Source organism: Trifolium pratense, linkage group LG7 (assembly GCF_020283565.1).
Source record: "Trifolium pratense cultivar HEN17-A07 linkage group LG7, ARS_RC_1.1, whole genome shotgun sequence".
Classification (NCBI taxonomy): domain Eukaryota; kingdom Viridiplantae; phylum Streptophyta; class Magnoliopsida; order Fabales; family Fabaceae; genus Trifolium; species Trifolium pratense.
Genome location: NC_060065.1, coordinates 44,004,076 through 44,148,254, shown reverse-complemented (window position 1 = coordinate 44,148,254; position 144,179 = coordinate 44,004,076). Strand labels below are relative to the sequence as shown.

General features: G+C 32.2%; 14 protein-coding genes, 3 long non-coding RNA genes and 1 pseudogene across 26 annotated transcripts; 6 read left to right on the top strand and 12 right to left on the bottom strand.

Moving 5' to 3' along the window:
- Window positions 1-4,155: 4,155 nt before the first annotated feature.
- Window positions 4,156-5,259, bottom strand: LOC123895187 (defensin-like protein 39). The gene is made up of 2 exons (XM_045945422.1): window positions 5,112-5,259; window positions 4,156-4,508 (listed from the first exon to the last, which is right to left on the bottom strand). The coding sequence occupies exons 1-2, from the start codon at window positions 5,167-5,169 to the stop codon at window positions 4,339-4,341; spliced, it is 228 nt and encodes a 75-aa protein (XP_045801378.1). The 5' UTR covers window positions 5,170-5,259; the 3' UTR covers window positions 4,156-4,338.
- Window positions 5,260-6,859: 1,600 nt separating this feature from the next.
- Window positions 6,860-10,553, bottom strand: LOC123895186 (eukaryotic translation initiation factor 3 subunit I-like). Of its 2 annotated transcripts, XM_045945421.1 has the most exons (9): window positions 10,401-10,553; window positions 10,029-10,265; window positions 9,583-9,798; window positions 9,366-9,493; window positions 9,153-9,272; window positions 8,947-9,036; window positions 8,486-8,572; window positions 8,323-8,402; window positions 6,860-7,127 (listed from the first exon to the last, which is right to left on the bottom strand). In XM_045945421.1, the coding sequence occupies exons 2-9, from the start codon at window positions 10,210-10,212 to the stop codon at window positions 7,052-7,054; spliced, it is 981 nt and encodes a 326-aa protein (XP_045801377.1). In that variant the 5' UTR covers window positions 10,213-10,265; window positions 10,401-10,553; the 3' UTR covers window positions 6,860-7,051. The 2 variants fall into 2 exon arrangements, with proteins under 2 accessions (XP_045801377.1, XP_045801376.1); XM_045945420.1 differs by having other exon boundaries at window positions 9,153-9,493; window positions 10,401-10,548.
- Window positions 10,554-22,744: 12,191 nt separating this feature from the next.
- On the bottom strand, window positions 22,745-24,091 carry LOC123895185 (defensin-like protein 39). The gene is made up of 2 exons (XM_045945419.1): window positions 23,934-24,091; window positions 22,745-23,094 (listed from the first exon to the last, which is right to left on the bottom strand). Exons 1-2 carry the CDS (start codon window positions 23,989-23,991, stop codon window positions 22,925-22,927), a joined length of 228 nt encoding a protein of 75 aa, XP_045801375.1. The 5' UTR covers window positions 23,992-24,091; the 3' UTR covers window positions 22,745-22,924.
- A 27,040-nt stretch (window positions 24,092-51,131) lies between these two features.
- LOC123895179 (thioredoxin 1-like) lies at window positions 51,132-54,949 on the bottom strand. The gene is made up of 2 exons (XM_045945414.1): window positions 54,597-54,949; window positions 51,132-51,648 (listed from the first exon to the last, which is right to left on the bottom strand). Exons 1-2 carry the CDS (start codon window positions 54,823-54,825, stop codon window positions 51,335-51,337), a joined length of 543 nt encoding a protein of 180 aa, XP_045801370.1. The 5' UTR covers window positions 54,826-54,949; the 3' UTR covers window positions 51,132-51,334.
- A 1,956-nt stretch (window positions 54,950-56,905) lies between these two features.
- LOC123895174 (26S proteasome non-ATPase regulatory subunit 11 homolog) lies at window positions 56,906-61,027 on the top strand. Its single transcript, XM_045945405.1, has 2 exons — window positions 56,906-57,069; window positions 59,517-61,027. The coding sequence occupies exon 2, from the start codon at window positions 59,538-59,540 to the stop codon at window positions 60,804-60,806; it is 1,269 nt and encodes a 422-aa protein (XP_045801361.1). The 5' UTR covers window positions 56,906-57,069; window positions 59,517-59,537; the 3' UTR covers window positions 60,807-61,027.
- A 5,896-nt stretch (window positions 61,028-66,923) lies between these two features.
- On the bottom strand, window positions 66,924-67,625 carry LOC123896476. Its single transcript, XM_045946855.1, has one exon. The coding sequence runs from the start codon at window positions 67,623-67,625 to the stop codon at window positions 66,924-66,926; it is 702 nt and encodes a 233-aa protein (XP_045802811.1).
- Window positions 67,626-67,934: 309 nt separating this feature from the next.
- LOC123896475 lies at window positions 67,935-71,195 on the top strand (annotated as a pseudogene).
- Window positions 71,196-74,373: 3,178 nt separating this feature from the next.
- On the top strand, window positions 74,374-75,700 carry LOC123895182. Its single transcript, XR_006804111.1, has 3 exons — window positions 74,374-74,712; window positions 75,386-75,493; window positions 75,667-75,700. It is a non-coding gene; the product is annotated as an uncharacterized LOC123895182 (long non-coding RNA).
- A 617-nt stretch (window positions 75,701-76,317) lies between these two features.
- LOC123895175 (cathepsin L-like) lies at window positions 76,318-84,316 on the top strand. Of its 3 annotated transcripts, none has more exons than XM_045945406.1 (10): window positions 76,318-76,417; window positions 76,574-76,636; window positions 76,750-76,839; window positions 76,916-76,975; window positions 77,185-77,233; window positions 81,436-81,758; window positions 82,346-82,448; window positions 82,574-82,618; window positions 83,039-83,370; window positions 83,837-84,316. In XM_045945406.1, the coding sequence occupies exons 4-10, from the start codon at window positions 76,919-76,921 to the stop codon at window positions 84,173-84,175; spliced, it is 1,248 nt and encodes a 415-aa protein (XP_045801362.1). In that variant the 5' UTR covers window positions 76,318-76,417; window positions 76,574-76,636; window positions 76,750-76,839; window positions 76,916-76,918; the 3' UTR covers window positions 84,176-84,316. The 3 variants fall into 3 exon arrangements, with proteins under 3 accessions (XP_045801362.1, XP_045801364.1, XP_045801365.1); XM_045945408.1 differs by adding an exon at window positions 80,894-80,996 and having other exon boundaries at window positions 76,916-80,819; XM_045945409.1 differs by lacking the exons at window positions 76,318-76,417; window positions 76,574-76,636; window positions 76,750-76,839 and adding an exon at window positions 80,894-80,996 and having other exon boundaries at window positions 76,960-76,975; window positions 77,185-80,819.
- Window positions 84,317-87,591: 3,275 nt separating this feature from the next.
- On the bottom strand, window positions 87,592-97,677 carry LOC123895184. 4 transcript variants are annotated; one of them, XR_006804116.1, is made up of 3 exons: window positions 97,494-97,677; window positions 94,811-95,381; window positions 87,592-88,419 (listed from the first exon to the last, which is right to left on the bottom strand). It is a non-coding gene; the product is annotated as an uncharacterized LOC123895184 (long non-coding RNA). The 4 variants fall into 4 exon arrangements; XR_006804113.1 differs by having other exon boundaries at window positions 94,831-95,381; XR_006804115.1 differs by lacking the exons at window positions 94,811-95,381; window positions 97,494-97,677 and adding an exon at window positions 88,522-88,708.
- Window positions 97,678-98,272: 595 nt separating this feature from the next.
- LOC123895173 (terminal nucleotidyltransferase 4B) lies at window positions 98,273-105,624 on the bottom strand. Its single transcript, XM_045945404.1, has 13 exons — window positions 105,021-105,624; window positions 104,800-104,912; window positions 104,088-104,144; window positions 103,876-103,971; window positions 103,705-103,775; window positions 102,839-102,881; window positions 101,841-101,921; window positions 101,695-101,754; window positions 101,423-101,473; window positions 101,083-101,180; window positions 100,949-100,997; window positions 99,384-99,428; window positions 98,273-99,094 (listed from the first exon to the last, which is right to left on the bottom strand). The coding sequence occupies exons 1-13, from the start codon at window positions 105,370-105,372 to the stop codon at window positions 98,642-98,644; spliced, it is 1,569 nt and encodes a 522-aa protein (XP_045801360.1). The 5' UTR covers window positions 105,373-105,624; the 3' UTR covers window positions 98,273-98,641.
- Window positions 105,625-109,637: 4,013 nt separating this feature from the next.
- On the bottom strand, window positions 109,638-112,367 carry LOC123896473. Its single transcript, XM_045946854.1, has one exon. It carries the CDS (start codon window positions 112,365-112,367, stop codon window positions 109,638-109,640), a length of 2,730 nt encoding a protein of 909 aa, XP_045802810.1.
- A 1,673-nt stretch (window positions 112,368-114,040) lies between these two features.
- LOC123895183 lies at window positions 114,041-117,647 on the top strand. Its single transcript, XR_006804112.1, has 3 exons — window positions 114,041-114,707; window positions 117,360-117,410; window positions 117,517-117,647. It is a non-coding gene; the product is annotated as an uncharacterized LOC123895183 (long non-coding RNA).
- A 292-nt stretch (window positions 117,648-117,939) lies between these two features.
- Window positions 117,940-120,666, bottom strand: LOC123896472. The gene has a single exon (XM_045946853.1). It carries the CDS (start codon window positions 120,664-120,666, stop codon window positions 117,940-117,942), a length of 2,727 nt encoding a protein of 908 aa, XP_045802809.1.
- Window positions 120,667-125,147: 4,481 nt separating this feature from the next.
- On the bottom strand, window positions 125,148-126,728 carry LOC123896471. Its single transcript, XM_045946852.1, has one exon. It carries the CDS (start codon window positions 126,726-126,728, stop codon window positions 125,148-125,150), a length of 1,581 nt encoding a protein of 526 aa, XP_045802808.1.
- Window positions 126,729-126,824: 96 nt separating this feature from the next.
- LOC123896470 lies at window positions 126,825-127,910 on the bottom strand. The gene has a single exon (XM_045946851.1). The coding sequence runs from the start codon at window positions 127,908-127,910 to the stop codon at window positions 126,825-126,827; it is 1,086 nt and encodes a 361-aa protein (XP_045802807.1).
- A 4,063-nt stretch (window positions 127,911-131,973) lies between these two features.
- On the bottom strand, window positions 131,974-136,016 carry LOC123895177 (putative ubiquitin-conjugating enzyme E2 38). 2 transcript variants are annotated; one of them, XM_045945411.1, is made up of 7 exons: window positions 135,921-136,016; window positions 135,689-135,773; window positions 134,307-134,540; window positions 134,147-134,210; window positions 133,217-133,356; window positions 132,811-133,122; window positions 131,974-132,602 (listed from the first exon to the last, which is right to left on the bottom strand). In XM_045945411.1, exons 1-7 carry the CDS (start codon window positions 135,944-135,946, stop codon window positions 132,336-132,338), a joined length of 1,128 nt encoding a protein of 375 aa, XP_045801367.1. In that variant the 5' UTR covers window positions 135,947-136,016; the 3' UTR covers window positions 131,974-132,335. The 2 variants fall into 2 exon arrangements, with proteins under 2 accessions (XP_045801367.1, XP_045801368.1); XM_045945412.1 differs by lacking the exon at window positions 135,921-136,016 and having other exon boundaries at window positions 132,055-132,602; window positions 135,689-135,824.
- A 1,782-nt stretch (window positions 136,017-137,798) lies between these two features.
- On the top strand, window positions 137,799-141,500 carry LOC123895180 (general transcription factor 3C polypeptide 6-like). 3 transcript variants are annotated; one of them, XM_045945415.1, is made up of 6 exons: window positions 137,799-137,955; window positions 138,667-138,830; window positions 138,911-139,025; window positions 139,815-139,865; window positions 140,149-140,200; window positions 141,071-141,500. In XM_045945415.1, exons 3-6 carry the CDS (start codon window positions 138,915-138,917, stop codon window positions 141,250-141,252), a joined length of 396 nt encoding a protein of 131 aa, XP_045801371.1. In that variant the 5' UTR covers window positions 137,799-137,955; window positions 138,667-138,830; window positions 138,911-138,914; the 3' UTR covers window positions 141,253-141,500. The 3 variants fall into 3 exon arrangements, with proteins under 3 accessions (XP_045801371.1, XP_045801373.1, XP_045801372.1); XM_045945416.1 differs by having other exon boundaries at window positions 137,841-137,955; window positions 138,670-138,830; XM_045945417.1 differs by lacking the exon at window positions 139,815-139,865.
- The last annotated feature ends 2,679 nt before the right edge of the window (window positions 141,501-144,179 follow it).

Here is a 144,179-nt window from a genome sequence, read left to right as displayed (position 1 = left end):
AGCAACAAATCTACCTAGCCAAACTAATGGGATATGATTACTCCATTCACTACAAGTCTGGCAAAACCAATGTAGTGGCTGATGCGCTCTCCCGCCTTCCAGAGACAACCTCAGGTATGCTTCTAACTCTTTCTCTCCCGCATTTTATTTTTTTAGAGCAACTCAAACTAGCATTGGCTGCTAGCTAACCCTTTTCAACCCTCCTCCAGAAAATACAGACAGATCCCACAAATTACCCAAACTACAAAATCCACAATGGTCTCATCCTTTACCATGATCGCATCTGGCTCGATCCCACCATGCCATTCCGCCTTTCTATACTTGAAGAATTCCACAGTTCACCAATTGGTGGACACATGGGCATCACCAAAACATTAGCCCGTCTCCAAGCCAATTTTTGGTGGGATGGATTGAGAAACGATACCAAACAATTTGTATCCCAATGCTCCATATGCCAACAAATGAAATATGAAACCAAACGCACTCCAGGATTATTACACCCCATCCCTCCACCTTCAACTGTTTGGGAAGACCTATCTCTGGATTTTGTCACTGGCCTACCACCTTCAAACGGTCATGTAGCAATCCTTGTTGTAGTGGACCGATTTTCCAAAGGTGTCCACCTTGCTGCCCTCACCCCTCATTACACCGCCCTTAAAGTAGCCACCATTTTCTTCAATACTGTCTGTAAACTACATGGAATGCCCAGAAGCTTGGTATCTGACCGCGACCCAATTTTCATTAGCAAATTCTGGCGTGAATTGTTCAACCTTTGTGGTACCAAACTCAGGATGAGCACGGCTTACCATCCAGAAACAGATGGTCAGACAGAAGTATATAACCGTGTTCTGGAACAGTATCTCCGCTCATTTGTTCACAACCAACCCTCCCAATGGTCCAAGTTCCTAACCCTAGTTGAATGGGCATACAACACCTCAGTACACTCTGCAACCGGCTTCTCACCATTCCAAATTACCTATGGACGCGAACCACCATTTATACCTCAATACATCTTAGGTTCTTCAAAGGTCGAAGCCGTTGATACCATGCTAACCCAACACCAAGAATTGATCCTCAAGCTGCGACAAACACTGCTCAAATCACAAACACGCATGAAACACTTTGCTGACCAGAAACGTCGTGAGGTCTCTTTTTCCCCTGGTCAATTTGTCTATGTTCGCCTTCGTCCATATCGACAACAATCTGTCACTACACAAGCTTACACCAAACTTTCCAAACGCTTCTATGGTCCATTCGAGGTTTTGGAAAGTGTTGGCCCTGTTGCTTACCGCCTTCAACTACCTCCGGAGTCCAAGATACATCCCGTCTTCCATTGTTCCTTACTCAAACTGCATCAGGGGCCTATCATTGCCTCAAGTACTCTCCCTCCACAATCCAAAAACAACAAGCCGCTTATCACACCTCTGGCCATCTTGAACCAGAAAATGGATACGACCACTACTCCACCCACCAAGATGGTTCTCGTGCAATGGAATGGCTTACCTACTGAAGACACTTCCTGGGAAGATTGGATCACACTCAAGCTTGATTATCACCTTGAGGACAAGGTGATTCTCCCCGACCCAGGTGATGTTAGCAACACAGCCCACACCAATGGCCCTGCTTCCACTATCGGCCCAATCAATTACAAGCCCAAGAGAAACATTAAAAGGCCCAGTCACTTGGATGACTATGTTTGATGTGTCATCACTGGATGAGATAGGCAGAAGCTTCTAGAGAATAATTGAATTGTTTGTCTTAGGATTCTTTTATGTGCTGGCACTAGGCCGTTATCTCACTCCTACTATTCAGGGATATTTTGTTTTGATTGCATCTCAGCCATTAGATTTTATGCTCTGTGGCTTTATAAACCAATGATGGGAATGAATAAAGTAAGCAGAAAATTATTCCAACTCTCTATTTCTCAATTTCTTAGGAGGATTCCCTTGTCCTACTAAAACAAGGAACAAAACCCTAACAGGGACAGAAAAAGATAGATAGATGTATGAGGACTAAATATATATATGCACAATAAATAAATGGGGCAACCTTGATATATGTTGAAAAGTCTTTGTAGTCGTATATTTATAAGAGACAATGACGGATGCATGTTATATTCGGTCAAATAAAAAAAGGTAGATTTTTTATGTTAAAGGGGCCAGAAAAAGATAGATAGATGTATGAGGACCAAAGATATAATATGCACAACACAATAAATAGATGGGACAACCTTGATATATGTTAAAAATTATTTGTAGTCGTGTAGCAGTGCCGTCCTCGAGTTTTTGTACAAGTGTAAATAACACCCCTTAATTAATTGCAATTTATTTTATAAAACCATCTTTGAAAAAACGCAATTTTTTTTTTATAAAACCATCTTTAATTTAAATAAAATTAAGAAATAATCATCCTTGTACTGTATTGGGTCTTACAGTTTGTTATACTGTGTTACATTCCTCTAGCATTTATAGAATCTGGGTTGGGTTGACCTATTGGGTCTTACAGTTTGTTGTACTGTATTAAGTTTTGCACCATATATATATTTTACGAATACAACTATCATATAATTTTTTTTAAGGCCTTAATTTTTAAGATATCTCATGGTTTAGTTATGGTCTAAGAGTTGGATATTAGAGAGCTTTGGTGATATTCTGACTCTGACTTGCTTAAGGCCCAAGTCAGTTAGCTAGTTTGTTGTAACCGTTTTGTACCCTTTGTTCTTTGGCTATATAATGCCTTAGACTATTCTAATAATACCAGAGATTCTATTTGCCTCCACAAAAAATACATCATTTTTTTATAAGAGGTAATAAGAACCCCAATAAAAAGAGATATAAGTACAAGAGGAAGAGAAAAAGAAGATCCCCAAAGAAAGTGAACAACAATTAGGGCAACAGTCCTCCAAGACCACCAAAATGAAGGCTCATTGTGACACAACACTTCAACGGCTTCAGTATAAAAGTGGTTGCACCTCCCATTCATGTAAAGAGTAGGAGTGGCCAGATTTTTGACCAAATACCATCTTTAAGAAGGAAGTTTCACAATATCAACCAAATATTCCACATGAGATATATGCTACTTGAACTACTAAAGTATTATAACCAGCACAGAGTAGACCAATTTATCATAGAAAATCTCGGCAGTATCATGCTTCCAAACCCAAATACATCAATTTAGTTCATAAGCTATATCATAAAAACCAACTAATTAGTTCCTAATATTTAATTTTGTTGTTAAAGACATCTTCTTCTCTAATCCTCAATAATATGTAATGTTTAAGCTTATCCACAACCAACATATTCACTAAATGACCTATTATTTGATGACATATTTCTCACTATGTAATCTGATCTAATTTCTTTAAGGATCTTTAATATTAGTTTTTTTGTGTGAAAGAGATGTTAGAAAGTAATACTATTAAGCATCTTTAATATTATTTTTTGTCTAATCCTTATTTTATCAAGTAATACTATTATGATATTATTAAAATCCTAGTCGCTTTTTCTTTACCAATTTTGTATTTCTACTGTTAAGATTACACTCATGTATTTGTATTTTTTTAGTAAAATATTCAGGATGTATAAGACAATAGTGCCCAATTAAGTCCCCGATCCTTAGGCTTGCCCATATTTTCATCTCATATGAAAGAGGCCGCTATGTTTCTTGCAACTCATGTGGAAATTTATAGTACCCTCATTTTAAAATTAAATATTTTAGTCCCGAATTATTATATTGTTGCAATTAATTTTGACTCCAAAATAGATTGTTGTTGTTCTTGAGTAGTAGTACTACCGTAAATTCCGAATGCACGAATATTAATTAAATATTAATTATTAATAATAATATATTTGTTGTTCAAAAAAAATTAAATATTGGTAAATTACACATCTTATTTTAATTTGTATCAATACATATACGTTGAATTGGACAATTTTATACATATCAAAATAAAATGTGAACCAAGTGTTCACCTCAAATATTTTGATTCCATGATATATATTCCTTAACTACCAATGGTGGTAGTTGTTGATTGTTGAGGAGTACTAGTAAATGTGCTAAAAAATCCTATTATAATTCCAAGAGTATGACATATATTTTCCAGTTTTTGCACAAATAATACCAAAAAAATGAACCAAAGAATATTAGTAACCAATGTTGAAAACGAAATCATTGATTAATGTTTTATTCCATATGATAAAAGTGCATAACTAATACGTTATGCCCTTGTGATGAGTACACACATAATTTATTTATTTATTTATTTATTTATATTGTGAAGTCTTTATTCATACATATGCTTCAATATTCTTCTTGTTGTTGGACAACTAATCCATCCATTTAACAGTTTTGATGAGTGCACCAACAACGAAAGCCATGGCAAGTGCCACTACGAAAATGCTCTTTATTCTTGCAGTGATCATCACAGCTAGCATTAGTGAAACATGGTCCTTTGTATGTATCAGCCAAATGCTCACATTTGTTTTGTGCCTCAGTCACCACAATTTGTTCTGCATCAATTATACAACAATATTAGATATACTCTATCAAATATAAATTATATTGTTCTAGTATGGCCTTTATGAACTAATTAACCCATTCCATTAATCAAAATTTTAATTTGTAAATATTATTAATAGCTAGTTTTGCTATAAATCATTTTTCCAAAATAACAAATATTAAAATAATCTTTTTTTTTTAATATTAAAATAATTTATCGGGAGTCCCCATGAACATAGTTCAGTTGGCAGAAACATTACATGTAATATACAGATCGGGGTTCGAACTCTGGTACTCTCACTTATTCACTTTGAAAAGTGAAATTCTAACCACTAGACTACTTGACAAAAAATATAAATAATCTGTTGGTCATTTTTTTATTGGTCAAGTAGCCTAGTAACTAGAAAATCCACTTTAAAGATGAATAAGTGGATTGTCTGAGATTCGAACCCGACTCATGCATATATTATGCGATATCCCTGTCAACTAGGTAACCCATTGGAAATTTTAATATATGAAATATATAGTAAAATTAAATAAATGGGTATAACATATGATGAAATATCTAATTATTAATTAATATAATACGAACGTTGATGCATTTAATTACGTACGTGCAACAAAGAGAACGAGGAAGAGGAAGGACAAGGCAGTAAGTGATTTTTTCTCCATGGCTTAGTGATGAATATGATAACTTTAATGAATGTGTTGTGTGTGTGTGAAGTGATATGTGATGATCTTAAGACACATATATATAGCCCCAAGAGGCTTGACTAGTAACATTTTTTTATGATAAATTCTTGACTAGTAGGAACTATAACAATAACATTTATTTAAGAGTTTAAGAAGATAGAATTGTCAAAAAAAGAAGATAGAAGAAACCACAAGAAACGGATCCATGTGGCAACAAATTTTATCATCTATAGTTTGTATTTCATGGTGATGGTGAGGAGTCAACAATGTTGGCGTACACCACTGAAGTTTATCAACATAATGTTGTTGGCTATCTAGTAATATATCATAATGGTGGTGATTTTATTTTTTTTCTTTTCACTGTCAATCTAGTTCAGGCGTCTCTTCTGACATTAAATGGTTACAACCTCTTTCCGGTCGTATTTGCGTGGATCGAACTATGGTCCTCCCTATCAAGTTCAGCGTCAATCATCACTGAACTAATTAACGATTTGTAGATATAAAAAGAATTTTTATTGGTTATTGATTATGGAAAAAAGACGAGAGAGTAAATTAAATACAATTTACATTTAAGGTGTTTTCATCACCTTGTCTTTTTTTTGTTTGATCCGACAATCCCTTATTCTTCTTGTTTAAGGGATTTGTCCATTAATAAATTTTTGCCTATTAAAAAAAATGCAATTTACATTAAATTTTATGAGAATAAGTAAACGTAAATATTAAAAATAATAAAAGTAAGTTGTTTTTTATTATAATAAGTAATTTTTTTTACTTACATGGAACGGAGGGAGTATTTACTTACATCCTAAGACATCCATTAATATTGCAAACTTGTATGATTTAGTCAAAATTGACAACTCGTTCGACTTAATGGAGAAAAAAAAATGACAATAATAATTTTTAAGCAGTAAATGATTGTTTAGTGACATAAAAAATTAAAAATTCAGAGAAGAAAAGTGAGAAAACAACCGTTTATGGCATCCCTCATGCATATCTTCCCTCACATACGCAGTTGTTCATGGTTGTTGCATCAGATGAGATGACCCTTTTTGAACGCATCATTTTGTTGATTCATTCAAATAGGAAAGAGGGTGTTACGTTTGGGTTTGGGTTATAGAGAAAGACTCGTAGAATGAAATAATAAACATTTACTTTGCAGAAAAAAAAAATGATTTTCTAAAATATATTTTCATTTAAACTTGTTAATAAGAAAATATTAAATTCGTAAATTTGTGATTTTTAAACATGGAAAGGAACCCTACCCTCTCTATATGATTGATCTGAAGATGCAGTCACATATTGACTTAGACATTAAGGGGCTCCCTTACATTAACTGGCCTCAACTCTTATACTACATTGGATTTTCATTAGCCTCAGCAACTTGTGGAAATCAGAGCCAGAATAAGCAGTTCACTTAATTTAAAGAGATGTTGGCATGATTTGGTTTATATTTTGAATCACAGTAAGCTTTTACAAAATCAAGATGACTAACTCAATTGTCATGATCACCATGAATCCATACACTTAAAGGGCACGAAACAAGTATACTGGTAATAAAAGTTCGACGCAACAAAAGTTGTCATTTTCTTTCTGCATTTGTATAATGTTGAACAGAATTTTTTATAGTTATATGTATTGGTGAAACCTTGTGCGTTAACAAAATGTGAAATTCATCAACAAAAAAAGTGCTATGATAATCTTAAAATAAGTCAAACTCCAACCAAAATTGATTCATAATGCTAGTGCAAAAGGATTTACCGGTAACAACTTTAGTACACGACAAGATCACAAAATTTATGTGAAAGGAATTGAAAGCTAACTTCTAGGAACCCCCTTTATATCAATCAGAAATTCTCGAGAACTAAATTTTGATATTGAAATATTCTGGGTCAAAGTGATGCAAACGTACATATCCATCTTCACCTCCACTTGAAAAACTACAAAACAAAACACAAAAAAAGAAGTCTCAAAGACCAATAAAAAAAGAAACAGCCAAACAGCTATCTACTATGCAGGACTCTGTCACTAACGTAAACCGATAAGACAAACATTATGTTAGATATGGGCCTTAACTAGGATAGCAATAATAATGGGCCTTGTTAGTTATTGTTATTAGGCAGTTTTGATTATTAGTTGGTAGTTTTTATAGAAAATAACTGTCATAAACCGTAATTAGACAAGACAGTTTTTAAGGAAAATAACTGTCGTATAAGTGTTGCATATAAATAGAAGGGTAATTGAGAAAGAGAGTATCTGGGGATTTGACTGGAAAGGGCCATTTTGGCATTGGGAGGTGCAGACCCTCGAAGTTCTGTGATACCATTCTTGTAATCAAAGGGATTTTCCCTATTTCTTTCTTATATATCAGTTGGTTACTAACACATTAGTTATTTCAAACATAAACTACCAATAACTATATAATAGAACATCTCATAAATCAAGTCCCGTAAGTGCAACTCAATTGGACCTTGGTAGCAGCAGGGACATTTGAGGTGCATGGGCGCAGGTTCGAACCCGCGATTCCCCACTTCCTCATACTTAAGTGTGTGAATCTCGAACCCGCGATTCCCCACTTCCTCATACTTAAGTGTGTGAATCTAACCACCAGGCTATTTGACAAAATAAAAGTTTCATAAATCGAATGGAGTGCTATAGTTTGCAACATATGATTTGAAACCATAATTTAATCACAAAAAATGTGCCACGATTTACTGCATTGATAGGCGTCAATTAAGAAAATGTTGAAATATTTCCAAAGGTGTCTCTTCCCTACTTTCCATGATATCATAATACAAACAATTGAACATTAACAATTTTCCCTATTTATGATGAACAGTTAAACAAGAACCAAAATGTATTCTAATTATTATTTAATCAATTCATCCTGCATCCTAAGGGAATATTTAAATGTTTGCAAGGCTTTTACTTTGTGGTGAGCTGGAGGGACCCAAAACTACAGCAAATTAGTATTTTGAAAATAAACAACAATGAGGAAGGATTTTCTAATAAATGCAAAATATAAAGAAAAACTGAGCATGGTTGGCCAACCAATCTACAATCTATTTATATTTAAATTTAAAATATGATATGATGCAACACAAAAAGAGGTGAGCTGAAAAACAATGGATGTACCTTTTTCCATCAGGGTTAAAGGCCAGTGCATTAATTGGTCCAAAATGTCCTTTCACACCGCCAATTTCTTCTTGAAGAATCTAAACAAAAACAAAAAAACAAATTTGAAAAATAGAAGCCTTAGAGAACCCAAAATGGTATTGGAAAGAAAACTAAAATTTACCTTATCATAGAACTTGGCTTCAAATTTTCCAGCACGATGATCAGTAGTTGTAACAGCCGATGCCTCCTGACCACCTCCAAGAACCACCTACAAAAGATACAGGGCAAAGAATAAAGAAAATCATAAAATGAATGGAGTATGTCCCAAATAACTGAAAGAAAAAACTGAAATATATATGTTTTTCATGCAGAACTATCGGGATGGAACTAATTCGAGGTGCATTTCTTTCATGAACTAGTAAGCAGATGCAAAAAAAGAATTTTGTAGTTTGTGGAGAATGAATTCAGGGAAGCAAGACTTTAACCAGCTTTCAAAAACGATAGGACTACTTTATCGAGGAGGAAGACATTAATTAATCAAACAAAGGTGAAACAATATTACTTGCATTGCTTAACAAAATTATAAGTATGAATATCATGACATGATGGAAATTAAATAATTGACAATACACAATTACATACATGATCAAGAAGGGGGGACATTGCAACTCCATTGACAGGGCTACCAGTCACATATGTCTTGATAAGAGTCAATGTTCTGCTATCCCAAAGCTAGTAAATAGGCAGAAGACATCCATTAATATTGCAAAAGCGAAAGGAAAGTGGTTAGGTAAACTGAAATAATATCATTGCATTTCACAGAAGAATTAAAATGTCGACGGCGATACCTTAGCAGACTTATCAAGGGAGCCGGTTAGGAAATGTGATCCATCCGCAGATTTAACAAGTGAGGTTATTGTCTTTTTGTGGCCAGATTCCTTGTCTGTTTCCTTAAGTAGTTTTCCGGTCTGCAAGTAAGTGAAATAGAATGAAATAATTGTGGTTGATGATATGATAGTGAGTGTTGCAACATAAATAAATATATAGGAAAGAAGGAATGCCTCAGTATCCCAAATTCGAAGGATAGAGTCTTCTCCACCACTGATAATGGTTTGATTGAGGGGTCCCCAAACAGCTCTATTGATTCTACCCTGTGGGCCCTTAATGACACGCACAGACTCCCCAATTTCTGAATAGAACAAAAAAGCATTGGTATTATGTTAGGATGATATAAAATAAATTAGCATTGACAGTGAGATAAAGAAAGAGGTTGCTTACGGTCTGCAGGATCTTTAGCAATGCGTTTGATATGGATTGCTGAAGAAAGTTCCATAAAGGGGTCGGTGGTGATGACTGCAAGCTTATCACCGACAGAAAAGTCGACAGACTTTGCTGGGGAATCAAAATTGAAGGTGAACAATTGTTGACCAGTTTGTACATTCCACAGCTTCGCCGTCTGGTCAGCGCTGCCAGTAATGAGTCGACCCGAATCTCCTGTAAGCAACCGACCATCAAATAAAGGTACATTTTACTAACTAACGATAATAATGTTTAGTTGAAATAATTGAAATACAGATAGAATAGTAATTCGTCCGGTGAGCTTAGCTCAGCATTGCATTATATATATGAGGGGGTTAGGGTTCGAACCCGGTCATCCCACTTATCCACCTTATTGATAAAATTTCTGGCCATTGACAAAACAAAAATAAAAATTCTGAACTTACTTGTGACATCGCAGCACCAAACAGCACCATTATGGCCTCGATAAGTTCCTAAGCGTTCGCCGTTGTCGGCAAACCAGACAGTGGGGTTGTGATCTTTGGCGCAAGAAAATAGAAGATCGCCATCTCTGTTGTACTTAAGGAATGTTAAAGGCCTTTCATGGCCTTTCATCAGAATTGGTCTCATGATTCTTCTCTAGTTTTATCTTCCCCCTCTCGCTGGCTAGCAGGAAGGAAAGGCTGAAAATTACGATTACAACAATAACACAATTAGGGTTTCGTGTACCAATTCATAATCTTAACTGAATTCTGGAAGAAATAGAAAGAACAGAAACAGAACGAACAGAAGAATGAAAGAGACGAAGGAAAAGAAACCTGAGACGAATGAAGGAAACGGTGCAGCAGTGCGGCAGCAGCGGCGGTAGAAGCTTCAATGTGAAAACGGCGCGATTTAATTTGTTGTGGATGATTTACGATATGGTGAAGCAAACAGCTAGGGTTAGCAAAGGGAAAAGATAGAAAAAACCAATTATACCCTTGCTTAAATAATCTTACGGAAGTTAAGTTTAATTCTACAAGTTTTCTTCCAAGAAAAAATTTAATTCTACAAGTGAAACTTAATTCTACAAGTGAATTTTTTTTTTGACAAACATATTCTAATTTTGAGAAAATCGTATATTTAAGTAATTTTTTTTGAGTCAAGTATATTTAAGCAGTGTTTTAAAAACCGGACCGATCATCGAATCGATGAGGGTACTGAGTCACTGGTTCATTAGTTGAACCACTGGGTCACAAGTTGAACCGCATGACAAACCAGATTAAATCAGATTAAACCGGTAAAATGAACCGGTCTTTATGATAAAATTATAAAATCGGATCAATAGTCGAACTATATGACTTAACTTATCTTAAAAAAAAAAACATGACACTTATAAAATGAAACAAAAAATTAAATACTAAATAAATTAACAAAATTCCATAAGCTCATTCTTTTTAGTTTAAATATATTCACCATGACATAAATAAGGCTATTAGTCATATTACATTATTACTATATATGTTTGTAAATATAATAAAGATATAAACAAACATAAAATATATATATATATATATATATATATATATATATATATATATATATATATATATATATATATATATATATATATATATATATATATCATATTACATTATTACTATATATGTTTGTAAATATAATAAAGATATAAACAAACATAAAATATATAATATATATATATATATATATATATATATATATATATCTATATATATAATTCCTAAATAGTTATCCTAACCCTAATCCACTTAGACCAATCAAATTGTTTCATTTAGCCACATCATCCATTTAAATCCAATTAAACTACTCTACAATGCCACATCATTTCTACTTATATTATTATTATTATTATTATTATTATTATTATTATTATTTCATCTCTATACTTTTCATATTCTACATTTATAAACTTATGACTTTTTAATATACACTCACTCAAGCCTTTACTTAGCCTTTACTTTTTTTTGGCGAATATAATAACTTTTGCTTACTATATTACAATAAGGAGAATACAAAAATACACACTAATTAACTTTGTAACTCCCGGTAATATATTTTTCATCTCTTAAGTCATCATTCAATTTTCATCCCTTGGACTCTTCTACCAGTATTTTAATATATAGGTTACAATTGTTTTAATTTGTATCCTATTCATATTTTCCTAACTAACAATTATGAATGTTAGAAACAAATATTTTCATTCCCGGATGCTTAATCATGTGCTTAACAAGATTACCATTTGTTTTTTCGGTTGAATGTGAGAATAGTTTTTTTTTTCTTTCATATCTTATCTATATATATAAATCCTAGATAGTTCTCCTACCACTAATCTTAACCCTAATTGTATCAATCAATCATAACCTTTAGATCATTTCTTTTTGTGGATAATAAGTGAAACAATCACCTCTTTTAATGTTTTTTTAGTGTCAAGCCTTTTAATTGACATTCCCACTATAATAAAAACGGTTTTGTGAATTAATTATTTTATAATATATATATATATATATATATATATATATATATATATATATATATATATATATATATATATATATATGGGGAGAGATCAAATTACACCGGTGTAACATTTGAGTAATGTTACACCGCTCAATAACGCTTTAACGAATACAAATTTTACAAAATCCACCGTTGGATTGAAAGCTTATATCGTATAGATCATATATGTTGAATTATATAAAAATCTAAAATCGTTTGATATGTTTTTGAGATAGATCAAGATTAACGGTAATCAATAAAAACGCATAAACCATTAATCTTCATCGGTCTAAATAACCTATCAAACGATTTTAGATTTTGGTAAAATTCAATATGGATGATCTATACGATATAAGCTTTCAATCTTACGGTGAATTTTGTAAAATTTGAATTCGTTAAAGCGTTATTGAGCGGTGTAACATTACTCAAATGTTACACCGGTGTAATTTGATCCCTCCCCTATATATATATATATATATATATATATATATATATATATATATATATATATATATATATATATATATATATATATATATATATATATATATATATATATATATATATATCTATATATATAAATCCTAGATAGTTCTCCTACCACTAATCTTAACCCTAATTGTATCAATCAATCATAACCTTTAGATCATTTCTTTTTGTGGATAATAAGTGAAACAATCACCTCTTTTAATGTTTTTTTAGTGTCAAGCCTTTTAATTGACATTCCCACTATAATAAAAACGGTTTTGTGAATTAATTATTTTATAATATATATATATATATATATATATATATATATATATATATATATATATATATATATATATGGGGGGAGAGATCAAATTACACCGGTGTAACATTTGAGTAATGTTACACCGCTCAATAACGCTTTAACGAATACAAATTTTACAAAATCCACCGTTGGATTGAAAGCTTATATCGTATAGATCATATATGTTGAATTATATAAAAATCTAAAATCGTTTGATATGTTTTTGAGATAGATCAAGATTAACGGTAATCAATAAAAACGCATAAACCATTAATCTTCATCGGTCTAAATAACCTATCAAACGATTTTAGATTTTGGTAAAATTCAATATGGATGATCTATACGATATAAGCTTTCAATCTTACGGTGAATTTTGTAAAATTTGAATTCGTTAAAGCGTTATTGAGCGGTGTAACATTACTCAAATGTTACACCGGTGTAATTTGATCCCTCCCCTATATATATATATATATATATATATATATATATATATATATATATATATATATATATATATATATATATATATATATATATATATGTCTTATATCCCTCCTCATACATATATGGGCATGTGAAATTTCTATTTGGAAGGGTTATTAGTGTTGTAGAAGAATGATATGTTTATGAAATTTTATGATTTTATTGTATCTTTCTTTTTCTTTGTATTTAACGAGTGAGACTATATTGTTGATTTTGCAAGTATATATAGATTTTGATACTCTTTATTCTATTTTAACACTTTATCATAATCATTGTATAATCTTTCTACCCAACCCTCTTTCTCATCGTTATTTCTTCATTTCTTTCCCTTTTAATATTCAATATTTATTTCTTTTCTTAGCATTCTTATTGTCTAATTTATGATATTTATGTAGTGGGACTTTGCATGATATTTACGAAACACTACAAATAAATTGTTTGAAATGCAATTACAAATATAATTCATATTGTTAATATTTTTAATTAAGTTTTATTGCTAATATTATTTTGATAACATCTATTGTTTCAATTATTAATTTACTATTTATACAAATAATTTTTTGACGCTTCATTATAAAACAACGCATGATGTCCGTGCATCGCACACTACTACATTTACCAAGATCGATGCTCCACACATTCCATTGAACCATTTTGATTTTATGACATTCCAAGATATTTTGAATTCAACTGAAGAAGAAAAAATAGTTGGTAATGATTATTAGCTTTCGTTTAAATTTAAATCTCATATATTGATTGATATTTTAATCTAAATAATATGTCTCTATTTTAATTGTTTTAGATGTTATTGCGCATGTGATTGAAAGAAGTGAATTCAACATTATTATAATATAAATACCGCATAACACCGTGCATCGCACGGGTGTGGGACTAGTATATATATATATATATATATATATATATATATATATATATATATATATATATATATATATATATATATATATATATATATAGTCAGGATCCGTTGACACCAACTAGTTTGACACCAAATGTTACACCTCTCAATAACGTTTTAACCGATATAAATTTTATAAAATCCACCGTTGGATTGAAAGTTTACATCATATAGATCATTTGTGTAAAATTTAAAATAAATCCAAAATCATTTGATATGTTATTAAGATACATCAAAATTAACGGTTTTTGTATTTTTTTAAATGCCGTTAATCTTTATGTGTCTCAATAGCATATCAAATGATTTTGGATTTGTCTGAAATTTTACACAAATGATCTATTTGATGTAAACTTTCAATCCAACGGTGGATTTTATAAAATTTATATCGGTTAAAACGTTATTGAGAGGTGTAACATTTGGTGTCAAACTAGTTGGTGTCAACGGATCCTGACTCATATATATATATATATATAGAATAAAAACATTGTGTCAAAAAAAAAAGAATTTAGATTATATTATAGTATCAGCAACTGATCAACGTAAACAAAAATGTATTTGGTTTTTAAATATAATTAATACAAAGTAATAATATCACAATTCGATGCATGGCTTAATGGTCAAGGTTCATTCCAGATTTGTTTGTGTTAATGTTCCATGTTCGAATCATGCTGGCCATTTTTTTTCTCATTTTATCAATAAAAAAAACCTGCAAGCAATTGAACCGAGCGGTTTAGAGGAACCTCCGGTTCATTGGTTTTCACCGGTTTAGCTGTAACACCCTTAATTTACCCCTTTATTTTTTATTTTCAAAAAAGTTAATTTCATTTATGTAATAAGGATGTCACACTTATTCCAATTAACTAATTCCTCAAATGATTAAAAATCATGCAGCGGAAAATACAAAAATAATATAAGTTTCAAAGTCCGTATTGAAAATACTGAATCAAGTGACATAATTCAATTGTTATAAAAATTTGACAACATAATTAAATAAAAGTTTCTCCCAACAACATCCTAACAGAGCGACTCCAAATAAATAGCAAAGCAACAGCGATCCGAACACACCATCTATGATTCGTATGCTACCTGAAAATCTACGGTTGCACACCGTAGGGCCAAGCCAGAAGGGGGAATGTAAAGGTGAGCGACAATACATCAAGAAAATAACTGAATTAAAACAACATCATAACTTGCAACATCATAAACAACAACAAGACCACCTAAGCGGATGGCCACGCACATTCATCAGTCAACCATAATCATCAATCAACAATTAAATAAAGAGAAATAAACAACAACATTTAAATGAGCAAATATAATTAAAATGCATGCAATGCGCCTAGACTCGCTAAATGCATGTGGTACCAATAACAACGTCATTTCCGGTTTTACATCATGGAGGATCAACATCATTATAAGCAACGTCATTTTCAACTTCATTAAGCAACGTCATTTTCAATATCATATATACAACTCTAATAAGCAACGTCATTGAACACATGAATGAATGCATGTCATGTTATAATAAGCAACATCAATAGGCAACATCATTTAACAACTTCAATAGACAACTTCATCATCATTATAACAACATCAATAAACAACGTCGATAAATAACTACAAGAACAACAACTATTACAACATCATAATTTCGGCACAACTTCAACATCATTAAACTAGATAATTCAACATCGTTATAACCACATAATTCAACATCACTATTCAGCAAAACAACAATTCGACAACACAATTACTACAAATGAACAACGGCTTAAAACAACATCGATACACAACAATTATTAGTAACTTCGATTACAACGTCAACTAAAATTTAATAACCCAATTAGTCATTCACTCCTCTCAGGACAACAACTTATTACTCATCTTAACAGAACCTTTAACCCAATTTAACTCGGTTTAGTTTATCAACGAAAGGTATGAATTTTAAATCAATTTAATTAATAACAATTGTGAAATAAATTCAAATCCTTAATATTATATAAAACCAGGGAGAGTGAGATACACCAGAGGGTTCCAAAATATTCAAAATACCCTACATAAAATTTTGGGAAATTTTCACGAAATTATAATATTTTTAATCACCTTTTTACTCCAAATAATTAATTAAAAATAGCTACGAGTGTCCAAAAATTACCAAAGAGGTATCAAAATTTCAAGAAAATTATTTACTATTTTTCTATAAAAACATTTAAAACAATTGGAGTACCTATGACCCCTCACGCGCCCTCACGCGTCAGTGCTGCGAGTGGGCGAGGCTAGTGGCGATTCCAGGAATATTAGAGAGCCTAGGCAAAATTTTGGAGGAAATTTTATCAATCAAATTTCTGGATACAATAATATTTAAACCAGCAAAATATGAGTCAAATAAGGGGATGAAATATAACATACCAATAGTGTACTACATAAAACTAGGAGGCAAATTCCCTTTCCGAGACTTCTTTGCGGTGAAGGTTCTGATAATACCAACATCATCAATACTTGCTCTAGGAATCAAAAACTTCTCCATCTCTGAAATTAAATGATGCTAAATTAAGATATAAGCTTACAGCAGAAAAATAGCAGCAGAAACAAATAGAAATAGCAATAGAAGTTTTTGAGGGTCTGGCTAAAAAAATAGAAATAGCAGCAGAAAAATAAACCAACAGAGGACCGAAATTTGGATAAAGAAACATGGAAACAGCTTAACAGTCAAAACAACTTATTTATATAATCACTTAACAATCAAAACAACTTAACAAATTTTAAATTGGACATAAAAACAGCTTAATAATCAAAACAACTTATTTATATAATCACATAACAATCAAAAACAACTTAAATTTTTTTAAATTGGACATAAAAACAGCTTAACAATCAAAACAACTTATTTATATAATCACTTAATAATCAAAACAGCTTAACAAATTTAAAATTCAATACAGAGGTTTTAGTTTTAGGTTGCTTACCTTAAATCTAATGGACAAATAGAGCGATAAGAGAGAGAGCGGCGACGGCGATGGTTGCAAGAGGAGTGAACGGCGATGGTGCGAGAGGGAGAGAGAGAGTGAGTGAGAGGCTGAGAGCGATGGTGCGGCGGAGTGAACGGCGATGGTTGGGAGAATGAACGGCGACGGCGAGTGACAGAGAGAGAGCGGCGACAGCGACCGTAAGGTCTGAGACTGAGAGAGAAAGAATGAAATTTTCTTTCTTCTATCGCAACTGAGTTTTTTTTTTTTGTTTTTTTTTTTTGTAGTTCTTTGGTTTTAAAAAAAAAAAAAAAAAAATTAAAAAATGGCAGCCTAGGCACGTGCCTGGCATGCCTGGTGGTGAAACCGCCACTGGGCGAGGCCACTCGCGCACTGTTCATCACCTCCTTCACCCGGTTGCAGGAAAACGGGTCGCGACGACCCGCGATTTGACCCGGTCGGTTCTCCCTCATTTCTCAACGGAATTTGACGTGTTTTATATCGTTTTGATCGTCATTCAATTATAGAAAGATACCCGGTATTTATTTTTAGAAACGACAATCGAATCGAATGTTTTAATATCAAAAAGCTTCACACGAATTTAACAAAAAAAAACTCCATTGATGGTTGTTCAAAAGCTTCGGTTTTGACATTCTCTCAACCCATAAAAATCCCAGAATTGCTTTACAATTGCATTCGATGCTCAACACATTATGAAACTTTTTCTTTTGAATTATCATCAAAATCCCAAAAAATCATTATACCCCTTATGTTAATTCTCAAGCACAACGTCAATTCACAATTTTATTTACTCAACATCATAACACGAATTTGCACCAACAACAGAAGCATAGAAACATTATCATATCAGATGATAAAATCGAAATTAAGAACAAGTATAGGAACAACAACAACATCACATAATGGGGAAAAGAAGCATAAGAGCAACAACTTAAATCACACATATAATGAATATACAAGTATGTCTATTGAATTCAGAATTTCAAGAGTATATAAAGCTCCCTTACTTGGATTGCAGTGAACTCCCTAAATTGAGATTAAGTTTTTCCTTCCTTTGCTTCTCTTCACTCTCCCATGAGCTCTTTCTCTTCTCTCACTCACTAGCACTATTTTTTGTGTGTTTGTTTTTGTTATGAATCACCATACTTCTTCTATCAACTAATGTTAATAAATAACTACATTATTATTATTAAAATGTGACATTATTATTATTATTGAAATGTTTTAAAGGGAATTAAAATTATGTTTCTTCTCATTTATCCCTTTCTCTACCATTTTCTTATCTACACCCCCTCTATGCTTCCAACACCTTTTTATCTAATTTTTCTACTTCTTTTTCTTTTAATTTCATTTTAGTTCACCAACATCATTCTACTCATTCTTTTAATTTTATTTTCTAATTAGCAACGTCATTATTTTTATTTATCAATTATTTAATTATTCGCCATAAAATAATTAAATAAACATCGTCAATCAACATCACATAAACATCGTCAATCAACACCACAACAAGAAAATCAACACCACAATAACTAAATAATTAAATAAAATGAATCCTAATTTTTGGGGCGTTACATTAGCCGGCTCGTGCCGGTTTAAGTGCATGACCGATCTGACTATCGAACGGAACCAGTTACCCTCCAGGTTCACCGTTGAACCGGTCCGACCGATCGGTTCGCTCCGGTTTTAAAAACTATGTATTTAAGTAATTTTTTTTTTACAGGATGTAATTTTTTGACAAGTATATTTAAGTAATCTTTTGTTAATATTTAAATCAATAGAATAATATAAATTACTAATCTAGTTTTTTTGACTAATTCTATAAAAAAAATATTATACTAATTAAAGAAATGAAGAGAAGGAAGAAGTTTGGATGAGTTTTTTTTTTTCACAAATGGATGAGTTTTTTTTTTGACAAATGGATGAGATTTTTTTTTTTTTTATTTATGGAATGGACGAGATTTCTTATTACTCTTAAAGTGTGCATTTTTACATGAACCAAATGGTGGTATTTATACTACTAAAGCTATGAATAAAATAACTTACATTTACTAGTGTTAAGTTGACATTTACATTGATAATTTATATTACTATTTTAAGTTGACATTTTAGATAGATATTTCAACATTAATAGTAACATGTGTCTTTCATGATAATTTAGTGTTTTTCCAAATTATTATAACACTCCCCCTTTGAAATATCTATCATGGTGCTTTATTGAAGTTTAGTCGAGGAGAATGTGATGGAAACATACATTGTCTCGTTAAAAACCTTATTAGAAAAACCCGAACATGAATTTCATGCGGTCAGAGGTTGGCGCATTCATATAGTCAGTTCATAATCTACCATTTGATCAAAATCAAATGATCCAGATTTAATACTATAAAATATATCAAAATTTATTGATTAGATATAAGGGTTGTGATTCACCTGCAGTCACTTTTTGACTACAGTGAATCCATATTCGAAAAAATTCATTGGGATAAAAACCTTAATAAGGAAAAATGAGTACAACATTATGCTCCCTCTCAACCAAACACTGATAGTTCTTCTTCAAAAAATTCGAAAGTGGCACATTGCAATACTTCGTACGTGTTTCTTGAAAATTGACATAGAAAGTGCCTTTGTAAAATTACACCTCTATTGTGTTTCAGCCAAGAAGATGTAGTAGGTTACATTACACGAGTCTCTAACTCTCTTTTGTTAACATTACAAAAATAAATAGTACTAGTGGATATGTCTTATAACCTTTTTTTTTTGTGCAAATTTCCTAGTTGATTCTATGGACCACACATTATCTAAAATATTTCCTAGATGCAAGTGCTAAGTTGAACCTACAATTTATCAATGGCTTCTTTCTCTGAAGGTATATTAATACCGATCTTGGTTCAGGTTGGAATTAGGTGGTTGCACTCATTTTAATTATGGTATTGGTATATGAGATTAGAAGTAAGGATTTGTCGAGTTGTTGCTAGAGGACATTATTCAAGACTATTAAATGAAATCATATTTAGTGGAATTTAAACATTCTGGTTCATGATATGACATTTGTTTAGTTTACGTAATTCCATTTATTTAGAATCAACCAAGTAAAGTTTCTCAATTTTATACAGGCTTAAGCCTATATAGTTGCAACAACTTTTTTTTTTTTTTTTGAAAAGCAAAATTAATATATAAAAGAGTGAATTGGGCAGAAGGAGTGCTAAATTCACTACTCAACAAAAAGTCTAATACTAGTAAGAGCTAATACATAAAATGCTTAGAAACTTCTATATTGAACTGCCAGGTAACAACACCAAAACTAAAATAAAATATAGACACCAGCTGGAACAATCCAATGCAGAGCACTGACAACAGAGTAACAACATTGGAATGTCACGCCCATGCTTGAACTTCCAAGAAAAAACCATCTAAGCGACTCGACAAAGCAAAAGATTCAAAAATCAGCTAATGTGCCGAAAAAACAATTGTGTCTTGGATTCTCGCGTCACGCCACTAGCAAAATCTTGGGAATTAGAAACTAATTTGTTTTTAAAAAAATAATATTCTTATTAGAGACAGAATTGTATAGGTTAGAGACGGAACTATTTTATTTTGGCATCAATTATTAATAGAGCTGTAAAAAGGGCCTTAAGGGGCCGGCCCTTTAAGGGGCGGACCCACTTATTCCTGATTATTAATTTTATTTAAATTTTAAACACAGTTTTTTTAGGGTGCCGATCGTGGACAGTGCTGATTGAAGAAAAAGAGAATAAGTTCACGACAATAGAAAAATTGATTAAAATTTAAATAAAATTAATAATCAGGAATAAGTGGGTCCGCCCCTTAAAGGGCCGACCCCTTAAGGCCCTTTTTACAGCTCTAATTATTAACGACAGATTTTTAATTTTTGAGACGAATAAGTTCAGTCTCCAACTAGAGATGGAACAAAAAATCGGTGTCTAACAATTTAGAGACCTGAAAAATAACGACGGAACTGATTCTGTCTCTAATTAATTTAGTGACGAAAATTTTGTGTTTTTGAGACGAATTTCTTCAGTCTTTAATTTCAATTTTTTCTAGTAGTGTTTAAATGTAACCATGTGATTTTAATCCAATGGTTGAAATTTCTTACTGTGTGTAAATTCTAATGTTGCATGATTGATATATAACATAATTAAAAATTAATTTGTTATACCTAAATTAATTTGTTAAAATTTATGCTTAATGCCTAAATTTATCTATGTCTAAAGTTTAAATAGAACTAGTTTAAAAACTCGTGCATTCGCATGGGTTCATTGACTTTTATTTGATATTTGTGTTTTTTTTGTCACTATTTTTTTATGAATACTTTTTTGTCTTAATTATTTTTTGTAAACTTATTTATTCAATTTTTTATGTTTCAGTGACCAATAATGGTCCCATATATATTTTTAATCAAAAATTAGAAATTTTATTAGGAATATTTAGGGTAATATATATATTAGTAAGTTTGATATTAATTAACTTTATTACATTATTGTATTATTAATGGTTAGTAGTAAACTTTATAGTAATATTGTTTATGTTTCATTTATTAAAAAAATGGTTTATGTTTCTTTTCTTTTTTATGAAAAATATCGTTTATTTTTATAGAGTATTTTTTTTTATTTCTATATTCCTATTTTTATGCGGTTTTTTCTTATTTTTTTTATTGACTAAACTTTCTATAATTTTTTTTGTTTTTTTGTCTTCCTATTTTTATGTATAGGTTGTTCTGTTTTGTTCGTATCTATAATACGTTTGTTCTTATTTTTAAGCATTTCATCTTTCTATATTTTTTTTTTGTATTTTTTTTAGTGAAATTACAACGAAGGAATTGCAACGTGGTTAAAAGTAATAAGAATAAATTAGTAACTTTGTTGGTAATCGATTTTAATATATTAGTAATAGATAGATTAATGTGTGCCTTGATTTAACCATAGAAGTATATTTTGGAGCAATTGTAAGATTTTATCTAGACTCTACAATGACACGTCAACACTCATTTTATTTTATTTTAGCAATTGTAGTATTTAAAGTAGTTTTGAATTATGTTTTTTATTTGTTGATAGAAGAAATGCCAAAGTCATTGAAAACTTACACACATAGAGTTGAGTGACCGAGGTTCGATCCCCGGTTCTAACGTCTAACACTAACAATTTCGACATTTTTGTCAGTTGAGCTATGATTTATAACATAGTTTTGAATTATGTTATTAATCATATTACATATATTTAAATAAAATTTGAACGAAATGTTCACCTCAAACATTTTAATTCCACAATATTCCTTAACTACCAACGGTAGTAGTTGTTGTTGTTGATTGTTGAGGAGTACTATTATAAATGTGCTAAATATAATCCAACTATAATACTTGGTATTTTTTTTTTTCGTCAAAAAAAATACCAAGAGTATATGAGATATTTTCCGGTTTTAGCCACAAATAATACCATAAAAATGGACCAAGAATATTAGTAACCAATGTTGATAACGAAATCATCGATTAATGTTTTATTGTGCATAACTAATACATTATGCACATATATGATGAGTACAAACATAATTTATTTATTTAAATTATAAAGTTTTTATTCAGCAATTCATACACATGCATGCTTCTTCATATGTATTGGTGTTGGACAATTAATCCATCCATACATCAACTTAACAGTTTTGATGAGTGCACCAACAACGAAAGCCATGGCAAGTGCCACTACGAAAATGCTCTTTATTCTTGCAGTGATCATCACAGCTAGCATTAGTGAAACATGGTCCTTTGTATGTATCAGCCAAATGCTCACATTTGGTTTGTGCCTCAGTCACCACAATTTCTTCTGCATCCATTACACCAATATATATGTATATTAATTAGAATATTACATATACATATTCATTTATATATACATCAAATACAAATTCATATGGTTCAACCATTGGAGTGAATTGAATAGTTCAACTCGTTAGCTAGTTAAGTTATGGGTTCAAGTTCTGGTGAGGAGGAAAATTAACAATACATTGTAATATACTAGAACTTCGACTCCTGCATATAAAATATGATGTACCTTACCAACTGAATTAAGCTTATAATGAGATTTAATCTATCCAATCTATCTCTTTCTATTCTATCTATCTATCCAAAATTTAATTTGTACATATTATTACTACCAGCTAGTTTGCAATAATATCATTTTTTTTTAATAATTATACATTAGATTATTAATCTGTTGGGCATATTAATATGGACCTTATAAAAGAGTCTAGAACGTGAACCCTTACCATTTATATTATAGTAAAATGGTAAATAATTAATAGGCAAAATTATACATTTAGTTTTTAAACTTAATTTTAGGTAACAATTTAGTCCTTTATCTTTATTTTATGTCATTTTTTATCTTGGATTTATGTTTGTATATGACTTTTCAAGCTTAAAATCTATGATTTTCTTCTAGGAGATAAAATATATTTATGATCGAGAGTGAACAAAAAGAAAATTATAACTTCGAAGATTAAAATTCATATTCAAACATGAAAAATGACTAAATGTTATGAAAAACGATAACTAAAGTGTTAATTGAAATTATCTTAAATGACTAAAAATGTAATTTTGGCTAATTAATATAACAAATGAAGTAATATATTTAATTAATTAATAATAAGAATGAAAAGCACTTACGTGCAACAAATAGAATGAGGAAGAGGAAGGACAAGGCAGCTAATGATTTCTTCTCCATGGCTTAGTGGTGAATATAAATTTAATGACTCACTTGTGTGTGTTGTGATAGGTATGTGATGATGATCCTAAGACACATATATATAGCCCCAAGAGGCTTGAGCTTGAATAGTAAGAGATCTTTTTTAAAGAATTATTGACTAGAATAAATATACTTTTGACAATAAAATTGAAGAGTTAACAAAGATATAATATACATTTGTGCAGATTTCATAATTAGGTTTGGAGTCTCTTCATATTCAAATTTCACGATTCACGCATTTCTTCTGAAAAGTTTCACGCATCTCATCCGATTGGCTGTAATTTTTTTTAACATCAAAGTAAGGATTTTTTCTCCATGCATTCATGCTACATATGAACAGTAGTGGAGATAGGGGTGGCCTGGCCCACCCCAAAAACATGTGAAATTACAAAAATACCCTTGGTATTATAATAAAATTACATGCATGAACTCTATATATTAGTTTTCGCGCAAACATATTGAATTGCACAAACAGCCGAGTGGATCTTAAGATACTTAAGAATTGTTTTAATAAACATTTTTTTATGAATTAAAAAGTTATTTGCCAACTATTTTATTCAAGCAAAAATGATTTAATAATAAAAAAACATAATTTCATTGTTTATAAACATTTTACTAGTTTTTTACATAAAACAAAATCCAATATTCACTATTATGAGTGATATAAAATTTATAGAAAAAAAATTCAAAATTTATTTTGTTGGTTATTTTGGTAAATAATATCATACTTTTTAAACTATAAAAAAAATCTTTCAAATAATGCTCATTTATCTATTAATCTAAAGACCTAATGCAAAGATAAATTCAGAAACTCTTTTTTTTTTGTTAAAAAAAAAAACTCTTTTTTTGTGTGCATAAAACATATTTTTTTATTAAAAAAAAATTATCAATAAAACATTAACAGTTTCTATTTTTCCAAAAAAATTCCAACTGTTTTTAATTAAGAACAATCATTCTCCTTTTAGTATACATACATGTAATATAATAAAACATATCATTTTTTATCATCAATTTTATGCAATTATTATAATTTAATTTTTTTATACAATATAATTTTTGTATTTTACGTACATATTATAATTTTTTAGCGGCTCATCCATATATTTTTTTCTGGCTCCGCCACTGCATAGGAACTATGTTACGAGATAGTAGTATGATATTTATCTTTTAGAGAAATTAGTTAAAAGAAACTACTATGATTATCTTGTGTAACTATGGTGTGTAGTTGTTGAGAAAAGTTAATTTTTAATTGGGTAAATAGGGTTTTACCCCCTTGCAAAATAGGCCAGTTTTGCGTTACCCCCTGTAAAAAAAAATTGTGATTACCCCCCTATAAAATGAAGATTCCATCATTTACCTCTCCTCAGTCGACAACATGAATGCTGATTGGACAAAATTGATGACGTGACACGTACAAGTGAAATTAATTAATTTTATATTTATATTTTATTGCCAATTCATTAATGAATGTATAATTATTATTTTTTAATTAAAAAAAATATGAAAAAAACGATAGTAATTTGGGTCGAAGGTTCATCTTCTTCAATCAACAAAATAATTGCTATAATTTCATCCTTCTCTCCAAAAAAATTAAAAACAACAAAAGTTATCCCCTCTCTAAGAAAATAAAATCAATCAACACACCAACATATTCATCATCTTCAAACCCAAATCTTCATCACTCAAAGCCAAATCATCTAAACATGTGATGGTGGCTTTGTAAGTGCACAAAATCGCAACCAAGTAATAAAGTGATAAGTTATCGTTCTCCACAGGGATTGTGCCAAAATTACTAGTTTCACTTAGGAATTTAGATAGTTTTGCATTCGCTTTGTTTTAAGATAGTTGTGCGGGTAAAAGTAAATAACATTAATTAAAGAGCAGAAAAGTAAATTGCATGAAAGTAAATGATTGTAAAAGTAAATGGTGCGTGTGTGTCCACGCGGGGTAATTAAGTGTTTTCGAATCCCTCCCTTACTCCTGCTTGGTGGTTATTCACTTATTCCCCTCTATTAGGATTAGACTATTTAAAATAGGTTCAGAAGCACTCGTTCCCTATTTCTGTTACAAACTGTTCAGAGCCTAGTTTAGGTTGCCCTACTCTGCTTAAATATCCTCGCCCCAGTCGGTTCCACTTACTCGTTTAAACTTTGGTATCATTACCTTTAAGGCTCAATGTGTCGCAAGCTGTCACGTGTGCCTCAAACTAGTCTTAACTCTTCCTCAGGTAGAAATTATCGTTCATTCTAATCCTATACTAAGACCTCAGATACTGAATTTAATGGTCTCATCTTGGCCTTAGCACACCGTCATTTGTTCGGGATAACTAGCTTTGTTTCCTATCCGATATCCACTAGCTCCTTAAATTTTATTCTAATGTGATCAATATTAAAATAAATATAAAACCAGACAATAAAAGAGTTTGAAAGTAAGAACAATTGAATTTCTACCCAAATTATACAAAACTATGCATTCGTAAGGGAGTTCCTCGACTCCACCTAACCTAGGAAAAATAAATTACAAAGACACAAAGAAAAGAACCTTGTTGTCCTTGGAGTTTCTTGGCCCTCCTTGCCTCCTTCTTAGAGTGCTCCTAACTCTAGAGTGAATATTGAATAACTCTCAATATTTTGGAATATTCTCGAATGAATAATAGTGAAGGAGGAATGCTCTATTTAGAGTTTTTCAGCTGAGTTTGGCTTATTCTGCGCGTCCATCGCACCCATCGTGGCCACGATGACGTGTAATTTCGCATCATCTTGACCACGATGGATCATATTGTGGTACGATGGAAGATTTGATTAGGATTTTCTGTTTTCTTCAACCGCCTTTCATCGTGCCACGGTGACAAGTCATCGTGGTACGGTGGAAAAGATTTGTTGCTGATTTTTTTCAATTTAAACCGTCTTCTCATCGCGCCACGCTGGATTTCATCGTAGGTACGATGGTGCGCACTGTTTATTACGTTTTTGCCCCTTTTTTGCTGTTTTTTCTACTTTTCTTGCTTCTAGGCCAAATAACTTTACTTTTTCCAGGTATTTGTTTGCTCTTGAGCTTCAATTGCTATTAAAACTACCTTAAATTACTACTAAAAACATCATATAATTGACTGTCATCAACATGTCATCTTGAACGAAACCAACATAAACCATCATCGTCACCTTTGATTTTTATTTTCAGATCTGGACTTTTAATTTTTTTGGGGTTTGTTATGAATTTTTCGTGAGGGTTTGGAGATGAGTTTCAAAATGAGCTTTCGCATCAGTAATGCTCTTTGCATTCAATCTTGCAGAATCACAAACTGCAATTCTGGGTTGTTTTTCCTTCGTGTTGTTGTTCTTCCGGCACCTTTGAAGAACACCATCAATTGCAAACTCAAAAAAGATGTGGGTTGCATAATAAAAAGCTTCATCTTCATCTCAAAATTCCTTGTTAATACAAAAAAGTTCATCAAACTGTAGATCTGAAAAATATTCATTAAACCTAAATTAATAACTCAAACCTTCATCTAAGAATTGAAAAGTTTTGGAAAGTTTAAATTTTCTGTTACTTTGACTTAGTTTTGTATTATATGGTTGTGGTTATAGAAGAGAAATAATTTAGGGTTGTTAATAAGATGTGAAATTTGAGAAAAATTTGGGTAAGAAGATTTTGTTGATCGTGTGGGATTTGATTTGTGATTAAATTGAAAAGAAGAAGAACAAGAATGTTTATAAATAAATTATATTAACAATTTTTTAAAATTTCGTTTTCTTTTTGAAAAATTAATAATTATATTAGGTTATTAATTTGCACAAAAACTTCAATAAAAATGAATGAAAAGCCACAAATGCATCCCGCGTCATCAATTTTGTCCAGTCAGCATCCATGTTGTCGACTAAGGGAGTAAATAATGATGGAATCTTCATTTTACAGGGGTAATCACAACAAAAAAAAATTGCAGGAGATAACGTAAAATTGGCCTATTTCGCAGGGGTAAAACCCTATTTATGAAATTGATGGTGCTTATTAATTATTGCACATAATTTTAATCACAATTGGTATATTTGCCATAGTGGTTGGAAATATTGTCTTGCACTAAAGGGTTGCAGGTTCGAATCCTAGTCAAAACAAAATTGTATTATTTTTTAATAAAAATTGCAAGATAAAATAGAGGGAAAACATAAAAACAAATTAGGGTTTACGATTTGCTTGTATATACAAGCTTATGATATAAAAGATTAACTAAGATTAACTAAGATTATGTCTAATATACTGTATAATCCCTTCATTACTAAATCAAACTTAGTAAGTTTGTCTTTATAATAATAAGAATAAGAATAAATAGAGATCAATTATTATTTTTTTATTAAACTTATTTATCTTCTACCGAATTCTATATTAATTGAGGTCTTTTTCTAAAGAATGAGATAGTTAATGCAAGAAAACTTCTGATTTTAAAATTAAGTATTTATATTTTAATTACTTGCTATTAAGATCATTCTACTTTTAAAGAGATTAAATGAATAAAATTTGTATCAACCAAAAAATAAATAAAAAAATTGATAGGACCAATTACCTTTTTAAAATATTTATATTGTTCTTGCTAATGTATTTATGTGAATGTCTAGTCAACAGAGATGCTGAGCTATAATTTTTCGTAGTGAATATTTTGAATGTGTCCGACTTAACAGAGATGAGTCTATATATATAGGCGCATCTCGCCCCTGGAGCCTGCTCCCCGGATGTTCGGCCCACGTGGCCTATTTTACTGGGTCCGCCATGCAGGCCTATGAGCTGACCTATCTCTATCCGTTCTCGGGGAGCAATTTCGTCTTATTGGACCTCTCAGGTTAAATATATTTTTGGTCTATAAACTGTTGTATTTTTTTTTTACACATCTTAATATCTTATGTTGTGGGGATTATTTGGGTGATCAATATATCTCATTTTTGCATGTTAAAAAAAATATTTTAGTCCCTTTCTAATTAAAATAATTTTTTATTATGACTCAGCGTGCCATACTTCGCAATCGTAGTTGCCCAGTTAGCTAAATCAAACCATGTCACAGTCTATTATTATGATGATAAAGTTAATGAATGAATAAATTGGGTGGGTTCAGAAATTACAGGGGTAAAAATAGAAGTTTTTTTTTATAGGAACTAAAATCAAACTTCGTCTATATTATAGGGACCAAAAGCACTATTAACCCAAAATAAAATCTAAAAAAAAAAACATAAATCTTCAACATTCAATAACACAAATCTTCAACATTGAACATAAATTTTCTTGTAACAAAAAATAACAAAGATCTTCATCTCAAAAAACCCAAGGTATAGAAAGTGTATAAAGAATCACATTGTCGGAATTTGTGGTCATGAATGGCTACATCAAGTTTATGTCGATGGGAAATGAAAGAAGCTTATAATCGTTAAAATGCACTGCTTATATAACTGTCACCGTAACTTCCACTGCAAAGAGACCATAAATATTATCACCGGCGGTGGTGACCCTTTTCTGTTGACACACCATAGTCACCACACACTAGCCTCCTCTGTAGTTTGCAGCTTATTATCAAACTCCAGCGAGGTATTTGCACGTTACTAGCTATGTCGTTGACTTCAGGTGGCAGTGGGTGGACTTAGAGTACGAGGGAGGAGCAAGAAGATTATTTGAATTCAAGTGGTGGTGGATCAAGTGGTGGACGGCGACGCTTGATTTTATTCTTTTTATTAAAATTAATAATGATAGTTTACTTAGCATCTCATTAATTTGTTTAACAAGGTGATTTAATTATTAACCATAACATTTTGAAACAAATTGTACAATTAATTTTAGCCATTGTCTTTTATAAATAAAAGATGCCACCTATGCTTTCTGTTTAGAAACAAATAGATAGACTAAATTTGATAACATATAAGGGATCAAATTACACCGGTGTAACATTTACACTGCTCAATAACGTTTCAGCGAATACAATTTTTTAAAAATTCACCGTTAAATTAAAAATTTATATCATATATAACATTCATGTTAAATTTTACAAAAATCTAAAATTATTTGATATGTTATTGAAACAAATCAAGATTAACGGTATTCAACAAAAACATATAAACCGTTAATTTTGATCGGTCTCAATAACATATCAAACGGTTTTAGATTTTTATAAATTTAACATGGATGATCTATATGATATAAACTTTCAATCCAACGATAGATTTTGTAAAATTTATTGTCATTAAGATGTTATTGAGCGGTGTAACATTACTCAAATATTACACTGGTGTAATTTGATCCCTCCCCGTAAATTATAGAATTTTTAAAAACAATTTTTAAAATGTATGGATTATTGTTAAAAAGCTAGTAAAATATAGGGACCAAAAACATATATAACCGAGTCTACCATGTGTCACGTCAACTTTTCGTATAAAAATCAAACATAAGAACTAAATTTGATAACATAAATAAACTACAAGAGTTTTTTAAAATATTTTCTAAAATATAAGGACTATTGTTAAAAAATAGTAAAATGTAAGGATAAAAAACTACAAAATCAACACCACAATGTTTTATAAAAATTCAAAAAATATAGTTATGTATTCAGACTATTGAAATTCAACAGTTTTTTAAAAAGTTTGTCGTACGTTCAATTGAAATTATCAGAAAAAATATCAAACGGTTTTGAATTTGTATAAAAATTTGTGGAGTTGATCTACTCAATGAGATATTTGAATTCAACGGTTGGATTGAAAAAATATAATGTCAATATCGAGTTATTAAGTGGACTCCTGGGTCAATGGATCCCTCCTATATATATATATATATATATATATATATATATATAGTTTGCTAATTTAGTCCTTAAAAAAAAAATAGTTTGCTAATTTAGATCCACCTAAAAATATGAAGGTCTAAATTAGTAAGGTACGCTTTTTCAATTATGACTAAAAATATCTTTCTTCCGCTATTTCAAATAAGTTCAAATTAAAGAGCAATTTTGGAGTTTTATAAATAAAATAAAAAAAAGCAAAACATGTTTTATCGTTCCTTAAAATTCTCGAACAACATTTTCCTAATAAAAAAACATAAAATTGTTTTATAAAAGTGGGTGTAAATTAGCAAATGTGGGTGCACACCATTTAATATAATTACCTAACTAACCCTCAATTTTCTAGTATAAAATAACTAAATGTCAAGAATTTTTTATCCAAAGTAAAAAGATGCACCTTGTTAATTTAGACCTTTATATTTTTAGATGGGTCTAAATTAGCAAAAATATATATATCCAAATAGAAAATTATGTGTTGATGTACAAGTTTATATTTTCGTGGTGAAAAATCAACAATATGGGAGAAGAGCTTATCTGGATAATCAATGCTTATAGCTTTCAATTGCTTTAATCAACGTGAGTTGTTGTACATTATTTTCTACAATCTTAAGTCGGCAATAGAGATAGAGGACTAAAGTCTTTAAGGTGGAAACGGATTAATGACAACTTTTTTTTTAAAAAATAATTTATCTAAAAGTGTATAGATTAGATGACTTTTTTTTTTTTAACAAGTAAAAATGAACACCAACGAGGAGACATTGCTAGCACAAGGTTTGTCAGAAAGAATCTTAAAAGTTACAATCATGGAGAACACTGGAAAAAAAACTTAATTGATTTTCAGACAAACAAAGGGGCTCGACTACCACATGTGAGTATTTAAACCAAGATTAACATTGTGGGTTTTCAACCTCCAAAACGACTGTAATTTGACTTTATCTAACATTTGGTGAAGTGTAGTTTCCTTAGCCTTGAAAATTCTATTGTTCCGCTCATACCACACTACCGAAATGCAAAACATCCAGACGAGCTGCATGAATGAGCAACGAGCTCGCAGTCCTCCAGAACAATGAATAAACTGAACAAGAAAGGAATAGATGATAAGTTGTTTTCAAACCATCGCAACTAGTCCCGCAAAATCAAGAATCATGAGAGATAACGTTACACGCCACCATATTGTCTTTAGTCGGTAACCTATTTCGAAATAGTCCCGCAAAAAAACAGCAAAACATGTTTTATTCTTCCTTAAAATTCTCAAACAACATTTTCCTAATAAAAAAACATAAAATTGTTTTATAAAAGTGGGTGTAAATTAGCAAATGTGGGTGCACAACATTTAATATAATTTACCTAACTAACCCTCAATTTTCTAGTGTAAAATAACTAAATGTCAAAGATTTTTTATCCAAAGTGTAAAGATACACCTTGCAAATTTAGACCTTCATATTTTTAGGTGGGTCTAAATTAGCAAACATATATATATATATCCGAATAGAAAATTATGTGTTGATGTACAAGTTTATATTTTCGTGGTGAAAAATCAACAATGTGGGAGAAGAGCTTATCTAGATAATCAGTGCTTATAGCTTTCAATTGCTATAATCCACGTGAGTTGTTGTACATTATTTTCTACAATCTTAAGTCGGCAATAGAGATAGAGGACTCAATTCTTTATAAGGTGGAAACGGATTAATGACAACTTTTTTTAAAAAAAATAATTTATCTAAAAGTGTATAGATTAGATGACATAATTTATTTTTTTTAACTAGTAAAAATGAAATATATTAACACCAACGAGAAGACATTACTAGCACAAGGTGTCAGAAAGAATCTCAAAAGTTTACAATCATGGAGAAAACATTGAAAAAAAAATTAATCGGTTTCTAGACAAACAAAGGGGCTCGACCACCACATGTGAGTATTTAAACCAAGATTAACATTGTGGGTTTTCAACCACCAAAACGACTGTAATTTGACTTTATCTAACATTTGGTGAAGCGTAATTTCCTTAGCCTTAAAAATTCTATTGTTCCGCTCATGCCACATTACCGAAATGCAGAACAACCAGACGAGCTGCATGAATGAGCAACGAGCTCGCAGTCCTCCAGAACAATGTATAAACTGAACAAGAAAGAAATAGATGATGAGTTGTTTTCAATCCACCACAACTAGTCCCGCAAAATCGAGAATCATGAGAGATTACGTTACACACCACTAGATTGTCTTTAGTCGGTAACCTATTTCGAAATAGTCTCATAGCCAAAACAGAGACTTTCACGGGAACCTATGTATGCCCAATTAAGTCGGAAGTAGCAGCCACATCGGCAGCGTCTATAGTGGTGAGCAAATCATACGCAGCCCTCACAGAGTAACCACCAACAATTAATGTCGTGCCTCCACAGCCAGTGATCTGAAATGTTAGGCTGCAAAACAATATCATAAAGTGGATTCCTACACTCTCCTAACATCTCCTCCTCTCACGCTCACAACTGACGCGCCACTGCCAGCCGCCCCTTCCTCCCATCATAACTCACACATAGCTGCTACCTCGTCTTATTAGTAGACAAGTCGAAAATATGCTTATACTTCACCCTCAACGGAACATCTCGTAACCACATGTCAGTCTAAGACGCCTATCTTTTTTTAGTTTAATTAAGATCTTGCCTCGCTCTAATAAAATTATCTTGTTTATTAAGGAAAAAAATCAATATAAAAGGGATGAGAAATGAAATTCAAGCTTTTGGAGAGTGTAATTTTTTTAAATATTTTTTACATACGAGAAGAGAAAAGTGTATATTTCAATAAGAGAGATATGCAATTTACTCGTATATTTGATAAGGAGGTGAGATTGATAGTTCAACTGGTTAACTTAGTTGAGTTAAAGGTTAACGAGAGTTTGAGGTCTAGGTTGGTAAGATATTTTTTTTTATGGGGGACCGAAAAAGATAGATAGATGTATGAAAACCAAAGATATAATATGCACAATAAATAGATGGGGCAACCATAATATTAATATATGTTGAAAATTCTTTGTACTTGTATACTTGATAAGATAGGTGGATTGCCTTGAAAGAGAAAATGATGGATGCATGATATATTCAATCAAATAAAAAAAAAAAAAGTTAGATTTTTTTTCTATGGGGGACAGAAAAAGATAGATAGATGTATGAGGACCAAATATATATATGCACAATAAATAAATGGGGCAACCTTGATATATGTTGAAAATTCTTTGTAGTCGTGTAGTAGTGCCGTCCTCGAGTTTTTTGCGGGTACCCTCTAGGTATGGGGTCAAATTTCCATCCCTACCGATGCACAATAAATAGATGGGGCAACCATAATATATGTTGAAAATTCTTTGTACTTGTATACTTGATAAGATAGATGGATTGCCTTGAAAGAGAAAATGATGGATGCATGATATATTCAATCAAATATAAAAAAAGAAAGATAGATTTTTTTTTATGGGGGACAGAAAAAGATAGATAGATGTATGAGAACCAAATATATATATGCACAATAAATAAATTGGGCAACCTTGATATATGTTGAAAAGTCTTTGTAGTCGTATATTTATAAGAGACAATGACGGATGCATGGTATATTCGGTCAAATAAAAAAAGGTAGATTTTTTTATGTTAAAGGGGCTAGAAAAAGATAGATAGATGTATGAGGACCAAAGATATAATATGCACAACACAATAAATAGATGGGACAACCTTGATATATGTTAAAAATTATTTGTAGTCGTAGCACCCCTTAATTAATTGCAATTTATTTTATAAAACCATCTTTGAAAAAACGCAATTTTTTTTTATAAAACCATCTTTAATTTAAATAAAATTAAGAAATAATCATCCTTGTACTGTATTGGGTCTTACAGTTTGTTATACTGTATTACATTCCTCTAACATTTATAGAATCTGGGTTGGGTTGACCTATTGGGTCTTACAGTTTGTTGTACTGTATTAAGTTTTGCACCATATATATATTTTACGAATACAACTATCATATAATTTTTTTTAAGGCCTTAATTTTTAAGATATCTCATGGTTTAGTTATGGTCTAAGAGTTGGATATTAGAGAGCTTTGGTGATATTCTGACTCTAAGATCGTTATCAAGTTGTTATCTAATCATGTGAATGTTTGGCACCACTATGTGGTTATCATCTACAACATCAAAGAACTCCTCGCTAGGGATTTGAGAGTTATAGTTGTTCATACTTTTTGTGAGGACAACGATTGTGCAGACTTTTTAGCTAAGTTTGGAGCACGCAACCCTGAAACTTACTCTCCTGTAGTTATTCCGCTAATAGAATGAATCTTCTTCTACTAGTTAATGCTAATGTGACTTTATTTTCCAGATAGCTCTTTTGCTTTGGTTTTTGCTTTTCTTTCCCCTTCGTACCAAAAAAAAAATAGTCCATGTGACACATGTATCTGGGTTGCCCCTAGTGTATAAGAAGCAACCTTGGTTTTTGCTTCTTGGTAGTTTTAGGCTTATTTTTCGCTTCTTGGTAGTTTTTTGCTTCTCTCGATTGCCTGTTACCCGCTCTGCAGGATTGTATTCCTTTCGTGCTCTCTTATGTATTGCTTATACACAATATTGAGCTTTATATATAGGAAAATTCTATGGTGCATTATTTAATTGGACTGTTTTGGTACATTCTCAATATGACTAATGGGGATGTAGAATTGACTAACTTTGAATTATATGATACAAACTGTAACATCCCAGAAGACTTTACGCATTGTCGACTGACCCTACAAACCAACACGAGTCTTTTCAGCGTGTCTTGTCCTCACTCGCACGCTTTCCGGGAAACATCCCAGAAGGTCACCCATCCAAAGACTACTCCAAGTCAAGCACGCTTAACTGTGGAGATTTTATCGAATGAGCTACCGAAAAGAAGATGCATCTTGTTGATATAGATAGTACCAAACAATTCTTATATGTCTTCCTTCAACCATGTAGTCACATACCTGCACAGTCTCAGGATCCCTCTCATTCTGATGTGATTCGTTTTTGTCTAGAAGCTGTCAGGAGTCGCTAATTGTCATGCCTCATGCACCGACAACCACTCCCCGCCCTCGTCAGACCTGGGCGTTACACAAACAACATATATGGTACTTACCATGTATCTTTGCATCTATTAATATTTCAATTAAGTCCCTAACATATTAAAAGTTATAAAATTACCCCAATATTTAAATTGTTTTTAATTTGTTAATTGTGATTGTAAATCAATTAAAACAAAATTACAATTAATATTAAAACTTCACAACATCATCGTGTTCTTCACTTTTGTTCATCATCAACAAAGTCACAACAACAACTTCATCATTCTGTCGTTTTATTCTCGCCATTGTCGAACGAATAGACGTTTGCTATTCTTGCCAACACTGCAGACGAACGGAATAGTTCATCGAACATACACAAACAATCTCCATTCGAGGTCGAGATTGATAAAGAAGTTTGCGTGTGTTCGTTAAATTCCGGCGAAACATGAAGTATTTTATGAAGCCTAACGCAAAATCAAAAGCTGCTTTCAATTAAAACCTTCAACATATAAATAGTTCATCGACAGTAATTAATAGATTTTGAGGTTTTTGAAAAGAAAAAAAAATTGACATATGATTTTAGCTCTGAGTTTTAAAGTATTCATGATTAAAAGGACTGCACCAATAAAGTTCAAAACTGGACTGCAATATAGAAGCTCCCATATATATATATATATATATATATATATATATATATATATATATATATATATATATATATATATATATATATATATATATATATATAGTTTTACAGCTTAAAAAAAATCAGAATAACATTTCACCATAATAATGAAATAAAGGAATGTAACCAAAAAAAAAATGAAATAAAGGAAAAAAAAACGTAATAATATTTAGATACTTATTAACTACCGTGATCGGTGCATTTTTATGCACATTTTTCTACTATTGTACTTATGTAGTCTATAGTTTATTTTATTATTTTCACTATTTTAATATGTTTTTATATTTAAGTTTATTCCCAGCTTTATTTTATTTTCGCACTTATTTGATGAATAAGCAGTACTTTGACACCTTCTCAGTCTGTAGGTCATAACTGGAGCTACGGATATCGGATTGAGGCTCGGGAAGATGCGTTGAAAAGCTAAGAGAAAGAGTTACAGCTTTCATGTTGAAGCCTGAAGCCAATTCGGAACGCAAATGTGTCAAATAATTGCTTTATTTTCCAGACGTTATTTAAATTAAGGAGAATGTTAACATGTGCATATATGGCACATGTTAAGGTAGTAAAAATAGAAATTATGTCTTAGAATTTGTGCATTTTAACTTTTCAAGCATTAAATGTCTTGTATCATTAAATGTTAAATTTCTATATTAAGATACCTTATCATATGCCCTATATGCACATGTTAACAAGACCCTTTATTTTCGACCCAAATTTATGTTTTCGGCCCGTAACTTTTGGAGCCCGTAATATTTGAACAAATAATAATATTGATAAAAATGAACATAAAAAATTAGTAACAAATATTGGAAAGCAAATTATTGATTAATGTTTATTCCATACGGTAAAAGTGCATAACTAATACGTTATGCACAATATTTATTGTTTATTTATTAAGTCTGGAGACAACGTGACAAAGTATACTTCCACATTATATATGTGGTTTATTTATGGATATTATAAAGTCTTATATATCCATGGATATCCATTACATGCATGTATTTAACAGTTTTTAGTGCACCAACAACGAAAATCATCCCTGCATCTGCCACTAATTGCGCCCTCTTGAGTTTTGCAGTGATGGTCACACCCACCGAAGCATACTCCCTTGTATTTGCCAGCCAAATTCTCACATGTTTTAGCCTCAATCATCACAATTTCTTCTGCATTCATCACAAAAATATTATTGAAATATCGAGTGACTTTATCATGAAATTTCTAAAATATAATTTAATTAAGGTAAAGTTTTACCATTCTAAAATAAAAATATGTTAAACAATGACTTCAAAACATTAGTTAAGCATATTAATATTAAAATTTTATCTTATAATTTATACTTTCGATACTTTAAAATTTTAAAAGTTAGTATCTATTTAACATTAACTTTATTTTTTTTTAATATGTTTAACTAGTATTTCAGGGACACTGTTTAGCATGATTCAAATTTTTTTTTAATTAATACTTTATTAAAATTTATTAAATAGTAAAGTCCACGAAACGGATATATATACACACACTCTCTCTAAAGGAAGGATAATAGTTTACCCTTGTTATATTGATAATTGGATGGTTACAAAAGTTTTTTTTTTTATAATAAAATTAAGAGCATCGAAGCATCAGGGAGCAAGTGAGTAGACATTTCATCTATATTGGCACCATGAAACGCTTCCATCATATACTTGTATGTAGCTCATAATAATATATATTAAAAATAGAGACATACAAAATTAACTTGATATATAATTTTAATGTCTTTTAACACTCTTTACACATGTCCTTAATTAAGACTTATCCACGAAATTAAAGATATACCTTAAAAAAATTTGTCTCTAATTTAAAAAAAAAACGTGCATCAGATTTTAATTATTTTTTTAATATAAAATATATGTAAGATGATAAATAAATAAATAAATAAATAACAAATGCAGTACATAATTAACTAATAATATTCAAAAAATGATGCACTTAATTACGTACGTGCAACAAATAGAATGAGGAAGAGGAAGGACAAGGCAGCTAGTGATTTCTTCTCCATGACTTAGTGATGAATATATAAATTTAATGACTCACTTATGTGTGTGTGTGGTGATATGTGATGATGATCCTGAGACACACATATATATAGCCCCAAGAGGCTTTAATTAGTACTCTCTGTGGCCTTAATTATAAGCAAATTCTACTTTTTAGGTTTATTTGAATATCAATGTATCTAAACTTACTTAAAGTCAAATACATTGGTTTTTCAACGAATCTAAAAAGTATAATTTGCTTATAATTAAGGGCAAAGGAAGTAAGAGTTTTTTTTTTTATGAAGTACTCCTTCCGTCCTATAACGATTAACGAGTGACTATTATGCATTATTCATATATATTACTTTGGTCATTTTTTTTTACCAATAAGTAAAAAAAAATATTAACATAATATGATAAATTCATCTTGATGAGTATTTTCAAAATATTATTCTTTTTTATAATTTTTACTATTATACAATTAAAAATATTAATCATAAAAAATTATACATTGACATACGTGAAACAATCAACTGACTCTCTCGTTATGGGACGACGCGGGAGAATTGACTACTCTATCCAGTCCTTATTTAAGAGAAGTTTTCCTTTTTAGATTCATTACTAATGTGTTTGGACAATATTATAGTCTAGATACATTAGTTTTATGATGAATCTAGAAAGTCAAACTTCTCTTATAATAAGAATCGAAGGAAATAATAAATATAGATGGTTGGACAATAAAATTGAAGAGTTATCAAAGATAGAATAAACCACATGAAACGGATCCATGTGGCAAACATCTATCTAGTCTACAATGTGGGGCATAAATTAGTCAAAGTTTACAAACATAATAATTAATGCTAACTACATTCTTTAAAGAGTACGGATCCGTTGACTCCAGGAGTAAGTCTTCATTGACTTCTTCTGTTTAATAACTCGATATCGGCATTATATTTTTTCAATTCAACTGTTGAATTCAAAGATCTTATTGAGTAGATCAACTTCACAAATTTTTATAAAAATTGAAAACCGTTTGATACTTTTTCTGATAACATCAATTGAACGTACGACAAACTTTTAAAAAAACCGTCGAATTTCAATAGCCTGAATTCATAACTACATTTTTTGAATTTTTATAAAAATTGGTGGAGTTGATCTACTCAATAAGATCTTTGAATTCAACGGTTGGATTGAAGAAATATAATGCCGATATCGAGTTATTTAGCGGAGTAAGTCAATGAAGACTTACTCCTGGAGTCAACGGATCCCTTTCAACGTTTTTTTTTTTAAGTTTGTCGTACGTTCAATTGAAGTTATCAGAAAAAGTATCAAACGATTTTCAATTTTTATAAAAATTTGTGGAGTTGATCTACTCAATAAGATCTTTGAATTCAACGGTTGGATTGAAGAAATATAATGCCGATATCGAGTTATTAAGCGGAGTAAGTCAATTAAGACTTACTCCTAGAGTCAACGGATCCCTCCTCTTCTTTAAAAGATAAAATTTGTTTCAAAATATTTTTTGCAAGACACATTTATTATTTTCTTCCAAATATAACCTTATTTAATACCATCACTTTACATAATTGTAATAAACAAAAAAAATTTAAATAACTGATTCGTCCATGTAGGGGTGGCAAAGCGGGCAAGCCCGCCCGTTTAGGCTCTGCCCTCTTAAGCCCGTCTAAAAGCAGTACGAGCCGAGCCGAGCCAACCTAGGTGGCCGAGTCTAAAATCACAGTACGTCCCGTTTAATGGCGGACAAGCGAGTTGGCGGGCCGGCCCGTCAAACAAAAAGTTTTTTTGTTTTTTATTTTAATTTTTATTTTGACACTTGTGTTGTTACAAAAAACATGTATCTAGCTTATGAGACAAAATCATTAAGGAAGTATGCAAGTCCATTGATTATATACATATAAACATATGTATGTAATCACTCTAATTATCAAGAAAGTATTTGACTATGTGTTTAAGGTAATGAATCGGGAAAAAATGTGAACCACACCATATGTGATGTTGGTTCAAGTAATAGAATAAAAAAAGTTACACTAGAAATTCGGAGAAGAAGAAGAACGAGTATGAAGACCAAAGAGACAAAAAGAAGCAAGAACAACAATAAGAGAGTAAAGCGGCAACAAGTAATCTTAAATTTGGCATCGGTTGTATGAATAAATAGAGGATAAAAAAAACTAAAGTTATTTTAAATAAGTCTTGTATTTTATTGGGTTGGGCCATCTTATACTATTAATTACTAAAAAAATATGATGTTTTCTCTCTAGGCCTCCCATGTATCTTTTATACCCCCAAATATTCCAATTTTGCCCTTCCTAAAAGCTTCGGTTCGCAGAAATCAAAGTTTTTTCTAGTTTAAATTCAGGGAAAATTCGGTTAACAAAAACCGAATTTTTTTTTCAAGACAAAAAAAATTCGGTTCGTAGCAACCGAAGTTCTTATTGAAGGGCAAAAAAGTAAAATCTAGGGGGGAAAAAGAACCATGGGGGCCTAAAGAAAAAACATCAAAAAATAGATTTTATATTTTTATGTAACTCGCGGGTCGGCCCGCCCCGCCACGTGCTCGCCCCGCTTTTTAAGAGAGTTCGGCGGGACAGGCCAACTAAAGAGGTCAAGCTGAAAATTTATGCTCAGCCCGCCAAAAATGGTGGGGTAAACGGGTCGGCCCGGCGGGTTGGACCTGTTTTGCCACCGTTACGTCCATGTAAGTTCACGAGTTTTTAGTTTTCGTCCTTGTATTTTTTCGTTTTGTTTTAAAATAATCCGTGAAAAATCAAAATAATTTGGTTTTGGTCCCTGACGTCAAAGTCTGTTAAAAAAACACATATGTGGCAAACGGAGGCTGACATGTCAACGTGTGATGTGGCAAACAAGGATGACATGTCAAAGATGATGTTCAATCACCCACTTAGAGGAACTAAATCTAAAAATGAAATTGCAAAAATGGACTAAATCCAAAAAAACAAAATTGAACTCAAAAACATTTTTCTTCTTGTTTCTTTAAACCCAAAGATTAACTCATGTTTCTCTAAACTAAAGGATGGGCAATGAGGCTAGACTGAGCTAAAGACCCCCTAGCAAGATTGTTAGCAACTATATTGACTTGCCTACTAACATAAGCATAACATTAGAAATGAGCTACAAGTTGAGAGCAAAGTGTCAAGCTTATTTGTATACAAAAAGTCATTACACAAATCATTAACAACCTATTGACGGTGACTTTCGAAGCCATTTAGACAAAGCGAGGGTGAGAGCATGCTTCATTGCAGAACAACTTCACATTCATCAACAGTAACTTAAAAGGGAAAGATCATAGTATGTGCTTGGACAAAGGAACCTAAACTATCACGAAGCATATACCGATACCATATTTCTCTTATGTCTTGCAAATAGCTCAATCAACATTACACTTCAGCTAATTTGCGGAAGGTTTCTCCCAATTAAGCACGTGAGCAGGTGTAGGATCCACATTAAACATATCGCGGCATCAATTAAAGTCTCAGATCATGTCAGGAGCAAGCATACAAGAAGCAACCAGGTTCGCTTGTTTATACTCCCAATTGCATTCATTAGTACACCAGCAAAGAGAGGTTGTTTAGTATCTTTTATACTCAAAATAATGGAGAAAATAATAGAGGAGAAGCTACCGCTTTGATGGAATTGGTGCTCGAGACTTTGCCAAAGATTTAACTCATTCCAACATGAGATAGCATGGATACAATCCGTAAAGAGGTGCAATTCATCTTCGGTTGCGCCAATGCAGAGAGCGCAAATAGAATTTGACATTGTACACCGCGACTATGAAGATTAAATCTTGTGTCAAGTCAACCTCAAAGCAATTTCCAACATAAATGTTTTAATTTTGGAGAAAGCCGCATATTCCATATTTTGTGTCATTCACCATTCACACGGAGGGAACTATATATGTGCAACACAAGATTTAAACACAGACGGTAAATAATTTTGATAGAATAATTACCGTTTGATTTACCAATTAGACCAAAATCCTTAGACCAATTTATTATTGGTTGAGATTAACATTTTTACACTGAATGTACATTAGATTAATTATTTGTTAGTATGTGTTTGGTATTGTATAATCTAACATACTAACAAATAATTAACATACATTCAGTTATTGTATATGGTTTAGTATAATATCAGTCTTTTGTTCCTTTTGAGGCGGCTCTCATCGAAAATATTGTTTGGTTTTGGTTTGACATTTTGTTGTGGGTATGATTTGAAAGTTGTGGAATGATGTTATTTTCTCCGATTAGATGATGAATATTGATGTTTTCTCTTTAGACTTTCTATGGTTTTTTTTCTTGGATTTTACATTTTTGCCCTTTAATAAAAATTTCGGTTGTTATGAATCGAATTTTTTTTGTCTTGAAAAAAAAAATTCGGTTTCTGTTAACCGAATTTTTCTTGAATTTAAACTAGAAAAAACTTCGGTTTTTGCGAACCGAAGTTTTTATCAAGGGCAAAATTGAAATATTCTACACAGAAGGCCTACATAGAAAACATCATGAATATTGGGCAGTTGGTGGATCAAATAAGATTCACCTCTTGAAAAAAGTGTTGTTTTGGTAAATCATCAGGGTCTACTAGTACTTTTTATGAATGTTTATTACTCATTTCTTCTTCTTTTATATATTTTGCTATTAAAAAAATATATTTTTTCCATTGTAAATTTAAATTTGTTAAAGATACTTATTGTACTTATATACTTACAGTATTTCTTTGCTATTAAATAAGGGAGCTTCTATGGTGCATTCATGTTTTGGACTGTTTTGGTGTAGTCCATTTAATTGACCAATAGAATATCAACTTATACCACATCAGCGCAAGTCCATGGTGAACCTTATGAAACTTTAATTTATTGCACATCAGTCATTCGTTAAGTTAATATTAATATTAAGTATATATTGTAATTGTTTTCTTTTAGAAGCAGCGATACAATATACACAGGAGAAAAACAAGCAGGTAACAAAAAATCTACTACAATTACATAAACTAGCACCTTAACACCAAGCAAAATCTTAAATAAACCAAACCTCAACACCCAACTTTGCTATATATCATTTCTTTCTATTCAATTTTGCTGTATAATACCAGAAAATCTTAAACCCATAAGATTTCAAACTCAAAATTTCAATATCATAATTCATTGTTTCCAGAAAATTTTATCAAACTCATAAGATTTTGAAACAGAGTAATAAAATCGAGTAGTATTAATGGATTTGATTCATCTAAATCGAGTAGTATTAGTGGTGGAATATGCGGCGGTGGCAAGATCTCGTTTTGAAGTTTCTAAAAATTTTAAGTTTAGGTGTTTTTTTTTAGATCATTTAAATCAAAATTAAAGTCATAAATATATTCCAAATCGTTTTTGTGATGTTTCTGGGTAATTAATCGTTATTCTCGACGTTTAAATGACCAGAAACCGTCGGGTTTTACGAAAAAAATCGCGGGTATGAAACCGGGTCGCATCTACCCGGCTGAAGGTTGAAGATGAAGGCCGGTTTAATATATTTTTATCAACACTTGTTTTATAAATATCATATAACGCACAAATAATCACAACTTGCTAATGTGTCGTAGTGTTTGAGACTTTAATCTATTGTCATCACGTCGTGGGTTCGAGTCCCATTTTCTCCAACTTTTTGTGAAAAATACTGAATTTCATATAAACACACAGCCTTGAAAATACAGAAAAACTAAAAAAAAAATAAAAGACACACATACACAGGATTCGAACACACTACCAACGAGCCATAAATAAAGACTTAACCGCTGAGCTATCATACTTTCATGTTATTTGTTGCACTCCCTAATTATATATTTTGGTTTATCATGCTGTAATTTTTTTTTTTGGTTGATGTAATAATTTTTATTATATGAATTAAAATTATTTGATTACTTTTTATAATTTTTAAGTCATTACCTTCAACTAGAGGATAACCCGTTAGGGTTAATAGTACTTCATTTGAACTTGAGTATAATCTTTCAGATAAATAGTATAGTTAACGGTGCTTCATTTGAATTGAAGTATAATCTTAAGCCTAATTATACTTTATTTTAAAATTTTCAGTTATTTTTATAATTTTTAAGTCATTAACTTCTACCGGAGTAAAACACTTAATTAAAGATTGGGGTTAGTAGTGCTTTAGTTGAACCGGAGTACAATCTTCAGTCAAATAATAAGGTTAATAGTGTTTCAGTGGAAACATAGTATAATCTTAAGTCAAATTATGCTTTATTTTTAAATTTTAATTTATTTTTATAATTTTTATGTTATTAGCTTCACACGGAGTAAAACACGCAATCAAATACTAGGGTTAATAGTGCTTCAATTGAACCGCAATATAATCTTCAATCAAACATTAGGATTAATAGTGCTTCAAATGTACCAACGTATAATCTTAAGTCAAATTATACTTTATTTTTAAATTTTACTTTATTTATGTAATTTTAAAGTCATTAACTTCAACCAGAGTATTACCTTTAGTCAAAAACTAGGGTAAATAGTGCTTCAGTAGAACAAAAGTACAATCTTCAGTCAAATTATGCTTTATTTTTAAATTTTAATTTATTTTTATAATTTTTATGTTATTAGCTTCACACGGAGTAAACACACGCAATCAAAGACTAAGGTTAATAGTGCTTCAATTGATCCGCATTATAATCTTCAATCAAACATTAGGATTAATAGTGCTTCAAATGTACCGACGTATAATCTTAAGTCAAATTATACTTTATTTTTAAATTTTACTTTATTTATGTAATTTTAAAGTCATTAACTTCAACCAGAGTATTACCTTTAGTCAAAAACTAGGGTTAATAGTGCTTTAGTAGAATAGAAGTACAATTCTCAGTCAAATACTCGAGTTAATAGTGCTTTAGTTTAATCAAGCTATAATCTTGCTTATCAAAAAAAAAAAATCAAGCTATAATCTTAAGTCAAATTATATTCTATTTTTAAATATTACTTTATTTATAAAAAAATTTAAATCATTAACCTCAATTGGAGTTTAACCCTCAGTCAAATACTAGGATTAATAGTGTTTAAGTTAAATCGGAGTATAATCTTAAGTCAAATAGTAAGTTATTTTAAAATTTTATTTTATTTGAATAATTTTAAGTAATTAACTTCAACCGGGTTATAACTACCGGTCGAAAATCACAATCAATAGTGCTTCAGAATAATTTTACATAATTAAAGATGTTGCGGCTACTCTCTAATCAATTAAAATTATATATCTCATGTTGACGCTTATAAAAAAAATCTCATATTGACATTTAATTTATAACTAGTTAACAAACTCGTGCGAAGCATTCACACGGGTCTATTGACTTTTATTCGATATTTAAGTTTGTCATTATATTAAGGTATAAATTTATTTGAAATAAAATATTTAAAAAATTGTTATATAATATTGTTAAAATAGAAGTGAAATTATTGTGTTATTTTTATGCATAGATTCATATATACCATTTTTTTTTGTGACTAAATATATACTACTTTTTTTTTAACGAATATATTATTTTTGTTGTATTCATCTTATTCTTTCTATAATTTTTTCTATTGACTAAACTTTCTATAATCTTTTTATTGTTTCTGTTTTGTTCATATTTTTATGCGTAAATTAATATATAATCTTCTTGTTGTATTTTTTTTTTTTGAACCATTGTTGTATTTATTTTATTCTTTATATATTTGTGTTGTAGGTTGTTTTTTTTTTTGTAAAATTACAATGATTCAAAATTTGTAATATTATTAAAATGGATAAGAACAAATTAGTAAATTTGGTAATAGATTTATTCTTTAGGGAAATTTTATGCGTATAGATTGTTTTGTTTTGTTCATATCTATGATATGTTTTATTATTTTTGGTTTACAATAAACTGGAGATCGAACCTACGACCGATAACATACTACTAGAGCTGTCAAAAAGGGTCGGGCTATTGGGCCGGCCCATTAGCCCTATCCTTTTACACGGGCGGGGCTTCATATATAATTTTGGTCCTATTTTTATGCATAAATTCATATATAATTTTTTAAATTTTTTTTTGTTGTTTTATTGTTATTATTTGTGTTTTATTCCTATCTATACTGTTTTATTCTTATTTTTAAGCATATCATCTTTTTATATTTTTTTAATTTTTTGTGTGCAATTACAACGCAAGATATAAAACTTGGAATATGTTTATTATAAGTCTATCATCTTTTTATTGTATTTATTTTATATTCTTTCTATATTTTTTTTTACTTAAATTACAATGGATGAATGAAAGATATAAAACTTGGATTTTTTTTTTGTAGTAATAATAATAATATGACAAAAAATTTATTGGATTAGAATGAGATTATTTGTTAGAGATTTGTTTGTTTGTTTGATGACGATAAAGAGGAAGATATTGTTGTTCGGGAGATTATGTGAGAAAATATAGGGATACGAATTACCTTCTTGAAGATTTAGTTGAGAAATATAACTTAAATTCAGTAGAATATGTTTTTTTACTATGAAAATTAGTGGGCCAGCCCATCGGGCCATGTAGGCTTTTGCTTATCGGGCCGGGCTAAGCAGGCCGAACCATGAAGTTAACGGGCCGGACTGGGCCGACCCCTTTATTTGTCCGGGCCCCTCCAGGCTGGGCCAGGCCGACCCCTTTGACAGCTCTACATACTACCCTCACCACTAGACCAAACATTATGTTTTATTCATATTTTTAAGCATGTCATCTTTTTTATTGTATTTATATTATTTTTTTTTAAAATAGTTTTATAAAATTTATATCGGTTAAAACATTATTGAGATGCGTATCATTTGATGTCAAACTAGTTGATGTCAACGAATCCCGACTTATTTATAATATGTTTTATTCCTATTTTTAAGCATATCACCTTTTTGTTGTATTGATCTTATATTCTTTATATATTTTTTTTTAGTAAAATTACAATATAAAACTTGAAACGTAGTTAAAATTATTAAGGATAAATTAGTAAAGTTGGTAGTAATTGATTTTATTATATTAGATGTAGATGGATAATTAAATTGCATAAACATTAAGCAATTAAATATTCCCTTTACCAATTTAAAATATTTTTTTAACCAATCAAATCAATCTAATAATTGAGACTTTTCGTTTTTATTTTTAATTTTTTTTCAAGAATAAAAAATGTTTTTTTTAAAAATATTTAATAAAAAGAAACCTTTAATTAATTTTCTTTATTAATCACTAGCGGGCCAGGCAGGCGCGTTCCGCGCCTGCCTGTGTCTAACTTATGTACCCAAAAAAAAAGATACGCCTTGTGTTATGGTGAGTTTGTTAATAAAAGATTTTTGTTGCTACTAAAAAAAATAAGGGTAATGTTGGTATTATGAAAATTCTACCCCAAAACTCATGTATTCTTTTTATATATTATAGTATAGAATAGATATAGATGAAAAAACCATAAAAAAAAAAGAGGAAGTTAAGGGCAATTATGAAATAATTAAAAAACCATAAAGGAAGTTAAGGGCAAAATTGACCAAAAAAAATCCAGCCCAAACTCCCTTATCCCCTTTATATATTGTTATAGATATAGTATAGAATAGATATAGATGAAAAAACCATAAAAAAAAAAAGAGGAAGTTAAGGGCAATTATGAAATAATTAAAAAACCATAAAGGAAGTTAAGGGCAAAATTGACCAAAAAAAATCCAGCCCAAACTCCCTTATCCCCTTTATATATTGTTATAGAATAGATAACAAAAAGGTTTCTTTAATTAATTAATTAAAGGTTTCTTAAAAATCGTAACTTCAATTAATTGAGTTATTTGCCAATTTCTAAAGGTCTTGGGTTTGAAACCCTTGTTACGATTTTTTTTTCTTTCCTGTAGTTTGAAGGCTATTTAAAAAAAATTAATTCAAAAAATGTGGCAATAGGGAATCGATCGCAGGACATGGTAGCAATTGCCAAACAGGAAAACCGCTCGGCCAAGTGTACATATATTCATATTATTTGCGGTATTTATTATATATACAACTGATAGAAATATTTAACATCACCTTCAACCTCCAGCCGGGTCACTCCGACCCGGTTTCAGACCCGCGATCCCAAGCTTTAACCCGACGATTTCAGGCCCATTTAAACATCGAAAATAACAATTAATTACCCAGAAGCATCACAAAAATCATTTACAATACATTTATGATTTTAATTTTGATTCAAATGGTCTAAAATAAAAAATCTAAAATCATATTTTTCAAAAGCTTGAAAACTACTCAGCAGTTATCCAAACATTGTTGCATTTGATTTGTTGATGAAGTGGTATGTTCGTTCTTATTTCACAACTTTAAATCTAGATCTATTATAATAAACTCAAATGTATTAATTTTTGTAACTTTCTTTTACGTTTTTTCCATCAATAAGCTTAATTATTAGATCTACACCATGAACTTCCTTTAATATCAGATCCAATCAATTAGGATGAGGATGAAGAAATATTCTTTTGTTGGTGATGGAAGAAGACAAGGTTTTTTTTTTTTTGGAATATGAATGGAAGAAGCCATTTGGACTTTTTTTTGTTGGTGATGAATGAAAGTTCAGAAGTTGTAAACCATGATGTTTGCATCAAAGAAAAGAAAAGAACGATATGATTTTGTGATATTTTGTTTTTTGATTTAACTTTAGTTGTAATTTTGTTTTAATTGATTTACAAATTACAATCACAAATCACAATTAAAATTAAAAACAATTTAAACATTGAGGTAATTTTGAAATTTTTAATATGTTAGGGACTTAGTTGAAATATTAATAGATGTAAGGATACATGATAAGTACCATATATATTGTTGTACCATATAATTCAAAGTTAGTCAACACTGCATCCTCATTGGTCAGATTTGGAATGTATCAAAACATTCCAAGTAAGGAATGTACCATAGAATTTTCCATTAAATAATGTCTCTTTTGATAGGTATACTTATTACTCATTGGCTGCTTGATTTTTGGTACAAAGTTTGAAATTTCAAGTGGAATTATGCCTTCAAGTGGAATTATGTCTTAGAATTGTTTGTGATAAACCTGTGATATTCCGACCAAATAAAACAAATGCATGCACTTTACCAAAAAAAAAAAAAAAACAAATGCATGCATTAATATGCATTTACTTTTTTGTCTATTGACGAAACAATAAACATCACCGAAACTCGCACAGAACTATGATGAAGTTTTAAACTTGAATCCGAGTAAAAGTTTGAATCCTAATAGCTTCATACCAAAGTTGCTTATCAAAAAAAAAAAAAAAAAACTTCATACCGAAGTATATAATTATTTTTTCAGTGGTACAAAAAAAAGCCACAATAAGTGTGTGTGTATTTAGTTAATTTTTAAGCTTATGACATGTATTTCTTAGGAAATATATAAGATGGATTTGGATTGCAAGTCATGCAGTCATGAGAGATATGACCGTCCGATTAAGATCGGGCGGTCCAGATTTAAAGCGGTTTTAATTAACCTCTCATCTAAGACCATATACAATGGAGGAGTTGAAACTCCTTTCAACTGCATAATGAGTCCCAATGATGTGTTGAACTTGCTGTTGAAAATGAGATGGAGGAAAGAGATGATGAAAAATTTCAACACAGTTGAAACATGACAAGGGGGACACGCGGCCAAATTTGTGTGGCTTAAAGTTGGCACGTGTATCACACGCACGAATGGTGAGAGTGGCTTTGCTTTCACGCGGAGAGAGAATGTGTTGGTGATAAGATCCAGCCACGTGGCTGGCTGCGATTGGCTGGCCGGATTTTTATCCATTTAATACTTTTGAACTCAATTATTTCGTTGCAAATTAATTTTTTATTTTTTCACCAAAATTCATGATTTTTTTTTTCTATAAATAGAGACTTGGTTCATTTGATTTGGACACAGAAAAAAAAAATTGATTTTTTCACTATATTAATCTTATTATTATCTTTCTATTAGTGTTAATCTTGAAGTATTAGTCTTTTTTTTGTGAAATGGATCCCAATAATCATTTCAACAGCCAAAATTCTTCTAATTATCCCAACAATTTTCAAAATCTCAACAATTATCAAAATCCCAACAAGTGTTAATTATTTTAATTTAATTTTAATTGATAATTGTAATTTTATTTAATCATAAAAACAAAAATATAAATTTAAATAAGAATATGAAATAAAAAGTGGTGGGGTAGAGAAAGTGGTGGAGTAGATTGTTGAATGAAAAAACTATTGGAGAGGATAAAAGTTGAATGTGTGTTGAATGATTAGGTGGAAGAAAGAGAAAATGATGTGAAGTGTTGGGAAGTGAAAAAGTGGTGTTGAGAGTGTTTAACCATTGTATATGGTCTAAGAGAGGCAACTTTGTTTCCTGCAACTCTTCTTCAGAAATAGGTCCATTCTTCAGACCACAACAAGAAACCATTATATCCATTAGAGGCAGGGAAAATAAAATGCCACTTCCCACATATTTGGTGAAAAATGTAAATAAAAAATATGCCTAAGTTGTAAAATGGATTTCAACTTGCTAATATAGAAAGGAAAATTTACGCATCATATTGGTGACTATAATTATCTAAAAAACCACAATATGGAAGCATCCCATAACCCTATACAGGACCACAAATGATTATTTAAGAAAACATATCATCCAAACTTGACATAATTGGCTTGATGAGATATAGCTAATGGGTAAAATAGCTTTACTTCCAGCAGAAGCCTTCTTTGTTTGCCATCTCACAGGAATTTTTCTATACTTGTGGTCAAAGTTGACTTGGGCACAGCGCCAATAACTGCATCTTTCTTTTCACCGTTCTTGAAGATGATGACGGTTGGAATACTTCGAATCCCATACCGACTAGCAGTTGAAGGACTCTCATCAGTATTGAGTTTGTAACACTTGAGCTTACCCGCGTAATCCTTTGCCAGCTCATCAATTATAGGATGACACACACGGCATGGACCACACCATGGAGCCCAGAATTCTACCAACACAGGAGTGTCAGATTCAATTACAAGGGATTGCCAATTTCCATCGGTAATAGAAGCCACTGCAATATCCAATAAAATATAAAGTTTAACTTTGCTCAGATATGCAACAATTCTCTTGAAAACATAAAGCATAAGATAGTTAAAACTTTCATCACAAATTTTCAGTAATATGAAATCCTGAGCTGCAAGACATGCTAATCAAAATCAGATGATAAATGCAGCAACAACATTGAGAAACATAAATATCTGCTCAGTGCGCTAGGCTCCCATCAAGCGGAGAGGTTGTTTCCAAGATTTGAATCCGTGACCTCAAGTTCACAAGGCAGCAATTAAAGGTTGAATCAAGGCTCGCCCTCTAAGATACAAAGTACTACTAAAAAAATATGTTTAAGTTGGATTATAAAAATGAATTTTTTATTTAAAAAAAGAGTTTTGGTTCTTTCTTGTTTCTTCAGCTGGGAGTTAGACTATAAGTCTATAACACTTGGGCAAACTATAGCATTTTGGCAGGTTTATTGAAACAAAGCAAATAAATGCACAATAAGATATTGGTCAAAGGACTGTGAAAAGTCTAATAGGACCAAAATCAATTTGATAAACTAAAATGGAGGTAGTGACAAACCCAGAGGATGAATCCTCTATACAAGATGAATAAAATAGTAAAGTAATTGACAATGGATGGAGATGATTCTCCGTGCAAAAGGAATGAAAAGTAAATAATAGTCTCAACAATGAGAGCACCCTCTCTGAGATGGGAATCACCCACTACTCAACCCTTGAATTCCCATTTCACACTCATCAACATCATGCCCTCCACGACACATTCCCCTTCAGTACCGTTATAGCAACCTCACCTTTCTCACCTCCAATCACAAAGTGCCGCCTCTGTCCATTCAGTTATAATTTCCCCACTACTTTCTAACTGTTTCCCTCTAGACTCACTGCACTTCATAGCAATCTTATCAAAGTCACAGCAATCACATCATACAATTTACAACATAAACTAGTATCGGCACTCACCAGTACATCAATCCTGAATGTTTCACATGTAAAATAGATTGATCTAGATTATTAGGAGTTGTCATGATTTGTCGTTACTATCCTCTCAATGATGGTAAAAACTCTGATACTCTGAAACAGCTTCTTCAATTCTCTCTATAAATGGGGATCAGATCATCCTTATTAAAGGGAGATCCATTTCAACAAGTGTGGCATAAACTTCATATCATGCGATTAAAATTTACACATAACATAAACTTCTTCACTATCCTTTCATATAACCCGTCTAATAAACTAGGTCAATTTACAATTAAAACTAAATGAGATGACATCCTCATATGTCAGTTTATCACCGAAAAATAGTCATCCAGAGCATACGAATTAAAATCTATACATGTTTCATGTTCAAGATACTCAGCATGCTGAGAAAGAGAGAAAACCAGAATTATATTTATACTATGAGATATAAAGCTCGAATAGATCTGCGTTTTGGTCCAGCAAAGCCTTTACACATAACTATTAGACTAAGAAGCTCCCAAGAAAAGAAACGGATCAATTAAGTGGCATTTAGTCAAACCAAAAACTGCATAGCATGTTTAGGTATCTAAAATTAGTATACATGCCTTCCATTTTTTCTATTTTGTCCATGATTAACAAGACCACCATATGTGCGATGTTCAATGAGCTAAACAAAATATTGTGAACTCAACCTAACAGTTTGATCAGACCAAACATTATGAACCATATGTATGATGATGTTCAATAAGCAAAACAAATAAATATTGTGAACTCAACCCAACAATTTGATCAGACCAAACATTGTGAACCCACCCAGATATGTCTTGGTGACGTTCTGGGCATGTTTGAAACTATTAACTGATTTGGGATGGGTTTTTGCCACGTCACGTAAGTCGCTAGTTTGTATGGCTCATATAGAAAGAGAGAAAAAAAAAAGTGTCATGACATACTTATCCACGTGACTTCAAATCAATAAAAAGCGGGTACAAACTACAAAGCCATGTGAGAACACCTCATGAAAGGCATTGGTCCATGTGGCTCTATATATAGATATTACTATAGAGCAATGTAGACTCTCTGAGGTTCCATGATAGGAACCCAGTCCCAGGAACCCAGTCCCTGTGGAACCTCGCATTTCCTGGCCACTAGAGGCGGAAATAGGTCACGTTGATCGACAGGGACCTATCCGAGCCTAATTCATGCCCAGGCCATACTTTTTTTAAATAGACAAGGTAAAAGTTTTTTAAAAACCTATTTAGCTAAAATGGTCATTTTTATAAACAGCTTATTTTGCCAGAATCACAGATTTCGCAAAATGGCATACCCATTGTGATACCAAACATGCACTAGTAGTTTAGTACCTTGTTTAGATTTCATGTACGGCGGAGTCGGTATTCTCACGTCCCAAGACAAAAATAGTCATGATATTGTCAAATTACCATTTGTTCGGTGTGGCCGTGGTTTCTCAAAATACCAAAAACACATTTGGAATCACAGTTAGTTTGACAAAATGACGGTAGCTAACTGTGATTGGTGCCAAACCCACCATGAATCTAAACATGTACTCCCTCTAGTCCCTTATATAAGAAAAATTTTGCTTTTTAGATTCATGGAATGATTGATATATCTGGTTCATTTGTTAGACCAAATACATCAATCATTCCCGGAATTTAAAAATTTAAATTTTTCTTATATTAAGGATCGGAGCATTAAATTAGGTCATAGGGATCATACCACCTAAACACCCTTAATTCTACCTAAACTTTTTTTTTTTGTTACAATTCTACCTACACTTACAGAAACTGCAACAGAAATTTCACCAAAATACTAATCAAAATACAATAACAATTCGTACGAACCCAAACAAAAAATCAACTACCAAAGCAAAAAAAAAAAAAAAACAAAATTGTTGATCACATGAATAGTTTTCAACAAATTACCAGATCTAACAAAATCTGAAAAGCAATTAGGTAAATAATTGAAACCTAACCTTCAACAGCGGTATCACGAGCCTCACATACAACGCTTCCGCGGCGAGGAAAAACTCTGGAGGAGGATTTACTCCGCAAACGAGTGGCGGCGAGTGATCGGAGCTTGAGGGCGGTGTTGTGAGGAAGCCTGGCAGTGATCGGGCGGGAGGAGAGAGAGGAAGCGGTGATAGAAGGAGGGAGTTTGGAGGAGCGAATAAGGGAGAAGGATTCGAGTTGTACGGTAGCCATGGATGCAGAGAATTGCAGTTCAAGAAAGAGTGTGGTGATCACTGTGAAAGAGACGATAGAGGAAAAGTTTGGTTTATTTTTTGTTTTTTAGTATTGATTGATATGTTTTTTTAGATTAATAATTGTTATGCACAAAGTGACAAAACTTTTGTATTACAACATGGATTGGATGATTAGTAAAAAAAAAAAAACATGGATTAGATGAAATCACATTTTATTGTGGTTAGTATTATAATGTTAATTTTTTTTTTTGTTGGGACTTAACCATGTACCTCATGCTCCTTAAACTTGAGTCAACTAGTTTAACTAATTGAACTATCCATCTCACCCCTCACATGGTTATAGATGAAATCACATCATAATGTTAGGTTAGTTTTTTTTTTTTTTTGCTACAAAATATTGATTTTTTTTTTTGAATAAGCTACAAAATATTGATTGAAGTTTTACTGATTTGGATGTTTATATTATTTGAGTGAAGAATGTGTGGACGAGGATGAGTTTCAGCTAGGTTTATTTCGTCTCATTTTAAATGATTTAGTAAAGATATATTATTCATAAATATTAGTATATGAGATGTTGGATTTGTTTCACTAATCGGATATGGGGTCTCTCGAGCTTTTGTGATCCTAAAACACTTGACTTGATGTTTCTCCCGAGGTCTCATGGATTCTCTAATAAGTGGTATCAAAGTCTTGATTTGACTTGGTGGTGGAGCAGGAGTGCATCCCTGATACTGGATCAATTATAGGATGTGAGAACTCACATTTGGATGGTTAGGTCTAGCATTGACTATGAATGACAAAAATGTTGGATTTATAAGAGATATGACTTATTAACCTAATGTCTTGAGGTTTTGGGTGGAGATATGACGTCTCTCTTTTATGATCCTAGAGCATTTGACATGATGTTCTCCCGATCTCCCTTAGACTCCCCAACAAGTGGTATCAGAGTCTGGTTCAGTTTAGTGGGCGAGCTGGTGTGGATCCTAGTATTATATCGACTTTAGGATGTGAGAACTTACACTTAGGAGAAGATTGTTGGATTTCAAGTGTGAGTGATCTTTTTGTCTTTGAGGGGGTAATGAAGTAGGGTTTTGAAATAGGTGGTGAAATTAATGGAGTGATGGGGCTAAGTTAGGGTGGATATCTAGTGAGAGGGGGGTATGGTATGTAAACAATATTGGGTAAATAGTTTACATTGTTTGTGTGTAATGCATTCTATAAAGGTGATGTAGTTAAGTAGGATATGGTGAAGGCATATTTTAACCTTCAAAGGTGATAAATGTTCTTGCTACAAAAAACTTGACTTAATGCACCATAATTTGCTACATGAGGTCTCAATGTGGCTAACCATGGATACTATCAACTCAACAATTTTTCCTTCATTCCCATTATTCTTGAGACCACAATAACAAACCATTGTGGATAGGGGAAAGAAATGCCACATGTCAACAATATTGAGTGAAAGGTGGAAATAAAAATATAAGCTAAAGATGTAATTTGGATTTCAACTTGCTAAAATAAAATGGAAAACTTATACATCATATTGGTGACTATTATCGATGATGCATAGATAGATACAAATATGAAATACATCAATTTTTTACAAATTAAGGTGGGATGTCAATAAAAAACATTAGTGGTGGTTGGCTTAGTGATTAGACGTGAATATAGTGATGATCTACGGTGATCGAAGTGATGGTTGACAGTAATTAAAGTGGTGATTGGTGGTGGTCAAAGTCGTATAGTCTGTAGTGATTAGAGGTGGATTGAATGGTGATGATCGACGGTGGTTAAAGTGGTGGTCAGATTGATGATCAAAGGGGGATAAAAGTGGTAATCGATGGTGGTTATAACGATGGTGACGGTAGTCAAAGTGCTAATTAGTGATTGCAGGGATAGTGGTCATAATGGTAGTTAATGTGGCAGATCGAAGATCAGAGATAAAAAGTGTGCAATATACTTCATTAATTTTTTTTCTTAAGTACAATATACAATATTATTGTCAAAAAAAAAAGTAAGGGGGTGCAAAAAGTAAACCGTAAATATAAAAAGGCCCAAAACCAAAACAATAGAAAAAGCCAAAAGTAATCGTGCAGTTTCGTACTCCAATATTCTTCTTCTTTTTCTTCACCTTCTTCACACTCTTCTGCATCTCAACACCAAACAAAGTACAAACCCTTAGATTCTTTGCTCGCCAGGATCGTCAGAAAGAGAGCTCTGGTTCTCCTTACATCCAATCAAAGTATGTCACTCCTTCTTTGTTTTCCCTTTTCCTTTTAGCTTCTTAGGGTTTCGTTTTGTTTTGTTTTGTTGCATTGTATTATATATCATTATCATGAATCTAGGTTTCTTATATTTGTTGCATATTGCAATTATTATATTGTATCTTGATTTTTTTTTAGGTTGGTTTACTTCTGTAAGTGTTAATTTCAATTTTAAGTTGATTTTGGTACTTGAAATTTTGTAGGGTAGTTTCTAAAGCTGTAGAAATTTAATTGGATTGATTATGATGTTAGAGAAATTATATTGTTAAGAATAGATAGATTCCTATAAAAGGCATGGATCAAATCTTAAGTTTTAGTGTGTGTTTGAGTTTTAATGACAAAATATGCTAATAAAGTTTTGATTCGAGGGAGTAAAATCAAAATCACATTAAATATATATTATAGACTTGAATAGATTCATAGTCTGGATGATAGACTTAGTCTCAGTATAGGTGATGCCATATTGATTTTAATATAGATTAAGATTGTTTGAGATATGCCTGTTTCCTGAGAGGTCACTTGGTTGATGATTTGTTCTTCAACTGAGAGGTACTCAGTACGAGACCTGGCACCAAGAAAAAGAATGTTTGAGATATAAACTTTGCAGTAGTATTATATGCTTAGATTAAATTCAGTACTTTGTGAAAAACTATATATTTGTTATTCTTATTTCTATTGCCGTGGTATGTCTTAGCTGCTGCTTTATAGACTCAGTATAGGAGTATGTCTTAGCTGCTGATGTATAGACTCAGTATAGAAGTATGTCTTAGCTGCTGCTGTATAGACTCAGTATAGGAGTATTTTCCATTTTTTCGGCTGGGTTATTGGTTGCACGGACTGGATTGGAGTCTTGGTTTGGGTACTGGTTTCTAGCTTAACAGTGGCTAGCTTTAGATGGTGTTTTGCTGCCTTGCTGTTTAGGTTTGTGGTGAATGATTGTGGAGTGTGAAAAGGGGTACTCAATCAAACACTCTTATTAGAGGATTATTTTCTTTTGTATGTCAAACTTATAATATTTAATATAGTTTGATTAAAAATAAAAAAGAATGATGTGGATTTTTCTTAGGAGTTTTCTCTCCTAATGGCTTGTTGTTATAATAATAGATAGTATTTTCATTATGTGCCATGTATTGATTTCTGATTGTGCATTTTAGGTCTCTCTGTATGCCTGATTTAGTGGTATAATACCTGTAGAGTGATGGAAAATACCCCTCCCCTGCAATTTCTATTTCAAATTTATATCAGCTCTCTTTTTATACTTTTATTTATTTTGTTTTTTCCTTGCAAAAGCAAAGAACTTTTCTTTATTTCACTAGAAAACCAAAGTAAAACCACGAGGTTTACTTTTCCATGTTGATGGATCTTATGGCTGATGGTTGACTGTTACCTTTTTTTACCCTTGTATATTTCTTATTCCATTAGGTTTATTTGTCTTTTTGCTGTTTTTTCTTTTGTGAATTTAGTGCTTTATTTGTTTGAGTGGAGGTAGTTGGAGTTTTAGATGGACCAGGAAACCAACACTACTTGGGTAAGGTCTTTGAGATATTTTGGACAATATTGTTGATGAATGCAGTTAATAACTATCTGCTTTAAATTGGTGCATTTACGAAATTTTACATTGTTTAAAAAGTTTCGACTTTTCTCAATGTACCCTCCTTACTTCCCAAACCCTCCTGTGGTGGGAGCATCTTTCACTGAACCACTCTTTCTTCACTGTGATATCTCCAGGCATGTATATACATGCCTTGCTGTGCCTGCATTTGCTGTGTTTAAGCAGACCATAATTGGCTACCATATGCCATTGACATTTGAAACATATTTAGTAGTGCTACCATTGGAATAAGCTGGATATTTGAATGGCAAAACCTTACTCATGGTGTCTGTGTTAACCTGTCAATACCTGTTTAAGTAGAAAAACTTATTAAAACCCCTTCAGTCTGCCACCCTTATTCTTTTAGATTCTAGGCCCAGACCAGCATCAGATGCACTCTGTTTTCATCTCTCTCTCTCTCTCTCTCACACACACACACACACACACACACTGTGTTTTGAGTTATTCAATGTTAGTAGTGTTAGATGTTTTGCAGTGGTTTCTAAGGTTATGGGATCTTATCCATTCCTCTTTAACTAGTTTTGAAATGTAGTGCAACTTAATATGTTTTTATCTATGTCTTCCATGATCATCTAATGGAATTTGACCTGCATCACCTCCCCTTACATTATATTTCGTGGATTTTGAAATTCAATATATAATTGTTTATATAGTTAAATACATTTGAATGATTTGATATATTTTTGGGTGACTAATGGAACAGTTAAATTAGTGAGATAATATTTCCGTTCAATAATTGATAGTAATGCACAATTCTTTGGTTTTCAGGTTTCTCTCCATTGACAAAATTATCTTCTTGTTTTTTTTTTGCAGAACTTTCTCCTAGCTGCAGCCATGTCGTCTTCTTTCCTTCCCGCCACAACAGAGTCCATTGCTCAGGCATTGGAAGCTAAAGACCCATCTGAGGCCATCTCCATTCTTTATCGCGTACTTGGTGATCCTTCATCTTCTCCCGAAGCTCTGCGCATGAAAGAACAGGCCATCACAAATCTCACCGACCTGCTCAGACAAGAGAACAGGGCAGAGGATCTGCGCAGCCTTCTCACTCAGTTGAGGCCATTCTTTTCCTTGATTCCCAAGGCAAAAACTGCGAAGATTGTGAGGGGAATAATTGATTCTGTTGCTAAAATACCCGGGACATCTGAGTTACAAATTTCACTCTGCAAAGAAATGGTGCAATGGACTCGTGATGAAAAACGTACCTTTCTGAGGCAGCGAATTGAGGCAAGGCTTGCTACTCTTCTGATGGAAAGTAAGGAATATTCACAAGCTTTGACTCTCCTTAATGGCTTGATCAAAGAGGTTAGAAGATTAGATGACAAACTCCTACTTGTAGACATAGACTTGCTTGAAAGCAAGCTACACTTCTCCCTAAGGAATCTTCCAAAAGCAAAAGCTGCCCTCACTGCTGCAAGAACAGCTGCAAATGCTATTTATGTTCCACCAGCTCAACAAGGTGCCATTGATTTGCAGAGTGGAATTCTTCATGCTGAAGAGAAGGATTACAAAACTGCATATAGTTATTTCTTTGAAGCTTTTGAGTCTTTCAATGCTCTTGAAGATCCAAAAGCTGTCTTTAGCCTGAAATACATGCTTCTGTGTAAGATTATGGTGAGTCAAGCTGATGATGTGGCTGGAATCATATCTTCTAAAGCAGGCCTGCAATACCTTGGACCTGATTTGGATGCGATGAAAGCTGTTGCAGATGCTCATTCAAAAAGATCCCTGAAACTATTTGAAACTGCTTTGAGAGACTACAAGGCACAGTTGGAGGAAGATCCAATTGTTCACAGGCACTTGTCATCCCTGTATGATACCCTTCTGGAGCAGAATCTTTGCAGATTGATTGAGCCATTCTCAAGGGTTGAGATTGCACATATTGCTGAACTTATTGAGCTTCCCATTGATCACGTGGAGCGGAAGATGTCTCAGATGATTTTGGACAAGAAGTTCGCTGGGACATTGGATCAGGGTGCTGGATGCCTTGTCATCTTTGATGACCCTAAAACCGATGCTATATACCCTGCAACTTTAGAAACCATTTCTAATGTTGGGAAAGTTGTCGACAGTCTTTTCGGTAGGTCTGCCAAGATAATGGCATGAAATCTCCATCGGGTTACTTTATTCACATATGAGTCATTGATACTTTTGTTTTCTTCTTAATGATAAGTAGGAAAGCATTTGTTTAGTTTATGAATATGTCAAATTGGAAGATATTAGTTTTTGAATTGGTTGATCACTAAACCATTTCGGGTGTGGCCTTATGATAATGTGTTTGGATATTTGTTCTTGAAAATTAAATGCATGTACGTGTTTGTATTTCAGACTCTTTTTTTGTGTTTTAACCCTCTGGTTTCTAGGGGAATGCTGTTTTTTGGAAACTAAATTTTGAAATCCAATTATGATGGAATTCAAAATTTAGTTTCTGATTTTTTTGTTACTTTCTAAAACTTTTTTTTGATGAAATAAAATGCTATAATTCTTTAGTTTTGTTGAGCTTTTAAGATCCTTGAGGTCATGGTGGATGGAGTCGTTGATATGTACATGATGAGGTTTGTAATCTGATCAGAATTTGTTCTGGCTCACTGGTTGAAACAATGTAACCTACCATGTCGCCCTTGAATTGAAGGAGATAGTGGATGGATGGGGTTGTAGTTAGGTCACAAATCAGTTTTGGAATAGGTTGACCATATTATAATTTAGGCATGAATACATTTTTCGTCCCTAAATTTATTTAGGGAAATTGGTCATTTAACTCGGGGAAGAAACAGTCTCATATGATTTTTTTTTCTTCTTTTCGGTTTACCATGTTAAAAATATAGTTTTTATGGTTAGCCACAAAATCATTTTTCTCTTGTTAATTGAAGTTTTTACACATGCAAGAGCCATAATCAAACTTGTAGCCACTTGTTTAATTGGTCTAATTTTTTTACCATTTAAACCAATCCATTGATAAAAGTTTTATATAATTGTTGCCAGCTTTATTTGTGAGTTAGTAGGAAAATGGTAGAAATTACTTCAAAAGGAAAAATAACATAAATCCACTCATTTGTTAGAAAGAGTGTTTTTGAACGTAATGATAAGAGGAAATTATTATGCGTAATATTTTCTTTATTTTGGAGATATTTATTAAAAATGTCTTTACTCAAGGTACTTTTCTCACATTGAAATATTTTTATTTTAATGAAAAAAACTCCATGACATTTCTCTTCTCTTTATTCTCAATGTTTTAACATCCATTTTCTGCCCTCACAAATTCTCAAACAAAAGCTAAATAGTTTATATTAGGGGTGCTAGCGGTGCGTTTTGGTTCGGTTTTAAGCATAAAAGTCATTCTAACCGCGAGATAAAAATGTAGGTGGTTCAGTTAGTTTTTAAAAAGTCATGCAAACCAAACCAATGCGGTTAGGGTTGGTTCGGTTTGTGCAGTTTATCACGATAGAAAAAATATTATAATATTTTCAATTTTATACAAAATAAACATAGAAAATTTTAATTTATTTTATTGCTTACATGATACAATATGCATATACATAAATTGTGTATCATAATAACTTATTTTTAATACCAACAATATAGTTATGGATCGCGTGAAATGATATGTTTTGACAACCTACTATTTTATGGACTCAATTTGGGTTGATTGCTAATAGTTGATTGAGTTAAGTTAAGTATTGCGGTTTGGGTTGGTTCGGTTTTCTGAAATGAAAGCCGCAAACCAAACCAAACAGTGCGGTTTAGAAGAAAAATGACCGTGCAGTTAAAACTAAATGCGGTTTTTTGCGGTTTCAATTTGGATTGGTTCGGTTTGCGGTTTTACTTTTGGATTGGTTCAGATACGATCACCCCTAGTTTATACACATATATGCTTAGTGAAATCACTAGTATGCTCGGGAAATTTCTGGTGTCCGATGGTGGTCTCGTGGAGGCGCTCCGGCGAGTGGCAGCGACCCTTGGATGGAGCTCCAACAAGAAGAAATTACAATATATATTTTTGAATTAATTCATATTTTTAGTTTAAATTATTATTTTTATTTTTGACAGATGGTTTAAATTATTATTATTAATTATAAATTTATATATTTTACTTAAAATAATCGAATATGGGAGTAGTACTCATGACCTATACATTGAAATAAGAACATTTCTACTAGACCAAGTTGATTTTTTTGTAAATTTTTAGATAAAAAATGACCTTACATCAATATCACTAGTTGGAAGGTACAACTTTGTCCTGAAAGACCCAAAAATTTCAATCTAAAAGGAACAAAGTCACACGTTCTTTGACACATACAGAGAATGATGAAAGAAAAAAAAAAAGACTATCAATTTTGCATCTAAGGAGCTAAGGGTCTTCTCCAGTTACATATGAAGTTATGAATCATTCACATTGAAATTGCATTCAGACTATCAATTTGAGGGATATCGTTGGACATAAACTCAATTTAGGGACATCAAGGGATATATATTCAATTTTGCATCTAAGGCAATAAAAATCTTCTTCAGTTACATGTGAAGTTATGAAACATTCATTCGCATTGAAATTGTTCACAACATAAAGGATGTTACGAAAAAACCATAACTGAGAGATTCTTACGTTACAAGTGCAAGCTACATTAAATAAAGATATCAAATTATCTCACTTACAGAGAAGAATATATAATTAATGCCAACATTTTACACTTTATGCAAAGTGAACACCACTGAAGTAGACCTTTGTAATGAATTGATTGATACCCTTAATTATAGAAAATCAACAAAATCCATTGATGAAAAAACTGCATTCAGACTATCAATTTTGGGGGACATCGTGCGCCATGAATTCAAAATTTAGGGACATCGAGGGACATATATTCAATTTTGCATCTAAGCCAAGGGTCTTCTCCACTTACATGCGAAGTTATAAATCATTCACATTGAAATTGTATTATTCAAAGTATCAATTGTAGGGACATCATGCGACATAAACTCAATTTTTAGGGACATCGAGAGACATATATTCAATTTTGTATCTAAGGCACCAAAGGTCTTCTCCACTTACATGTGAAGTTATGAAGCATTCACATTGAAATTGCATCCAGACAATCTATTTTAGGGACATCGTGGGACATAAACTCAATAGCGACATATATTCAATTTTGCATCTAAGACACCAAGGGTCTTCTCCCCTTACATGTGAAATTATGAAGCATTCAAATTGAAATTGCATACAGACTATCCATTTTAGGGACATCGTGCGACATAAATTCAATTTAGGGACATCGAGGGACATATATTCAATTTTGTATCTAAGGACCAAGGGTCTTCTCCACTTACATGTGAAGATGTGAAGTTATGAAGTATTCACATTGAAATTGCATTCAGACAATCCATTTTAGGGACATCGTGGGACATAAACTCAATAGGGACATATATTCAATTTTGCATCTAAGGCACCAAGGGTCTTCTCCACTTACATGTGAAATTATGTAGCATTCAAATTGAAATTGCATACAGACTATCAATTTTAGGGACATCGTGGGACATAAACACATTTTAGGGACATCGAGGGACATATATTCAATTTTGCATCTAAGGCACCAATGGTCTTCTCCTCTTAAACGTGAAGAAGCATTCACATTGAAAATTTGAAATTGTGTTTAGACTATCAATTTTAGGGACATCGTGACAACAACTCAACTTAGGGACATCGATGGACATTTATTCGATTTCGCTTCGAAGGCACCAAGGCACACAACCACTCCCCAGTTTACGGTTATGAGAAAATCATTATCAAAGGTCGACTTCAAGTTATGAATAAAACATTCATATTCAAATTGCATTTAGACCATAAAATAAGAATTCATATTGTAAACCACATTTTTTTTGGTAAAAAATTCGTCGCATTAGGGTCATCCAAACATAGCATCTCAATACGCGTTTTAAGAATTCTTTTTGCCACTAAACAATTTCTTTACCGTCCAAATTAGCCTTCTTAAACTTGAATAATCAAAGACTCACCAATTTAGCACATTGTTGGATAGTCAAGATTAACATGTTAATGTTGCAAACAAAAAAAAGACAACATTTTATCAAACAAGAATTTGGAGACCGTGGGTTTGCTTCACCAAAGACAAAATTAAAGATCCAGTCAAGAATCTTAAAATTCTTTTCCATTTCAAATCCAATCAAACAAAGGCAGCAAAATCATGAAACCCTAAAATAACAAAACGAGTGATATTTTGTGTATTTTTTAGGGGACCGTTCCAATATAATTTCTAGGGTTCGAGTAATCATACATGAAAACGAAGAAAACAATTGGAGGCTTCTTCAACTTGTTAGGATCCTTAGCGGCTTTGTTCATATTTTTTCCTTCATGTTCCTGCAACCTCACGCTTAAAAAAAACTCAAATTAAAAACCGAATCGAACGATTAATTACAAATTGTGAATGAAAATTGTTCATCAAAACCCTAAAAATCAAAATCAGAAAATCGCAAAAATAAATAAAGGTTAGAAATAATTTACCCGTTATCGGAAGGTTTGGAACTATGTTGCATGGGTACTCCATTTTAGACGGAGTACCGGTACCGGGTACGTACCGGGTACCGGTACGCGTATGGTACTCCCCCGGTACGCACCGACGCCGTACCTAATTTTTTTGTTTGTTTTTTGCAATGGGTACACGCGTGGTACACCTGTGGTACGTGCGTGGTACACCAATCCAAAAAACACGATTTTTTTTTCTCCTTTTTCTTTTATTATTAGTTTTCTTTTATAGGAAGATTTACATTTTTTATTTGTTTATAATATATAGTTGATATTCGTAGAGATGAATGAGATTTATTTAATATATAGTTGATATTCTGGAAATTGCTAGTCTTACTCGCGGTGAACCTAACCAGAGGTCACTCTTTTTAGTGATGATGAAGAGGGAAATAATTGACTTTGTTTGAGCTAATTGGTTTTTAATTTCATATTTTGATGTTTCGAACAATTTAAATTACATTTAAAGTGTGGTATGATCTTTTTTATGTTTAATTATTTGTTTTAACAATATAACTATATTATTTGATATATATAATTATATTTTTTTAAAAAAATTATAGGACGTACCCGTACCTTAGTTTTTCTAAAAATGACGTACCCCGTACCGGTACCGGGTACCGGTACCCGCACCCGGGCAACATAGGTTTGGAATCAGCTTTAGCTTTCGGCGTGATGAAAAAATCGAAAACCAAGAGAACGAGTTACGGAGCGAGTGAGCGAGTTAAACGAACGAGTTGTGTTGTGAGGTTTTCAAATGAATGAGATTCATGAATTCAAAGTTAAAAAGATTGATAAAGAAAGACGGTAGTAGCAATAGTGATAAAGAAACCAAACTACCAAATCGTTCATGAATTGAACTGTATGCGTTTGTTAGACGTCGATTCCTATTTATATGGGGTTTGTCTAACGGTAACCAAAAATAATAAGTAAAAAAAAACAATTTTTTTTGAAGTAATTGAGAAACAACCATTATTTATTAAAAAATTATATATTTAATATAAAATGCATAAATTTAAATATAAACTTAATATTTTAAGCTTTTTAATATGTTGAAATTCTAAGCTTTTTATTTTAGTTTTTTTTTTTTGGAAAAACTAGGCTTAATCAGTAAAATGGTCTCTTAAAGATATTTTTGGTTTCACATTATTCTCTTAAAGAAAAAAATGTCTGAATAGGTCTCTTAAAGAAAAAATGTCCGAATAGGTCTCAATACCCCCAATCTTCATAATATCATGCCACCACAAAGATTGACCTTTGACTTTGCTAAGATTAGAGTGCAAAAAATTATCAGTCAAGCTCCCATATCTATGCTCTAAAAGTTTGGTCCATAAGGTATTATATCACACAAACCTCTCCACTTCCATTTACAAGGTAAAACTTGGTTGAAATAATTTAGATTCTTTTTACCCAAACTACCTTTATCTTTTGGGAGGCAAATTGTGTCCCAACTAACCCAGCAAATCTTCTTAATATCATAACATCCTCTTCAAAGAAATCTCCTTTGAATACTAATCAATTCTTGTAACACACACCGGTACCTTGAAAAAAGAGAAAAAAATATAATGGGAACTAGAGAGTACCGAATTAATTTTTGCTCAATTTTCGTAAACCTTAGGATTGGAGGGTAATTAATTTTCGCAAAATGTTGTTAATTTGTTATTTTTATTTTTTTTTGAAGGGGAAAAAAACCTTTATTAATCAAAAACTGAAACAGGAGTAATATTGCCTTTATCTTTTTGGATAAAGGGCAGAATACATGGTGGGATGTTATCAATCCATTCCTTGTTGGGTTCTGATTCGGCCCAAATTGCAATTTCATGAGCAGTTCGATTCTTCACCCTTGGTACCCATTCTATCGACGAATTAGGGTTGTTTTGAAGGAAGGTTTTGCAGCGCCGAGTGATACATCCCCAGCTCCTGCGAATCACACTCTTTTCTTTAACAGTGTTCACCACAATTTGCGCGTCAAGTTCAAATATCACCTTCCTTTCTCCCATCCTTTCGATCCATTCAATTGCATCCATTAGCCCAAAAGCTTCGCCTGTTATTACATCCGCATTCCCTTTGTGAGCCCTAGTTGCAACTCCGATGGCGCTCCCATCCGACCTCCTTAGAACCATCCCTGTTAACCAATGGCCATCACTGCTTAGGTGAGCATCCACATTGATCTTCAGGGTGCCCCTAGGTGGTGGACTCCAGCTTATATCGTTATTGCAATCTTTTGTTCTCACGCAAGGATTTTGGATTTGCTGCTCAAAGCCATGGAGCTGGTATTCCTGTATCTGGTTCAACGCAGTGGAGCCGATGTCTTGAGGAGGTAAGTACTTATTCTGAAAAACTAGCATGTTTCTAGCGTACCATATTCCATAGGTGATAGCTATAATAATCTTCTCCATGCATTCTTTATCTGTGTTGTTTTGCATAAAATTGATCCAGTCGAAAAATTCAGTGATTTGGTTGAGCCTTAGGTTTAGATTCAAAGATGAGGCAAACCATACTTGTTTTGCCCATTCACATTCTAAGAACACATGATTGATTGTTTCTGTAGTATCTTTCTCTTCCTTGTCTTGTCTCTTTGTTTCTTTTCTTTGTTTGAAACTTTGAATTCATTTTCTTCACTCACTCACTCACTCTTCCACTTTCTCTTTTTATTATTATTATCATTATCATAAAAGGGTTTCATTTTTTATCGTTGTTATTGCTTGATGGATCCTGATGTTGTTGAAATTCCTCCTCCAATTCACCAAAAACCTTCCAGATTCAAAAAGCAGAAACAACAGGTTTCATTTTCTCTTCATTTGGGTTTTTCACTTTAAAGTCATTGTTACTTTTCTTGTGGGGGAAACTTGGAAGATGAATTCATTTTTAGGGCTGTTGCTATTTTTTAGGAACTCGGAAATGGAATTTAAATCATCATTTTTTTTTAATTTGTGTTATGATATGGCTTGCCCTAGGATTGTACCATATTTGGATTTTGGACCATATTTGTAGTTTGGTTAAGTTCTTAAAAATCATACCTAGTAAACTGATTTTCTCACTCACACTTTTCGGATCAGGCATGTTCAGGTGTCCGTGTCGGACACGTGACGGTGTTGACAACAACATTTAGGATTACATTGAATTGTATTATTTTATCAAATTATCATCTGTATTGATGTGTCGGTGTTCATGTTGTGTCTGGTGTGTCCGTGCTTCATAGCTAATTTTTGCTGATCTATTTGTTTATTTTCTCCGTCCTTTTTAAATATAATTTCTCAATGCAATCAAAACAAGAAAAAATTTCATTTAGGTAAAATCACCTTTCTAGTTGGTTAAAGACTCAACAGAACTTGAACATGTGTATGTATGGCTTCGGTTATCATCGGTATGCTATTTCCCATCATTATATAGACGTTGTTATGAAGCTACTGCTATCTTTAGAAATTAGGGGCTAACATTTAGTCATCAGCTCCATTTTATTTTATCTATTTTTTATGAATGTTTCTAAGAGTTGATATATTTCTTTACTCACAACTAATCATTGCATGTTACTTTTGTAGACAGTTTTCATTAATGTGATTGACCTTGAAGGTGATGACGATTTAGTGGTACTTGGGGAAACATCTCGTAAAAGTAAAAGAAATAAGGGAAAGGCAGTGGTTCCCCCAGGTTTGACGACAATCATTGATGAACCCGAAAATGAAACTCTGAAGAAACTTCGAAGTTTTAAGCAATTCGACACTGTAGTTGATACTTCCGACCATCACTATAATAATTCCTCCTTGATGCAAGTTAGTTGTTTTTCTTGTTTTGCTTATTTTTTAAAATTCTTTTAAAGAGGTATTTTGTTTCAGTTCTAATCCTCTTTCTTATATCCTGAGCAGAATCCAACGAGTTGGGCTAAAAAAATCCAGGAAGAGTGGAAGATTTTGGAGAAGCATTTGCCAGGTGATAGCTTGTAATAGTTTCCATGTTTTATCACAGATCACATTTAGTATTCAATTTACTTTTTTGAGCTGATGGACTTTACTATATGTATCCAATTTCCAATCATTGTTCATTTATTTCCTATCGAACTGTGTTCATTGCTATTGAAATGGTAGGTCCGGTTCTTGTCCTATCGAACTTATAAATACCATATTGTAAAACTTGCTTCTGGCATATTGCTCAACCTGACCCCGTTTTTTCGTTAATGCTCATCAGAGACAATATTTGTGAGAGTCTTCGAATCAAGGATGGATCTCTTGAGGGCTGTGATTATTGGAGCAGAAGGGACTCCTTACCACGACGGTCTTTTCTTTTTCGATGTTTTCTTTCCCAGTTGCTATCCCAATGTTCCCCCGGTACGTGGTATCTGACTGACATTATTTTCGTGTTAACTCTTTTAAATGCAATTCTAACAAAAGGTCATTATTTTTGTGGCAGCAAGTCTACTATCACGTGGAGGTCTTCAGCTCAACCCGAATCTGTATGAGAATGGCTATGTATGTCTCAGTCTACTTAACACCTGGTCTGGCAGCATGAATGAGATGTGGACTCCAGGTGTTTCAACAATACTACAGGTTCTAGTCTCCATACAAGGTCTGATCTTGAATGCAAAGCCTTACTTTAATGAACCTGGATTTGCAAGTTCAAGCGGCACACAAAATGGTGAAGCGCAGTCCCTGAAGTATAATGAGAATACATTCATTCTATCTGTCAGGACAATGATGTATACGATAAAAAGGCCTCCAATGGTTAGTTTCTATTCTTGGTTCATTTCTTTTATATATCTAGAAAATTTGGTTTATTTTTTCTAAGGATAAAACTTAGACACAGTTCCTTAGGTATTGTTGCAACTGTTGTCCAATGAAATTTTGACAGCTGGATTACTTAAGCTAACCACTTAATCTACCGTTAACTATTTCTGGCATCCGTTAACCGAGAGAAAAGCTGACAGTTCTTCCTAGCGCGAGCGACTACCTCAGACTCCGAAAGCATCCAATCGATGCTTCTAAAATTATTATCACAACCATCGTTCCAGAATCATTGCCAAGAGCCACCACATCTTTGTCACATAGTGGAGAGTATCTTTTTCATTGTATAACGTTATCATGCCACTGTGTATTTGACTATTTTTTTTTCCAATCCTTCAAAATCAATTGACAGTAATCTCGTCGTCATTTGTTTTATCATGCAACGGCGCTTGGCAGAGAATCATTAGTTAACCAAATCAAGATCTGAAGTGAAATAGTGAGACATTGAGGAGTTTTGAGGGAGTAAAATGATGGTTATGGTTTTGTTAATTGGAAGAACTGTTTCTACGTTTTATCCTTTTTCTAATATAAAAATGTTGTACACATATATTTCACGGTACTGTTATATATGTATGTAAGTTTTTTTTACACAACCATTGCAAAGTATTTAAAATCTTTTTCATTTCTTGGGGTTCAAGCAACTGATATAAGTAATTTTGTTTTCAGAATTTTGAAGAACTTGTTGTGGGGCATTTCTACAGCCGAGCACACGATATTCTGGCATCATGTAAAGCTTACATGGAAGGTGTTCAAGTTTGCCGTTTTGTGAAAGGTGGGGGTCGAGATGTTGATAAGGGTGGACAGAAAAGCTCAGATAAATTTAAGGCTGATTTACTTGGATATGTCAAGCTTCTTGTCCAAGATTTTGAAAAAATTGGAGTTAAGGACTGTCAGAAATTCATGTCTACAACTGAATCAAAATTTTTCCAAAATTTCTTTTTTAGAATCTTATATTTCAATATAATGAATGTATATTGGGCTTGGTGGACCATTCTGAGGACTTTGATTTTTTCGTCACCGATACGAACTTGTGAAAGTTCAATGAATCCAAACTACCGAAATCAGCCCAGAAATCGAATTTTTCCAAAATTTCTTTTTTATAATCTTATATTTCAATATAATGAAGTTATATTGGGCTCGGTGGACCATTCTGAGGACTTTGATTTTTTCGTCACCGGTACGAACTTGTGAAAGTTCAATGAATCCAAACTACCGAAATCTTGCCCAGAAATCAAATTTTTCCAAAATATCTTTTTTAGAATCTTATATGTCAATATAATGAATGTATATTGGGCTCGGTGGACCATTCTCAGGACTTTGATTTTTTCGTCACCGGTACGAACTTGTGAAAGTTCAATGAATCCAAACTACCGAAATCTTGCCCAGAAATCAAATTTTTCCAAAATTTCTTTTTTAGAATCTTATATTTCAATATAATGAATGTATATTGGGCTTGGTGGACCATTCTGAGGACTTTGATTTTTTCGTACCGGTACGAACTTGTGAAAGTTCAATGAATCCAAACTACCGAAATCATGCCCAGAAATCGAATTTTTCCAAAATTTCTTTTTTAGAATCTTATATTTCAATATACTGAATGTATATTGGGCTCGATGGACCATTCTGAGGACTTTGATTTTTTCGTCACCGGTACGAACTTGTGAAAGTTCAATGAATCCAAACTACCGAAATCAGCCCAGAAATCGAATTTTTCCAAAATTTCTTTTTTATAATCTTATATTTCAATATAATGAAGTTATATTGGGCTCAGTGGAACATTCTGAGGACTTTGATTTTTTCGTCACCGGTACGAACTTGTGAAAGTTCAATGAATCCAAACTACCGAAATCAGCCCAGAAATCGAATTTTTCCAAAATTTCGTTTTTATAATCTTATATTTCAATATAATGAAGTTATATTGGGCTCGGTGGACCATTCTGAGGACTTTAATTTTTTCGTCACCGGTACGAACTTGTGAAAGTTCAATGAATCCAAACTACCGAAATCTTGCCCAGAAATCGAATTTTTCCAAAATTTCTTTTTTAGAATCTTATATTTCAATATAATGAATGTATATTGGGCTCGGTGGACCATTCTGAGGACTTTGATTTTTTCGTCACCGGTACGAACTTGTGAAAGTTCAATGAATACAAACTACCGAAATCTTGCCCAGAAATCGAATTTTTCGAAAATTTCTTTTTTATAATCTTATATTTCAATATAATGAAGTTATATTGGGCTCAGTGGACCATTCTGAGGACTTTGATTTTTTCGTCACCGGTACGAACTTGTGAAAGTTCAATGAATCCAAACTACCGAAATCTTGCCCAGAAATCGAATTTTTCCAAAATTTCGTTTTTATAATCTTATATTTCAATATAATGAAGTTATATTGGGCTCGGTGGACCATTCTGAGGACTTTGATTTTTTCGTACCGGTACGAACTTGTGAAAGTTCAATGAATCCAAACTACCGAAATCTTGCCCAGAAATCGAATTTTTCCAAAATTTATTTTTTAGAATCTTATATTTCAATATAATGAATGTATATTGGGCTCGGTGGACCATTCTGCGGACTTTGATTTTTTCGTCACCGATACGAACTTGTGAAAGTTCAATGAATCCAAACTACCGAAATCAGCCCAGAAATCGAATTTTTCCAAAATTTCTTTTTTATAATCTTATATTTCAATATAATGAAGTTATATTGGGCTCGGTGGACCATTCTGAGGACTTTGATTTTTTCGTCACCGGTACGAACTTGTGAAAGTTCAATGAATCCAAACTACCGAAATCTTGCCCAGAAATCAAATTTTTCCAAAATTTCTTTTTTAGAATCTTATATGTCAATATAATGGATGTATATTGGGCTCGGTGGACCATTCTGAGAACTTTGATTTTTTCGTGTATCAAAATTGACTCTAATTAAAAAATATCCATGGCCAGCGGCCACATAACTCAACTTGCATAAACTTTTACTACAAAAAAATAGACTCTAATTACAAGTTACAAAAAATAGAGTTGACTCTATATGGTATATATATATAAGAAACAAAACAAAAAAAATTAAGAAAATCTCAAACATAAGCACTTCACGTATAGTAACACTGCATTCCTATTATTTTTAAAGTAATTCATCATTTGTACTGTTCAATATATATGCCTTAGTTGTATGTGTGGAGGGATGAATTATTATTATTATTATTATTATTATTATTATTATTATTATTATTATTATTATTATTATTATTATTAGGGTATGCTAACTAGTGTCTCACATGCAATAATTAAAAAACAAAAATAGTTTATAAATTTTAGTTCAACTAACAGAAATATTAAAATTGTTATTCCCTTCGTCCCAAAAAGAGTGAGACTTTACACATACCAATACATAACTTTGACGATTAATATATTTAGTTGTATAATAGTAAAAATTATAAAAATTTGATATTTTGAAAATACTTTTCGAGATGATTCCAACAATATCTTATATGCTAATATTTGTTTTTATTTATTAGTAAAAAAATAAGGTCAAAATAAAATATGTCATAGTCAAATTGTCTCACTCAATTTGGGACGGAGGGAGTAGTATATGATGCATGACGTGAGTTTGAACTTTGGTCTCTCCACTTTTTGTATGTGACTTTGTGATTACTCATTTCGTTTATTAACCAAAAAAATAATAATTTAAGTGGACATACTTTATAAGGGGACCAAGACAAAATTTTAAGAGTGTGTTTGATCTGAATTTAGGACAAGACAATTCGAATTAAATTTCTTACTTCTCACTAAATTACGGGACAATATTTTGTCCTATATAAAAGTTGTTTAAATTATAAAAATAACATCCCGTACTTAATTCTGTGTTGTTTTGTCATGTATGGTTTTAGTTTTGTCCGGTACTTAATTTTTGCAAATCAAATGGATCCTAAAATACATACAGGAACATACACTTTATTTTTATATTAATATTATTTTTTAATTATTGGAGAATTTCATGTTTGTTATCAAAAGTTAGTAGACATCTCACTCTTGATTTCATGTTTTTAATACTATTGTGTTCTTGCTATATAATTGTCCGGTATATTTTATATATATTTTAAGTGACACAACACAAGACAAGAGGTGGCGCATAGTATTGCGGTTCGTGATACATTCGTGAACATATCTTCGTGACATCTATCATATCACATACATAATTACCAAAAATAGGACATAAAAAGCCCAAGTAAAAAAAATTGGATCCAAAGAGAAATGCTAATACCCAATATAACTCTTAACATTAACCCAAAAAAAAAAAAAAAAAACTAACTTAACACAGATTACATAAAATCTACCCTGATTTTATTTTTCTTTCTACACGTTCTTCTCTCTCCCCCCCGCCGTGTTTCTGTTGTCTGGTTCCGTAATGACCTCCGTGTTCATGACAATTCTACACGTTCTTCTTCTCTTTATCCCCCAAAAAACCTGCCGTTTCTTATATCCCAACCCTCTGCACTCGATCTATATCTGTTTCTATTGTCATAAAAGAGTATGACAATGATAATTGGCTATGGAACCCTAGATCTATGGTGGTTCTTCTCCTTATCCGATCTCTGTTTTTATTGCCATAAAACAGTATGACAATGATAATTACTGGATCGCTGGGAGAAGTTTGGTTTTTGGTGCTGCTGCTGCTATGGAGTGTTTTTGTTTTCTGCGTATCTGATGTATGAGTGTGCAGTAGTTGTAGTTTTCTTCTCCCAGTTTGTTTTTATTTTCGGTGCCTGTTTTCTATGGTTTTGGTGCTTTTTGATCCGTTCCATGTGGCTTATACCATTGTATTCTGTTCACTATATATTCTTATACCTGTCTGTCTTATACCATTGGATTAGTTTGTGTTTAATAAAATTTGGTGCTTTCAAAAAACTCCCTATCTGATCTTTGTTTCTATTGCCATAGAAGAGTATGACAATGATAATTGGATATAGATCCCAACCCTCTGCTCTCGATCTATGGTTCTTCTCCCTTTCTGAACTCTGTTTCTGTTTCTTTTTTCCATAAAAGAGTGTGACAATGATAATTGGCTCCCTATCTGATCCATCTCTGTTTCTATTGCCATAAAAGAGTATGACAATGATAATTGGTTATAGATCCCAACCCTCTGCACTTGATTTACGGTGGTTATTCTCCCTATTTGAACTCTGTTTCTATTGCCATAAAAGAGTATGACAATGATAATCGACTCCATATCTGATCTAAACTTAACTTAATTTGTTGTTAAATTTGTGTTATCTGTTCATTTTATTTGTCACCAAACTTAACTAAACCACTTAACTTAATTTGTGTCTGAAAATATAATTTCTCTATTTTAATTATATTTTGTTGGGATGGGTTTGACAGAACAATTAGATATGAAGCTCTTCAGAGTGAAGCTGGTAAGATGTTACTTAGGAGATCAGGAAGAGCTCCTGATGATATCTCAAGTGTTGTACTTGTTGAAAATAATAGGTATTTCTGTTCAATCATAACTCAAAAGTGCTTCTGTCAGTAGATAAGATCAAATAAGTCAATTCAAATAGACGCATAATATATTTGTGATGAAAGTAGAAGTTTATGATTTCAAGTTATATTAAAATTAAAAGTTATCAGTGAAATGCATGACTGGGTGATATATTCTATAGATCATACATAAAGTCAGAAGCTGTGTTGAAGATAATGGAATACATAGACTTACCCTTTCCGCAGATAGCGTTTCTTCTTCAGTTCCTGCCTCTGTAAGCACTAGTATATTTTATCGGTTCTTTACCAGTTTTATCATGTTATTTCATTGCTAAAGAGAAACAAGGTTGATACTGATGATATATGCAACGGATTACTGCAGGCTTGTCAGAGATTTTGTTTACGACAATGTTGCAAATAATGGTTACACGGTTTTTGGTCGCTCTGAATCATGCTGTCACAACAATAATGTGTTAAGCTTGATAATTCAAAGTTATCCTCAAATCTTTGAGTTGAAATCTCCATGTATATGTACTGTAAAGCATAGAAGATAAGCTTTAACTCCACGAAAGGTTAGAACATCATTTTGTAATAATATTTATGTCTTATACATCATTTTGACTTTATCTTTTATTCTAGAAATAACTTATATATACCACTTATTTAATAAGCGCTTATGCTTTAAGCATTTAGTTAAGTTGTTTATTCAAACATGATCTAAATCCTTGTACATTCTCCTCTTAGCTTGGGTATTACTTGTACCTTCGATTTGAGTGTTAATATATTTTCATATTCTTGTTTGCTGCTAAAAAAAAAATCTTTGTTGGAATAACAGAACCATTGATAGGAGAACAACATGTTCATCATCATCCATGGATGGTTTACTTCACCACATTCATTGCTGGTTGTGGTTCTTATGAGTTTGGTGCTTGTGTAAGTCTATAATTACTTCTCTGTAACAATATGTTATACCAATCTCCAATGAATCTAATTAATGAATAAATGAAAATTCAGCAGAAATAAGCTCTTAATTAGACAATTACAAGATTCTTGCTTGCTTGGAATTTATTTTTCATTTTGTTTTTTCAGGCTGGATATTCATCTCCAACTCAAGATGCTATCAGGAAGGATCATAATCTGTCTTTGGCAGAGGTAACCAAGTAGTTATTCAAATTTTTATTTAACTGCATAAGTAGTTCTTTCTGTCTTTGATTATCATGTACTCAAAGAGTTTTTGATAACTTTTGTGGATTGAATGTATGCAGTACTCCTTGTTTGGCTCCATCTTGACTTTCAGTGCGATGATTGGCGCAATAACAAGTGGGCCTATTGCCGATTTCGTAGGATGAAAGGGGGTAATAATTTCAGGAAAATGACGATGGTTTTTTGTGAATAACTTCCAAATTGTTAACTATTTTTATTTATATGCAGGCAATGAGAGTGTCGAGAACATTCTGTATCGCAGGGTGGCTTGTTATTTACTTTTCTGAGGTTCGAACTACAAAACTAAACTGTTTTAAATTACACCAAACCAATAGTTAAAAATCTACAATTTACTTATGTTACAATCTCCTGTCACCGAATTCATCGTGTGTCCAACTGTTCGTAACTCCACTCGATCTTTTCTTTTTCTCCCCTATTTTTTACTTATGTTAATTTATGCTACAAGATCCATCTATGACTTTTTTTTTTGGGGTTAGGCACTGCCTAATGCCCATTACGGCTGGCTGCCATGTAAACACCAACCAAGTAAGCAAGTTAAACCTTCCTTTAAATTCAACTTAAGGTTTTATATTGGATAGTCTATTTTTTTTTCTAGCACATTGATCTCATAGCATAGCATAGCATAACATAATAATGTGGTAGCTAGTGAATTGAATTGAACTAATTTTCTCATAACATTGGATTGGTTAACATTAGTCTTTTGGGTGCAGTGGCGTTGCTTTAATTGGTATGGCACATTGATATTTGTCTATGTTATTCCATTTTCGACTTTTTCATAATAGTTTTGCAGACTATTGTGTATGATGGCCCACGTTCCCATGATGAAGAGAATACAGCTCTTTATCCGATATAAATAAAGGTTGGGACACAAGAAACATCCTTATCCTTGGTACGTTAAGCTAACCCTAAAAATATTAATTTTTACCTCTTACTTTGCCTTCTATTTTCACATTAACTAGAACATGGCGCACGGGTTTGACATATGTAACAGTAAACAGTAAAAATATTTATTAATAAAAGTTATATAAAAAAAAGTGGAATAAAATTGAAACATTATTTCAACAATAAATTTTAATAGTCTAACATAATGTTTATTAAAATTATATATATGTGCGTTATTTATTTTAGAATTATATTTCTTTTTTTTTAGAGTTTAGAATTATATTGCTTGTAGTAAATACTAAATACTACTAATAATAAAAAGGTAATGCAATATGAGCTTGTATTTGTGTATGTGTTTTTTATAATCAATAACATGTTTCATGCAAGAAAACTTATTTATATGATAGGCACGAATTATATATATAACATTTTTTTAATGTGAAAAGATATGATGAAAAATATGTTTACTCAATTTTTTTTTAAATTACAATTTCGTTACCGCTATTCTTTTACACCAAACAAATCATAATTCAATTTAAGTTCACACTGTGACCTTTTAATATTTAATCAAACTTTAAAATGAAAAAACAATAGGGTCTGATTTATTTTTAAAAAAAATAGTTTAATGTTTCCTTTCCTCACTTTTTATATATATCTTTTGGCTTTTAAAATTTTTCTATCATTTTTTTACCGTTATATAGCACGACTAATTATACTCGTATACCGTAGGAGTTGAAGTTATAGTTTAACATTAAAAATGTTATAGTAGCCCCTTGTAGTATACTATATTAATACTACTATTAGGTTTTATTGTTTTAGTGTACTAAAACTAGAGCTGCCAAGATTGCGTAAAAAAAAAAGAAGATTGGTCTGGACTAATGACCGACCTATTAGCCCTAATTCAATCGGGTCTTCTGGCCCAAGTTCATGTAGCCCAAACATAAATTTGGATGGACGGGTTAGCCCATCAAGTATCGGCCCAGTCCATTATAAAAAATATTTTTTATAAAAATAGTATGAATAAAAACATAAAACTATCAACTAATTGAAAAAAGTTATATTTACCTAAAACTTTTTAAGTTTTTAATTTATTAATTGGTTTAATTTTTTCATAGGGATCAAACTGGAGTTTAATTGATATTTAGTGTTGATGTAAAAATTATTTACACTTGATATTGAATAAATAGGAAAAAATAAAATGAAACGGGCCGAGCCATTACCCTACATGGCCCCATGCAGGCCGGGCTTGTTAATGTGTAGTCCATTAATAATTGGGTTGATTCAGGCTAGCCCATGTAGTAGTTTTGGGTCTAGACCGGGCTGGAGCGGATCAGCCCATTTGACAACTCTACATTTTGTATTGAAATTCATTTTTATGTTAATATTTCTTATTCAATTGATAAAATATCAATCGATTTAATATTTCTTGAGACAATAGAAATATTACGTTTAGTTTTGAATATAGTCAAATATGGAATACTTTTATAATTTTTTTGGAGGTTTGAAATAATTGATTACCATAGTGGCGTTGTCCATCTACTCTAATTTATTAATATTACTGCCCTATAATTTTTTTAGAACCTCATTTTTACGAGGACATGTGCCATGGTTCATGTAGCATATGCATAAGGGGTTGGTCCTCGTCTTAACTCAATATCACAAGACATTTTTCTTTGGTTGATTGAATACCACTTTTAAAATCTCAATTCAATGCACGCCTTAAAATCGTATGAAGGAACTATCATCCTTTTGTCTTAAAATTATTTTATTGAAGAACTACCAATTTTAATATTTTTTATTCATGTGTGTATGCCTTGTGTGCCTATATCTTTGTGCTCTATCACTAGGTTCTATGGGTCTCTTTGGCAAGATCAAAAAACAGACTTCTAACTTATGTCTTATAGCTTATAAGTTAAAAGACCTGTTTGGTAACATATTTTTCAAAGCGTTGACTTTACGCATTCCTATAAAAATTCTATAAAAAACTTACTCCCTCCGGTCTCATATATAAGAAACAAAAAAAAAATTAGAAAATCTTAAATATAACCAAAAGTTACCCTAATCATTATAGATATTTTCAATATTCCAATTTTACCCTTAGTTTTACTTTTCAAATAATTTTCATACTACTACAAGTATAATCATTATTACGGTTTTCAAGGCTTGACTTTACTTGTTTGTAACTTTTCTAAGGGTAAAAGTGTAAATGTATTATTTTTTCTATATTTTAAACACTCTTCGTAAAAAGTGTGCATTTTTTTTGTTTCTTATAATCAAGACCGGAGGGAGTACTATTTAAGCTCTTAAAGAGCGCGTTAGCATTTACCTTTTTTTAATAAACCATGATTATTAATTTTAAAATAGAAAATTTGGGGAATACACATAGGGCTGGGTAAAAAACCGAAGCCCGGCCGAACCCAACAAATCCGCCCGAAAGTTAGAGATTTGGGCGGTTTATAACGGGTCACGGGTTAGCGGGTTGAAAAATACGGTTTGGACTGGGTTGGTACGGGCGAGTCCGGGTAGAGAGAACTGGACCGACGGTGCCCGAATCAACCCGCATGAATAAATCAAAACGACGAATCTAAGCTTTTTCACGTCTCCTCTTCACACTTTCTCACTTCACCTCAAACAGTCAAACCCACGCAGACGAAAACAATCATGAAACATTTTAAAACTCAAAACTTAATCATTCTTCATCTTGTTTGTCTAACATCGTTGAAATCAAATGTTATATTTTTAATTTTATTTGCGATTTTAATTTTTTTTCTTACTTTTTATGTCGATTTAGAGTTTCTAAGACTTTCCTTTTGTGTTTGTTTCATGATTCTCTCATCTCGTTGCATATTTTTTGAATCTAAACCGCAAACTTTTGATTTGTTGTTGTTTTTATTTTATTTTAATTTTTTTATGTCTAACTAGTAACCGCTTCAAACCGTCCGACAACCCGCATAAACCGCAAACTCGAACCCGCGAAAACCGCTCTTCATTTTTTGGGCGGATTGAGTCTTACCTTTTAACTCTGCGGTTTAGACCAAGTAACTTTGAGCCCGAACTCATCCATACCCGCCCACTACCCACCCCTAAATACACATACACAACAAACTTTAATAAAGGAAAAAATTAAATAAAAGTTCTTTGAGAGGGTTGAGCAGTGAATAGAAAAGAGGCTCTCGATCACTTTCTCTCCCGCCGCCCGCCTCCGTCCGTCTCCGTACAGCCACACCTGGTGAGTCACAATTACTTTGTCATTTCTCTATTATTGGTTGAATCTACATCATTTAACATCTTTCTTTGGATCAGGAAACCAAACTGAAGATGATTTCAACTGCAATTAGGTCTTTGAAGAGTAAATTGTCATCACCTCACAATCTTCCTCTCAGAAGAAACCTTTCTGCTTGGCTAGGTAAGAAATTTCTGGTTCTCTTACTTTCTTAGATCAGAGTATTTGGTACAAGAATCCTACATTAAAGCATAAAAATAAATCCATCATGATTCTTGAATTGTCAACAAATTTTCTTGAAGTGTATTATGGTTTCTATGGAAGGTAGACCAGATAAAGATAGTATAAAAGTTAAGGAGGGAGGCCAAATAAAACTATAGGTGAAATCATCAAGAGAGATCTTGATTGAAAAGTAAACGGTGTATCTATATACATAGTCCATTGTAGGACATTATGGAGTCATTTGGTGCATGTAGCTGATCTCCTAGTGGGAAAAAATTTCGTTGTTTTAAACTATTGTGGTGATACTCTTGGGTACTTGTACATTTTGTTAGTTTTATTTTTATTTTCCCCTCAGATGATGATTTACTTTTATAATCCTTATGGTCACCTTATTGAGCAGGAAATGGAATTGCTAATCATCAGGTTAATAAGTCAGAGTCTCCGGAGGAATTTGAACAGCGGATATTCAGTCCTAGGGGAAATTCAAAAAATGATGCCGTTTTAGATAAGCTCAATCAACAAAGGACTCGAGAAAGGTCTGCTGGAAATACCCAGGTGTTGGATGATCTCAAACGAACTTTTGACACATTATCTGATGGAATGGATGGGAAACTCAACAATGCTGCCAGATTCTTTGAATCTGATCCTGATGAAATCGATAAAGCTGATTATTCTTATCGATATGATACCACTTTTCATCGGGGAGGAAAATATGATATAAAGGTATGCCGAATACCAATCTGTAACTTCGTCAGTTATCACTATTACATATTATGTATATATGTGATCTCTTTCTAATCTTTTTAATTTTGTTTGGCATGAGGGAAACATTGATCTTTAGATGTGGCCCATCATAACATATGTTTGGTGGGAAATATTTCATGAAGTATAGTGAAAATTGTGTTTTGAAATATATACACGTCGGTTTCTTAATGATAACATAAGCTTGTTATGGGAAATTTAGAATATTATGCAAAACCTATTTTTATTTTATCACATTGTGATCAATATTCATTATTATACTCTTGTTCATATTGGACATGAATGAGATGTTGCTTTCACGGAAGCCTTTTTGCAAGCAAGTTTATTGTTCTCTTAAACATGTACCTATACCTATCCAGCAAAGTTGTCAAATAACACTTCTCTCAGTAGCTAGATAAAGCCATGAAATAACACACATTTGTACTATTAAGATTCAGTATATGGACTAATCATGTTGATAAGTTATTTTTAACTAACCATCAGTTTCTGTCTGCTTTTGGTTGAGTTTACATCTTTTAACATATTCAAAGTTTTTTTGTTTGAATCAGGAAACAAAAATGGAGATGGTTTCAGTTGTAGTTAGGTCTTTCATAAGCAATTTGTCATATTACAATAATTTTCTAAGAAACTTTTCGACTCGGACATTTCCAGGTAGCTACTCAATACCTCTCTTTTAACATAGTGGTAGATAGTGCCGCTGATTTCAGTTACTATTATTTTTATTATAGTTCTAAATTGTAGTAAGGTTTTTCTGGTTTTTGCATTCACAATTGCAGCGGCTAATGCAATTTTGGGATCTGCTTCTCTTCATAATGTGCGAGGTATGTAAGGACTAAAAGCATCTTCATTTTTTGTAAAATGTAGAGACTAAGAATGAGTGTGTCAAAAGAAAAAAAGAATGAGTAAAAAGATTATTTGGATTAAACTAAAAAATGTATATTTTATAAAGACTAGAAACATATGTAACTTGTAAAAAAAAAAAATCTAACTTGGTGATAAATATCACATGGTAATTCTCACCTTTTTCAAAAGGCTATTCATGAGTTTTTTTGTTTGTTTATATCTATGTTTGGATTAAATATGGAATCCATCATGTTCTAGGTTGTTTCAATGATTTATTCTCCCTAAATCATGTTGATTGTTGAACAATGGTTGATGTCTTGGCTTGTGCGATTTGAGGATTTAATTAATAAGTATATCTGCCTACAATCTAGAAATCACAATATATATGATATATGCAGGGTCTGAACATGACCTAGACCTACTTCCTCCGTCACATGACTGGAGAAATCGCAAAGGCGTGTTAGTAGACTCAAGAAACCAAGGAGAATGCGGCAGTTGTTGGGCATTTTCAATAACCCATGCCATCCAAGCCTCTCTAAAACTTAAGAGAGGATGGTCGGTTAAGGTCTCAAAGCAGGAGTTTCTTGATTGTATTAATCGTGAAGAAGATGGCAGTTTGTTAACACTTGACACTGCCTACAAATATATAACTACTTACGGCATTTCATTGGAGAAGCATTATCCGTACGTGTCGCATCAAGATTCACGATTCCGTCCATGCCGCAGAACGGTATTTTATTCCTATCTATTATTTTAAATTCAAACAAAAAATAATCAAACAAAGATACTATCCAATCACTTCAGATTGGTCTAGAGTAGACAAGTAAAATTAACTAACACATGTAACTCAAAAGGAAAAATGGTAGATATTATCATGTAAGTTGGTTAGAGTTTCAAAATCGAGCCATAATCACTTCAGTTTGCAAAATCGTTTCAGGTTTTTGAGGTGTTTTTGCAAAATCGTTTCAGTTATGGCTTATGTGTTCTGTTTTGGGTTTGTGAATTTGTTCTACTAATTGGTTTGTGAGCTTTGTTCATAGCGTTTTGAGATTTGTTCATAGCTTTTTGAGATTTATTCGACTCACTTGTTACTTCATCTTTTCTAATCGTTTCATGTACTAATGGTACTAAATTATAGTATTACAAACTTCTATAGTGTACATAGAATTTGTTAAAATATATCTACTTGTGAGCAGGGAGGCAATCGGATCCATATCAGTGGATTTGTTACATTGAAAATGGATGAGAGATTCTTAATGAAAGAAGTGTTGGAGAGGCCTATTACTGTGGGCTTGTGTGCTGGTGTCGAGCTTAGTGAATATATAAAGGGAGATATTTTTGATAAGGAAACATGCCATGTTGAGCATCCTACACTGCCGGATGAATATATAGAAGTTAGCGAACCCAACCATTCTGTATTGCTGGTTGGTTACGACACAAGGGGTAAAATTCCATATTGGATCTTACAAAATTCTTGGGGAAGGCACTGGGGGATAAAGGATTTTTTCTCGCAAGGAGAGATTTTAACATATTAAAGGGTTTTGCCTATTACCCCATTATTCAAGGTGAGTGTGATAAATCGATTCAACCCTGAGCCAAATAAATTATCTTGGCGTATATAAGTTCTTTTGTTTCATTCTCATATTCTAAAGGGAGTAGAGTACCTTCATGTTTTCTGGATTATTTTGCACAAGTCAAAACCAGAAAACATGAAGGTACTCTACTTCCTTTAGAATATGAGAATGAAACAAAAGAACTTATATACGCCAAGATAATTTATTTGGCTCAGGGTTGAATCGATTTATCACACTCACCTTGAATAATGGGGTAATAGGCAAAACCCTTTAATATGTTAAAATCTCTCCTTGCGAGAAAAAATCCTTTATCCCCCCAGTGCCTTCCCCAAGAATTTTGTAAGATCCAATATGGAATTTTACCCCTTGTGTCGTAACCAACCAGCAATACAGAATGGTTGGGTTCGCTAACTTCTATATATTCATCCGGCAGTGTAGGATGCTCAACATGGCATGTTTCCTTATCAAAAATATCTCCCTTTATATATTCACTAAGCTCGACACCAGCACACAAGCCCACAGTAATAGGCCTCTCCAACACTTCTTTCATTAAGAATCTCTCATCCATTTTCAATGTAACAAATCCACTGATATGGATCCGATTGCCTCCCTGCTCACAAGTAGATATATTTTAACAAATTCTATGTACACTATAGAAGTTTGTAATACTATAATTTAGTACCATTAGTACATGAAACGATTAGAAAAGATGAAGTAACAAGTGAGTCGAATAAATCTCAAAAAGCTATGAACAAATCTCAAAACGCTATGAACAAAGCTCACAAACCAATTAGTAGAACAAATTCACAAACCCAAAACAGAACACATAAGCCATAACTGAAACGATTTTGCAAAAACCTGAAACGATTTTGCAAACTGAAGTGATTATGGCTCGATTTTGAAACTCTAACCAACTTACATGATAATATCTACCATTTTTCCTTTTGAGTTACATGTGTTAGTTAATTTTACTTGTCTACTCTAGACCAATCTGAAGTGATTGGATAGTATCTTTGTTTGATTATTTTTTGTTTGAATTTAAAATAATAGATAGGAATAAAATACCGTTCTGCGGCATGGACGGAATTCTTGATGCGACATGTACGGATAATGCTTCTCCAATGAAATGCCGTAAGTTGTTATATATTTGTAGGCAGTGTCAAGTGTTAACAAACTGCCATCTTCTTCACGATTAATACAATCAAGAAACTCCTGCTTTGAGACCTTAACCGACCATCCTCTCTTAAGTTTTAGAGAGGCTTGGATGGCATGGGTTATTGAAAATGCCCAACAACTGCCGCATTCTCCTTGGTTTCTTGAGTCTACTAACACGCCTTTGCGATTTCTCCAGTCATGTGACGGAGGAAGTAGGTCTAGGTCATGTTCAGACCCTGCATATATCATATATATTGTGATTTCTAGATTGTAGGCAGATATACTTATTAATTAAATCCTCAAATCGCACAAGCCAAGACATCAACCATTGTTCAACAATCAACATGATTTAGGGAGAATAAATCATTGAAACAACCTAGAACATGATGGATTCCATATTTAATCCAAACATAGATATAAACAAACAAAAAAACTCATGAATAGCCTTTTGAAAAAGGTGAGAATTACCATGTGATATTTATCACCAAGTTAGATTTTTTTTTTTTACAAGTTACATATGTTTCTAGTCTTTATAAAATATACATTTTTTAGTTTAATCCAAATAATCTTTTTACTCATTCTTTTTTTCTTTTGACACACTCATTCTTAGTCTCTACATTTTACAAAAAATGAAGATGCTTTTAGTCCTTACATACCTCGCACATTATGAAGAGAAGCAGATCCCAAAATTGCATTAGCCGCTGCAATTGTGAATGCAAAAATCAGAAAAACCTTACTACAATTTAGAACTATAATAAAAATAATAGTAACTGAAATCAGCGGCACTACCTACCACTATGTTAAAAGAGAGGTATTGAGTAGCTACCTGGAAATGTCCGAGTCGAAAAGTTTCTTAGAAAATTATTGTAATGTGACAAATTGCTTATGAAAGACCTAACTACAACTGAAACCATCTCCATTTTTGTTTCCTGATTCAAACAAAAAAACTTTGAATATGTTAAAAGATGTAAACTCAACCAAAAGCAGACAGAAACTGATGGTTAGTTAAAAATAACTTATCAACATAATTAGTCCATATACTGAATCTTAATAGTACAAATGTGTGTTATTTCATGGCTTTATCTAGCTACAAACTTCTCCAACCGCCCCTTGAAATCTCTATTTATTTCCAAGAGATAATGGCGTCGCGTTGCGTTCCAATAATACAACCATTTGGAAGAATTCTAAATAGTCATATTTCTTTTTTCAATACTAATTTGTAATTGATGTCAAATTCAACACAAGTTCCATGAAGCTACACTTTCCATGCAGTAGTATTTTTTATGAATACATAAAAATTGCAAGTGACAGTAGTTTGATACTATATTTAGAAATTAAATTATATGTATATAAGTTTAGCTTGAACTGAATCCATTGTAAAAATCAAATCCAATAATACAACTATCTGCAACTATTCTAAAAAGTCATATTTCTTTTTTTCAATAAAAATTTGTAATTGATGTTAAATTCAACACAAGTTCCATGAAGCTATTTATTCACTTCCCATGCAGTATTTTTATCAATACATAAAAATAGCAAGTGAGAACATTTTGATATACTCCCTCCGGTCCGGTCCTAAATATAAGAAACAAAATACTTCTTAGGTTCATTGAAAAAAGAATGTATCTTAGTCTATATTATAGACCAAATACATCTAAAGTTAGCTTGAATTGAATACATTTTAAAAATCTAATCCAAAATTTAATCCAATTCAATTGTCATTTTCAATTCTTTGATAGGTGAGACCCATAGAAAACAAGCCTCCACCCTGCACAAACCAGGTAAACTGTATGCCAGTTTCAGCAATTGTTCTTGCCCCGCATCCAATCCAATCTTAATAGCATGGTTTCTGCCTTAATAACACGACTAATAATCTAGCATTATATTTCTTAAATGAAAAGCAAGAGTTTCCTTTCATTAAATATTAACGAATTACCAAATAAAAACAGAGAGAACCCATACTCCTTTTCATTTTGTGCATCTTGTTGCTTCAATTGAATGGAAAAGTAGTTGAGTGATAAGAACTGGTCATCATAAAGAATTGAACGACAAAATAATTTTTTTGAATTACTTGATGCCTGCCAGTTTATTCTTACCCTTTTTCATCAACAGTTCCATCTCTCCCATTCAAATTTTGGGCTCCCCATTTCCTTCACAAATCTAATCTTGAACTAACTCTAAAGGCCAAATTCCTAATGATATCACTCAGTACAACATAGAAGTCAAATTAATAATGTATTATTGACTAGTAAAAGTGAAAGGTTCCACTCTGATCAATTAATTCCACATGCAAAAGCAAATCTACTTTATATCCCCTTCAGATGGAAGATTCTTTAAACTGAATATAAGAATAATCAATACAAATCAAATATAAGATTACATACACACATGAATCTACCATACCCTTCTTTCATTGCAAACATATAATATATATGACCAAGCACAATGCAGTAATTTCATGCCCTATGTTGAACCAGTATTAAGTAAGAAGAAAATGGTATATTTTTTCTCTAAAAAAATCGTAAGTTCTGTTAAAGAAGTTCCACATCGCTTGCGATAACGCCTGAATAAGTATTTATAAAGAAGAGGCAATCCTCACCTTACAAGCCGGTTTTGTGAGGATGAGTTAGGCCCAAAACTCAATTCTAAGATGTATCAGAGTCTATCCACGATTCGCTGGGCCACTTCATCGGGCCGCCTGTAATCAGGTTTCTGATCGGGCCCTCCACCATTTATATCCGCGCAATAAGCCCAACAGTGCTGAGCGCGAGGGGGTGTGTTAAAGAAGTTCCACATCCCTTGCGATAAGGCCTGAATAAGTATTTATAAAGAAGAGGCAATCATCACCTTACAAGCTGGTTTTGTGAGGATGAGTTAGGCCCAAAACTCAATTCTAAGAAGTTCAAACCTATAACTCACAAGCTCCCAGATCTTCATACATCAACGTCTGAACGTATTGGGAACTCAATGCCCCTTAGTGCAGGTATGTTGTCTAAATCCTCTTCTGCAAACATTGGAAGCAACCATAGGGACTTGTTTGTGCCAAAAACCTATAAAAGAGGTCAAATAGATTTCAGAAAACCACACAAGTGACTGACTACATTCACAAGCTATTAGTTTAATTGGAAATCATGTGGTTACAATTACTTTACTTTTCAATAAACGCTTACAGAATTCATCACATAACTTAAGATTATTTTCAAAGAATTGGGTCCAGAATGTGACAGTTGAATGAACATTTTCCAAATGAAATAGAGCTAGCTAGTATTTGTAAAGTCTTTCACAAAATAAGTTATATGCTGGAGGATTCCACTACGTATAGTGTAGGACCCTTTGAACTGTGCAAATTGGTAATGGTCCCTATAACAGTGGAGATATATATATATATATAGATACATAACCATAATGTGTTCAGTTAGGAAATGAAATTAAAGATTTTGTGTGCCATTTCAGAGACTCTGATTCATAACCATAAGCATCACATCTAATAAGCTCTTCAACTAGAAACTGATTCAATCAAAATCAAATAATGGCGTGCATTATTGTCAAAAAATTTAAATAATGGCGTTCATAATCAGGGGGTCCTTATTGCCAAAAACATTTAAGATCATGGGCCTTTTGGTTGGTTTCAATTTTTTTAAAATTCATTAAGTTTATAATTACTGCATTAATCATTTGTGTAGTAGTAGTATAGTATTTATTTTGAGAATGTATATGTTGCCTGTTTTAATATTTTTCAAGTTATTATTTTCCAAAAATTATATAAATAAAGTTACCAAGATGACTCTCTATGAATATATATAATGCAAGTAACAAACTACATATAGGTCAGCTGATATTACATAATGTAGATGATAGAGAATAAATTAGCTGATTGAATTTAAAGTGTTTAATAAAATTAGCTATAGAAGTAAATACAAAATAACATAAAAATATATTTGAAATAAATATTAAAAAAACAATGAAAATAACAAAGATATAAATGAGAGAATGTGATATGTTATATAAACTCAAACGCAAGAAGTAGCATCTCAAATCAACTACGATCGGGAGGGGCTGAAACCACTTGATGCCAAAACTAATCCCCGAACCAGATTAAACTGGTAGTGAAAAACAAAAAAATAGATGTTATAAACTCGTAAAAATATAGTATATTCTACAATTTTTAAAACAAAATACTATTTTTTTTTTGTAGAGAACAAAATAGTACGCTCTCCGGTCTCAAATATAAGAAACAAAACAAAAAAATTAAAAGTCTCAAATATAAGCAAAAGTGTATTGCAATTATTATGTTTTATGACATTATTCCAATTTCAACCAATAAATGTAATGTTTTACACTTTTCAATGTGTTTTTTCTCTTCAACCACTACTTTCTTAAAACGTTTGTTTTTTTGAAAATTTGCTTATATATGAGACCGGATGGAGTACTTTTAACTAGTAAAAAAGATTACCATTATCATTATATATCTTGACAAAAAAAATAATTACCATTACGATCAAAAAAATTTAATCTTCTATAGGCTATAAGCTTGTGATTAATCCTAAGCATAAGCTAAATGGAAATCAAAGATATATATATATATATATATATATATATATATATATATATATATATATATATATATATATATATATATATATATATATATATATATATATATATATATATTGGAAATATGTGATTTGGTTTTCTTCCTCAATTCCCTTGTAGATGTTCTCAAATATCTCCTCCAAAATTACCAGCTACCATGAACGAAATTGCATTACCATGCCTTCAACTCTATGTTTTGCAATTACATGGCTCCTATTTTATTTCATTAGATTCTCACGGAAAGAATTTTCGACAAGTTCCTATTTTATTTATGGCTTAATTAGTAAAATGGTCCCTTAAAGACATTTTTGGTTTCAAATTGGTCCCTTAAAGAAAAAAAGGTCCAAATAGGTCCCTTAAAGAAAAAAAAAGTCCGAATAGGTCTCTTAAAGACATCTCCGTTAATCAGTTTGGTCCCTAAAAATAGGTCTAAATAGGACCAAACTGATTAACGGGGATGTCTTTAAGGGACCTATTCGGAATTTTTTTTCTTTAAGGGACCTATTTGGACCTTTTTTTCTTTAAGGGATCAATCTGAAACCAAAAATGTCTTTAAGGGACCATTTTACTAATTAAGCCTTTATTTATTGTACAAAATTCTGGTTGAAGAGGTGAGGTGCTTGGGATATAGGTGTCATGTGATAACATTCAAAAAGAAAGATATGAAAATAATTTTGATAAAAATTGAAATTACCACGGAACCAAATTAGATTGAAATCTGTGTTAGTTACTTGTGTGGGAGGAAGAAGATCCAACAAAACAGTTTTATTGTCATCGCCGAATCAAGAGTTTTTTTTTAATTAAGGAGCAATGGAATGATTTAGTAATGCTTGATCATAGGAGATGGTTTAATATGTAATTAGAGTTGTTAGATTAAAACAAAATGGAGGGTCTTGATTTGGAGTAACTCAAAAGAGTTACTCTTGGAATCAATATAACCCTCCTTATATATATATATAGGGGGCTGCTAACTTAGACCCAGTTGGGTCTAAGTTAGCAAGGTGCACCTTTTCAGTTGGACAAAAATACCCATGTTTTTAATTTTTGAAAGAATAGAGCAACAGGGGCATTTTTGTAATTTACCCAACAGTACACGCGCCCCCACCTTCTTTTTCCCCCCCCAGGACACGTGGCAGCGTGTTAGTGGACAAAATCAGCGCGCGTGCATCACACTCGCCGACAGGCGCGCGTGGTCTGAAGGATTTCGCGGAGAGAGAAAGCCTTTTGAAAAGGCAGACCACGTGTCAGCATATGATTGGCTGCGTTAATTTTTTTCCATTTAATACTTTAAACTCGATTATTTCGTCGTAAATTAATTTTTTATTTTTTATTTTTTATACCAAAATTCATAAATTTTTTTTCTCTACAAATAGAGACTTGGTTCGTTAGATTTGGACACAGAAAAAAAAACCCAATTTTTCACTACCTTAATCTCATTTTTCACTACCTTACATCAACTCACTGAAACCATTCTACCAGAAAAATGGTTTCAGAGTACAAATCTCTGAAACCATTCTACAAGCTAAATGGTTTCAGAAGCAAATAACTAATAAACAACTTACTGAAACCATTCTACCAGCAAAATGGTTTCAGATTACAACTCTCTGAAACCATTGTACCAGATAAATGGTTTCAGAAGCAAACACAATTAATAAATTACTCACTGAAACCATTCTACCAGTAGAATGGTTTCAGAATACAACTATGTGAAACCATTCTACAAGCTAAATGGTTTCAGAAGCAAATAACTAATAATCAACTTACTGAAACCATTCTACCAGCAAAATGGTTTCAGATTACAACTCTCTGAAACCATTGTACCGAATAAATGGTTTCAGAAGCAAACACAATTAATAAATTACTCATTGAAACCATTCTACCAGTAAAATGGTTTCAGAATACAACTATGTGCAACCATTCTACCAGTAAAATAGTTTCAGAAGAAAACATTAGTTTTTAATTACCGTTTTATCTCATTTAATTAACTAAAAATAGTTTCAGGTCTCCAAAAATTTCATAAAATATACCAAAAGTTCCAGAATATTATCTACTATTTTCCTGGTATAATGGTTTCAGTGAGTTGGTTGAGTGGTGCGTGTTAAATTACAACACACAAGTAACGTATTTAGTAGACAAAAAATGAGATTAAGGTAGTGAAAAATTGCGTTTTTTTTTTTTGTGTCCAAATCAAACGAACCAAGTCTCTATTTGTAGACAAAAAAAAATTATGAATTTTGGTATAAAAATAAAAAAATAAAAAATTAATTTACAACGAAATAATTGAGTTCAAAGTATTAAATGAACAAAAATCACGCCCAGCCAACCATTGTGTGACACGTGTCCTACTTTTAAAAAGCAAATTTTTCTCTCTCCAGGTTGTAATCCAGTGTGACGCAGGCGCTTGAATCTGATGGATCAGGATGATCTGGGCTGTCTGATTGATCAGACAGTCTTGATGAGATCAGATCTTGGCTGTCTGATGGAAATCAACGGTCTGTAACCATGGTCCTTCGGTACGCGCGCGACACTGGATCCGCGTCTATTAATGGTTTAAGAAGGTGGGGCGCATGTACTGTTGGTGTAAAATTACAGAAATGCCCCTGTTGCTGTATTCTTTCAAAAATTAAAAGAATGGGTATTTTGGTCCAATTGAAAAGGTGCACCTTGCTAACTTAGACCTAACTAGAGTCTATGTTAGAAAACCCCATATATATATATATATATATATGACTTAATTGCAATTTTGGCCCCCAAAGTTTCACAATTGTGCGATTTTGGCCCCCCAAGTTTCAATTGTGCGATTTTAACACCCTAAGTTTGACAATTGTGCGATTTTGGCCCCCAAGTTTCAATTGTGCGATTTTGGCCCCCCAAGTTTACCCCCTTTTACATTTGTTAGTCCCCCGTTGACGTTTTTAACTAAAAATTGCTCATGTGCCATTTTAAAATTGAAAAAATCTTTTTTTTTTATTAAAAGGTTGAATAATTGTTGTTTTTTTTAAAAAAAAAACAGTTTACAAAATTTTAAAATTAATTAAAAAATTAGTTCATAAAAATAATTATTCAACCTTTTATTAACAAACTTTTATTCATTTTTTTTTTGAATCTTAAAACATATTTTAAATTTTAATTTGTTATAAAAATATATTTTATTTAAAAAAATTTACAAAAATTTTGAAAAACAATAATGATTAAACTTTTTAAAAATTAATACGTTTTTCTTTTTAAAACTTTTTTTTAAAAAATGTCACATAAGCAATTTTTAGTCAAAAAGTCAACGAGGGGCTATCAAGTGCAAAAGGGGATAAACTTGGGGGGCCAAAATTGCACAATTGAAACTTAGAGGGCCAAGATCGCACAATTATCAAACTTAAGGGGTTAAAATCGCACAATTGAAACTTGGGGGACCAAAATCGCACAATTGTGAAACTTGGGGGGCCAAAACTGCAATTTAGCCTATATTGCTTATATTGGTATTAAGTAAAAGAAACCATAATATAAGAATAAACCATCTAAGAAAAAAAATGATTCAAGCTGAAATATAACTCACAGATCATATTGTCGTTATTGTACCAAAAAAACATCATATTGTCATTAAAAAAACTCACAAATCAAATTGGAGCCTCTGTCTTGTGGCCTTTTCTTTTTGCGCCTTTTGGGAACGATATGAGTAACCGAAACCAAAATAGGTGCTACCAAGCTTGATATTGGAGTTAGACATGTGAGACTTCCCCGGACACAAATGAGACTGTCATATGCTGCTGAAATGGCTTGTGGTAGTAAATGAAAAACAAGTAGGCTCATATTTATATCTTTGTTTCCGGCTCAGGTGCAAACACGTCAAATGGTTCAGCTGAGGAGGAGACAAAATTTCACAAGAGCTTGTTTACTTTATTTAATTAGAAGTTGAGATTTTGTATGCATATTTAAATTGATGTATTTTTTCTGTCTAATATTTTAATAAAAATTCTACATTTAATTTGTCTACCATTTCATTTCTCTTTCACTTGACTTTTGTCTTAGTTTCTGTGTTTGGTACAATTCTGTAACAGAGACGTTCACATTCTAGAAAGCAAACACCCTTTGATTTCTCCGGCTAGGAAGTGAACACCTTCACTGTTCCCTGACAGGGATATGCAAACACAGCCAATGCCGGAACTGGGAAGAAAATGTTTTTCTACACGTTGCTTAACTTCTTTTTTGCTGGTTAATGATACGTAAAATAGCTTAAATACACAATTATATAGGAGGCGAGTTCGCATTCCACATAGCGAACTAAGAAAATGTGTTCGCCTTCTAGGGTGCGAATGTTTTTTTTTTTCTTTCAAATTTCACATGGTGGGTGGAGGCATTTTGAGGGTGGCACAACAATCACATCTTTAACTCACTTGCATTTTATAATGTGAAAGCTACTCGTACCTTACATTGCGAGGGAGTTAGTTTGGTAATTTTAGGGTGACATGACGATTTTCGGGGGCGCAAAAAGTAAATTAAACTTAACAACAGAAGAACAGAACATCAGAATAACATAACAACAAAACCCCCAAATTTAAATACTCTTTGTGAAGAACAGAACAACAACAACAACAACAACAACAACAGAAACAGAAAACCAAGAACTCAACAACAACAACAACAACAACAATCAATTTGAATCAAAACTAAGTAAACTCCGAATTCAATCAAAACTAAATCAAGATTTCCCAAATTCAATCAAAGAAACAACTCAAAAAATTTCAAAAACCTATAACCTAGAAAAATTATAGAAATTTGTCTTAGTCTCAACAATTCATATCAAAATTTCATGACCTGAAATTGAAACCAAGGGGTTGAGCAGAGTTTCATCACCTGAAATTGAAAACAATCACCTGAAATTGTAGAAATTGAAAATAAGGGTCGAACAGAGAAGAGAGTGGCGGCGTGGTTCGAGCTCGAGCAGAGAGAGAAGCACGTTGAAGCTTGATTTTGCCCTTTCTTTTTCGGTTTTACCCTCCATTATTTTCGTTTTCTCTCAACAGAAACAAAAAAATTCTTTGCGAAGCTCGAGCAAGTGCCCAGCCTTGCTGGGCGGTGAATCCGCCTATGTCCACAAGCTCCATGGTCAGCCCAGCTCAACTCATCCACGAGCTCCACCTCAGCTCGTCCGCAAGCTCCATCGTTAGCCCAGCTCATCTCAACCACGAGTTCCACCTTCTACACATCATGCTCATCGTAACTTAGTCTTGGCCTACCACACATCTTGTACGAAGGAACAATGACATGAGCTACATGTGTCGACCTTAACTCCACTTGATATGTGCAGATAGATGACGTGAGCAAAGCATGCTTCAGCTTCACGTGATGGGCACGTGAGCTACGCGCGCCAACTCCACGTGTCCTGTACGGACGAGTCCTTGCTTATTAGGCTTGACATCCAAATCTAAAAAAGGCACATTAGGTCAAGAAACATTGGACTATAAAAGGAGCATTTATGAGAGATTCAAGGGAGATTCATTCTATCATAAACTGTGCATTTAAACTTTGGTAGTGCTCTTAAAATAAAAGGGCAGCTCACATGTTGTACTCACTTAGTGTTTTCATACGAGAACAGTGCATTTTTTCACTTTACGATTTGTAAAAAATGGATATTTTTAGTCCTCGAAATAATCTGAATAAAATATAGGGTAAATAGTGTTATACCCCCTGCAAAATAGGTGAGTTTTGCGTTACCCCCTGCAATTTTTTTTTTTGAGATTACCCCCTGCAATGTCAAGATTCTTTGCGTTACCCCCTGGCTCAACAAGTGGACACATGACATGGACGAATCTTGACGTGGCAGCACACGTTAAAATTAATTAATTTTTTTTTTTTTAAATGCCAACTCAGTAATTATTTATTTTTTAATTAAAAAAATGAAAAAAAAACTTAAAAGTTGTTATATTTTTACGAACTTACTTAAAAGAAAGTTTTGTTTTTTGTTTTTTTTTTTACTAAAAGTTGTTATTATATATAAAAAATAATATATATATATATATATATATATATATATATATATATATATATATATATATATATATATATAATAGCAAATACAACAATAATAATAACTAATAATAATAGAAAGAAACAACATTTTTTTTTACGGAAAATAGAAAGAAAGAAGATAGAAAGTTGGGTTTCATTCACGATGAAAATAGATTTGCCCTAACCCCCAAATTGAAATTGAAAACGAACAACAATCGCTGAATATGAACGGATCGAAAATGAAGATGAAACCGACGAACACCAAGAAGAAGGAAACGGCGAACTCGAAGAAAGAAACGACGAAGAAGAAGAACGAAACTGTGAAGACGAAAAAGAACAAAACTGAGTTAGCAATTTTTTATCACAACTTTCTTTTACCTAGGTTCGTAAAAAAAAAGTTTCTTTAAAAAAAAAAGAATTTTTTTTTTCATTTTTTTTAATTAAAAAATAAATAATTACTGAGTTGGCAATTAAAAATAAATAATAAATAAATTAATTTCCACATGCCATGCCACGTCAAGATTCGTCCATGTCATAAGTCCACTTGTTGAGCCAGGGGGGTAACGCAAGGAATCTTGACATTGCAGGGGGTAATCTCAAAAAAATATTTTGCAGGGGGTAACGCAAAAATCACCTATTTTGCAGGGGGGTATAACACTATTTATAATAGGACTAAAAATGTTTTTTTTTAAATACACTTAAAAGCTCGTGATTTTTTAGGGAATAAAAATATATTTAAACCAAAATGCTTTTACCTCCTAAAGATCGTGATTTTTTTTTGAAATACACTTAAAAGCTCGCGATTTTTTTGAAATGTTTTTAAGTCAACTCATATGTATTTTGCCATATTTTGAATTAATTTTTGCAGGTCATGCTTAATACATTACATTATATAAATCTCTTGCAAAAGTTTATTATTATTATTATTTTTATTTTAACAACGGAGGAATGAAATATGAATTTTTAAGTTTTTGGTGCTTTAAAATTCAGATTTAATTCATCTTTCATTAAAAATTTCTAATTTTTTGTGGGAGAAAATTTTATAATATTATAAACATGAATACAAAAATCCATTCAAAAATATAAGAAGTAGACATGAATTGAATTAAAAATAATGACCAAATATCATGATGAAAAAAATTTAGAACAAAATTTACTTAAATTTTATAGGGACTTAAAATAAAATTTAAAATATTCAACTTATAATCTTACGTCCGTTTTGATTGACTTATTTTTAACTTATGAAAATTAGGTTATACAAATAAAAAAAGTTATGTTAATTCAAAGTTGTCCTTAACGAAAATTATATATTCATCGGTTGTATTTTCATATAGAAACTTCATCTGCCGTTAGGATACGATCCATTCCATTTTCCCACTCCATTATTATAGGTTTAAGGGTTTTAGAATATATATTAAATAATTGGATCCACCAAATATCCCATTATTGTATTTATATTTCTAAAACTTTAGTAACGACAAAAATAGAGATTAAAAGATTAATAGAGAGGATTATGATTCAACCAAACCTCCATTGGAAGCATCTCGATCGGCAGCTAGGGGTCGGATGAGCTTGAGGACAGAGTAGTGAGGTAGCTTGGGGATATTTGTGACAGTGGCCATGGATGCAGAAAGAGTTTGAAAAAGTGTCATAATAATGATAAAGGAAGACATTGCTTTTGTCATGGTGGCCAAGTGTGAGAGAGTCGGAGTAATTTGTTGGTTCATTCTCTCAACATTGTTGTTTTAAAGACCCAAAAGTGGTAACTGGTAAGACATCATTTAAAAATAAATAACATGATACATGTGATAGCAGTTGTATGTAGTATATATTATTGTATGTGGTAGCAGGTTTTCATTGACAGGATTTTATAAATCTGCATCTTTTCCATGCGAGTGATTTTTATTATTTGTTTTTGAACTATTGTAAACTCAACATTGTTGTTTTAAAGTCCCAAAAGTGTTAACTGGTAAGACATCATTTAAAAATAAATAACATGATACATGTGGTAGCAGTTGTATGTGGTATAAATTATTGTATGTGGTAGCAGGTTTTCATCGACTGGATTTTATAAATCTGCATCTTTTCCATGCGAGTGATTTTTATTATTTGTTTTTGAACTATTGTAAACTCACAGAAGTGGAAGAAGAATCAGAGAGTCGATTTTGAATCTAGTCCCGATATCCGACCTAATAATTTCAATATTTTTTGGCAGTTGAACTAGAATTTGTGAATATTTCTATTCTAGTAGTTCACACCCACCTTACTTGTGCACATTAAAAGGATCTTTAAATATAATAAGCATGGTTCGTAAAATAAAATACAAAAATAATTATTACCTAGCAAGAATAAAAATGTTTAGAGGTTAACAACGTCAGTATTGTTCAGCAGCAAATGAATAATAAATAACTCAAAACTTGTGACTTCTTACATCTTGCCGTATTCCGATACAACTGATGGTATACGAAACTAGCAAAATTGGTTTCTGTATACAGAAATTTTAATAAATCATGGAAATGATCCCGTTTCTGCAATGTTACAGAGTGAAGCATTCCACTGTGGACAGGCGGCATAAATAAACCTCACATAGGGTCATGTTGGCCTCGGGATTTTCCTTTGTGATTGTGTTGCCTTGTTCCAGCACTTCTAAAAAACCACAGATCAAAGTACAATACCTTAGCAACTAGCCTCCGACCTAATATGTTTAGCCCGTTTTTTCTTATGTTTCTTATGTACACCGTTTTCTGTCATAGAACTATTTTCCTTATTTTTGCGAGAGTCCCTGTTTTCCTTATTCTCCTTAGATGCAGATTTTCTCTTTTTCTTGGAAGAGCGCCTGCTGGGCTCTGCGCCGGTGTTTTCTCCATCTCCGCGTGGTAGCGGTTCTTCTTCAAAATCTAACTGCCAATTGCATAACATATCGTGCTCTCCGTACTGCTGTTGTATTGGCTCACCAGCACCAGGAAGCAAACTATTAAAAGTCATCTCTCCGTTTGACCCGCCTTTACGCTCCATCAAGACAGGGTCTGGTCTTATTATAGTGCCAAGAATACTCCTGTTAGGTCCTAAGCTCAGGATGACCTTGGGATTTGTCAAAGTTGTGAAAGCCATTAAAAATGCTGACCTAACCTGCAAGAATAACAAATAGAATTGCATTTGAGCCCCCACTTTAAACCAAAGGATAACATTTTCTAGAATATTATCATAATATCATTTACTCGAGAAACAGACATACATGTCATGACTTAATGAAATCTGGAAAACAAAATGAAAGTCATGGATAGAAGAACAGGAAGCTCAATGCAACAATTAAATGAAAAACACCATTGGATTGGTATCTCCACGCTCTAAGCCTTGAGGAGAACATTTTCTACAATATTATCATAAATATCATTTATCTTAGGGGATAAAAACAAACCTGGAAGTAATTGAAGGAGTTCTTGCCAATGTCATTATCTGGAGTCTGATTCAGACAAAAAAAAATTCAAGTCAATCAACTATAGCTATGATATAAATTTATCTTGATGCACAACATAATAAAAGTTAATCCACTTCATGTTATATGAATTATATATATATACTATAAAAATAAATTGCAAGGCATTTACTGCAGAAAATAGAGAAGACAGACTTGTACACAGCTGCTTAATAATGCCCAGTTTACTACTCATTCTGTTTCTTGCCTTCTTCGTAGGCACTTGGCAAATAACCTTTATAGCAGGGGTGGGCAGAAAAACCATAAAACAAAACAGAACTGGAAAACTGAATTGAACAGAACCATTTTTAACCAAACCATAAAATAAAAAATCCAAACTGAACTGTTGCTTTTAGAAACGGTTTGTTAACTGAACCATATGTTTAAGTTCACCAGTTCACCGAACTAAACCATCCATGGTCAAAATATCATTGTTCTGTTCCATTAGTTTCACCGCCATCACCACTCACCAGATCCACAGCCATGGAGAATCACCAGATTCACCTCCATCATCAACGACAAGATCAGGACAACCACCGTCGACGCTGTCGTGCGCTAGGATGGATGGTCAAAATATCATTGTTCTGTTCCATTGGTTTCACCGCCATCACCACTCACCAGATCCACCGCCATGTAGAATCACCAAATTCACCTCCATCATCAACGACAAGATTAGGACAACCACCGTCGACGCTGTCGTGCGCTATGATGGTGATAGCGTGACCATTTGTCACTCCGTTGGATCTAGAGAACTAGCTCGAGCAGCAAGAGTTAAAGTCGCGAGTTACAGCGGTGGCGGCGCAAACTATGGCGATGGCGTGAGAATTTGTCATGACGCAAAACTCTTACACCAACAAGCAAAATTCCATTGTTAATCTGTGTATCTCTGAAACAAGCATCAATTCTTCTTTGTATTCTTTGAGATTGCAACTTTTACCAGCTATGGAAGCATCAATTTTGAGATTTTACAGTGAGGATTGAAACATTTTTGTGAAGAATGTGTGATAAATTCATTTCTCCTTATGAAATTGATGATGAGATTGTTTAGTTTTTCATGGTTCATGTTGAGTTTCACACAAATTTAGAACAGTTCGGTTCAAGATTAAAGACAAGCAGTTTGGTTCAGTTCAAGCCAACTGTGTTTGGTTTGGTTTGGTTCAGTTCAGTTTTCTCCATCAACCAAACCATGACCATCCCTACTCTATAGTCCCAATTGCATCTGCTAGAGAAATTATGACTCAACATTTGTAGACTCCAACAAAACAAATATTCGCATCAGAAATTGAGACTCCAATCAAAACAAACTAAACCCGGCATCATAGAGAAGTTAGCGCATTATACCCACACAACCACCCAAAAAACACACATTAATAAATTTGCAAACGGTAAATGCAAATAAAAGATGGAGGAATGTCATGAAAGTTCATATTTAAAAACATGTCAACTTTCTTGCGCCCACCAATAAAAATTTACTTTACAAAGACAAAAGGCAGTTCATCAAAGAGAACCTGAGGATCCTGAATGCCGAGAAGAAATGGCCGTGTTTTATTGTAAAACCTGAGAGATGAAAAGGGGAAAAAGTCAATAAGGTTTTTAATAATAAAAAATCGAATAAAAATCGCAAATATATCCAATTCCTTACCCTCTACTACTCTTTCGGAAAAAGGTGCCTTCTCCAATACACGATACACCAACATCTGAGGTATTTAATTTACGTCCATAAAAATCAAAAAAATGTACCTAATTTCCCAAAGAAAAAAAGCACATGTTATCAGAAGGAAAACGTTGCTATATATCTTACTTTACAACCCAAATAAGAGACATCCAAACAAAGGAATGCACAGGATCATTTCACATTTTTTCTTTTTTAAAACCTCAGAACTATTAAAAATAATATAACATGCCAAATTGCTAATCATGGACTCCCAATTGCATGGCACTTGAAAAACAAATATGTAAACTGTAGTTCAGAAGATACGCACCAAAAGGACCCCTAAGTTGTGCTCTGCAGTAGGTTGGCTCTGACGAACATTCTGAAGAATATAATGGTCACAAACTTAGAGATGACATAGGTCAAAATAAGTGTTTTGAACTTAATACAATGCCAAAGATTACAGCATAATAGCAAAAGAAAAAGAAAAAAAAGTGAACTTTAAGATCCATTTTTGTTGATATGTAGGTGGATCATATGTAAGTGGACCAAGGCCGGAGAGTAAAAAAAGGAACTGCATAAGCACGTTTAAGAATTGCTCACCCGTAACATCGCCATCAGCATGGTAAGGAGGGCATACGAACCAATCCCACCAGAATATACCTGCATACTTTACAAGAATCTTCCATTAGGAAGTCAAGAACCCAGATAAGTGCAAGAGATACAACATTTTTAACAAAAACTCATACCTCGTTAAGTTCTCTTTGTTGTAAAAATACTTTCAAAATCAAACACAGCGGCCGTAGTTGAGGCCACTTAGCCACTGCTTCCTGCAAATTCATTGGTTCAACCAAGAAGAAGAACATACATAATGTTAGTCCAACACTGAATCCCCAAGAGAATATATTTTGTTCATTTTAATTTTTATTCCTTCAAAAAAATGGGAAAAAGAGAAATTTCTCAGTGCAGATAGAGTTTTAAAAATGTTTTTATTTTGAGGGCTTCTCTTTTCAAATCTTCTTATTGGAATTTTAACTTCAAGGGTATTGAGAATAATTTGAAAAATGTGCAATGCAGAAATAACAACGTATTGCACTATTGCCCACACTAGGGGCCTCACATTCATGACTTGGAATTTGAAACAAAAATAATAGAATATTGAATAAAAAAGTTCGAAGTTAGAGTACTCTAATCAAGTAAAACAACTTGAGTTGATATATATGTAATTCAAATAAGAACCCTCGGGCAATAATTCAAGAACCACATGCAAGAAGTAATAAAATCCTACATGAAACAATAATGATGTAAAAGTGGTGTTATTATATGCTTCCAAGTTGTTGTATTTGTTTATGTAATTAAATTAAGGAAAATGTTAACCGGTGCCCTAAGGGCACTTGTTAAGGAACCTAATATAGTAGTGTATTTCATTGGAAATAGTGTAGTCAACTTCTAAAAAGTCTAAATAGTTATTTTTTCAACATAAAACTCTCTTTTAGGTTTCTTAATAGGTTCCCTTAAATTAAATAAATGTCAACTTCTTAGCGCCTTGATCAATATAACACAGTTCACAATATAACGCCAACCACATATGTAAGAATTTCATAGAATCATTTTCTTCCATTATTTATTTACAGGAGAATTTAAACAAAACTTATATAAATCAATTGTATGTATTAGAATTTGTAAATTGATCAAAATATAGAAAAATGAATCTTGAAACTACGTAGTGGAAATAATAAAAGCAAACCTGAATATACTCGGCAGCTTTAGGTCCATTGTCTATGTCAAAACTGAAGAAGAAAAAAAACATTAATTCCACAATGGATAAGTGATATTGAGTTTTGGAAAAACGAAACGAAAACATAACACTGAAATTGGTTAAACTGGTTTTTATGCACACATATTTGAGCAAGAACACGACAATCTAACATTGAGACATGTGACGACCATACATCTAGTGATAGTATAAGAATAATAATGTAATTGCAACTTGCCTTAATATGTAGTGGTGACTAGTACAACTAATGTTAAAATTTAATGGTATGAAATTAATAGTATGGTCACATTGCATTATAGTCTATGTTCTATAACTATTTACCTCCTTGATAAGAAAAATAAATGCATGATGGAAGAAAAACAACAAATGGCCTCCCAATGGAAATACAAAAAAAGTGAGTTAAGCAGAATTTGTATGTACACCAAAGAAAAATTAATGAACAAGCACAAAACGACTTCATATGGTGCATATTATATATCATATCAAAGAAATTTTCCCATGACAGACATAGCATATGGTATTGCAAAATAACCCCACTCCCCAATACACAGACAATAAACTAAAAGCCATCATTTATTTTTCAGTAGTTTCAATTAGTAGTTTAAGCAAATACAGAAAATTATAAAAAAATCAACATATGCAAAGAGGTTCAATTTAAATACTTCATCCAACATCTAATATCATATACAATTATACAAACAAATTACCAGTAAGCTAAAACCTAATGATGACATTAACATCATTAAGTGGCATAAGCAATAAGCATATAGCAATTAAGAAAAAGTGTGAAACAAAAATCTAGCAATCAAAAATCAAAGAGGAGAATGTTGTCAAACCTTATATCAAAGGAAAGACCACTCTTCTTTTCAACGAATTTAATAATTGGCACGCGAGCCTTTCCAATGACCTGAGAAACATTCACAACCAAAACACCGGACACTTAAAATTTCGAATAAACACTTTATATTGGCAACAAAAATACTGATATTTGAGTAACCAGACTAGACCTGTATCTTTTTTGCCATACTTCTCTGTGACAATGATCTAGAAATTGCATTCAAACCAATCTGCGGATTCGGTAAGCCTGATTTCAGAATCACAACCTGTGGCCAAAAAGATTTGATAACAGTGTATATATAAACCGATCAGCCATATGTACTAGTAGTTCATATGAAAGGTTCAGTTCAGTTAAGCATCAGAAATGAATAGGATGACTTACATCAATATCACTAGTTGGAAGGTACAGCCCTGTCCTGAAAGACCCAAAAATTTCAACCTAAAAGGAACAAAAAGTCACACATTCATTGACACATACAAAAAAAAAAGAAGTTATCGACGATAATTGGATAAACAGATTAATAAGCGCTTATCATATATTCTAGTGCTTATATATAAGCTATTTCTATAACAAATGATAAAATAAAGTCAAACGGTTTGCATATAAACTATCATAAAGATTGTATGCCTTGATAGAAATAAGCTGAAAACAGCGCCTTATAAACATCTCATAAACTGTGGTCCTGTTTGGATAAACAGCTTATTTGCAACTCATAGTACACACACTTATCATGAGAAACGCTTACATATAAGCTTACATAGGCCATTTTTATAACAAAAGATAAAATAAAGATAAATTGTTTTTATATAAGCTATGAGCTATTTTCATAAGCTATATTGGAGAACCTATGAAAATAAGTTGAACAGAACTTATGAAAATTGTCATAAGCTGTTTTAATGTTATCCCAAACAATCTCACAAAACTTTTGTTGGTAAATAAGCTCAAAAAAGTCAAATTCAAACAGACCCTGTTTCTATAAGCTCTCACAAGTACTTATGTCACAAGTGCTTATATCAATAGTAGTTAAGCTCAAATAAACCAATCCAAACATGCCAAAAAGGATGCAATGCCAATAGCTAACTGATAACCATACCTGACAATGAGGCCATATATGTTTTATAACTTCAAAAACAGATTCTATTGCTGCATCACGTTTAGCTTTCTCTTCTGGAGTAGGTGACAAAAACTCACAAAAATCCACTATCTCTGCACACCAACCACCAAAGTACAATTTTTTTTAGCAAAAAACAAAAAAGGAATCTCAGCTAAATACGCATGCACCAAAACAAAACACAATGTGTTTCAATTCAATACCTTTATGAAGCTGAAGCATGGGACTTCTGAATTTGCCATTCCCACGAAACCAACCACCTTCTAGCGTCGGCTCGTGTTCAATAGCCGGCGTTTTTGGCTCAGCCGGCGTTTTCGGCTCGGGGAGGGGGTCTTCGGCTTCGGCTTCATCGGCGACATCGAGGGAGAAGAAATCAGGGGCAGTTGAATAAACCGAATCGACTTGGGGAGTATCGAGAGAAATTTCGTTGCGGAAAACGGAGTATTGTTCGTGGTTGTTGGAATCTGGGGGATCATCGGCGGTGAGAGGAAGTGGACTGAGGGTGGTGTAGAGAATGGTTTCGGGAATCTGAAGATTCTCCTGGTCAACCTCCATTGAAGTTGAAGGAGATAGAAGTGTGAAAATTGAAGACGGTTGTGAAATTGGGGATTGAATTAGGGTTTTTGTTTGATTAGGGTTTATGTTATGACGCGGTGGCCGAATCGGTTACAGATGGTAACTAACTAACTATCTAGTTAGTTCCGATTCCGAATAACATAGTAACTCCAAAATTTTAATCTAAATATTTTTCACCCCATAAGCATAAGCATAAGCACTCGTTATTCTTCTAAAAAAATATCTTATATTCAATAGTTTTTTGATCAAAAATATTCTAATTAGTTATATTTTTTATTTTTATACTTGAAGTGAATCCTTACCCCAAAAAAACTTGGAGTTATGAGATAAGTCTCACGTAATGCCAAAATAAACATCTTGGATCGGTCATCTACTTTATGTGTGAAAGTTTTCAATAACTTGTAATTTCGTCTATCTACAAAAAAAAATTCTATTTCAAAATGGATATGAAAGTTAACCACTTGCAATCGTCTTATCGTTGATCCAAAACTTTGATATACTCTCGTTCCCCAAAGAGATGTCACATCTCAACCCAAAATCTTAAGGGTGTTAGGTATATGAGTCACTTTGTTTTTTCCACCATAAGTATCCAGTCCACTAGACCACATAATCTGGTTCGGGTCAGTTCTAACTAGAGCTGTCAAAAATGAGTCGGGCTGATGGACCGGCCCATTAGCCCACGGTCTTAGGCTGGCTTGGCCTAAAAAACATAGCCCAAAATGCAATCAGACTTTTTTTGGGCCAAACTCATTTAGCCCATATGGACATCGGGATGGGCTGGGCTAGCCCACCCCGCTTTGGGCTGACCCATTAGCCCATCATTTAATTGATAAAAACACATTTTTGTGATTTTTATAAAACTAATATCAATGAAAAATTATCATTTAATTGATAAATTATTATAAAAAATATATTTAAATGTGTAAGCTTAATAAAATGGGGTATATTTACCTAAAATTAGAGTTTAGTTGATATTTAGTGATGATGCAAAAATTATTTACACTTGCATCAAATAACATCTCAATAAAATTGATAATTATGAAGAACTAATACATCAAAATATTATAAAAAAATATTGAATAAAAAGAAAAAAAAAGTAAAATGAAATGGGCCAGGCTGACCTATTTGCCCAGTTGGCCCACAAGGGTCGGGATTGATAATTGCTGGCCCAATAATAATAGGTCCGGGCCAGTCTAGCCCATCTATTTTGACTTGCCCATCGGGCCGGACCTGCTAGCCCATTTAACAGCTCTAGTTCTAACATCAAGTGATTTCAGCCCCCTATCGATCACAGTTGTGGGGGATCGAACTGTGATTCTTCCTGCCAAGTCCAGCATCAATCAACATTGGACCAACTAACGATTGGCGAGTCACCTCTTTTATATATTTAATATTAGGCTACTTTATATATATTATATTTATTTATATTTTCACGCAATATGTGTAAACATTTTTTTTTAGTTTACAATGAGTTGGGGATCAAACTCATGACCTATAACGTACTACCCAAACCCCTAACTACTAGACCAAACCTAGTGGCTTAATATGTGTAAAATTTTTGAATGTGATGTTTGTCGTTGTCACAAGGCTCACAATAATGTCTGATTAATTTTTATTTGTTTTATGATTAAACTTTAATATTTTTTTTACAGTGAGTTTGATTGAAAATAATAAAAATTTAATATTTTTTAGGTTTAATTGCAGTTTTGGTCCCCCTGTTGTCACCCTATTTTAAAATTTGATAGTTTTAGGCTCACAACACATATTTTGTCTAAAATATGATGATACAACATGTTTTCAATTAACTTTATGAAAAAATTATTACAATTTCGTTGATGTTGGTATTTTCTCACCTCCAGATAATATATCACGTCGTTTAAAATATATCACATAATCAATTTATAGTTAAAAATTATAATAGGGCGACAAAAACTATCATAATTTAAAATAGGAGGGCCAAATATGAAAAACGATAAAAATAGGGGGATAAAAAATGCAACTAAACCTATTTTTTAATGTTGATGAATCTTCGTGGAAATTGTGAAAATGTGGATAAGAAAATAATACTTTCCAAAACAAGAAATGTGGAATAGTTTAAATGGTAAAAAAATGAGTGAAAAAGTATCCTCCGCTAAAGTTACATCTCATTGACATCAAAAGTCAAACTTCTAACCAGTTCAAATCTTCTACTACATAAATCAATCTATTATAGTTTTTTGACTTAAATGCAGTTTTGGCCCCTCAAGTTTCACAATTGCTTGATTTTAGCCCCCTACATTTCAATTGCTTGATTTTAACTCTCTAAGTTTCACAATTGCTTGATTTTAGCCCTCCAAGTTTTAATTGCTCGATTTTGGCCCCCCAAGTTTACCCCATTTTGCATTTGCTGGCCCCTATTGACTTTTTTGACTAAAAATTGCTTATGTAACATTTTAAAAAAAATTAAAAATATGTTTTAATTAAAAAAATTAAAAAATAATAATATTTGCTTTTATAAAAATGTATTAAAAATTGTTTTTTTAATAAAAGGTTTAATAATTATTTTTTATTTAAAAAAAAACTTTACAAAGTTTTTAAAAAATAGTTCATAAAATGTTTTTTTTACTTTTTTATATAACAAAATTATTTTACAAACTACATATAATAAGAAAAATATTTTATAATTTATTTTTAAAAAACAATTTGTAATTTATTTATTTATTTTAAAATACTTATTTAATTTTAAAATGCTACATAACCAATTTTTAATCAAAATATTCAACGGGAGGCTAGCAAATGCAAAAGGGGGTAAACTTGGGGGGCCAAAATCGAGCAATTTAAACTTGGAGGGCTAAAATCAAGCAATTGTGAAACTTAGGGGGTTAAAATCAAGCAATTGAAACGTGGGGGGCCAAAATCAAGCAATTGTGAAACTTGGGGGGCCAAAACTGCATTTGAGAAGCTAGCTAAATTACACAATAAAACAAATTCGACAACTACAAAAAAAAAAAAAAAAACAAAAAAAAATCCGACAACCAAATTAATGATTTATTCGGTTTGCAACCTAAGATAAAGTTTCTGTTAGAAATACACAAGTGCCAACTCATCCCCTCATAGAAAACGGTTACACATAGGATATACATGCATTATTTGCTATCCAAAACAACAGTTCATGAATCATGATACATTTCAAAAACTATCTATACATTCTTTAATTAGAATGATACACAACCTATATACATTATATATTCTAAACACATAAATTCAATGTCACCAATTTAAAACACATAACATAAAATTCCAAAGCATCATAAAAACATAATTGTCACACACTAAAGTTTCATTGATTCATATCAATTAAACACATAAAACCAATATGGCAGAGTTAACAGAAGTTTTTCCTACAGGCAAACAATTTGATGGTTTAATGCACATGTATGTATATGTCATAACATTTGATCTTCCAACATTTGTAATGATATGTATGATAATCTCATTGTTTTTCTTCATATTCCATCAAATTTTCTATGGTTTATTCTATTGGTTAATGGAAATGAGACCTATGATGAATGAAAATGACATTGAACAAGGTATTACTCATCTAGCTTATGATGACGGTGATGATGATCATCGTCATCTTGAAAGAGTTACAATCTTTCATACTCTTTTGTTTACCAATTTACAAGCTTGGACAATGGTGGCTACAATTGAAGAAGATAATTATGATGAGAAAAGAGGACAAAAACTTAGAGCTTGTAAGAAATTGCCACCATTGATGAAATATGATGATGGAATTGGAATGCAGGATGATGAGTTAAGAACAAGTTGCAATGAATGTGCTATTTGTTTGGAAGATTTTCAAAAGGGTCAATTTTGTCAAGTTTTTCCTGTTTGCAAACACATTTTTCATTCTGATTGTATTGATCATTGGTTGCAGAAGAAATCGACTTGTCCGATATGTCGTCGATGTATATAGATAAATAAATAGATAAATTATTTTTTGGAATTATTTGTGTATATATATCTATATTTTTTTAATGGAATATATATACCTATAAGTTTGAACAAATACTAATACTAGCTAGTAAGTAAATTCAAATAAGCCAATTCAAATAGACCCTATATTTATTTTGTTAAGGCCATATATATTGCAACAACACAAACTCAAAGTTAAACTATAATGTATAACTAAATATTGATACACCATTCATCAGATCATTTGCACTTTGTGCTTCAAAAAGTGCAATTTGTGAGTTTGTCTATATTTAAGCTTCTGATTCAGCCACTACAGACACCTTTTCATATTCTGACCCTTTGAATCTTTGAGGTATAACACATTGAGCACCAAAACGTTGCTGCAAGTAGATAATGACAGCAAATAGGATACCTCCCAAAGGAATGACAATATCCCAAGTAGTGGAGTAAAAATCTGCATTTGGATTTGCATAGAAGTACGATCCATCGCTGAGTCGAGCATAATTATGAGCCCTGTAAAGATCATATGCATGTGGCAAAAGTCTAACAAAAGTAGTTCCAAAGTAAAATGAACATGAAAGAACATTCTCATTCATATTTGAAAACAGGTTTAGAATGACTTGCGGCAGAAGAAATCCATCCAATACCAAACCACCGTACGATTTCATTTTCTCCCAAGATGTATCATAATGAAAATCATCTCTTTTCAACTTCAAAAGCAATGAAATCAATAATCCAGCTGCATACAAGGGGAAAGTCACATAGGTAGCCTTTCTCTCAGCAATCCAGAGTCTATTCTCGCTTTCGTTAATCTTTCTTGATGACCAAGTTACTTGAAGGAGGAGGAATTGCAACAAGAAAGCTACCATGGTGATTATCCTTACAGATATTTCATTAACTTCAAGCCATCCAACATATCCAACCACAAAGTTTTTGTTGTAAAGATCTTGAGCAAGAGTTGCTTCAAAATTGAGAACAAGTGGTATCATGTGACCTAATGTGAGAATTGACATCATGGAAATTGAGATTAAGGGAAGCGCATTAGGATTTCTCTTCACATGGTATAGTTGCAATGCGATGAAAACACATGATAAAGAGGTAGATATCAGAACCATGATAATCTCCATATCCATTCTCCAAACAGCTTTTATTGCCGTTTCAGAGTAAATTCCATATGAAGATACCTCTAAACTTTTGAAGTAAAGATGATCTGATTTTTCGCGCATGCTTTCGATACTTCCTTTAATGTGGCTTCCATTTGTTGTATCCAATGATGGAAACTGAAACTTCAATAGAATCTCACAGTCAACAGATCCAGCTAATGGTGTTCCAGCTTTCGAGTTGAGATTGCGGCAACCAATCATACACAAAGTTCCTGTTCTAGCATCATAAATTCCTTCTGCAGAAATCGTCACTCTATAAGAAGACAAATTAAACATTGAATTCCTGTTATATAAAGTTGCATTGGAAAATATGGTAATCTTGTAGCTAATGTTAAACAAGCTAGCATTGTTGAACATCACCATAGGAGATTCTGCTGTGAAGTTTGAGTTTGAAGTATAAGCAGGATCATCATAAATTTGCTCACCAACAGATAAAGGAGCCAAAGAACCAAATGCTACTTCTATATTGGACTCTATATCTCTAACTGACATACCAAATCTCATATCATAAGAATAAACATTTGGAAATATTGTTCTCCCTTTGTTCTCTACAACCTTGTGTGTTGGACATGATTTCTTAACTTTTTCAAGCTTGCTATACTCGTACTTGGACGCTCGATATCCAACCCTAGCATCGTCGAAAATTCTAAATGTTATCATCTTGAAGTAGTTTGGATCATTAGCAGTTTTGTTACTCCAAATTTTTCCAACTATGTTATTAGTATTTTCGATTGACCAAACCGAAGGCAAACTCAATCTTAATCTTACCGAGCAATCGCCAATACGAGTTCCATCCCAAGATGATTTCATGATGCCAATGAAATGACAAGCAACTACATGTAAAGCATTTTTCTTCTCATCCCACCATCCTTCCCCTATCAACATAGTTTTCGGATTGAAACCTTTTTCAATCCAATAATCACTTTTATTTGAAAAAACCATCAAAACCTTCAACCTATGTTTATCTGTATGAGAACATTCAGCACCTTTCAAAGACATCATATATGGCAATTGATCACTAACTACAGGACTGCAATTCTTTGGAGAATTGCATTCATGAGTGTACTCTAGTTGAAGTCTTTTAAGAGCTCTTGAGAGTGGTAATGAACAAAAACTTGATGAATATGGATTTAGTGACAAACCCTTTTTCTCAGAAACTTCACTTTCAAAAGAGAATTCATTTTCAACTTCTTTAGAATCCAAACTATAACTATAATTTGCTTTTGAAAACATCATTAAAGAAATGGTTTCAAAGTAATGATTTTTCTCATCACCCTTTTCAGAATTCAAACTCTCTAAGCTTCCACTAATGAAACTAGTGATGTTACTTGAATCGAAAACATTGTTAAGCTTTAAAACAGCATCATGATCAAGAGAATCACCTGTTTCAGAATAACTAATTCCTGTTCCAACCATGCAAACTTTACCTGAAGATTTTGACCAAAACCCTTCAAGCTTGAAAGTTACATAATTTGATCGGAAGTGGCGTTGACTTCTATAACTTGGTTTGTCACCATAGCTAAAGCTTGATACATTATAGTAAACTGTGTTTGGTTTGGTTCTGAATGAAACAGTGGATTCAACTTTGAACAAGTCAGTGTTTATAGTTTCATGGATTTGTATGTTTGAAAGGTAAAAGGAAGAGTATTCGATGAAGGAAGTTTCATCATGGATGATTCCTGAACCTCCTGTGAAGTAACCTCCAAGAGGGAAAGAGTTATGGATGATGAGGTTTTTGGGAGTTGATTCTGTGATTATGGAAGAACAGTGATCTTTGTAAGAAGGTTGTGATGAGGAAAAAGAAGAGATTGTTAAGAGAGTGATAAGAAAGATGAACATGGAGAGATGAGAATTCATGATTATCATCAACTATAGTTTATGGTTCTGTAATCAGAAAAATAAAGGTAGAGGATTTAAGGAAGATGAAAAGAGTTTACTTCACTGTTTGAAAAAAAGGCCAAATTGCAATTTTGGCCCTTAACTTTCATAAACTTGTGATTTTGACCCTTTAACAGATGGACAATGACTCACATCGTCACGTCAACAAATGTGGCAACTCATGTTGACGTAAATGTGAGTCATTGTCAATGTGGCAAAACATGTTGATGTGACATATGAGTCAATTGTTACATGTACGTTGACTTGATCAAAATCGGTGTGTCATTATTTTGCAAAATGAACTAAAGTTAGCGGCTAAAATGACAAGTTTGTAAAAGTTAAGCGTCAAAAATGTAATTTAACATAAAAAATCAAACAAATGAAACTATTATAATAGTTTGGTAAAACCAAGTTGAACTGGGGTACAAGGGTTATGTTCTTTGGTTTTGTTTCTAAGCCGAAACAACCTTTGCAAAAAAGTGAATTGCATTTTTTTTAACCGAACGTATTCTTTTTTTTTTTTTGTTGAATACTAAGGTTATTAGAGAAAAGAGTCTTTGGAAAGTAAATTCTAGCGAAAAAATATTCCTTTCAGAAATCATTTTCAGTGATCTCTAACGACTAAAAATATAAATGATAAAAAATTATGACCGGTGACCTATGGATGAACTATATGGTCGAGGGGAATCTTTGGCTAGACATATAGATAAGTATATCCGGAACCGTGGCAAACACGGATAAAATGAAACAAAAATTTAACATTTTAATATTAAAATTTTCATAATTCTCAAATTTAAAGAATGAAAAATGAAAAGCTATTACATAAAAAAAAGAAAAAGAAAGTAGGATCTTGTATTTGTCAAAAGTTAAATAAAATATGATCATGTATTAATATATAAATATAGTTCCTGTGTAAATCACAAAAAAAAAAAGTAGGCCACGTATAAATTACAGAAAAATAAATCATTTCCCTTATACGTAAAAATATAGACTTGTGGTCCCATAAGTCCTAGCTAGCTCAACTGACAAAATGCCGAAATTATTACGCCGGACATCGTGACCCGGGTTCGAATCCGGGATCTCACAATTATATGAGAGTTTAATTTCATTGGATTATTACTTCATCTAAGACAAAAAAAATATAGACTTGTGTGTAAACTTTAAAAAAAAAAAAAATCGCCCGCCAAACAAACAAAAAAAGTTAAATTAATGTCATAATATCCATAGTAAAATAAATATGAAACAAAAATACCCTAAAAAGGTTATCTGAATATATCTTATATTAGTTAATTTTCACATCAATATCCTCCAAATTAAATAAATATAGAGCATAGTATAAATTAAAAATAAAATACAATTGTCTTTGTGTTAATATATGAATACAAATATAGAACCCACTTGGGATTGGTCGAGTGGTGTTGGCTTGGGCCCTTGGAGTATGCTCCTCTCAAGGTTTCAGGTTCGATTCCCACTGGTGCCAATTTCGGTGGGCTAAGTCCATACAGAGCAAAAATAACTCTGGCTTTAAATGGGACCCCCGCAAGTGGGCGGTGGGATTGGTCCCCTTGGATTAGTCGGTCCTAAGGCCGAATACCAAGTTTTCAAAAAAAAAAAAAAAAAAAATGAATACAAATATAGTCCTTACGGTAATATGTTTTTTTGATATTAACCCTCTTGTTCTCATGGTGATAAGTGCTAAAAAGTAGTAAATTTACACATATTATTTTTAAGCACTTATTGACTTGTTTTATAAGTTATTTGAAGTAAAAATCCCAACTATTTGTAAATATTAGTCTTCACTAACAAATTAGTATCTTAGCTATTTTCACCTATTTTTCCTCACTTTTGTAGGTTCTATGAATTTATTGAGAAAATGGAAGCAAGTACTTGGAGACTAAGAAAGCTTATGATTGGATCCAAAACTTAAGAGGACAATTTGTCCTCTTGTTTAAAGGCACAAGATGATTTTCTATTGGACCAAAACAAAAAGAAACAGGCGGTGCTCAGTTTAAGTAGAAAAGGCTGGTTGTATAGTCAAGTGGCACACATGCTTCAATACCAAAGCAGAGCTTTTTAGAATTGATTGGATCAAAAAGAAACAAAAAGGGGAGGCGGTGGTGAAGTGAAAAAAACCTTGCGCTGAAGTTTTCTTCCAAAAGCCCCTATATAAGGCATGCAAGACCATTCCATATTAATTTCACTCTTACAACAACACACAAAACTTCACGAGAGAGGGTGAAGGCAGAGGAGATTGAGAGCTACCAAGAAGAGCAGAGGAATCATCTTTATCATCTTTCCATCTCTTCTATGTATTGTAAGGTTATTATGTATAACTAATTCTCTCTTTTGTTGGGATTAGGTGTAAATTACTCTATTAGTATGTGTTTCTATTGATCATGGTTTTATATATGGTTTTAGTTGTTTCTCAATATTGATGTTATCTTTGTTTTCGTTGTTTTAATCTTTGATTTGAATTGTTATAGACATATACCTTTTGAATCTAAGAACTAGGATAATATCTATTGAACTCTAAATTCTAGACATAGATTTAGGTTTAATATTCACTCAGAGTATCGAATCTTAATGCTATTGTATTGATTGACGATCCGAGACATCGGAGGTTAATAGATGCAATAGATATCTCGGCGTTATCTGGACACGAAAACGTTCGACGAGTGATACGTGATAATATTGATAGATGACTAGAACATGTGTAACTGATTAGGGGAATATGTATAAATGAGTGATTGAAATCTAATCCCAGCAATTTAATCTCTCTGTCAAATTAATCATCTTTACTACTTTCATATTTTCTCGAACTTTCACAAACAATCATCTTCAAAACTATTTACTTGAAATTATATTAATTGTTGAACGGCATCGATATCGCACCAGTCCCTGTGGAGACGATAAAAACATACTTACTTTTGTACTTCAACACATGGAAGAATTCTCTGATAATCCAAAGTTCGACCGCCACGTAAGTATAGCCCCAAAATAATACATGTGCAAAAATATATGCCCATATAAATACAAAAGTCTCACATAAATTATAGAATAAAAATAGATTCTCGTCTTAATATATGAATATAAATATATAGTCTTTGTATAAATCAACAACAAAAAAAAAGTCATATATAAATAACAAAAAAATAAAATAAACACAGGCCTCATAAAAAATACAAAAAAATAGGTCAATATATGAGTAAAAGTATAAAATCTTGTATAAACGTGTTAAAATAAAGCCACCGAGCAAAGAAAAGAGTATAAATGTAGGGTTTTCTACATCTCAACCATTGATGAAAAAAAGTAATATGAATTTATGATAGAGAAATTGTTTACCACCACAAGCTTTTACTAATCCCTTAATTTTTGAAATTGCCTTAATTTATGGGGTTCATCCAATATTTGACATTTCCAAAAATATATTGCATTACCATATATTTTCCAACAATTTTAAATATACTACAGTCAATAAATATATAAACTACGGTCAATTTTTTTTAATGTATTCATAAAAAGAAATTAGTGTAGCTATAATTATTTATAAAAAATATTTCATTTTAAAAAAATTTATTTCGTTTTAATGTACCTATAGTTTTTAAAAAATAAAATTATTAAAAAGCTTTTATTTACAATAAAAAAAATGAAAATCCTTTTCCTTAAAATATAAAAAAATCTCTTTTAATTAGTTTTTTATTTTATGCCAAAGATTAATACAAAATTATTTTTAGACGATTTTATTTTATTCATACTTTTAATTCGAACAAAGCACGGGTAAAATGAGACAAAAATTTAACATTTTAATATTAAAATTTTCATAATTCTCAAATAAAAAGAATGAAAAATGAAAAGCTATAACATAAAAAAAAAGGAGGATCCCGTATTTGTCAAAAGTTAAATAAAATATGATCCAGTATTAATATATAAATACAGTTCCTGTGTAAATCACAAAAAAAAAGTAGGCCCCGTATAAATTATAAAAAAAAAAATCATTTCTCTTATACGTAAAAATATAGACTTGTGGTCCCATAAGTCCTAGCTAGCTCAACTGACAAAATGCCGAAATTGTTACACCGGACGTCGTGACCGGGTTCGAATCCGAGATCTCACATATGAGAGTTTAATTTCAGTGGATTATCACTTCATCTAAGACAAAAAAAATATAGACTTGTGTAAAAAAAAAAAATTCTCCCGCCAAACAAACAAAAAAAGTTAAATTAATGTCATAATATTCATAGTAAAATAAATATGAAACAAAAATACACTAAAAAGGTTATCTGAATATATCTTATATTAGTTAATTTTCACATCAATATCCTCCAAATAAAATAAATATAGAACATAGTATAAATTAAAAATAAAATTGTCTTTGTGTTAATATATGAATACAAATATAGTCCTTATAGTAATATATTTTTTTGATACGAAGAATTCTCTGATAATCCAGAGTTCGACCGCCACGTAAGTATAACCCTAAAATAATACATGTGAAAAAATATATGCCAATATAAATTATAAATACAAAAGTCTCACATAAATTATAATAAATACGTCCTGGAAATTGTAGGTTGTGTTAACGTAGTCCCCACATTATCAATAATCCAAAATAGTCATAGAATTGCAAAATGATAATCAACTTTGTTCCTATGGTTGAATTTGTTATCAAATGTATGTATCCTGACATTATCCACTTAGTTTCAAATTCATCGATGAGATTACCTATTTAATGTCATTGTAGTTCTGCAAATACCAACGGAGAGATGGATTTGATTAAAATTATGCAGTTTTAGAGATTGTTTGTGAATATCAATAATGTATGTGAGGAACTCGATTCATACTGTCCTACAATTTCAATGACCAATTTGAATATTATTTACTCATATTTTATAATTTATTTTCATATTGATTTATTATTTATTATATTCTACATAGTAAAGTATGCTTATTTTACATTATTGTTAAATATAGGGCCTTGATACTTTAAACCCAGTATTGATCATTGATGACAGATTTAAGCTGGTAAGTAACCAACTTTAAAATTCCCTGTCTTTTACAATTTGATGAATTGGAATTTTTGGCTAAGTGCTAGATTCTCTCATCTGAATCTGTTGGAAGTTATTTTTAGATGCAGTGACGAAATCCATCCATTTGTTTAGATGTGTGTTTCTTTTGAAGCTATATATAGGATTAGACAGATAATTATGATGCTATATTTCAGCAAGGTATCATGACCAGTGTTGTCATTTGTGGATTGTGGAAAATAGCGGGTTTGCTCAAATTCCGCTTCGCTACAGCATTACAGGGCACCGCAGTTTGACCACACTTTGTACTAAATCACATATTTGTAAACCCACTTGGGGTTGGTAAGTAAGTAAATTCAAATAAGCCAATTCAAATAGACCCTATATTTATTTTGTTAAGGCCATATATATTGCAACAACACAAACACAAAGTTAAACTATAATGTATAACTAAATATTGATACACCATTCATCAGATCATTTGCACTTTGTGCTTCAAAAAGTGCAATTTGTGAGTTTGTCTATATTTAAGCTTCTGATTCAGCCACTACAGACACCTTTTCATATTCTGACCCTTTGAATCTTTGAGGTATAACACATTGAGCACCAAAACGTTGCTGCAAGTAGATAATGACAGCAAATAGGATACCTCCCAAAGGAATGACAATATCCCAAGTAGTGGAGTAAAAATCTGCATTTGGATTTGCATAGAAGTACGATCCATCGCTGAGTCGAGCATAATTATGAGCCCTGTAAAGATCATATGCATGTGGCAAAAGTCTAACAAAAGTAGTTCCAAAGTAAAATGAACATGAAAGAACATTCTCATTCATATTTGAAAACAGGTTTAGAATGACTTGCGGCAGAAGAAATCCATCCAATACCAAACCACCGTACGATTTCATTTTCTCCCAAGATGTATCATTTTGAAAATCATCTCTTTTCAACTTCAAAAGCAATGAAATCAATAATCCAGCTGCATACAAGGGGAAAGTTACATAGGTAGCCTTTCTCTCAGCAATCCAGAGTCTATTCTCGCTTTCGTTAGTCTTTCTTGATGACCAAGTTAGTTGAAGGAGGCGGAATTGCAACAAGAAAGCTACCATAGTGATTATCCTTACAGCTATTTCATTAACTTCAAGCCATCCAACATATCCAAACACAAAGTTTTTGTTGTTAGGATCTTGAGCAAGAATTGCTTCAAAATTGAGAACAAGTGGTATCATGTGACCTAATGTGAGAATTGAGATCATGGAAATTGAGATTAAGGGAAGCGCATTAGGATTTCTCTTCACATGGTATAGTTGCAATGCCATGAAAACACATGATAAAGTGGTAGATATCAGAACCATGATAATCTCCATATCCATTCTCCAAACAGCTTTTATTGCCGTTTCAGAGTAAATTGCATATGAAGATACCTCTAAACTTTTGAAGTAAAGATGATCTGATTTTTTGCGCATGCTTTCGATGCTTCCTTTAATGTGGCTTCCATTTGTTGTATCCAATGATGGAAACTGAAACTTCAATAGAATCTCACAGTCAACAGATCCAGCTAATGGTGTTCCAGCTTTCGAGTTGAGATTGCGGCAACCAATCATACACAAAGTTCCTGTTCTAGCATCATAAATTCCTTCTGCAGAAATCTTCACTCTATAAGAAGACAAATTAAACACTGAATTCCTGTTATATAAAGTTGCATTGGAAAATATGGTAATCTTGTAGCTAATGTTAAACAAGCTAGCATTGTTGAACATCACCATAGGAGATTCTGCTGTGAAGTTTGAAGTATAAGCAGGAACATCATAAATTTGCTCACCAACAGATAAAGGAGCCGAAGAACCAAATGCTACTTTTATATTGGACTCTATATCTCTAACTGACATATCAAATCTCATATCATAAGAATAAACATTTGGAAATATTGTTCTCCCTTTGTTCTCTACAACCTTGTGTGTTGGACATGATTTCTTAACTTTTTCAAGCTTGCTATACTCGTACTTGGACGCTCTATATCCAACCCTAGCATCGTCGAAAATTCTAAATGTTATCATCTTGAAGTAGTTTGGATCATTAGCAGTTTTGTTACTCCAAATTTTTCCAACTATGTTATTAGTATTTTCGATTGACCAAACCGAAGGGAAACTCAATCTTAATCTTACCGAGCAATCGCCAATACGAGTTCCATCCCAAGATGATTTCATGATTCCAATGAAATGACAAGCAACTACATGTAAAGCATTTTTCTTCTCATCCCACCATCCTTCCCCTATCAACATAGTTTTCGGATTGAAACCTTTTTCAATCCAATAATCACTTTTATTTGAAAAAACCATCAAAACCTTCAACCTATGTTTATTATCTGTATGAGAACATTCAGCACCTTTCAAAGACATCATATATGGCAATTGATCACTAACTACAGGACTGCAATTCTTTGGAGAATTGCATTCATGAGTGTACTCTAGTTGAAGTCTTTTAAGGGCTCTTGAGAGTGGTAATGAACAAAAACTTGATGAATATGGATTTAGTGACAAACCCTTTTTCTCAGAAACTTCACTTTCAAAAGAGAATTCATTTTCAACTTCTTTAGAATCCAAACTATAACTATAATTTGCTTTTGAAAACATCATTAAAGAAATGGTTTCAAAGTAATGATTTTTCTCATCACCCTTTTCAGAATTCAAACTCTCTAAGCTTCCACTAATGAAACTAGTGATGTTACTTGAATCGAAAACATTGTTAAGCTTTAAAACAGCATCATGATCAAGAGAATCACCTGTTTCAGAATAACTAATTCCTGTTCCAACCATGCAAACTTTTCCTGATGATTTTGACCAAAACCCTTCAAGCTTGAAAGTTACATAATTTGATCGGAAGTGGCGTTGACTTCTATAACTTCGTTTGTCACCATAGCTAAAGTTTGATACATGATAGTAAACTGTGTTTGGTTTGGTTCTGAATGAAACAGTGGATTCAACTTTGAACAAGTCAGTGTTTATAGTTTCATGGATTTGTATGTTTGAAAGGTAAAAGGAAGAGTATTTGATGAAGGAAGTTTCATCATGGATGATTCCAGAACCTCCTGTGAAGTAACCTCCAAGAGGGAAAGAGTTATGGATGATGAGGTTTTTGGGAGTTGACTCTGTGATTATGGAAGAACAGTGATCTTTGTAAGAAGGTTGTGATGAGGAAAAAGAAGAGATTGTTAAGAGAGTGATAAGAAAGATGAACATGGAGAGATGAGAATTCATGATTATCATCAACTATAGTTTATGGTTCTGTAATCAGAAATAAAAAGGGTAGAGGATTTAAGGAAGATGGAAAGAGTTTACTTCACTGTTTAAAAAAAAAGCTAAATTGCAATTTTGGCCCATAACTTTCCTAAACTTGCGATTTTGGCACTTTAACTTTTAAAATAGCAATTTTGACCCCCTAATTTTCACAAACTTGTAATTTTGGTCCCTTGATCAAATCAACGCATGTAACAAGTGACTCACATATCACGTCAGTATGTCTTGCCACATGGCAAGTCATGTTGACGTGGCATGTGAGTCACTTGCCACATGTGCGTTGACTTGATCAAAATCAGTGGGTGTAATTCTTTTGCAAAATAGACTAAAGTTAGGGGCCAAAATCGCAAGTTTGTGAAAATTAGAGGGCCAAAAGTGCTATTTTCAAAGATAAGAACCTAAAATCGCAAGTTTGTAAAAGTTAGGAGGTAAAAAATACAATTTAGACAAAAAAAAATCAAACAAACGAACTATTATAATAGTTTGATAAAACCAAATCTAACTTTAGGGGCACGTTTGGTGCACAGGATAAGAGACAGGATAAGATAATTGTATCATATCCTGCCGCAATCCAGTGTTTGGTGATACAGCAGGATATGATAAGTTAATCCTGAAGTTTATCCTATCATGTCTCTCTAGTTATAATTCTTATCCTGAATTTGAGCTGGGTTACCAGCAGGATATGATAAGAAAAAAAAAATTGATTTATTTTATAAAATATATTTTAAAATACATAAAATAAAATTAATAAAATAATTAATTTTTAAATATATGTGATTTTCTCACAGGGGTAATTTTGTAATTTATATTTTCTAAAAAATCAAAATTTTACTAAAATTACAATATTTTAAAGTAAAATGATTATTAAAAAATTGACAAATAGGGATATTAATTTAAATTTTATAAAAAAATTAAATATAATTCTTTTGCAATAGTAGTTTTATTATGTACGTATGAGATATATCATATATTTATTTGGCTTATCTAACATGTATATATTGTTGAGTTATTTATTTGATCATGATTCATATAAAAAATTAAACTTGATTATTTTCTCATGATTTTTATTTTAAATTATATAAAGTTATTTGATTACTTATTTATATTTTTTATTTATAAATTTCAAAGTATTACAAAATAATTTTAAAAAAATAACAATTGTTTTACAAGAGTAATTTTGTCATTTAAATATGTTATATATCTTATCATATTATTATGAGCAAATATGTATTAAAAACAAAAGATAATAGTTATCATGTTTGTTATCCTGTGTGCACCAAACACATGATATGATAACTGAGTATAACGGTTATCCTGCTTTATATCCTATCCTGTCACTATGCTATCCTGCGCACCAAACGAGCCATAATGGTTTGTCTCAAACCGAGTTGAACTAGCACAAGGATTGGTTGTGTTTCTAAGCCGAAACAACCTTTGAAAAAAAGTGAACTGCATACTTTTTTTAACCGAACTTTTTTTTTTTGGTGTTAATATTAAGGTTATTAAAGAAAAGTATTTGGTAAGTGATCGTGTTGACCAGGAGAATGCGACTGCGCCGGCGTTGAAGGTGGTTGAAAGCGTTGAAGGTGGTTGAAACCCCTGTTGGAGCGGAGGGGGGTTGTGTACCTGCTCCGACGCTCAAGTCAGTTTGCGTGTGAGTAGGTTTTCTTTGCTAAACATATGCGTACCTCTGAATAAAGTGTGTTCACGTATATATAGCCCCCAGCGCAGGGCCAAGGTCCTTGATGGCATTAATGGCCATCAAGTGGCTGCCGGAAAACGGCTAAGGAGCCTTGATGAGCAGTTAATGCTCATCATTCCGGTGGTTTGACGTTACAGAAGCCATAGAGAAGTAGCCGTTGGTATCCCGAGCGTTTATGGCATGTCCGAAAGTCAGGGGACTATCTCGGCTTTACAAGCCCGTTGACCAGTGTTCCGAGCGTCTAAGCTCGGCCCAGAACAGTAAGTAAATTCTAGCAAAAAATTATTCCTTTTAAAAATTAAATCCAGGTTCTCTCAAATGATTAATCCTAAAAACAGTTCATTAAGTCATTTCGTAAAAAAAAAAATCACTTGAGTCATATCGCTTCGGTTGAATTGTACCATTTTGTAAGAGAGTAAACACTGTAAATGAGTCATGACTTTTTTAGGATTTCAGTGATCTCTAAGGACAAAAGGTAAATGATAAAAAATTATGACCGGTGACCTATATGGATGAAATCTATGGTCCAGGGGAATCTTTGGCTAGACATATAGATAATGCAAATGCAATTGCAAGGGAACAGTTAGTGATGGCCGGCCGAATTTCTTGAAATTGAATTTCATGCAGGGAACACTATTCTGAAGTCGGTCTTTGATCTTGATTTTTTTTTTTTACAACTTTTGATCTTGATTGAATGGTAAAATACCAATTTTTTTTACATTATTTTATTTATTTATTTATTTTTATCCCTACACAAAGAGGAGATCTCAGGATCGAATAGGGACGGAGACATTAAGGAGGTTATGGGGCACAAGCCTACACAAATATTTGAGAATTTTTTTCATACTATATGTTACACTTCGACCAATCCACATCTATCATCCAATAGAAATAGAAAATTGTCATATATGAGAGTTTAAAAGTTGCACTTCACTCCACCATATTATGTGCACACATGTGATCACACTTTAAAAGTTAATTAAAATATTTTTTTATTAAAACAAACAACAATTAGAATTCATTCACCTGGGTAACCAAAAAAAAATTCATTCACCTGGTGCAAAAAAATAACACACTCCCACAACCATAAAAGAAAAAAATATGAAATTTGTCCTTTAGAATTTTTCCTATTGAGATGTTGAATTTGATATTTTGCTTGAGATGAATATTATCAAGAATCTGATGAGAAATCGCATGCGAGATAGTTAAATTATTATTTAGTTACTTACGGTATATAGCGAGATATATATAATTTTTTTTTTTTTGTGATAGACAAAATCACAATAGCCATTTGAAAGATGTATTTTTATTGATATTGAAAATGACAAAATCATTCAAAATTTCCAAATTATGAGCAAATGTAGAGAAAAATTATGGTGTATATTTATATTTTAAAAAATGAAATGCAATATAAATATTTTATGCCATAAATTTGTATATGGTGCCCCCACTATTCAAAATTTCTGACTCTGTCACCGGGTTCGAATATGTATAACCACAAAAATGAATCCCCAAATTGTCTAATCTATCAATCTTACAATGTCGCTTGACCGGTTGAAATGAGATTTTTTTTTTCAAATGGCATAATGAAATTTATTCCTTAAAATGAATAAGTAAAAGATCTAGAATTCGAACCTCGAACCATGCATATATAATATAATATAAGCATGATGTCTCTATCAACTGAACTATCTTCACGGAAACCGTTGAGATAAAAGATTTATGGACCACATTTTTTTTTGTTACAACGGAGCTAGAGAAAATCGAACCTAGGACCTCATGCATACTACCCAAATCTCTTACCACTAAACCAAATCTAGTGGCTTGTACTACATATTTATTTTTTTTAGCAAGAAAAATAAGGAGAAGACTAATCTCAACCCATGACTTTATATTTATAGATTGATATTTGTCAAAAAGAAAATTATGGATTGATAGGAACGTAGACTTGTTCAACACCCACGATGAATGGCAAGGTAGTGGAAGACTTGGAATTTCAAGTCTTTAATTTGTGGGGTATAGTCTCTTATCTCAAGTCATCAATACAAAAACAAAAAAATCAACAAATATCAACAAAACACTTGTGATAGATTGAAGTAGTAGCGACTTATTATATGGTTCAATGATAAATCAGAAAAAATATCAACAAATCAACTTTACATCACAGTTCTTGAAATATTTTAAATTTGTCACCACTTATGAAAGTTTGCATCCAATTATGAAAGTTTAACAATTTGTGATATATTAAAGAAAAACCTGTTATTAGGATGCAAATTAAGATTCACTAATACAAAAATTTAATACACTAATAGTGTTCCTGTTTAATTAGCTTCAAATTTAGCAGGCAACAAAGGCTAGTATGAGAACTAGGGTGTGTTTGGATTGACTTATTTTTGAGCTTATGCGAAATAACTTGCAAATAAATAAGCTTTTATTTATTATTACAAGCTTTTCAAGATTGTTTATGAGAAAATAGCTTATAAAGATACAATTTTTGTCGGTGAAAACTTATAAATTAACACAAAAGTTTATTTATTTGCATAAGCTATTTTCATAAGCTCAAAAATAAGCCAAATCCAAACAGGCCCCTAGTCCTTTACACTTAACAACTTTACACTATAAAGACAATATTGCAACAACAAAAATTCATAACTAAAATACATAAACAGAACTGCTTAAGAAAATGACCACTTTTGATCAACCATAGGCCATTAGCACTTGACCAAAGAAAAGGGCTGTTTTACAAGTTGGTTGTCTCTACTTCTCCTTCTGATTCAGGCACCTTTGCATATCCCTTTGATCCTTTGAATTTCCGAGGAAGAACGCATTGAGCGCCAAAACGTTGCTGCAAGTAGATAATGATAGCAAATACAATACCTACCAAAGGAATGAAAATATCCCAAGAAGTTGAGTAAAAATCTTGGCTTGGATCAGCATAGTAGTATGAGTTACTATCTTCGTCAGCATAATTATGAGTCCGGTAAAGATCGTAGGCATGTGGCAAGAGTCTCACAAAAGTAGTTCCAAAGTAAAATGAAAATGAAAGAACATTCTCATTTGTATTTGAAAACAAGTTTAGGATGACTTGTGGCACAAGAAAGCCATCCAATACCAAACCACCATAAGATTTTATGTTCTCCCAAGAAGAATCATGTTGTTGGTAGCCATGGTACGCTGAGGTAACCGAATCTCTATCCTTTTTTAACTTCAACAACAACGCAATCAATAATCCGGCTGCATACAAGGGGAAAGTCACATAAGAAGCCTTTTTCTCGGCAATCCAGAGGTTGTTCCCGCTTTCGTTAGTCTTTCTTGACGACCAAGTTATATACAGGAGACGGAATTGCAGCAAGAAAGCTACCATGGTGATTAGCCTCACACTTATTTCATTAACTTCAAGCCATTTTTCAACATATCCTAAAACAAAGGCTTTGTCGTTAGGATTTCTAGCCAGAAGTGCTTCGAAATTGAGAACAAGTGGTATCATGTGACCTAATGTGAGAATCGACATCATGAAAATTGAGATGAAGGGAAGCACATTAGGGTTTCTCTTCACATGGTGGAGTTGCAATCCGATGAAAATGCATGCTAGAGTTGTAGATACCAGAGCCATGATGACTTCTATATCCAATCTACAAACATTTCTTCTTGCTTCTTGGATGTAATATGCTACCGCGGATACCTCTAATTGTTTGAAGTAAAGAGGATCAGATTTTTGGCGCATGCTTTCAATACTTCCCTTAATGTGGCTCTTACCCTTTGTATCTAAAGAAGGGAACTGAAATTTCATCAGAACCTCGCAGTCCAATGAACGTTCTGTTGTTGGTGTTCCATTGTTTGAGACAAGGTTGCGGCAACCTACCATACACAAGGTTCCATCTCTGGAATCATAAACTCCTTCTGCCAAAATCTTCACCGAATAATAATAAGACATATTAAACAAGGAGTTCTTGTCAAAAGGTGAAGAAGACATCGCTGAGAGGCTAATCTTGTAGCTAATGTTAAACAAGCCACCATTAATATTGTTCAAGATTCCGGTATCAAATTCACTTCTTGAGAAAGAAACAAAAGATGAAGATTGATACTGATCATCAACAAATAAGGGAGATGAAGAACCCCAAGCTACTTTTTTTTTGGACTCTCTAACCGACATATCGAATCTCATGTCATATGAATATGCATCTGGATAGCTTTCCCCCTTGTTCTCAACAACCTTCTGCGTTGAACATGATTGTTTAACTTTTTCAAGTTGGCTATACTCATACTTTAAGTCTTGACCCCCCACACCAAGATAGTCATAATCATTCCTAAATGTTATCATTTTGAAGTAGTTTTGGTCACTATCACTCTTGTTACTCCAAATTTGGCCAACTATGCTACTAGTGTTTTCGATCGACCAAATTGAAGGGAATCTCAATCACAATCTTATTGAACAATCACCAACATGAGTTTCATCCAAGGATGTAGATGTGCTTGTGCCAGTGAAATGGCAAAGAACCAAACACAACATATTTTTCTTCTCATCCCACCATCCTTCTCCTATTAACTTAGTTTTGGTATTGAAGCTTTGGTTATGCCTATTCCAATAGTAATCAACACTATTTGAAAATTCAACCAAAACTCTAATCCTATGCTTCTTAGCATGAGGAGAACATTCAATGGCTTTCAAAGAGATTTGTGATGGCAATTGATCACTAGAACTTCCACTAATTATAGCACAATTCTTTGAAGAATTGCACTCATCAGTGTACTCTAGTTGAAGTCTTTTAATAGCACTTGAGAGTGGATATGAACAAAAACTCTTTGAATCAAAGTTTAGTGATAAACCTTCCTCATCATCATCACTATCAAAAGAGAACTCATTTTCAACTTCTTTAGAATCCAAACTATAATTGTAATTAGCTTTTGGAAACATCATTAAAGAAATTGGTTCAAAGTAATGATTTTTCTCATCACCCTTTTCAGAACTCAAACTCTCTAAGCTTCCACTAATTAAGCTAGTGATGTTACTTGAATTGAAGACATTGTTAAGCTTAAAAACAACATCAAGATTAAGAGAATCACCTTTTTTGGAAACACCTTTGCTTTTTCCAACCATGCAAACATTGCCTGATGATTGAGACCAAAAACCATCTAGCTTGAAGGTCAAGTAACCTCTTTGAAAATGTGAATCATCAATGGTGCTTCTGAATGATATAGTGGCTGCAATTTTGAAAATATGAGGGTGTGAAGTTGCATATGTGTTTCTTGGTGGAAAGTATAAGGAAAACTTGTTCCAAGAAACATCAACATTGATGATACTATCACCTCCTATGTAGTCACCTGTATTTTTATCACTTAAGGGAAAAGAGTTGGATTTGAGTTTGATTGTTGGAGGTGTTTCTGGGATGATAGAACCACAATGGTCTTTGTAAGAGGGTTTTGAGGCTAATGAGAATAAAGGGTTGAAGGAGAAGAAAGTGAAGAGAAAGAAAAGTATTAAAGGAAGAGATTTCATGATCATTGTGAACTTGTTTATTGGAAAAGGGTAGATGAGCTAAGGAAGAATTAGTATTGCAGTTATATACAACGTGGCTAGTGCTACGGTGGAGCATTGTTATAAGTGGTCCACCGTGGACTAGTGTTTAAAATTATTAGAAATTCTAACGAATGTCGACAATATTCTTTAAGATAAAAAAATCACAATTCTCCTAGTATTTACGGCTAAAACAATGACATGATTAAAGTCAGTTCAATACAGACTACATTTTTATTTTTTGTTGTTTTAGTCAAACCAATATCAATTAAATCATTATTTTAGTCGTAAAAATGAGGATGGTCATTAACTTACATTTTCAAACAACAATATATATCGCCATTGAAATTTTAAATACTCCCTCCGGTTTCATATATAAGCAAAAGCTACTATAATCATTATATTTATTATCAATATTCCAATTTTACCCTTAATTTCACTTTTACCCATAATAAATAGTAATTTAATTTAAAACAAAAAGTAAGGGTAAAATTGTAAATGACATATTTTATCTAATCATTTACTCCACTTTCTTAAATGATGTGCTTTTTTTTTGTTGCTTATATTCAAGACTAGAGGAGTATTTTTTTAAAACTGGTCCATGATGGACCTCTCGTAAAAGTGGTCCATATTGAACTTTCCTATATATCTATATATCTATGTGTTACTTATTGTGCTAAGGGACATGCAGTTTCTTGAGGATTATTTAACTTTAACAATTCATATTCAGATTTTACTTATCTTTCGACTGAATTTTGAGTTAACCAGACTCAGCTCCTCTATGTCTGTGTGTAAATTTTCAATAGCTATTACATTCAACTATCAACCAAAACATATATTAATAATTTCTTTTACTTTTTTTGGTGAGTTTTTAACATTTTTTATTTAAATACTTGTAAATGAAAAAGAAATATTGGATTAATTCTTCAATAAGTTTGTTATACTTATCAGTATCACCCATCAAACTATATATATATGGACTAGATTTTCAGGAACTATATGGACTACATGTGTTTTGACTTGGCACAGTTTTTGTGCAAGTTTTTTTGGACAAAATTGAAACAGAAATAAAAATTATTGTGGATAAAATATCACTGTGTCTTTTCAATGGACCAAAGAGAAAAATAAATCATCCCCACACAAAAGAGAGAGAGAAAAAAATCTATAGATCAATCCATGCTTTTCTTTTGTTTTCACTAACTATATGCCGGTGACTTTTTTTTCTTTATTTGATAAAAATAATTAAGAAAATAGAAGATACACTGACAATATAAAATAATTTAGAATGAGGAGTTCAAAATAGAGAATACCTCTTTCTCAAAACATGTTTTTTTGTAACTATTAAACCAAAATTTTGAAGTTTTTCAGTGACTTCCTTTAAATATACATGGAAGATATATTTATCATTTATTTCTACCGTAACAAATAAATAAATAAATAAATATATCTTTCATTTTTTTTTTTACCACTAGTATCCGGTCCACTGAACCTTCTAATATGGTTTGGAGGTCGGTTTTGACATTAAGTGATTTCAACCCCATCCCGATTGCAGTTGCAGAGGATCGAACGGTGATTCTCCTATCAAGTTTAGCGTCAATCACCATGAAACCAACTAATGATCGATATTTTATTTAGGATATGATACTTTCTCTTTTTTGTCCATGAAATATATATGTATCTCAACAGTTCTATGTTTGACACTTTCTTATCCCATTTTAATTTCCAAAAAAAGAAAAGAGAGTCTTTAATCACAAACTAGGAGTCAATGGCCACAAAGACTTGGAACAAGTCGTGATCATAATTAATGAAATATTTGGAAGGATTTCTAGAGTCAGTCAATGAAAACCACCTTAGATGTTAATTTGTGCACCTTCTGAGCTATTTCTTGTTGGACTATTATGTTAAGATGAAATATTGGATCGTGGAAATTTAGGCCACCAAAAAAAGGTGATAGTGATAGAAATGAACTTTTCTCACACCCAAAATCACTTCAAACGTATGCATTCGGATAAGACGTTGTAATGTTTACGTTGTCTAAAAATATATCGTTAGTTGGTTCAATGATGATTGACGCTGAATTTGATAGAGAGGACTACAGTTCGATCAATCTGGAGGGAGAGTTGTAACCACTTGATGCTAAAACTGACCGCTGAATCAGATTAAACGGTCCTGTGAACTGAATATTAGTGGTAAAAAAAAAATACATTTTCCAATAATTTATGATATCTAGAAAATATACTTTCAAAATCATGTGATTTTATCAAAAAATTGAGGTGAATAAAGTTGTTCCCTAGTCATCTATGTTGTCAAAGCGGAAAATTGACGCGACACGGACAACTCCAAAATTGACGCGACGCGGTAACGCGGAGAATCGCGGGCGTTATTTTAGTGACGGGACGCAGACAATAAAAATAAAAATTACATAATAAATATCAAACTATCAATCAATCATCAAAATACATAGCTTATCAAAAAAAAAAAAAAAAATCATCAAAATACATATACTAATAAAAGTAGCGCCTTGGGCTACTTACTACACACAGTAGTAGTATTCCAAAATACCAATAAAAGACAAGGCTTAAGCAAAACATAAAATTCAAGGAAAGTAGGAAATAAACAAATACTTAAGTACTTAGTTCTAAACATCAAATATAAATTCAAGAGTCATTAAAATGAAACAGAGAAGCAGAGAAAGAAGAACAATGAAATTTTACGCGTCTTTGTTTGTCTCCAAACACAAAACGGCGATGGGGAATAGAGAGAAAGAGGCGTAACAACAAGATAAGGAATTAGGGTTTAACGAAATTCCACAATTACCCTCTAAAACGTTTTAAATTTAAGGGCATAATCGTCGTTTTGTTGTTCAATTAAAAGCGGTGCTACGAAACCGCTACTCCTGCGACTCGCGACGCGCTATAGCTCCCGCTACACATAAATATCGGTCGCTACACCCTGGATGGCCGTAGCGCCATGGGCTGACTCGGTGACCTCCATTTTTGTCGCCCGTTATTGACAACAAAACTAGTCATACAACCAGTTGTAAAACATTCTATCAAGTGAAAGTTCAGGAGCCAAAACATAGAAATATGATACATGATTCAACTTGCATTAGACTCCCTCAATTGTTATATTAAAGGCTTTCATTGTCATATTGAAACTTCCTCGGTTGTGTTGTTGAGTTATATATGCAGTATGTTCCACGGTATCCGTCTCACCAAACAACTCTTAATCAATTTCCTATATGTGGAAACAGACTCTTAGGTACTCCTTAACACCTTTAATAAATATATTTTCTTCCCTAACTTTCTAATAAAAATAAAGCTGTGAAACAAAAACATGAGGATCAATAAAATGATTTTACACTAAATTATCGCAGCAATAAATAAATAAGTTAATAGAAAAAGTCATGTTAACAAATGCCTTAAAAATAATGTTAAGATATCTAAAATTTGTAATTTAAATTTAATAATACAAAAATATTAATGTTTGAAAAGTACAATACAGACATTGCAAGAAAATATTACAACATTTTCATTCTTAATATGTGTCATGTTAATCAAAATTTGACCACAATTTCTCAAAAATAATAATAATGATTGGAGTACATCAGACTCAATTTAATCTCTCAATACTTAAGTCTTTAAAAGTATCAAGTTACCCTTACTATTTTCAAACTCCAAAATAATTAATAAACTGTTTTATCTAAAAATTATCTTCTTACCAACCAAGCTAAGCTCACGGGAACAGAACAAATTTGCAGTTTTAATACAACCCAATTTTTGTATCTTTTTACCCTTTTTGTTGGGAATTGGATATCCTGCAGTTTTAAAATTCTGCAGTTTGGTGCAGTTAATGTTATTGTGAGAGATAAATTTTTTTGACAGAGAGAAAAAACAAATTTCCAACAACAAGTACAATTACTTTGTGTGTTAAATGCAGGAACAGCACCAAATTTAAACTGCAGGGAATTCTCATCCTTTTTGTTGGATGTGAATTCCCAATTTTAAATGATTGAACATGTTTGGCTAGCAGTATCAATATAAAAACTAGATTTTCTTACCTTTCTTTTAGAGCAAGAAAAGGAAAAGATGATAAAAGCAAACATATAACTTAATCCTTTTTTTTTGGTACATTCATATAACTTAATCCTAACAAGGAAAATATTAACTAGTGTCCACTAACTAATAAATAATTTATGCAACTATATATACAAATCATGTCAAGTTTTAACCTAAAAAACAAAATGTAAAAAGTTAAAAACCTGCAAGTAGTTGATGTAATAAGCCTTTAATAGCATAGGCTCAAAGTTGGGTTTTAAAAAAGAATATTGATCACACTCATGTAGTTAAGCGAATCACTTTTTGTCGCCAGTGGTATGCGGTTTCGAAGGAGTCGGTTTCGGAGTAGTCAGTTTCAGAGGAGTCGGTTCTGGAGGAGTCGGAGCAAGAATTTCTGGCAGTCCTTCACTCCAATTGTTTTAAACTCTTTGACAAGAGGCTTGACATATCCAAATAAATCAGCCTTAAATTTATCTGAGTTTTTTCCCCCATCCTCATCAACGTCTTGAACACCACCTTTCGCCAAACAACCAACTTGAACACCTTCCATGTATGCTTTACATGACGCCAGAATATCGTGTGCTCGGCTGAAGAAATGCCCCACAACAAGGTCTTCAAAATTCTGAAAACAAAAAATGACGTAAATCAGTTGCTTAAACCACAAGAAAGGAAAAAAGATTTTCAAAACTGGTTCATTGCAATGGCTGTGTATAAAAATTTACAGAATCCAATAAAATATTACCATGCAAATATTTTACAAGAGTGGAACGAAAGAAATGAACCAAATTTGCAAGAGATATAAAAGAAATGAATCAAGGGTAGAAACAAACCTTTGGTGGATTTTTCATCGTATACTTCATTGTCCTCACTGATAGAATGAATGTATTCTCGTTATACTTCAGGGACTGCGCTTCACCATTTTGAGTGCCACGCGAATTTGCAAATCCAGGTTCATTAAAGTAAGGCTTTGCATTCAAGATCAGACCTTGTATGGAGACTAGAACCTGTAGCATTGTTGAAACACCTGGAGTCCATTTCTCATTCTTACTGCCAGACCAGGTGTTAAGTAGACTAAGACATACTTTGCCAGAACTATACAAATTCGGGTTGAGCCGAAGACCTCTAGAGTGATAGTGTACATGCTGCCACAAAAATAATGACCTTTTGTTAGAATTGAATTAAAAAGAGTTAACAAGAAAATAACTTCATTCAGATAAAGTAGCCTCGACCACGTACCGGGGGTTCATTGGGATAGCCACCGGGAAAGAAAACGTCGAAAAAGAAAAGACCGTCTTGGTAAGGAGTCCCTTCTGATCCAATAATCACAGCCCTCAAGAGATCCATCCTTGATTCGTAGACTCTCACAAATATTGTTTCTGATGAGATTTAAAGAAAAAACGTATAAGGAAATGGTCATGTTGAGCAATATGCCAGAAGCAGGTTTCACAATATATTATTTATAAGATCTTGATTCCAATTTCAGATCAAAGATCTGGAGAGGTAAAAAATAACAATCTTCCCATAAGGATGTATTAATTTATAATCAAAATAAGGCAAGACGGCAAGAACCGGACCTACCATTTCAATAGCAACGAACGGAGTTCAATAGGAAATAAATGAACAATGATTGGATACATATAGTAAAGTCCATCAGCTCAAAAAAGTAAATTGAATACTAAATGTGATCTGTGATATGATCATAAGTTGAAAGCTCATATTCTTCAGTCGTCGATAAACAATTGGTTGGACAATACTCAATAGTTACCACAAAAAATACAGATTCCGAAATCAATACTGTAATTTAGCAAGCGTTTCTTTCGAATATCCATTTCTAGTTTCCAATCAACAACGGGTAAATCTATAGGACATACACGAACACATACTTCACAAGCAATACATTTATCAAATTCAAAATGGATTCGACCGTGGAAACGTTCTGATGTGATTGATTTTTCATACGGATATTGAATAGTTACTGGTAAACGATTTGCGTGAGATAAGATAATCATGAAACTTTGACCAATGTACCTTGCAGCTCGGACTGTTTGTTGACCATAATTCATGAACCCAGTTACCATAAGGAAAATATTACATGGAAAATATGACATGGAAAATATGACATGGAAAATATGACAAGCTATTTAGTGTCAGGAATCCTGTAATTACCCGGCAAATGCTTCTCCAAAATTTTCCACTCTTCCTGGATTTTTTTAGCCCAACTCGTTGGATTCTGCTCAGGATATAAGAAAGAGGATTAGAACTGAAACAATGTACGTCTTTAAAAGAATTTTAAAAAAGAAGCAAAAAAAAAAGAAAAACAACTAACTTGCTTAATGGTGGACTTATTTTTAACATAGTGATGGTCGGAAGTGTTAACGACAGTGTCGAATTGCTTAAAACTTTGAAGTTTCTTCAGAGTTTCATTTTCGGGTTCATCAGTGATTGATGTCAAACCTGGGGGAACCACTGCCTTCCCCTTATTTGTTCTTTTACGAGATGTTTTGCCAAGTACCAATGAATTGTCATCACCGTCAAGGTCAATCACATTATGGACAACAGTCTACAAAAGTAACATACAATGATTAATTGTTTGTTAGTAAAGAAAAACAGTAACTCATAGAAACATTCATCAAACATAGATAAAATAAAGTGGAGCTTATGGTTAAACATTAGCCCCTAATTTCTAAAGATACCGGTAACTTGATAACAACAAAGGGCACGGACGGAACCACCTTAATACATTAGCCCCTAATTTCTAAAGATACCGGTAGCTTGATAACAACAAAGGGGACGGAACCGCCTTAATACATTAGCCCCTAATTTCTAAAGATACCGGTAACTTGATAACAACAAAGGGCACGGACGGAACTGCCTTAATACATGCACATCTGTATAATGATGGGAAATAGCATACTGATGATAACAGAAGCGCTCAAGCGCCTTAATACATGCACATTCAAGTTCTGTTGAGTCTTTAACCAACTAGAAAGGTGATTTTACCTAAATGAAATTTTTTCTTTTTTTTTTTGGTTACTCCTAAATGAAATTTTTTCTTGTTTTGATTGCATTGAAAAATTATATTTAAAAAAGGAAAGAGAGAAAATAAACAAATAGACCAGAACAAATCAGCTATATATGAAGCACGGCCACACCAGACACGTCGATAATAATTTGAGAAAATAATTCAATGCTTTTTTAATTTTTTTTATAGGCAAATGAAATATTTTATTAAAGGCATCACACAACACAAGAAGTGCTGCCACAATAATATAATTCAATGTAATCCAACTCCTAAGTGTTGTTTTCGACACAAACACATGTTCGACACTAGGACACCTGAACATGTCAAATTTGAAGAGTGTCCGTGAGCAAATCAGATTACCAAAATGATTTGTAAGAACTTAACCAAACCACAAATGTGATCCAATCCAATTTATGAACCATGAACTGAACACCCCTGGAGCAAGCCATATCATAACACAAATTAAAAAATACTAATAAGTTAAGTTATTTGTTTGTTTTAAGATTCCTAAAAAGTAGAAACAACCCTAAAACAAGAATTCCACTTCCAAGTTTCCCCCACAAAGAAAAGCAACAATATTTTATCAAAGGCAGTGACTTTAAGAATGATGATAACTTTAAGTGAAAACCCAGATGAAAATTTGAATAAAAATCAAAACTTTGAAGAGAAAATGAACAGATAGAAACCTGTTGTTTCTGCTTTTTGAATCTGGAAGGTTTTTGGTGAATTGGAGGAGGAATTTCAACAACTTCAGGATCCATGAAGCAAGAACTATGATATTAAGAAGAGAAAGTGGAAGAGTGAGTGAGTGAAGAAAGTGTGAACGTTTTGCGCGGGGTGTTACAAAATAACACATCACACACAAACAAAACAAAAAGAAATGGAACAAAGAGACAAAAATAACATTAATATACCGACCAAAAATAAACCATTATTATTATCATCAGCAAAAGAAAAGAACAACGGAGGTTTAGAGAAGAGAAGAGGTTTTTTTGTCATTCATCAACAACAAAGCCTTTGCTAAAATTAAGGTGAAGTTTTTGGTACATATCTTATTTTGATATTTATGGATATATATCTGTTGCTAATTCTTCTATGTGCAAAATTACGTTTTTAGTCATTTAACTAAATTTTAGGTAACGATTTGATGTTTATATTTTTTTTCTCCTCGTTTTAGTCCTTTTTGGTGTTCATCTATGTTTTAAATGGTTTTTAATCTTTAAATCTATATTTTATTTTAGTACACAACATATATTTATGATCGAGAACATACATAATAAAAAGAAAATTATAAATTTGAAGCATGAAATACATTGAAAAAGGACTAAAACGACAAGAAAGAAAGATAAAAGACTAAATCATTAACGTAGATATTATTTGTGAACGTATCGAAATAGTTGTGTATCGATACATAGTCAAATAAGATGAATATCAAAACGTTGATCGAAAATTAGTTGCTCTCCTTACTAAGGTTTACGTAATTAAGCAGAAAAAAAAAAATTAATTTAGTGCACAAGTATTAAAACCTTGGAGTAATAAAAAAAAAAAATCATAAACACAATAAATTTGATCTATTTCATGAAAACTAGTCATGCTAGTTAATTTTGTTAAAAAAAAAATGCTAGTGAATTTTGTTAAAAAAAATAATTTAACATATAGAAACAAAAGAAGCCACTAGGTTTGGTCTAGTAGTGAGAAATTTGGGTAGTACGCTATAGATCATAAGTTCGATTCTCAACTCATTGTAAACAAAAAAAAGAAACAAAGAGAGAATATTTTAAAATGCAATTGTATTAATTATAGTGAAAATATTAAAAATTACCTACTGATTAAGGTATCGTTTGGCCTAGCTTGTTTTCCTCTTCTTTTGAGCTTATGCAAACAGCTTATGCAATATAAATTATGTTTTATGTAATTTTATAAGTTCATACTAGTCAAAATTGTATTTTTATAAGTTATTTTATCATAAACTACTTTGAAAAACTTATAATAATACATAAAAATTGCATAAACTATTTGCATAAACTCAAAAGAAGAGAAAAAAAAAAATTAGGTCAAATAGTACCTAAGTTGCATACATCTTTTTTTCTCGCTTTGGATTTTCTCGAGAAAATTTTTTCATAAAAAAGAAAAAGTGGATACATCTTGGCACTACTAACTACCGATAACTCCTATGGCTATCTCTCTAACACTAAGTTGTAACTAATTAACCTATATACCTTCAACAAGACTAAAATTGAAAACAAGAAGACTTGGAGACCAAAATTTAATGGAAAATAGTAGAGGACTACAAATGAAGTTATATTTAGAGAAACTAAAAATATATTTAATTATTCTATAATTTTTATTGAATTAGTTGTTGATATTATGCTCAATTATGGTATATTTAGTTCCCAACATAGTTCAATTGATAATGACATCACATTTTATATGCATGAACCGTAGTTTGAACCCAACTTCACATATTCATCTTAAAGATCGAATTTTGGTCACCGTACTACTTGACTAAAAATAAGATATTTTATTAATATTTATTGTAAAAATAATAGACGTTGCCTAATCTGATTTGAGAGTCCGTTATGACATCAAATGATTTCAGTCCTTTTTAATCGCAGTTGCGAAGAATCGAACTATAATCACTCCTACCAAATTCAGAGTCAATTATCAATGCATGGTTGAAGAAATGAGAGATATTAAAAAAAAAAAAGATAAATGTTTTTTATGTGCAATATGATCAACCTGGATCAATCCCCGGCTGCGGAAATATGTTTTTTATTTTTGTAACATCAAGTAAAAAATTTATATCTGCAATTACTATTGTACCCTCACTATTGAGAATTACAACAAAACCCTCCCACGACGCAAACAGCAACACCTCTTTTCTGTCACCGCTTTCGTCCACCGCACGCCAGTCGCCGGAACGGCCACTGTTTACTACTGCCACGCCCATGCCGTAAGTCTCTCTATCTGCTTTCCCTCTCTTCTAGTTTTTCAATTTCATTGTGCCCATGAAAAGAACCCTAATTTCTCATATGAGTAAAAATGGAAATTTGACTGTGAAAAGATCTATAATTCTGTGTAATGATACTACCAATTGAAGATGATTGTAACCTATATATTTATTTTTTGTCAAATAGCTTGGTGGTTAGAAATTACACTCTAGGTGGATAACTGGGATACCTGGGTTCGAACCCCGACCCGCTTCATATATAATACAATGTCCTGCTAACTGAACTAAACTAAGCTCACGGGACAATGATTGTAACCTATACAATATGTGTAGAATTTAAAAGAGAAACAGAAGATGTTTGCCTCAGGGATTATGAGTATGCATAATCTTATTTTGGTGGAATCGCCCCTGTTAATCGTTGAATCGTATAATCTTTGAAATGTTTATGCGATTATACTTATAAATGTATTTAAACTTATATAAGTATTTTAAGTATTTCAAATGATTTAAGGTTTTCTTTGTCTTAACTAATGCTATTTTATATGCATATAAATGAGTTTTATCAATTTTATATAATCTTCCGATTAGTGGTATGGTTCCATGATTTACGATTTTACTTCCCCTTCCCAATTTGGTGTAAAATCTCAATTTTAACTACTTTGCTTTCTTTATTAAATCAAAGATGTTTTAGTATGACAATTGATATAATTGCAGCAGAGACAGCTGTAGTGGTTCTAGCTGCTGAGGATCCCCACGCGAGCCTTAGGTCTTCTCCTCTCTAAACTCTTTCCCGCTCTCTACCGGAAGAAGCTCCGGCCGTGCTCTCGTCTCCGGTTGTTGCGCTTTCTCCTGCTTGTGTCTCAAACTCTCATTCACTGGTTTGTCTCATTCCTTCTTCCGCTTTAGATTTTGCATGATCTGTCGGTTTTCACTTCAAAATTGCAATCTATATACATAGGATTATGGAGTCAAATGCAACACCACATGAGGATGAAGATGAGTATGTTTTGCTTGATTTGGATGGTGTGTGTGGCCTAATTGATATTCCACCAAATGCTAACTATGTTCTTACTGTAAGTTCCCAATCTGTTCCTCATCAATTTCTTCATTTTTTTCATTCATTTGTTTTTTTTAAATTTAATTCACCAGCTTTATTAATATTAGAGATATTTTTTACGCATGCATCCAATCAAATTATTCAATTATGTCACTTTGTTAATTTTTTGTTTACGATGTTGCCAATGAGAATCAAACCTAGGACCTCATGCATACTACCCAAATCCCTTACCACTAGACCAAACCTAGTACCTAAAATATCTTTACAAATATCTATTTGGCACGATTTGATTGAATGCATGTATTAAATAATTTTACATTGTTAGTGTATACAAATTTTTTGAAAAAGGTTAGTGTATACAAATTAAATCCTAAATATTATAATAAATACGTCCTTGAAATTGTAGGTTGTGTTAACGTAGTCCCCACATTATCAATAATCCAAAATAGTCATAGAATTGCAAAATGATAATCAACTTTGTTCCTATGGATGAATTTGTTATCAAATGTATGTATCCTGACATTATCCACTTAGTTTCAAATTCATCGATGAGATTACCTATTTAATGTCATTGTAGTTCCTGCAAATACCAACGGAGAGATGGATTTGATTAAAATTATGCAATTTTAGAGATTGTTTGTGAATATCAATAATGTATGTGAGGAACTCGATTCATACTGTCCTACAATTTCAATGACCAATTTGAATATTTACTCATATTTTATAATTTATTTTCATATTGATTTATTATTTATTATATTCTACATAGTAAAGTATGCTTATTTTACATTATTGTTAAATATAGGGCCTTGATACTTTAAACCCAGTATTGATCATTGATGACAGATTTAAGCTGGTAAGTAACCAACTTTAAAATTCCCTGTCTTTTACAATTTGATGAATTGGAATTTTTGGCTAAGTGCTAGATTCTCTCATCTGAATCTGTTGGAAGTTATTTTTAGATGCAGTGACGAAATCCATCCATTTGTTTAGATGTGTGTTTCTTTTGAAGCTATATATAGGATTAGACAGATAGTTTAATCAAAATGGGGATTCTAATTACTTCTCTACTGTTTGTCCCTTCTATGAATGGATGATATGACCATTTAAGTATTGTTATTGCTCATTGTTGTCTACAGGTTGGGGAATATGAGGAGACAATTGGAACATGCATCGCCTTTTCAGAACAAGGTAAGTTACAGTTCTTGGATGCAGACCACTTCTATAGAAGGAAGTAAGGTCATGGAAATTATGTCCTGTTTTTCATGATTCTTGATCTCATGGTTGTTAAAGGGTCAATGTTTTTTATATACTAGTTTCCTTCCAAGAGATGACTGAATTCTAAAAGCTGAATATTAATGCACACTTCCTTAGTAATGGATTTACTATATTTGTGTTCATGTTTTCATTAAGAATAATTTCAGTTTTTTTCTTGAATATTGTTTATTGATATTTCCTAGTAAATAAATTGCAAAACTTAACAACGCACTTACCTTATTGTAATGTAGAACATACATCCTCTGCTTCTCATTTTTGTTTAGCTGCCAACCAAATGGTGAATTAGATGTTGCTAGAATCATAGCCAACTGTTAATCACTTATCTTAAAATTGAGAGTTGGGTCTAACTCAATTCAACCCTACAAAACCGGTTTGTAAGGTGAGGATTGACTCTACTTATAAAGTGATGTTCAGGCCATCTCACATCCGATGTGGGACTCTTAACAACTTTCAATAGTGATGTCTTTCCAAGCAGTTAGTTAGTCACTTTATATCTATATAAGTGATGCATTTCCTTAATGTAAACACGATTTCTCATTTTTAATACAATTTCATTTTATGATTTGTGTATCTTTCCTCTCTTTCACGGCCTCGATCAAATTTTGTAACATGGTATCAATGTGGGAGACATGCTTATAAGCATTGTATGAAACTCTTTAATTTCATTTGCTTCCTACTTATTGAAATTTCTAAAATAAGTTGTTTGATCAGTCTCTTGTTTTGCAGATACCTACTTATTGAACTTTCCAAAATAAGTTGTTTGATCAGTCTCCTGTTTTGCAGATACACCAGTGGTTCATGAAGAGACAGGACCATCTGAAACCAACCTATTTCCTGGAACAAGACTAATCGATTCAAGTCAACCTTCGACAAAACAAGTCAAACCTGTATGTCAGCTTCATAAGATTCTCAAGTTTAAATTATCACCTGATTCTGAAATTCGCACAACTGAGGAGGCCAATTGAATTTGAAAGCTGATATAACATACAGTTTCTTTCTACTTATTTTGTCGATTAATTATTTGGTGGTGGGTGTCATTTATGTTCTAGATATGTATAAAAGAACTCTTTCAGTTTTTCTCAATAGGAGGAGGTATTTTGATATAATCTGTGTATTATTTGAATTCACATTTTGCCTGTTTTAGATGAATTGTTGTGATGACATGACATAATAACAATGATAATGAAAATGTAATTACGTAGTTAGATATTCATTCTATAGAATACAAAATAATGTAAAATTAAAAAAAAAAAAAAAAAAGTCATGCTAACAAGTGATTTCTTGTATTTGGTGTGTTCTTTTTGTCCAATATAAATGATCTCTTAAACACCACCAAATGGTTCATAACTTCAATCACCAAATGGAACACACCATCTAATGTGTCATACAACACCTATACACATGATATTTCCAAGCACAACTGATGAAAATCATAACAATTTTTATTTTAATTTTATAGTTTTACATTTACATTTACATCACAACCACACGAAATACTTAATTTCTTTTCTCAGGATTTTGATGATTTTAATTTCTTGTTGATAAAAAAATTGTATGATTAAATAACTGACAATCAAATGCAAAAAGATTATCCTGTTTAACTCTTTTCATGAATCAAACCAACGCATTGAAAATCACGATTTATAGAAAAATATACTAAAACACCTCTTTTTTTTTTTAAAAGGATATACCAAAACACCTCTGAATCTCATCCACTATAGCATTGTCGTCCACACATGACCAAAGTTCGGGTATCCAAAAAATATGTGTTGAACCGATTCCTCTATACTACAACCGCCCGCACAACAAATTATCAGCAACATTAACCTCTTTTGAGACAAGTTATTATTCATTGGCAATCAGTTGCACAACAATCATCAAACAAACGAAGAGACCTTCAAAATGACCAACCTATTCGAAATAATGACCAACCTATAATATAACTTATAAGCAACTTTGATCAAATAGTCTCCGCGGAAGTCAAGTCATGAATCCAATCTCAAGTGTCAGACACATTATCGTGCAAAACAAAATTAGATAAAATATTTCTATATTCAACAACCAAATATTAGCTAAAATATTTCTATATCTAACATCGAACTCCTCCTTCCACAGAAGCAATCTTTTCCTCCAAAGCTACCCACATTGCCCTCCCCCACCCCACGCTTAAACTTCTGAACTAAAGACACATCTTAGTCAACTGTCGAGATGAGATATACTATTATAAAACAATAAAAAGAACACACACACATATAGGGCTGTTAACTTACTCCCACCTAAAAACATGCGGGAGTAAGTTAGCAAGCCTACTCCAACTTGTTATTTACTAAAAACCCAAGTTATACTACTTAAAATAAAGAACCACTAATGCTCCATTCCTTAAACTCCCAATTTGGTAGTTCGATCGTCCTCATCGGCCTAAATCTTATTCATCTAAAATGTTTAAAAAATTATTTCTTCTTGTTTAAAAAAATCAATTATTCAAATTGAGTTTGATTTCTATCTTTTAATCTGACATTAATTTGTTGAGTACTTGCGTTTCTTATTTATTGACGATAGATCAATAAATAATTGGTAGATTAAAAAACTCAATTAGATAAGAAATTAATGGATAATGGTAGATTAAAAACCTCAATTAGAGAAAAAGAAATTAAATATTGAGAGATGTATCGATCAACGTATGAGATTTACTTTTGTCACCCTATTGATTTTGGGACGTGTCCTACGAAATTATCAAAATCCCCTGTCTGTTACTTAAGTAGTGGATTCTATGTAGGAGGTTGTTTTTTTCTCAAAAATCTCATTTTTATAACATTAGCTACTTAAGTAGTAGCGGGTGTTATAAAAGTTTATAGCATCCGCTACTTAAATAGCGGACGTTATAAAAATGAGATTTTTGATAAAAAAAAACACCCTACTAAGATTTTTATAACGTCGGATACTTACGTAGCGGAAGTTATAAAAATTAAAAATTTTGAGGAAAAAACACCCTGCCAGAATTTTTATAACATCCGCTACTTAAGAAGCGGAAGGGTAAAATGGGAAATGCGTAGGGGGCGCGAGTAACCGGTAGGGTGGCAAAATTAATTCTCTCAACCTATTACCTAGTCCAACTTAGCAAGTCCAACACAAATTGAGTCCATAAAACAGTAGGTTGAACTGTACTGTTGGTATTAAAAACAACAAATTCATTGTCCTCAGCAGGTTCAATCTTGTGTTGTAGCTCAACTAATTCTTCCGACATTCGAAATTGCAACAAGAAATTTTTAGAGAAGTTGAACATGATGCGGCGACAAAAATTTGGCAGGGAGCGGTAGAATTGGGTATCGAAGGAGAAGAGGGGGATGAGAGGTATGTGGAGAGGCTTATCCTTAATGAAAAGACAGATGAAGCAACCAGATTGTTGAGGGAGCAACCACACAATTGTCATCCATGAAGATTCTATCTTTAAATATGCGAGGGTGGGGCAACACGGCAAAACGTCGAAGGTTGAAGTTGTTGCTCAATTCAGGTTTGTTTGACATGTGCTTGTTACAAGAAACTAAGAGAGTAGCTTTTGATGATAGTATGATTCATATTTTGTGGAGTCGAAGATGTTAATGTATATTTGTGAGTTAGAATATGCATGATAATAATGATGAAGTGTGAGTATATTTCTCACACTAGTATGTTGATGATTATGTTTTCTAACTCTCTGTTTTGTGTTATGTGTTGGACCTTTGGGGGTCCAGATTCACGGATTATGTGTTTATCGATGTCGAGTCATCGTCTGATTGTGACACGGGAAAAAAAATTGTTTTTATATAATGTATATATTGAGTCCCTTATTTTAGTATCGTATTGTATTATTTTAGAAAGGATTTTGTATAAGTGGAACTTACTAAATTAAATA

What these genes read in the sequence shown, in the direction of transcription:
- LOC123895175 (XM_045945406.1), top strand. Translation starts at nt 76,919, where the DNA reads ATGAGAGTGTCGAGAACATTCTGTATCGCAGGGTGGCTTGTTATTTAC. An exon ending in TTCGACTCGGACATTTCCAG is followed by an intron (nt 82,449 to 82,573) that starts GTAGCTACTCAA and finishes TCACAATTGCAG; the next exon opens with CGGCTAATGCAATTTTGGGA. An exon ending in TTCTCTTCATAATGTGCGAG is followed by an intron (nt 82,619 to 83,038) that starts GTATGTAAGGAC and finishes TGATATATGCAG; the next exon opens with GGTCTGAACATGACCTAGAC.
- LOC123895177 (XM_045945411.1), bottom strand. Translation starts at nt 135,946, where the DNA reads ATGATAATAATAATGGTTTATTTTTG. An exon ending in ATAATAATGGTTTATTTTTG is followed by an intron (nt 135,774 to 135,920) that starts GTCGGTATATTA and finishes TTAATATCATAG; the next exon opens with TTCTTGCTTCATGGATCCTG. An exon ending in TCAAAAAGCAGAAACAACAG is followed by an intron (nt 134,541 to 135,688) that starts GTTTCTATCTGT and finishes TTACTTTTGTAG; the next exon opens with ACTGTTGTCCATAATGTGAT.
- LOC123895174 (XM_045945405.1), top strand. Translation starts at nt 59,538, where the DNA reads ATGTCGTCTTCTTTCCTTCCCGCCACAACAGAGTCCATTGCTCAGGCA.
- LOC123895173 (XM_045945404.1), bottom strand. Translation starts at nt 105,372, where the DNA reads ATGGAGGTTGACCAGGAGAATCTTCAGATTCCCGAAACCATTCTCTAC. An exon ending in CATGCTTCAGCTTCATAAAG is followed by an intron (nt 104,913 to 105,020) that starts GTATTGAATTGA and finishes GTTGGTGTGCAG; the next exon opens with AGATAGTGGATTTTTGTGAG. An exon ending in AACAAAGAGAACTTAACGAG is followed by an intron (nt 101,755 to 101,840) that starts GTATGAGTTTTT and finishes TAAAGTATGCAG; the next exon opens with GTATATTCTGGTGGGATTGG.
- LOC123896476 (XM_045946855.1), bottom strand. Translation starts at nt 67,625, where the DNA reads ATGGAGAAGATTATTATAGCTATCACCTATGGAATATGGTACGCTAGA.
- LOC123895179 (XM_045945414.1), bottom strand. Translation starts at nt 54,825, where the DNA reads ATGGCTACCGTACAACTCGAATCCTTCTCCCTTATTCGCTCCTCCAAA. An exon ending in TCGTGATACCGCTGTTGAAG is followed by an intron (nt 51,649 to 54,596) that starts GTTAGGTTTCAA and finishes TGGATATTGCAG; the next exon opens with TGGCTTCTATTACCGATGGA.
- LOC123895185 (XM_045945419.1), bottom strand. Translation starts at nt 23,991, where the DNA reads ATGGAGAAGAAATCATTAGCTGCCTTGTCCTTCCTCTTCCTCATTCTA. An exon ending in CCTCATTCTATTTGTTGCAC is followed by an intron (nt 23,095 to 23,933) that starts GTAAGTGCTTTT and finishes TAATGGATGCAG; the next exon opens with AAGAAATTGTGGTGACTGAG.
- LOC123896470 (XM_045946851.1), bottom strand. Translation starts at nt 127,910, where the DNA reads ATGATCATGAAATCTCTTCCTTTAATACTTTTCTTTCTCTTCACTTTC.
- LOC123895180 (XM_045945415.1), top strand. Translation starts at nt 138,915, where the DNA reads ATGGAGTCAAATGCAACACCACATGAGGATGAAGATGAGTATGTTTTG. An exon ending in ATGCTAACTATGTTCTTACT is followed by an intron (nt 139,026 to 139,814) that starts GTAAGTTCCCAA and finishes TGTTAAATATAG; the next exon opens with GGCCTTGATACTTTAAACCC. An exon ending in CATCGCCTTTTCAGAACAAG is followed by an intron (nt 140,201 to 141,070) that starts GTAAGTTACAGT and finishes CCTGTTTTGCAG; the next exon opens with ATACACCAGTGGTTCATGAA.
- LOC123895186 (XM_045945420.1), bottom strand. Translation starts at nt 10,212, where the DNA reads ATGAGACCAATTCTGATGAAAGGCCATGAAAGGCCTTTAACATTCCTT. An exon ending in TTGGTGCTGCGATGTCACAA is followed by an intron (nt 9,799 to 10,028) that starts GTAAGTTCAGAA and finishes GGTTGCTTACAG; the next exon opens with GAGATTCGGGTCGACTCATT. An exon ending in TGCTAAAGATCCTGCAGACC is followed by an intron (nt 9,494 to 9,582) that starts GTAAGCAACCTC and finishes TGTTCTATTCAG; the next exon opens with AAATTGGGGAGTCTGTGCGT.
- LOC123895187 (XM_045945422.1), bottom strand. Translation starts at nt 5,169, where the DNA reads ATGGAGAAAAAATCACTTACTGCCTTGTCCTTCCTCTTCCTCGTTCTC. An exon ending in CCTCGTTCTCTTTGTTGCAC is followed by an intron (nt 4,509 to 5,111) that starts GTACGTAATTAA and finishes TAATTGATGCAG; the next exon opens with AACAAATTGTGGTGACTGAG.
- LOC123896471 (XM_045946852.1), bottom strand. Translation starts at nt 126,728, where the DNA reads ATGATAACATTTAGGAATGATTATGACTATCTTGGTGTGGGGGGTCAA.
- LOC123896472 (XM_045946853.1), bottom strand. Translation starts at nt 120,666, where the DNA reads ATGAATTCTCATCTCTCCATGTTCATCTTTCTTATCACTCTCTTAACA.
- LOC123896473 (XM_045946854.1), bottom strand. Translation starts at nt 112,367, where the DNA reads ATGAATTCTCATCTCTCCATGTTCATCTTTCTTATCACTCTCTTAACA.